Source organism: Lygodium microphyllum, chromosome 4, assembly GCF_053477565.2.
Source record: "Lygodium microphyllum isolate KBCC chromosome 4, Lygodium_microphyllum_v1.1.10, whole genome shotgun sequence".
NCBI classification, from domain to species: Eukaryota; Viridiplantae; Streptophyta; class Polypodiopsida; order Schizaeales; family Lygodiaceae; genus Lygodium; species Lygodium microphyllum.
This window is the reverse complement of record NC_141138.1, coordinates 40699569-40843747: the sequence shown is the minus strand read 5'-3', so window position 1 is coordinate 40843747 and position 144179 is coordinate 40699569. Positions and strand designations below refer to the sequence as shown.

At 42.1% G+C, this 144179-nt stretch overlaps 1 protein-coding gene across 3 annotated transcripts; it reads left to right on the top strand.

Annotated features, from left to right (window-relative positions):
• The first annotated feature begins 31880 nt into the window (after nucleotides 1–31880).
• On the top strand, nucleotides 31881–95391 carry LOC148036963 (uncharacterized). Of its 3 annotated transcripts, none has more exons than XM_087675915.1 (21): nucleotides 31882–32263; nucleotides 32352–32473; nucleotides 32556–32706; nucleotides 32801–34499; nucleotides 34582–34744; nucleotides 34822–34988; nucleotides 90235–90357; nucleotides 90446–90685; nucleotides 90771–90852; nucleotides 90966–91016; nucleotides 91109–91184; nucleotides 91310–91421; nucleotides 91687–91758; nucleotides 91875–92067; nucleotides 92184–92387; nucleotides 92466–92605; nucleotides 92725–92790; nucleotides 92893–93100; nucleotides 93392–93559; nucleotides 93680–93741; nucleotides 93825–95391. In XM_087675915.1, coding segments are annotated over exons 1-21 (4269 nt in total). In that variant the 5' UTR covers nucleotides 31882–32094; the 3' UTR covers nucleotides 93826–95391. The 3 variants fall into 3 exon arrangements, 2 of the variants coding, with proteins under 2 accessions (XP_087532041.1, XP_087532040.1); XM_087675914.1 differs by having other exon boundaries at nucleotides 32334–32473; XR_015690541.1 differs by lacking the exon at nucleotides 93825–95391 and having other exon boundaries at nucleotides 31881–32263; nucleotides 32334–32473; nucleotides 93343–93559.
• The last annotated feature ends 48788 nt before the right edge of the window (nucleotides 95392–144179 follow it).

Below are 144179 nucleotides of genomic sequence, written 5' to 3'. Positions count from 1 at the left end.
TCTGCTTAGACAAAATCATTCCTTGTGGCAAGAGTTAAAAGACTTGATCGAGGGACACACAGGACTTCCAGGTGCTGATCCGCAAGATCATGATGCAGTTACACAGATCCCAAGTCTAACTCTACACTCAAATCCTGAGTCTTTGCACATCAATGCTTTTTGGGAAGGCACTGAAATGCACGCAGTTTTGCCCGTCCTAGCCTTAGGAGATATGACGCGAAAAGGAATTGTAGACATAGGCGCAGGTGTTAGCATACTAAACCATGCAGTCTTAGAGGCATGGGGAAACCCTCCTGTAGAGACGGCCCGGTTTAATGTCATGTTAGCAAATGGAATGAAGGTAAGACCATTCGGGGTCTTAAAGAAGTAGCCAGTAAAGATTGCCGGTGTGCAATTTTCAGTAAACTTCATTGTCATGAAGGGAGTGGATTACGACATACTATTAGGCCGACCTTGGATGAGGAATGCACGTGTCATTGAGGACTAGGGCAATGTTTTGATTTTCCTAGGGAACAGAACTAGTGCAGTAAGGGTAGAGATGGACACTTGGAAGACGGCCCCTGTTGACCTGGGTGCCATCTCAGCTATGCTGAAGGGCGATACTCAAACAGCCAAACCCTATGGATCACTCACTAAATATATTCCTTGCCCTGAGGATGAGAGGGATTGGATGCACGTTTTGGTAACCATTGACCTACCAATCTCAGATGAGGAAGAACTATATCGGCAAGCCGCTAAAGCCACAACCATGCCAATTGAGGAGCCAATTATGCTACTCTGCATGATGGCAGGAAGCTCACTCAACCCAGGCAAACTAGCCTAGTTCCATATCCCCAACAACAAACTATCAGGAAATCGTAGAGTATCTGACCAATAAACTAAAAGGCAACCTGGCTGCTAACTTAAAACCTCTACGTGATCTATTAGCTAAGCCAGAATGGAAATGGACCAAGGTCCACAACCTGAATTTGTTATATAACTGGGCTTTAGTTACTGATGACAAGGAGACGGGAGAGGAGAGCTTAGGTGATGATGAGCAGTCAGAAGGACAGGACTCTGATGACAGGGAGTATAAGGACTGTCACTCTACGGGAGAGGAGAGTGAAGAAGAGATAGATATAATAGAGTACGACACGGAAGGAAAAGCGATAGAACAAATCAGGGCAGACTCGAGGCCTAGGCGAGGAAGGACTAGTCAGAACGAAAAAGGAGTCATGCGAATGGAGTGTGGCAGATCCTGGCTAGGACGCATAGGAGCCATGGATTACGAGCAAGCCAGAGTGGCATAACCATGGGTAATCCCAGTGCTCAAGACGGATGCACCTACTGAACTATGACCCCCTGGGGAAACACCTTCCTCAAGTGAGGGGTGCGAGTTTAACTCAGAGTCGGAGGTCAACACTAAGAGTGATCCCGAGATACCACAACCTTCTAAAGTCAAACGCACCAAGGGAGACTTGCCAGTCCACCTGAGGCGCAGGAGGCTAAAAGAGGAGGCCAGGAAGCAAGCAAAGGACTCAGAAGCAGAAAGGCAAAAGAAACCGCAGGATCTACCCAAACGGTTTACAAAATTTAAAAAGGGTGACAGAGTGGTGATTCTGCTAGATGCGAAAAGACAAGGCCAAACTAGTGAACCGATCGAGGGACCCGCCAAAGTCAAGGAAGTTAACTTGGCTGGGGAAGGTGAAAAGCCAAGACCTGTGTTCATTGTAGATGACTTGACAGAGGATGAGGAGACCAAACTCGTTGTGCTCTTGCAAGAGTACATTGACGTATTTGCCTGGACATTGGATGAACTTAAGGCAGTCGACCCTAGGGTTGTGACTCATAATATCCCAATGGTCCCTGATGCAGTGCCAACAAAACAACGACCTTACCCCATGAATCCCAAACACACCCATGCAGTAAAAGAGGAGAGTGATAAACTCATGAGGGCAGGATTCATATATGAGATCGAGCACACGGACTGGGTATCACCTATCGTGATTGTCATGAAGAAAAATGGAAAAATCCGAGTGTGTGTGAACTACAAGAAAGTGAATGCTGCTACGAAGAGGAATAACTATCCTTTACCTTACACCGAGCACATGCTTGAGAGGGTAGCAGGTAAAGAAGCCTATAGTTTTCTGGATGGTTTCTCGGGCTATAATCAAGTGCAGCTGCACCCTGACGACAAGCACAAGACTGCCTTTGCCACGGAATGGGATGTATTCGCCTACATTGTCATGCCTTTTGGGCTAATGAACGCACCTGCAACTTTTCAACGCCTAATGTGCACTATCTTTAAGGACATGCTTTGGCGCGAACTGGAAGTGTTTGTAGACGACTTATGCTTACACTCTAGTTGGGCCGAACACTTAGAGAGATTCAGAGCTGTCTTTGAAAGGTGTAGGTTGTACCACCTCTCGTTGAACCCCTTAAAGTGCCAGTTTTGGGTGAAACATGGATGCATCTTAAGGCATGCAGTGTCAAGGAACGACATTGCCACTAACTTTTCCAAAGTCAGAGTCATTGTTGACTTACTGCCACCCGATAACTACAAGGGAGTCCAGTGCTTCTTAGGACACACTAGATATTATCGACGCTTTGTACTAAATTACGCACTAATTGCTAGACCATTGTACAAGCTGTTGATAGTGTTCGAGTGGATGGAGGAATGCCAGCGCGCATATGAGGAGTTGAAAAAGGCTCTTACGACTGCACCAATCTTACAAGCCCCGGACTGGAACATAACGTTTCATGTACACATAGACGCCTCTAAGTTCGCTATTGGAGCCGTGCTATGCCAGCATGGTGAACATAACTTGGATTACCCTATGAGTTTTGCCAGCAGCCAGCTCACAGAGACCGAGATGAACTATTCCACAACAGAAAGGGAGGGGTTGGCCATGGTATTTGCGGTAAAGAAGTTTCGACATTACCTGTTGGCCACTCCCTTTGTCTTCTTTGTGGACCATCAAGCCTTGATGTATCTAGTGAACAAGCCTTGTGCTACGGGACGCATAGCTAGATGGTTACTCCTTCTACTGGAGTTTGACTTCTCTATGGTTGTACGCAAAGGAAAGCAGCACTACATGGCTGACCACATGTCCCGCATACCCACAGGAGAAGCCGCTGGAGAAGGCATACCTGACGATTTATCGGATGCTCATCTCTTTAACTTGTCTAGCGAGAGAGAATTGTTCAAAGCTGATCTGATACCGTATTGGGCCGATGACATAGTGCAAGTGCTAGAGAGAGGACTACCTAAGCGACCCATTGAGAAGGCCAGGCTGAGAAGACTTATCCTGAAAATTCAACCATACCAATTGATAGCCGGCCAACTCTACAGGTTGGGACAAGACGGTTTATTACGCAGATGCATATGTGAGCACTAGATGTACGATGCATTGAAAGAGACACATGGCGGAATCGCTGGAGGACACTTTAGCGGGGACACAACAGCCCGAAAGGTGCTACAATCCCAACTATGGTGGCCCACCCTTTTCCGCAATGCAGCTAAATTCGTTAAAAACTGCGATGAGTGCCAAAGGACCAAAGTGCCTGTGAGGAAAGACAAGATGGAGTTGACCCCTATCATAGCCCGACAACCCTTTGAAAAATGGGGCATCGATTTTATTGGACCTATTAGTTCTGCGGCACAATATTCCCAAGCTTGCTACATCATAGTGGCAACCGATTATCTAACAAAGTGGACAGAGGCACGAGCCACGAGGAAGAATGATGCTAGGACCACTGCAAAGTTCTTGTGGGAGCAGGTCATCTCACAGTTTGGCTGTCCAATCGAACTTGTAAGCGACCAAGGCACGCACTTCATTAATGAGGTGATTTCCCACTTGCTCTCTACCTTCTTAATAATTCATCAGAAGTCCTCTCCCTATTACCCTCAGGCTAATGGCCAAGCCGAATCCACGAATAAAATCTTAGTCAACGTGCTTACAAAGGTAGTGTCTACTTCAAGAAGTGACTGGGACAACAAGCTAACGGCGGCGTTGTGGGCCTATCGCACAGCTTATTAAACGGTTGTAGGACAGATGCCTTTTAGGCTGACATACGGAACTAAAGCCATTTTACCCTTAGAATTCTTCATCCCTAGCTTAAGAATAGCAGTCCAGGAGCGTTGGGAGGGAAGAGAGGCTTGGACCAATTGCTTAGTGGAGCTAGAGCGCCTAACGGAGACCCGACTCCTCGCCACTCACTCTCTGATTTGTGAGAAGGCTCGACGAAAGATGTGGTTTGACAAGCATGTCAAACAGCGAGACTTTGAACAAGGGGACCTTGTTCTGCTATACTCTGTAAAAGGACATAAACAGAAGATGAAGTTTCGGGGGCTAGGGCCTTTCAGAGTACGCATGATTGGTAGAATAGGGAATGTTAAGTTAGAGACACTTGAAGGCGAAGGAATAGGCTTTTTTAATGGCAACCACATAAAGGTACTATCCTCCTTCCCATCCATTACATGAGCCACCCATGCTAGAACCCCCAGTGAACGTCTGCATGGCTACTATAACCGACCTTACAGATCAGGACGAAGAAGCAGTGGCACTGGCGTATCTACGAATCACAGTCGCAGCAGGAGCGACGTATTCTTTTGATGCCTTGATTGATGAAGGTGCCGACTACAACATCTTGACGCATGACCATTGGACACGCATTGGTCAACCGAAACTACAGCGCACTAATGCCAAACTCACCCTGTTTGGGGGTACTGCTTATTCACTCCTAGGGAAGTGCAAGGTAGTCGTTTCTATCGAGTCTGAAAGTTTACCAGCTTTCTTCCATGTGTTGCCTGACACTAAAGGAGCAGGTACTGTGTCACTATTGGGTCGTACTTTCAAGAAGCAAACGAACTGTAATGTGGATTACAACCTAAACCGCATTCATCTTGCTATAGGCAATGTGCGTATAGTGACGACTTTCAGCAAGGGCTGTCATGATTTCTCCACCATTATGAAGCCACCGGTAGAAACCCCTACGACCACGCTCTAGCCCAAGTCTAAACAGAAGAAAACTACGGCCTCGTGCCAGGCTCTTGACCCCAGGCCCAAACCCACCATGAGTACTCACAAGGCCAAGGAGTCCAATCTTATATGGGTGCCAAAACGGCAAAGACCACATCCGGGTAGACCAACCCAACGTGATTCTAAACGCCAAAATAATCAGCCATCATGGCCTAAGAGGCAGTCTAGACGCTATCGACGTAGACACACAACCACGCCGCGATGGATCCCCAAAGATCTCTTGCGAGCACAAGGATATTATGAGGGCAACCCCTGGATTTGGGTGCCTAAAAATGGCAAGTTTAAAAGCTCATCTACAAGTAATCTCACCCCAGTGAAGGAGGCTTGCACACATGGTGCCCAGGGCATAGTCAGCAAACCATTGCCCGCTGTGGCAAGTGAGCCCGAGCTCATCTATCGACCAAAGCAAACGCCACAAGCCTTAGACTTACCTATACCAGAGAACTTAAATACCCCCATGACTGCTCACTCAGAACCCAACACAACTCCCATGCCCCCAAAGCTTCCTACAGCACCTCAAAGTGCTTCGGAGTGCAAAGCCACACCTATGACACCAATGATGGAGTCACCACTATCCAGTCCATTTGCACCATTCCCACCAGCAGGTCTTAAACCTTCCTACACGGTATGACCTTTCCTTTCCTTGGCTAAAGACCTCGCCGCGACTTCTGGGGATGACTTAATAACCTGCATCAAGATGTTGGACAAAACTTTCACTACATTCGCTAGAAGTTATGAGAGGCTAGACCTAGGTCTTCTTGACAAAACACTTGCTTCGAATGTTCATGCATTACCATGCACTTGGGAAGAATACGAACTTATGACCACTAAATTCCCCAAAATTGCTACCGAACTGATAGCAAACGACGAAATCTCAAAGGAGCAAGCTGCCCTCAGAAGACTAATCACTTCATATCGTAAGCCTCCTCGTTCTGTTCCTGAACATGAGTTGCAAGAGCTCACGCAGATGGCAAGCTCGCCTTCCACGTTCTTGCAGTAGTGGTTTGCTCTGAGAAGGCGTTGGGCATGGATCATTGGACGATGAGGTTCCAAGATCTATGCCAATGGCAGATCCATCACTGGGGTTTCCTTCTGCTTGATTTGGTTGAGTCATGGCAGCCATCAGTAGACGGATGTTTTGCAACATGAAATCTGTTGAGCCCTTTAGACCTTTGCAGGGAAGCTCCTAAAGTTGCGGGAATGGAGTCATGTCCGACATGGAAAAATTCCTTGTCATTGGAGGATGTAGTGGATGATCCTCTTCAGCCAAGCAGCCAGTTCTTGAAACACGAACATAACCTGCAAGAAAAGTTGTGCACTTCCTAGGGGGTGTGTCTGTCTCACTGTATAGTGCATGGTGCCCATGCCAGTGGAATTGGGAGATGGGTCTAACCTTGGGCAAGCCCTTGGTAATGTCCCAGACTTCAGGACCCAGTTCATGCGTCATTGGAGGTGCGGTGCAAAACTTAGGGTGACAGGTCTGAAGGTCCTGCCCTTGATGTGCCCTAAGTGTGAAGTGGGGGAGGGGCTAGAGAGAACCCTAGATGCAGTGAGTGTGGTGCACAATAACAATAAAGGGAGACTGCAAGCACATGTGAAGTGTCCTCCTTGTTAACCTGCTTAGTAGTTGATTCATCTTTTAGCTTTGCTATTTTTGCTCTTGTCTTGCTCTCCAGTCACCTTGTCTTTGTTTCCTTGTGGCTTTTCTTCTTTAAAAAAAAAAAAGAATGAGAGAGGGAGTACAATTAGCAAGGCATATCACACCCATTTAATCAAGGGGCGATCACAGGCATTGAGATAAGAATGCACGACTTTGTAGGTATTCTTTAATATCGGCTTTAGCTCTCAGAGGAGTGGTTGACAAGAAAGGGTGATTACACCTTGCAAAGCGAGTGTCACTCATATTTTCTAAGAGCTCTAGACAGAAGGAAGGAAGGAGAGTAGCCCGCATCATTAACCTAGTCATAGCTCTACTATCTATTCCTAGGTTGATATCAAAGAAGAGTGGGGGGAGATGGGCTTCATCTGCTGCGGGTTTTTGGAGTAGCAGGAATTTGATAAGTCGGAGGTAATTACAAGTGGTCAAAAATGCTGGATCTGGGCAGGAAGAGAAGTCTACAAGAAAACGGTTTATAGAAGGAAGTATATCCTCTAACCTAAACACTAAGCATTCCTCAGGGCTCCTAGCATTTACATTATATATTTTCGGGAATTCATAATCCCCATGCAAGTCTCTATCATAGTCCACTCCATACCTACGGGTGTAGGGCATGTAGATAGGATCATTGCGCTCTTCGAGGAGTGAACTACAAAAGGTTGTCCATGCATCAAAATTGGTGTCCCAAATCCTCCTCCGCCATTTCGACTGTGCCTCGTAGCCTTGGACGATTTTGGGAACCAGATTGACCTTATCTTCCCAGTACTCCTGTGGCTCTTATCGCCACCTAGTCATTATCATGCTCCTCTCTTCTATCCACCTGTTTGCAAGTTCATTAGCCAGATCTTTGATCTTGGCTACGACTCCTAGAGGCAGGGCCCAGTCCAGAGAGCGTGGGAAAGCAAATGAAAGCTCAAACGGCCTCTTATGGAACTCTCGCTGACGCCAGATGACCAACTCTTGGGGCCAGTCTATAGGATATGTATCATTTCTTAGTGGCATGGGCTCCTCAGGAAGTTGTCTTGGAAGTGTGCGTGCTCGGCGTTGGGCCTCCTCAGCTAATTTTTGTATTCTTCTCCTTGCTGCAACTATGTGCTTAGGTAGATGGGCATTTGCAGGTTCTTCCTGTGGGATATCGGGTTGAGGCGGACTCGGCATTCTTTGTTGCTCTTCTTCATCAGCTTGCTCGAAATCCGAACCCTCTTCGACATGTCACTCAACCACAGATGGGATGACTGGCGGTGGTGGTGGTGGCTGTTCATGCTCCTCAAAACCAAGCTCCTTGAGCTCAGCAGTGGAAAGGCCCGTACAGCATAGGTAGCGGAATTGTTGCTCCTTAGTGATCCCTATACTCGTTGGGAGCTCCCGCTCTTGAAGACCGTATCTTAGAGCTCGGGTGGTTAGCTCCAACTTTCTTTTCACCTTTTCCACTGGATCATCGCCCTCAGCTTGTGTGACATGGAGCACCGTGTTGAGGAAGGCCTGCCGCTGTGTTTTAGTAGTTACTTCAGCAGCCTCAACCCTAGCTTTTGCAAGTATTCTTTCGCATTCTGCCACTGCCAAGCATTCGGTCAAGTCCCTCACCTTGTCAAAATTTTTCCTTTCCCAATCCATAGCTCTTTCCTCCATCTTTTTTCTCTCTTCCTCCAGTTGGCTCGCCAGGGTGGTTACTACCTATTGCTGCTCATTTGTTAAAAACCATAACTGGTTCCTTTCTCTTAACTTCTGAGCCAGCTGCTCTTCAGCAATCCCTTTGGCTTGATCTACAATGTTGAGCCTTTGGTGCACCTCGGCTAGTACTTCTGATTTTTCCTACACCATCTGCTCTTGACTTTGGATTTCAGTGAGGAATAGTCTTTTGTAATTGAAAGCCATGGCCATGAGGGCCTCTACATCTTCCTGGGAGGTCTCCAGCGCATCTTGTAATCTTTGCACTTCATCTTGTAGCCGTTTTGCTTCTGTTGCTGAGACTCCTGGCCCTTCACCCTTCAGAAACTCGATTTCACTTATTAATCTGTTTTGTTCTTCTAGCTCCTGCCACAACCGGAGCTTCGTGGTATGTTCTTGTGGTATACTGGCTTCGCCTTCCTGAACCTCCTGTCTTAGCTTTTCCACTTGAGCGACCTTTTGCTATAGATCATTGTATTGCTGCATTAGTAGATTTAGACTCCTTTGTTATGCCACCAGGTTCTGCTCCTCATCTTCGAGCCTTTGTCTAAGGCGACTTTCGTTGTCCTGGGCTTCCTTTGTTTTTGCTACTAGTTGGTCCTGCAGGGCCTTTATTTCTCTTCGTCGGTTGGCTCCCTGCCTTGAGATTTCTAGCCTAAGGGCAGCTGACGTTTCTTTTTCTTTTTCTAGCTCTAGCAAGGCCACTTTCTTCTCTTCTTTCGCCTTGTCCAGTTGTGTCAGTAGCTCAGCCACATATGCCTCATAGTCAGTGTCGGCAGGCATGGGAGTATGGGGTGTGGTGGTTGATGCCTCTAGCCTTTGTCGTTTAGGGTCTTGCCGTGACTCTGCATCTGCGACAGCGGGCCTTTTCAATCTGGTTTCTGGCACGATCTCGGCCACTTTGCTTGCTAGCATTTGCACCATGTTCATGAGCTATGCCGTGTCGAGGAGAGGTGTGGGTTGTATGGTGGTTGCAGTCGTGGTTTCAACTGTTGTAGGCACAAAAGAGGAAGGAAGTGGATGTAGTAGGGACTTGCCCTTGCCTACAGCCACACTGGAGCTGCTTCCACACTTGCACTAGCTTCGGCTTTATGACGGGGGCTCACGGGTTCGAGCTCTCCACCCCCGTGGGTCTCTTCCACAGATCTTTGTGTAGCCTCTGCCAACTCGGCCAGTTCCTTTAGTCTCTGCTCTTCAGCTTCTTCTTCTGCCCTTCTTTTCTTGGTCTCTTCTGCCTTCTTTGACTCTTCTCTTATCTTTGCAAGCTCTTCCTCCTCTTTTCTCCTTCTTTCTTCCTCAGCCCTCCTAGACTCTCTTTGAGCCCTCTTGATTTCAACTCGTTCTTCTTTGCTTAATTTCTCTTTCCTTTCCTTTTGTCTCCTGTCCCCTTTCTTCTGTTCTTCGGGTTTGCTTGCTCGTGCAGGCGGCACCTCCTATTCTCCCTTGTCACTTATCGTTCTTTCGCTTGATTCTTCTCCTTCATGGTGAGGTGGGCTTTGATGTGGTGGGCTTTGATGTGCAGCTTGCTCTTCCATGACTCCAGCATCCTTTATTGCTTCATCTGTGATGGCTGTTAAAATACCACCATATCTAATTATGGCTGCCTTTTAGGCAGGTTTCTTCCTTGTGGAGCGTGCGGTTGAGGCAAGGGATTCTCCTCCTACTTGGGCTTCTGCTGGAGTGAGAAGGGCAGCTGAGCTTTGAATGGTTTTCTGCACAAACCCATTCCAGTCTACCTCCTCAGGGACTCCTGCTGCGATGCTTTCTAACAGCGGGACCCCGATCCTGTTCATCAATGCATTGTACCTTTGGCCCGAGAAGAGTGTGTGGATCATCTTCGCTTGCAATTTCACTGCTGAATCCGGGATGTCAGCCAAGCTGATTCCATCCACGGTGTGCACCTCTTCTTTCTTTACCCCCATCATGGAGTAAACATCCCTTCTCGGTTGCCTCTCTTTCTTGGGTATGAGTCCCAAGGCCTTCTCTACGATTGCTGCATTGAGGGGCACTTCAATTCTTCTTTCCTGCTCCCTTGTCCTCACTATGACAGTGCCACAGTTCCTGCCCTTGTCGAAGTTCCTCAAAAAGTCAGCACACATGCCGTAATCCATGGCCTGCCCCACCTTTTCCACATACTTGTGGAGGTGGCATATGTCCACCAAGTCTTTGATCGCAGGTTCCTCCAAGATGGCCTCATCCAGATTCAGCGTGTGCTTGAAGGTGAATTGACTGAATCCTCATGTCTTGATGTTGATGCCGAGCTTGGTCATCTCTTCTTCAGAAAATGGGAGTTTGCCCCCTTTGTCTTGTCCTGCCATGATGGTTACCTGTCAACACACCATGCCAACATCAATGCTTAAAAATCGGCTTATTTCTAATCAAAACTCAATTTTGAGAGAAAAATATATGTGTCCAAAATTGGTATACTTGCTTAGAGGCTTGAATTTTAGAGACAAGCTCACAGCATCAATTGCTATTGTTTTCCCTTTGCAGTATCTTCCATTGAAACTTAATTAATCATAACATTCTGCTAGATAGCATGACTCTCATTTTGCTCTGCTCTTGCTCACATTGCTCCCCCCTGTCTTGGATCTTTCAAGGAATCCTTCCTAGGATTAGCACGGGAAGGACGAGGCAAACACTGTTTCTCGTGGGTTGACTTACTTAGCCAATAACCAATCATAGAAGCTTGGATTGTATTCGAGTTGGGCATGACAATCAAGAGCAGATGGTTGGATGGAGACTTGGGAGATGTAGGTCAAGACATCGTGAAAGAGATCTCCAGTATTAAGGCAGTTGGCAACATGTAATTCCTCTTCTGTGAGGAATTGGTCAATGTAGGGGTGAGCGAGCACCTGGTCGTCTAAATGCTGGTTACGGGCGATGGCCAAAACCCTAAACGAGATAGATGCCACATAAGTAGGGTCATATTCGATGGCTTTAACTGCCCTGCGTTGCTCAGCATTGGTCATTATCCCTAGTTTGGGAGACAGGTCGAACTCTAAGCAAGCTGAGAGTGTTGTCCTGCACTTGAGGACCCAAACTGTGAATTAGTTCTGTGTAGGTATTATATGAGTGACGTGCGTGTGCATACTTAAATATTACGTAGCTAGAAGATTGGGCGGTAGGGGCCGTGTGGAGCAGAATTATGGTGATGGGGAGATGAAGTACGCCTTTGACTCTTGTTTGGAGGCGTCGTTAGGGGTGTGCCATTGTCGTCAAAGCTTGCTTTCTTTTCTTTTCTTTTTTTTTTTTTGCCGTGGTTACATGGAGGCAGCAGTACAAGGGATAACGGGAGTTCTACTCCTCATCATCCGAATGGTGGGAAAGGGTGGGCGGAGGGCGGGGGGCCTTGTTAAGGAATTTTCGGCTTAGTAAGTAGCCTTTAGTGTGGAGGCGGGTTTTGAGGGTGGTGGTGGAGAGAAAGGGATGCACTGGTTCCTCAATAACCACATCTTTCAAGTTGAATATGTGGCGGAACTTCAGCTGATTGAATGCTCTGGTTTCCACCGTGAGGCCGAACCGCACCTGTTCTTCCTCCGAGAAAGGGAGTTTGCCCGCTTTGTCTTGACCTACCATGGTCGCCACCTGTACATTCAGTCAATTCACTTCTTAGTATTTTTGGCAACCAATTCGTAGGACGACCATAGCAGATTTTATCATTTATAACCATGATTTTTTCCTTTCAAACTTCTATCACCTATTTCTGCATGGCATTTTAATTTGGAGCCTTTTCATGCTTGGTTCGCTTTTTAGTTTTACTGCCCCATCCCCCTTGTGGAAAAGAAAAATCCATCCCAGGATTGGAGGGTGTGGGTCCAAGGCGTTCAGGTTGTTTTGTGGAGGAGCCAATCATAGAAGTTGGGGTTATATTCGAGGTGTGCAGAGTAGTCCAGGTCACAGGGTCGGATGCCTACGTGGGTGATGTATGTGAGGACATCGGTGAGGAAATCTCTGGAGTTGACCCGACTTGCGATGTGGAGCTCTTCTTCTGTCAGGATGCGATCGAGATAGGGGTGCCCTAAGATATGATCGTCCATGGTTCGACCTCGAAGAGTGGTTAACACTCGATACGAGGTGGGCGCGACGTATGTGGGATCATACTCCGCTGTCTTGATGGCTCGGCGTTGTTCGGTGTTGGTCATTATGCGGCATCCTTCCACTGCCCATTTTAATCGAAGAGTGTACCACTGCTTCAAGAAGGGAGATTCGGTGTCCGCCAAGTGGGACAACCTTGTTGTTTCTTGGCTAGTGAGGCCGGACGTCGTGCGCGAGTCAAATGATGGGATGAGGCGTTGCTTAATGGCTTGCTCTTTGGAGACCTCGCGAGCGAGTAGCTCAGCGGCAGAGCGTGAAGCTTGTGCGAAGGTGAATTCAAAAGTCTCCCAAGAGCAAGGCATGGTTCGCACATCCGTTGCAAGGGGTTCCGCTAACAGCCCCAAGTCTAGGCGGTCATATAGCTGAGGGCCAGTGCCACAAAGGTGGCGTCGAGCTGTTTGATGCAGTCCACAACGTCATCCCCCGTGTCCTCGGTGAGGTCATCGGGCAGCGTTAGGAATGACTTCCATTCATAGGAAGGCTTAAGGCCGATGGGTGGTTGAGGTTTGTTGGAGCTGGAGGTTCTGTCGGTACAGACCTGCAGTAGCTGGGGGCCTGTTTGAGTCAGCAACTCCGGATGGATGGGTCGGGTTTGATCTTAGGTATGCTAGTACAATCGGCAGGGTTGCTGGGTGATACCTCTGGTGGTGGTGGCTGGTGCTTGGGTCGTTGGGCGTGTGTGACGCCCGTGGGGTGGCTCGCAAAGGAGTCGGATGACTGGGGTGGACTCTGCGATTCGTGGTCTTGAGGTGTCAGAGGACAAGGCCTTGCGATTGACATAGAAGCAGGGCCCGTGTCAGTTGGGATTTTGGGGATCCACAGCGAGGCATTCCCCTCATAGTAGCCTTGTGCACGCAGCAGGATTTTAGGGACCCATATTTGTTTAACCACGCGGCGCTTGTGATGATGGCGTTTTGGTCTTCTAGGTTTAGGTTTGTAGGTGTTCCGCGGACCTGGGCGTCTAGTTCTAGGCTGATCTCGAGGCTTCTTCGGCACCCATTGCAAGCGAGTCTGTTGGGGTTTTGCCTTAGATTTGGCGGGTCGCGGTGCATGGGGATCTGGGTGTAGTAAATATGCACGGCCCTCCTCCTTAGTCCTAGGTGCGGCTATTTCTATCGGTGGCCCGTTGAGCGATGCTGGGGTTATGAGGCGCTGGCTGAAAGTCGTGACAATAGCCACATTCCCGATTGTTAGGTGGATGCGTTGTGACTCATAATCAACATTGCAGCGGGTCTGCTTTTTAAAAGTTCGCCCGAGCAATGACTCTGTGCCTGCATCCCTGGCATCGGGTAGGACATAGAACAGCATGGGAATAGTTTCAATCTCGATAGAAACGGCAACTCTGCATGTGCGGAGGATCGGGTAGGATTGGGCCCCATATGGGTTCAATCTAGCTATTGTGGGATGAAGCATTGGTGCACCAAGTTGGGTCCAATGCTCATGCGTCAAAATGTTAAAATTCGCCCCTTCGTCAATCAGGGCGTTGAAGGAGCACGTTTGCTTGGCCGTAACCGTGATGCGGAGGTAGGCGGGTTCTACAGGCTCCTCCTCATTCTCGTCGATTTTCGTAAGTGTGGCTACTCGTATTTTAACGTGCGTTTCCACCATTGGTTGTTCATGCAATGGGTGAGTGGGCGGATAGTACTTTTTGATTCGACTGCCGTTAAAGAAGCCCATTTCCTCACCATCCAGTGTTTCCAGCTCGACATTACTAGTTCGACTGATTGTGCAGACCTTAAAGGGCCCGAGACCTCTGAATTTCATCTTCTGTTTGCGTCCTTTAACTGAGTAGAGGAGCATTAGGTCTCCTGGCTCAAACTCTCATTGCTTGACGTGTTTGTCAAACCAGCTTTTGCGTCTAGCTTTCTCACAGATAAGCGCATGGGTGGCTAGGAGACGCACCTCTGATAGGCGTTCTAGCTCGACCAAGCATTGCGTCCATGCCTCCCTCCCCTCCCATCGTTCTTGGAGTCTAGGGACGAAGAATTCTAATGGAAGAATAGCTTCAGTCCCATAGGTTAGCCTAAAAGGCGTTTGTTCGACGGCCGTCTTATAAGCTGTTTGGTAGGCCCATAGGGCTGCCATCAACTTGTTATCCCAGTCACTTCGTTTGGCTGAGACTACTTTGGTCAGGACAGTGATGAGAATTTTGTTGGTTGACTCAGCCTGGCCATTAGCCTGAGGGTAGTATGGTGAGGATTTGCGATGGACGATGAGGAAGGTGGATAGGAGATGGGCTATCACTTCGTTGATGAAGTGTGTTCCCTGGTCGCTAACCAATTCGATGGGGCAACCAAAATGCGAGATTACTTGCTCCCATAAAACTTGGCAGTTGTCCTAGCATCGTTTTTCCGTGTGGCCCTCGCCTCCGCCCATTTGGTGAGGTAGTCCGTGGCCACCACGATGTATCTAGCCTGTGAATATTGTGCCGCGGGGCTGATGGGTCCTATGAAGTCAATTTCCCACTTTTCAAAAGGTTGGCGAGCGATGACCGGGGTTAACTCCATCTGATCTTTACGGATCGGGACCGTTGTCTGTTGGCACTCATCGCAATGTTTGACAAATTGTGAGGCATCATGGAAGAGTGTGGGCCACCATAGCTGGGACTGCAACACCTTTCGTGCTGTAGTATCCCCACTAAAGTGTCCTCGATTCTTGCCGTTTTTCTTCATCACAATGACTATGGGTGATACCCAGTCCGTGTGCTCAATTTCGTAAATGAATCTGGCTCACATCAACTTGTCAATTTCCTCCTTGACAGCATGGGCGTGCTTTGGATTCATGGGGTATGGTCGCTGCTTGACCGGCGTTGCATCCGTTGTCATGGGTATGTTGTGAGTCACAACACTCGGATCTACCCCTCGTAGCTCATCTAAAGACCAAGCAAACACATCCTGGTACTCCCGCAAAAGAGTGATGAGGCTGGATTCTTCCTCCATGGTCAGGTCCTCGGCAATGAACATTGGTCGGGGTGTTTCTCGTTCTAGGGCTAGGTTTACCTCCTTGACCTTGGCTGGCCCTTCGATGGGTTCGCCGGTTTGCCCTTGGCACTTGGCACTTAGCAGAACCACCACTCTATCCCCTCTTTTGAATTTCGAAAAGCGCTTAGGGAGGTCTTGTGGCTTCCTTTGTTCCTCTGATCGCACATCGTTGGGATGCTCTGCTTCATTCTGCCGTAACCGTCGGCGCCTCAGGTGGATGGGTAAGTCTCTCCTGGTGCGTCTGGTCATGGGTGGCCTAGGGATTTCTAGGTCATCCTCTGAAGTAACTTCAGATTCAGAGTCGAATTCCCCATTTTCACTAGAGGAGGTGGTCTCCCCTGGCGGCCGCAGTTCGGATGGCGACTTGGTTCTAAGCATTGCTGCCGTTTGTGGTTGGGTCAGGCCGGCCTGCTTAAAATCCACAGCTCCCATCTGTTCCAACCAAGCACGATCGCATTTCGCACACATGACTCCTTGGTCCATTCTAAGGGCCGGCCTCGGCTGCAGTTTTGCATCTGCTCGGATTTGCTCAATCTCTCGCCCTTCAGTGTCATATTCTACGGTGTCCATCTCACCCTCACTTCCTTCATCGAAGGGTTGGCAATATTCGTATTCGTCGCCAGAATCCGCCTCGCTGGACTGCTCATCGTCCCCCAAGGCCTGCTCTGCCTCATTTTGTTGGTCGGGGACCAATGCCCAGTTGTATCTGAGATTTAGTTCGTGCACTCTGGTCCACTTCCATTCGGGTTCTTCCAAGAGGTCTTGGAGCGGCTTGAGATTGGCGGTTGCATTGCGTGCCAGTCGGTCCGTTAGGTGCCCTAGTATTCCCTGGAGTTCTCTCCTGTTGGTTGGCACTTGGGAGGCGACAGGCTTAGGCCCATCATGGAGGCTTGCTGCCATCATGTAGACAGGTGTAGGCTGTGTTTCTCTTGGCTTGCCAACTATTTTGACAGCCTGCTCGTACGCTTCATGATTTGAGAACGGCATATCAAGTGTAGTGAGAACGTGCATCCAATCCCGCTCGTCCTCTGGGCAAGGGATATACTTCGTCAAGGACCCATAGGGTTCCTTGTTCTGGGTGGTTCCTTTGAGTAGAGTAGAGATGGCATCCAGGTCGACTGGTGAGGTCTTCCAAGTGTCCATCTCTATTCTCACAGCGTTAGTTCGGTTGCCCAGGAAGATCAGGCTGTTACCCCAGTCTTCAATAACTCTGGCATTGCGCATCCAGGGTCGACCCAATAAGATATCATAGTCCACTCCCTTCATGACGATGAAGTCGACAGAGAAATGGACTCCTGCAATCTTCACTGGCCAATTCTTCAAGACCCCGAATGGTCTCACTCGTATGCCATTTGCTAGCGTGACGTTAAACCGAGCAGCTTCGACAGGCGGGTTTCCCCACTTCTGTAGCACTGCATGGTTAAGCACACTGACCCTAGCTCCTGTGTCTATGATCCCCTTTCTCGTTGCATCCCCCAGGGCTAGGATTGGCAGGACTGCGTGCATTTTCGAGCCCTCCCAGAAGGCATTGATGTGCAAGGATTTAGGGTCTGAGTGTAGCGTCAAACTTGGTAAGTGCATTTCTGCATCCTGGTCTTGAGCATTTGCCGGAGCTTGCTCGTGTGGTCTTTCGACCCACTGTTTGAGGTCCTGCCATAGGGTAGAGTGCTGCCTGAGCAGCTCTCCCAGTCCAACCGTTACAGGGGTGGTCACTAGTGTGGTTAGGAGATTGCTAAACACTCGTCCTTCCCTTTGTTCAGACTGTTCGGGCCAATGGCCACGGCTGTCCTGTGGGTCTGTTACGTCTAGGCTTGGCCTTGTCGGCACTGCTTGTGGCGTAGCAGCCTCGGCAGACTTAGGTTGGGGTAGTGATAACGGCGCACTCATGCTAGAGAGGTCCTCAATCTCATCCTCCGTGATGGGTTCGACATCCTTGAGGTGCTGTTGAGTCTCCCTCACCCATTCCTTCACCTTTTCTATGACTTCCAATTGCCGCCTGGGGTGTGGGTATTCCCCTACCTTAGCGCTTTCCTGTTGGGCAGTTCTAGGGGCTGAAGTCTCTGCCTTTGCGTCTGAGACTTTCTTTCTGTGGGGTAAGGTCGTAATGCTGTCGGTTTTTAGTGCAACCTTAGCCTCTGATCTCTTCTTTTTTGTGTCGTTAGGTGCTGGTAGGGCAAGCGGGGCTCCCCTTCCGTAGAATGGCTGTGGCTTGTTAGCCGGGTAGAGCTGGCCGTAGGCCTGCGTGTATGGTAGTCTTCGTGGTAGTTTGCAGTGTGCGGCATCATGGCCGAACCTTCCGTAGTTAGCGCAGGGTCTTGACATTCTGCTGGCAGGTGGTTTCCTCTGCAGTACACGCAATGGACGTGCGGACGTGTAGGTCGCCTTAACATGTCTTATATTTTGGCCAGTTCTGTCTTGACCTCGGCCAAGCCGTGGTCCGTCTCGGTGGCCTTCCCCTTATCGTGGGACGATGCGTTGGATCGCTCGCTAGAGGTTGGCGTTTGTTCTAAACTCCGTGGGTTGATTTCTTCTAGGTTCGAGCTCCTGGAGCTCCGCTCTCTCAGCTGGTCATCGATCCTAATGGCTTCCTCAAAAACCCTAGCCACTACGTCCCGTTGCAAGCTCGAGTTGCCTGCTAGTGCTTTGTACAATTCTTCATTCCGAATCCCGCTGATGAACACGGTTGACACTGCCCTGTCAGTCGGTCTTTCGTCCAAGGGGATTCTCTTAAGGAGGCTTCTCACGTGGGTCACATAGTCACGGATGCCCTCCTTCTCCTTCTGCTTGACGTTCATCAGACGCACTAGCAGGTTGTCAGAGTATCCGGGTTCAGCAAACCTCTTGACAAAAAGGTCCTTGAGGTTATTGAAGTTGGCTCGTTCTATAGCATCTAGACTCGTATACCACGTCCTACCCTTATCGCTTAAGCAAAGTCCGAATGCTTGCGAACGTTGGGCCTAGTCATTGAGGCCATTGGCTTCGCAGACCTGCTCGAACTGCTCGACAAAGCTGTACGGGTCGTCCGGTGGCTGGTACTTGTCGAGTTGCTTAGCGACGATAGGTATTTTGGCTTGGCTCTTTGAACCCTGGGTTACCCCTAGTCCTGCAAGTAGTGAGGTTGCTAGCGCAGCGGCATTTTGTTCCACCGCGGTGTTATCGAGCAGTCGTTTCATGAGGAGCTCGCCCAGGTCAGGTCTTTCTCGAGTGCTCTTTCCTGGTCTGTTCAGTTTCGGCCAGCCAAGTTCAACACTCGTTGCACCTCATGCAACTCCATGCTTTGCCTTAGGCTCCTGGCTTGTTGGTCCCTATTATAGTCTGCTATGCCCTGCAATGCCTTGCGGGCTAGCCTCCTCTCCTCCTCTAGGTCCGCAATGATTGCCTCCGCCGTCCTGCCATGGTGTTCGTACCTGGCATGCGCATCGTAACTGCTTACCATTTGCTGTATGGCTTCCGGAAATGCGCTAACATCTAGCTCCCCTGCAAACCGATGATCCGATCCTCCCTCTGTCATGGTGGAATTCTCGCGCCTGGTTGTAAGTCAAATCCTTGTCGTCGTCGCTCCTTGCTTGATCCTACCTTGCGCTCTGTGTGTTTGCTTACCCTTGGGTTTTCTCCTAGTGGTGGGTTTTTTTGGGTAATTTATCTGAGTGAGTTCTTTTTAATTTTTGAATGCAGTGCTCAACTTAGGGTCACTCGTGAGTGTGTTGTTCCTCATGCACTCGTGCTCAATCAGGCTTTCGACTTTCCTAAGTGTTCTTCAAGTGCGGAAATTCAATCAGAGTGCTGTGAGTGATTCCCCGGCGTCTTACTCACCCTTGCTTGTTTTGGGCCTGACAGGCTTTGCTACTCTAGTCCTGGCCGCCTTACGGGTCCTAGGGTCCTATGCTGCTTCCTGTTGCTCACGTGGGGGTGGGTCGCTGGGGGAGTGCCCCAGTGTGTCCCTGGATGGGTTAGGTTTTGTTTTGGTTTGACTCTGGGAATCGGACGTCCGATTTACCAGTGGTCCGATTGTGGGGATCGGACCAGGTATGTTAGGGCGAAGTGGGGGTCTTAAGGTCCGCGTGTCCGATTCTCAAGAATCGGACGGGCGAGTGTGCGAGGAATCGGTCCGATTCTAGGCGGTCCGATCGGACCGGTTGATCCGATTCTTACTGGTCCGATTATGGATGGGTCCGATTCTAGGAATCAGACCGGACATGGTCCAACTGGTGACGTGTGTTACTTCGTCCGATCGGACCGGGTGGGTCTGAGTCGGAGCGTCCGAGTGGTCCAAGTGGTTGAGTCGGACAAGTTGGTCCGAGTGCCACGTGGCACGTCCGATCGGACCAGTTGATCCGAGCCTAGTGATTGAACGGGTTGTTCCGATCGGACGGTTGTCCGAGTGTCTGATTCTGGGAATCGGACACTGGGTCGACCGTCCGATTCCGCCGGTCCGATGAGTTACGCACACCGATTTGCTCGATTCTCACTAGCTGTATTATCCTATTGGTCGTGCGATTACCCCGCGACAGAGCTGAAGTGGGGCGGATGAGGTCGGTTACCTGAAGTCGCCAAATGCGATGTCCTCCTAGCTCTGGTCGATCGGACGGCGGCCCAGCTCGCTTATTCACTCACTCTCTATCTCTCTCGCTCTCCGTTGGTTGGAAATGGGGTCCTCTTGCCCTCCCAGAGTTTGTACCCTGCTAGCTCTGCCCTCCACACTACAGGTTCCTTCCCTGGCGTTTTCTATGCCGTTACCTTGCATCTACTCCATTTTTTCCCTTTGTTTCCTGTGGTTTTCCCCTTGTTTCACAGTAGCAGCCCTCTGCCTTTTCGTGTGTGATTTCCTATTGCTAATCTATCCTAAACACATCCTGAATCGAAAGCAAAACACTGAACTAATTTCTCCATGTTTTCCAGTCATTAATAACCAGATTGTTCCAAAGCACTTACCTGTTCTGAAGATTAAAAACACCCGACTTCCTACCTATCTCAAGCTCCGTTTCAGGGTGAATGCCCTACTTCGATGCTCGATATGGGGCGCGCGAGTGCTCGAGCTTGAATCCGTTGGTCCCGGCAACGGAACCAAAATGTGGGAGCTTTCGCTCAACCGCCAAGACCCACGGACCGCTTATTGTTTCAAGCGTTCCAAGCGAGCTCTCATGGCTATCTCTCACCTAGCCGACGCGCCGTCGATCCTACGAATGCAGTGAACTTACCTTGATGCTTGATCGAGTACCCTCCTCTCTCTCACACTTCGGTAGCTCCACGATTCTTGATGCTAGCTCAAGCATCCTCAAGCCTCCTCCATCTCCAAGCCTCATCCTCCATAGCCGCCCGCGCAAGAGAAGAGAAGAAAAGAGAAGAGGAGAAGGGGAGAGGAGGAGATGGTGGAGAGCTTCACCCTCTTGATTCCTCACTCTCTCACACACTCACTCCCTCACACTCTCACACTCCCTCTCTCAAGAGCATACACAAGCAAGAAGGAGAGAAGAAGAGAGGAAGAATAAGACTAGTTTTGCCACACCAAAGAATGAGCTTTTCATTCACTTTTCAACTTTATATACAAAACCCTACTTCCCTTTTGGGCGGTCATCCCCTTTTTCCCTTTTTTACATGGCCGGTCATAGCCCAGGCCCTGTTTTCCATTGTCCTTTTATCTTCCTTGCTTCCTTTTCACTACCCTTCTATATTTACAAATCGCACGGGTGAGAGCTCGGCACTCTTTTACAAGATTTTAGGGTGCACTTTTTATGCGCCTTTCCCTTTTCGTGGTTGCCTTGGCCTTTAACGGTTGTCCTTGCGCTTTTGGCCTTTTCTCCTTCTTTTCCTTCCATCGGGTTACCTTTTTTCCGCCTTTGCCCTGCGTCTTTTCCACTTTCTTTCGCTCTCTTCGTGTTGGGGTTAACACTCACAAGATAGGAACTCTTACGAGCCACTAACAAAGTATATCCCCTACCTTAAGGACAAGTGGGATTGGATGCATGTGCTAGCCACCATCGACCCACCATTCTCAGATGATGAAGAGGATTATAAACAGGCTGTAAGGACAGTTGGTAAATCCCATAGAGCCACCACATCTCAGTTTCCAAATGGAAATACACTACCATCAGTGCCACTTTGTATGATGGCCAAAGGCCCTATCAGACAACTGACACCTACTCCTTTCCACATCCTATAATAACAAACTTGAGCTCCAAGGGATCCTGGAGTATTTGATTTTATATGATGATGGATTGGTTTGGAAGTGATTTGAGAGTGTTTTGGAGAGGGTGGAATAGTTTTGATAAGCTCATGATGTTTTTCAATAGAGATATGAGGTTTTGTGATGTTCTGTTGATGTCCTGATAGTGTTTGATAGCTTTTGTTTTGCTTTTGATCAGAATTCAATAACTCTGAGTCAATTAATAGTAATCTTATTTTTGTTTCGACAATATGGTCTAAAAAATATCCTACATTGATGAGTTTGCATCTAGGCAAGGAGGTTCTAGCAGTACATCAACAATCTTACTATATCGATGTGGTTGTCTTCCATAGGAATTGCTCACCTAGAAGGGATGAAACAATAATGAAGATTTTAACATTTTCACCCTTTTGTATAATACTTACTACAACATCTAGTGTGGAGAAGGTAGCACATGTGAAGTATAGATTTTGTACCTATTTGATCAAGCATGTGGTGGAGCAATGTACACTCTTGCTATGTTAGGTGAGCATGCTAAGGTCTCCAATCCACTTTTTTTACAAAAAGAGTTAAAAGGTAAGCATCTCATATTTAAGTCTAAGAAATAACTCATATTAGTCACTATCATCCTTCATATATTAATAAAATCTATACTTTGTCTTAGTAATTCTAAATTTATTAAATAAATGTGTAGTATGTGTGCATGTGATGATAATGTGTGGTACAAATATGTGTGGTTCAATTATATGAATGCATGCTGTGTTTATGTGCGATAAGTAAATCATAAATGAATTAGATAGATGTATATTACTTGTTATGTAGCCCTATAGCTAATTTAGGACTATTCTAAATGATCTATCTTGCCCTACATACCTAGAAAACATATTTCTCTCTTGTGTCTTCACATTCTTATCAATCTTTTTTATCTAAATAGGATTTGTAGATTTATGCTTATTGGTAGAAAAATAAGCTTTTCCTTTACCTTTCTAACTAGCCACAAAAGCTTGGTCTATAATATGCACAATTGACCTACTTTACCTAGATTGTTCTTCATGCAAGAAAACAAAAACCAACTCATCAATGACAAAGCATTCGCATTGCCTTTCATCGTCAAACAAAAATGTATACAAGGCATTTTCTTTCAAGCTTTTTATAGTGTATGGCTATACACAACATTACATCATCTATGTGAGAATTAAATAAAACATAACATGGCATATCGACTAGAATCTAAGGAGTAGAGAATACATAGCAAATATGAGAAGAATAATAACTTCTTTAATTCCAAACAAACTGATACAAAGATGACTCTATCTAAGCATGCACTTCCACTATGGAGCTTAGATGGTGCTCTAGACAGATGATAGGTAAAGAGCTTAAGGCTAACTAGAAGAACTTGATTGATAATGCCTTAGGAGAGGTCTTCCTTTTATAGCCATAGTCTAGTCAGCCTGTCCGACCAAATTATAAACCTATTTACCATAGGAGTGGGGGTGCTACCCCTCGTTGTCAAGGGGATTGCTAGCCCCCTAAGACCTCCCCCAGCTAGGGGCTACTTCCACAACCCCTAGACCCCAAAATAGTGGTCCTTGATAGCTCCCACACCCCACAACTTAGTGCATTATGCCTCAAGTTGCTAGTGGCATAACTACTCTCTTTAACCCAAAGGGTAGATCCACAAAGGTCACCTTTTTGCTATGTGATCACATAGACCTCACTTGGCATACAAGTCAAGATCCCACTATTATCTAGGTTCACACATGGCTTCTCCTCATAATGGGGGCCTTATAACTTAGAGCACAATGGATTGTTGATAGCATCTTATGAGGGTGGGGCATTGAGTATATCTAACAACCCTCCTCGATGTCCACCCACAAGTGAATTAAATCCTTGATCTAATGTCGAGTCTCTAAGGATGAGCTCAAAACATATCCTTTGTATGAGCTTTGGTGAAGATATCTACTTCATTTTCCTTCATTGGAAAAATAGACAACTTGTACTATCCCATTCTTGATCAGATCACATGCATAGAGATACTAGATTTCAATGTGTTTGGTTTGTGCATGAAACACTGGATTTTAGCAACAGTGATGTAACTCTGATAGTCACATCTTGGTACTATTAGATCATCATCCTACACTTCCCTATGCCCTTCTTAACCACACTCCTTCACATGCAATAAAACAAGCTACCTTGTACTTTGCTTCTTGGTAGAAGACAATGCCATTATTGGTTAATTCTTACTAATCTAAGAGAATATTCTTGAACCCAAAGAGAAACAATATCAAGAAACTCAATTTCTAAAACTACCATCTCCTCCCTGGTTTGAGCTACAGTTCCCCACGAGAGAACTTCTAGAATTGTATGTGATACCATATTCAAAAGTTCCCTTCAAGTATCTGAGCATATGCGTCCTAGCTTTCTAATGACTTTCTCATGGTTTGTTTGAGAACCTATTCAAAATACCAATAGCAAAACCAATATCTAGCATAGTGTTGCACAAATAGATGAGACTAGTCACCAACCAACCTCTTGTACCTCCTAATGTTTGCTAGTGTTGATGCATTCTCATTGGATAACTTCATATTGACACTTTTCACCATCCGTGTAAACATACAAGTTAGTATCTAAGGTATATCTTTTAATATTTAAGCCTAAAAAGAATTTATCTATCCATGAATAGCATGCTTTAGGGGCTTGTTTTAGCCCGTACAATATCTTCTTTAGCTTACACAAATTGTTCTTTGATCGGGAGCCTCAAACCTTAGTGGTGGCTAAGTCACGTATACCTCCTCCTTGAGGTCACTATTCAAGAACATTGCTCTAACATCCATATGGTAAACTAGCCACTTCTTATAAGCAACCATTGCAAATACTATGTGAATAGTGGTCATTTTGGTAGTTGGGGCAAATAATCCTTGAAAATCAAATCCTTCAACCTATAAAAATCCATGTGCAACTAATCTAGCTTTGTACTTTTTAAATCTCCTTTCAGCCTTGTACTTTACCTTCCAAACCCACTTGGGCCTAATAAACTTTCTCTTTTCTGACTAATCCACTAGCTTCCAAGTATCATTATTTATTATGTTGTCATACTTGGCTTGCATAGCTCCTCTCCATGTTGGATCGACAAGTGCTTCTTCCAAGTCTACTAGCTCCTTTACTTCTCTCATCTCAGTCATCAAGGCCATATTGACTATGTGAGTAGAGCCTTTATTTGCTCCTCTATTCTTGAAATCTCCTTAGTCCAACTACCTTTTCCTCAATAGTCATAGGCATAGCATTACTCTGATCATGGAGCTACTTCATCCATCACGACAGTGGCTTTTCTAATAGCATAATTACAAGTTGGTGGACTTTGTTCTCATCATCTGAAGATGATGCTTCCTTCTCCTTGAGAGTAGAGACATCTCTCGGGACAAGTTCATAGTGGATTACTTCTTCACTGGATGATAAAGTGAAAGAGTTTGCATTCTCCTCCTCCACTACATGTGACTACTACTTGAACACCACATTGTGGCTTCCTATAATATTCTTTATCCTTATGTCATAGAATTTGTAACCTTTTGCTCATTACTATAATCTAAGAAGATACATATTATGCTTTTTAGTGTCAACTTGCTATCTCTTATCCTTGTAAATATATTGCATAACATTCACATCCAAAAGTTATAAAGTGTGAGACAGATGGTTTCTTACTAGTACAAGCCACATGAGGAGTTTTACCCTTAAGAATATTTGTGTAACTTTGATTAAGAATGTAGATCATAGTATTGATAGCTTCTACCCAAAACCATGGTTAGCATTTGTCCTTAAGCTTGCACGTATGAGGTGCCGTAAATTGACACTTAATTCCTTTACTCTTACAAAAGTCTTCAAACTCCTTTGAGTTGAACTCACCACTGCCATCTCTTCTAAACTTCTTCACACTTTACCCTAAGTCATTCTCTATAAGTTTTAGCCATTATTTAAACTTACCAAAATCTTGTATTTAAATCGAATTCTCATAGAAGAGGACCTCCATATTGCTACCAAAGTCAACTCTAGGGATTTCCTTCTCGGTGTTCTCACTTACATCACACAAGTAGGTGTAAGACCACCCTGCGACATGGAACACTATGCTCAAATGGAATGCAACCCCAATTTTTATCATTTCCTCATGTAGAAGTAGACACAACAACTGCGAGTGCATAATGCCCTTTTAACTCAAGAAAGTCGTGTAAAATGGAGCACCATTCCACAAAAGTACAATGCTCTGTCCAATCCACAAAAGTACGATGCTCTGTCCAATGAAACCATGGGCATTGGCCCAAATGAATCACTATGAAGCAAATTAAGACATTCTGAAATTCTACACCCACTATCTCTCTTATGTGTCATTTTCATTTGTTTTCCAAATAGACACTACTCATAAAAACCAAGATCTAAAAAATCTAGACAAGGAAGATAGTTCAAATGACACAAAGCTTTCTCGGTAATTAATATTAAATAAAAAGATCCCCCTAAGGTTGTCTAGGCATTTTACCATACAAGTTAGTATACACCAACTCTAAAGGAGCTTTCATTCTCTTGCTTTCTTGTGGCTTACCCATCATGCAAGCTTCATATGGTTCTTTCATTTCAATTACTACATGTATGTGAGCAAACATACCTTGCTTATGCATCACCTTTAACATTGCAAATCCAACGTGGCTAAATCTTTCATGCCAAGGTTACTTGTGCCTACACTAGTAGTGGCTATAAGAGCACATAGCTCATTCAAGTCGTTCCTTCTTTATGCTTCACTGATAACTTTGCTAACACTCTCAATAATTTCTCCACTTGTCTTGGTGAACCACACTTCATGACCAAGATCAATGGAAGCAATTCATAACATATTTCTCTTAACCTCTAGAAAATGCAACACATTTGAACGCTTTTTGAGTTCACCATTTGTAATAACAAAGGAAATAGTATATATGCCCTTAGCAGAGCATTTTGCATTGTGAAACTATCATGATGATGGATTCTTGCAGAGGCTACATATAATTGTATAGACCTTTCTTATGGGTGATAGGAGAGTTATCTCATGATACCCTTCACAGTGTCTCAATATCGTCGACTAGGTGTTGCCATGCAACAACCATAATTCCCATTGCAAATGCTATGTCAAGTCTAGTGGCTACCATGGCATACACCAAGCTACCCACTAGAGATGCTTTTAGAATCTTGGCCATCTTAGCCTTCTCATTATCTGACTAGGGACAATTTGCTTGACTTACCTTCACATGAGAAGGTAAAGTTCCATTGGGTTTACCACCTTGCATATGGGACTACTCGCATATCCAATGAATATACTCCTTTTGTGAGTAGAGGAATCCCTTTAGAGTGATTGTGCATAATACATATAGCAAATATATGAGAAGCATGCCCCATGTTCTTCATCTCAAAGCTCCTATACTTTAGAACATTTGGATATGAATGCTATGTATATATTTCAAAGAATAAAAGAACAAGCTAAAACCAAAAAGCACCAAATGTATCTTATTGGGTTATAGTGTGACGAGTGAACAAATTACAAATTGCATGACTAAGAGGCAAAGAAGATTATAGTGAGTTGTGATATGGTGTTCAAGGAGCAGCCACATATAGTGGAGGAGGAGATTGCAAGTTCTTCCACTTTAAACATCCATCAAAAAGTTCACTATGAACCTATCCTAAGAGCTATCCCTATCCTAAAGGAGGAGAAAGCATCATTTTCAGATGATAAGAAGAAAGTTCACCAACCTGCATTCATGCCATTGGAAAAGCCATTGCTACAATGGGTGGAGTAGCTTTATGATCCATAATAATTATATACATATAGTTATTGAAGAAAATGTAGATGGATTAAGGAGTCCTCAAAGAATAGAGGAGCAAATAAAGGCTTCTACTTGTATAGTTAATATGGCCTGATGGTGGCTAATATTATGAGAGAAGTAAATGAGCTAGCAAACTTGAAAGAAGCACTTGTCGATCTAGCATGGAGAGCAACTATGCAAACAGAGTATGACATCGTAATGAAAAATAACACTTGGGAGTTAGTGGATCAACTAGGAAAGAGAAATGGTAATCTCAAGGAGGAGATGTACATGGCTCAAGCACTAGGCTTTGAGGCCCCCCATTTTGAGAATAATTGTAAGCTAAAGAAGGTATTATATAGGCTAAACAAGCTTCTAGAGTATGGTACCAATGGATATATAAATTCTTTTTAGGCTTAAAGTTTAATATATGCTCATTTGTATGTTTATAAGGATGGTGAAAAGTCTATAGTGATTGTCTTATATATGGACAACCTTCTTATTATAGGTGACATTGAAGATATGATCCAATAAATTTGAAAGGCATTGAGCTCTAAGTTTAAAATGGAAGACTTGGGCTTGTAGCACTATTATTTGGGGATTGAAGCCACAAAATTTTCATCTCTCAAAATAAGTTTGCATGGGAGATCTTGAAAGCATTTGGCATGACACTAAGTGTAAGGAGATAGCTACACCTATGGAGGTCAATGTGAAGTTATCTACTAAGGATATATTGAGCAAAGATTGGGAGGTACAAGACTTTGGTTGACAATCTCATCAATTTGTGCAACACCAAGCTAGATATCAACTTTGTTGCTAATGTTTTGAGTAGGTTCTTAAAAAAACCACAAGAAAGTCATTTTATAGTTGGGATGTGGGTGTTGAGATACTCGAAGGAAACTCTTGATGATGGTGTCACATATAGTTCCGAAAGTTCTACTGTAATGAACTAGGACTTGGACTCAATAGGTGACAATGATTCCAATAAATCCATTTCTAGATATTACTTCTCTTTAGATTCACAAATTTTCTATTGGATAAATAAGAAGCAATTAATGATGGCATTGTCTTCTACTGAAGCAGAGTACAAGCTAGCTTGTTTTCCTGCATGTGAAGTAGTATGGTTAAGAAGGATCCTATGGCATATGGGAGTCCAGGATGAAGATCCAATAATTCTAATATGTGACAATTAGAGTTGCATCACCATTGCCAAAAATTTAGTATTTCATGCACTCACCAAACACATTGAAATCCACTATCACTATGTGCATGACTTGATCACGGATGGGATAATAGAGCTTGTCTTTTGTCCAATGGAGAATAGTAGACATCTTCACCAAAACTCTTTTGAAGGACTAGCTTCAAGTTCACCTTCAAAGACTCAACATTGGGCCAAGGATTGCAAGTGGACATTGAGGGGAGGTGTTAGATATGCTCAATGTCTCACCCCCGTAAGGTGCCACCAATGATCCATGACACTCTAAGTTGTAAGGCCCCCATTTTGAGAGGAAGTTTAGACATTGGTTAGATCCTAACTTATATGTTAGATGAGGTTTATGTAATCAAATGGCAAAAGGTGACCTTTGTGGATCTAGCCTTTAGGTTAGATAGAGTAGTTATGTTGGTAGCAAATTGAGGCTTAATGCATCGAGTTGTAGGGCATGGAAGTTATCGAGGACCCCTTTTTTGGGGTCCAATAAAGGAAATATTCCCTAGTCAACTAGGAAAAGTTCATAATATAGTCTGATAGATCGACCAAACTACCTTCCCAAGCTATAAAAGAAAAGACTCCTCTTAAGCCTCCTCTTAAGCCATACTCAATTTATATTTCACGTACTTAGAGTTTTGCTAGCTACCCTCAAGCTCTTCACCTATCATTTATCTAAATCACCATCTAAGCTTCACAAAGAAGTGTAGAGGTGGACAAAGCCATCTTTGTATTAGCTTGCTTGGAATTAAAGTAGTTTTTATAATTCTCATAATTGCTATGTATTCTCTACTCCTCGCTCTAATTCTAATGGGGCTTAAATGCTTATGTGGCACCACATAAGGCCTTAATGCATTGACATGTGAGTTAAATGCCACATTGTCTCTCAAGCACTAGTCATTATCTCACATAATATATTGATGAATGCCAATTGGAATAAGGAGACTCCTCTTTCAATCTACAACATATAGTTATTGCCTTTTTGTCTATGATCCTATCCATGCTCTGGTCTATAGAAATCCTAGACTAGCCAATGACTTACACAATAAGGGCATAGCTATTTGGTTTGACATCTAAGATGACTAGTAAAGCAATTGACAAATGGACTTGATTATTGTGAAACGAATAACATGCAAGTCCAACATTCTGAATATTAAATACAAACAATGTTATGAAACATAAAAGAATAGAATAAGTTAACAAAATTAGAAAGAGTAAGAGAAAGCAAACGATAAGGGTGGCCCAACCTCCCCCATGACAAAAGCCATGGTTTAGCATCCTATATTATGGAATGTTGATTATATAGCTCTTTACATTCGTATCATATGTCTAACTTCAAAGAAAATATAAATATAATTCAAATTACAAAGTGTTATGACTTAAAAAGTTTCATTAGCTTACTACAGCTGATGTAGAACACTCTTGTGTGCCGAATCATGATGTTTTGACATTATCATCGTGTTTGAAATGTGCCAAAACTCTTAAAACGACTTTAAAAGCTCTAAATTCTAGCTTCAGATGAGGGAGTAATAACAAAACTAAGTTTTACCCCATTCTGTTTTGCGAGTGATCTTGTTGCTTTTGCAAAAGAAAGCTTAAACCATACAAAGAAAATAACAAAGAATTCCATAAAGAAAACTTAGTTTAATAAAAGTATATCTTAAATCTATTATTTTAATAATAGTTATATTAAAAGAATTAATTAAATAATTAATAGTAAAGACCAACGATTCATTTAAAATTATCACTAAAGAAACTTAAACTTGTAATTCACAAATAGATTAATAATTTTAATAATATGCAATATCATGTGAATACATATTATTATGTATTATTCTCATTATGCAGATTCACCTAAAGATTATTACCACTCAATAATTCTTTAAAAATATTAATTTATCTAAATTTTCCTAATCATCTACTCACCACAATACTAAACATATTATTTCCCTGCCATCTATCTACTAAGCATAATGCGATTAGTGTCACATGTAGCGCTTATGTATAACAAGTCATGATTATATGGCAAATAGACAAAGAGAATCTACAAATGAATAAATTAAAATTATTTTATAATAATATTATTTTTATAACATGTATTGCATGCTCTCATAGTATAAGTTGATCCCTATCACATTCTTAGCATTATAACCTACAAAAGAACTAACAAAATGACAAGTAAAGTTTATTTTTCATTAATATGGATCAATGACTAGTTCTAGCTCTCTAAACTGAAAAGGGATAGATCTCTTCAGTGGCTTAACAAAGAATGGTTGAATGGCCTCCCTCGGTTTTGTTAGGAATGACAATTCAATCATAAAGGCGTTTAGTCTAGTAGGCGAATAACTCTGGGTCTACAAGTTTATGTAGGACTACAAAGTCCCATCATCAACTATTCTACTAAATCTATAGATGAAATGGAAGAAAGAGTGGCCGTGGCTGAAGTCTGTCCATGGAAGAGAGGATTTAGAAGGATTTGGAAGGCCACATCGTCCTATAAGTTGAATGTGCTTTGATGGCAACTTGTTCTAAAGAAGCTACACTTTGCACGAAGTTGTCAGTGAGATTTGGGATCACCTCCTTATTCCCCTTTTGTGGACATGGTGAAGAATCTAAGAAGCATCACTTTTGGGATCGTTTGCATATGGCCCCTGTATGGAAAAGAGTCAAGAGATGGCTGAGGCAAGCTAGATTGAATGATAACTTTGGCATGACTGTAGCCTTTTTTTGCTGATTGAGCCAAATTGGAGGATAATAGTTGGCGACTAATCTACTTGGTTGCTACAATGACCATCAAGTTCATAAGGCATAAAATAAATAGATTGATCTTTGGTACTCATGGGAAGGTTAAGCCAAACAATTGCATTGGTGAACTAAGGCAAGAATGCCTTTTGGTGTTGGGTCCCCTCAAGCCCAAACATTGGTTGTATAAGCTTTTTTTAAATGAAGTTAAGCAATATGGCATAAGATCACATTGCATCTTGATGATGTTGTGCTTATCTACTCATTTTGGAACAATTATAACCCATGCATTACCAAAAAAAGTCTATGGCAAGCCATTTTCAAAAAATTGCATCGGTAAGGTGACGATACAGAGAAGCTCTTATTTTGTGTTCTAGCTTCTGGGTGCAAGAATGGGACATGGACAATATACTTAGCTCTTTGGCTTAGACACCTTGCAACTCGGCTAGGCTTTTTATTGATTTCAAATACATCTATTGGCAATCTAAAATTAAGAATTGCACAATCATATTGATTATTATATTAAACACCGGTTTTGGCTTCAAGTTCGATGAGGTTCGCACCTCTCTTCCCGCCACGGTGTAGATTTCTGCAATTGCAGTATTCAATGTCTTCCATGGTGAGACTGATAGAATGCGCTGCTGCCAGCAGCCAAAAGCTATGCGGTACTAAAACCATCGACTTCAGGGAAACACGGGAGAAAGTTGTTTGACAGGGATACGCACACCGCGAGCCCCTATGTCGGGGGCAATTCCTGTCTTGCGTGTATCCGAGGAGCATGGCCAATGGCTGCTTGCATCCGCAGGCAGCTTCAAGGAAAGCTCCTCCGCTTCACAACAGGCCAAAAAGGGAGATTTCCAGATGTGGACAGCGAATGTAGAAGCTCTGATTCGAGAAGAGCTTACAGGTAACTCTTCCCATTTGAAGCATATTTGCAGGAAATGTTATTTTTCTGAAGTCTAACTAGGATCTTATAGCATTTGGGCCGGCATCAGTGGATATGATGTGTCCTGCGACTGCATCCTTGGATAAGAGGGATTCAGTTCCTGTTCTCAAAGAGAATGTGCATCCTCAACAATCCTCCATTCCTCAAGAATCCTTGGGGCTGCAGAAAACGGTTAGGACCTGCATGATCTTTGTCCATTTCCTATTGCATAGTATCATATATGGATGCGTGGTATAAAGTTTGGGACTTGCAGGGATCAAGTCTGGGCATTGTGGATAAATGCTTAGGAAAAGCCTCCACTCCACAGAAGCGAGGGATTCTAACTACAAACTGGGAACTTTGCAATGGCAGCATCTCTGAAGTAAAGCGTCAAAAAAGATTTCATGCACCTGTCTGTAAACAAAGTAAGGCATGACAGAAGCACAGCTTTGTGATAGTCGTTTCCTGTTGTAGTTTTGTGAGCTGATGACTTGCCTCTCTCTGTCACACCTTTCACAGTTGATGCACCAATATCATCATCACAGACAGCCTCAATAAAGCCAAGAGAGTTCAGTACCGAAGCAAAGGTCAACCATGGTTCTAGCAGTGGGTCCCTATCAAAGTACAACGACAAACTGTTTAGGGGCCCTAGGGAGCTTGTACCGGATAGAGCCTTGTATTTGAAAACAGGTAATCAACTGCATGAAAAGGGTGCATCTGAATGCCTCTTTCAGACTGCTAGTGGACGTTCTGTCTCAATATCAAGTGCAGCAATGAATCAAGCAGCTGAGTTGTTGAGAGATGCGGAAAACCTTAGGTCAGGGCAACATAATGCTAATGATGCATCAGTGAGTCAGCCCAAGTATGGTGCTGAAATGGGAATGCATCGACAGGAGAAGAAACAGTCAGCTGCATGGAATAGTGTTGGTGGACAGCCAGTGAATACATCCTATGCAACAAGCAATGGCACTAGAATGTTTACATATGAAGGAGCCATGACAGGAAGAGGCCTTCTTGATGATATCCAAATGCAATCTGAGAGTGATGCTAATAATATTGAATCTGCACACCAGGAGTGCACTGCCAGCATGTTCCAAACAGCCAATGGTTGCACAGTTTCATTTTCTGCCAATGCAATGAAGCAAGCAGCAACCTTGTTTGGCAGGCATAGTAGCCCAAATTTGAAAGACCAGGAAGTGAATTCCTGGATGGAACACACTCCATTTCAATTTGTAGACCACAAGCATTTTGATGGTTTACATCACAGGATTTCTATGCAGCATGCAATCAAGGATGCGAGTGGGGGATCAGTTATCAAGGATGCCAGTGGCGAGTTGGTCAGCTGTTCCAAAGCTGCAATCAATTCAAGAGTGGGGGATCAGTTATCAAGGATTTCTATGCAGCATGCAATCAAGGATGCGAGTGGGGGATCAGTTATCAAGGATGACAGTGGCGAGTTGGTCAGCTGTTCCAAAGCTGCAATCAATTCAAGAGTGGCTGGTGATACACATGCAAGAAAAGGATCCCATTCAAGTACATTTCAGACAGCAAACGGGCGATCTGTTTCATTTTCTGCAGCTGCAATAAACCGAGCAAAGGCTTTATTGAGAGACGAAGATAATGAGGGTGATAATGAAATGGGCCAAGAAAACATCTGCTCAGTAAAGCAAACTAGCCGGAGTCCGCTTCCCAGTAAAGGATTTTCACCTCCATTCTTGAGCACTGGGATGGTACAGCCTGCAGTGCCTTTCCAGGATGGAAGCTCACATACTGCCTCTTTATCTCGTGTCCGATTTATGACAGGACAGGGGCAGTCTGTGTCAGTTTCCAGCAGTGCAATGAAGCGTGCATGTGATCTTCTAGGTGGCGACTTGGGTTGTACTGACATTTCAGCACATACATGTCTGAGGAGTGGACTTGAGCAGAATAGTCAGTGTCTCTTTGAGACAGCATCGGGTCAACTCATCACTGTTTCAAATAATTCATTACAGCGGGCAAAGAAACTTCTAGGAGGAAGAGTTTCCGACAGTAGCTCTGGAGTGGATAGATCAGCAAGGAGGCAGGAGAGTATACTTCAAGACAAGCTTCCTTGCCCCCAAGAGCTCAGAGATCTGAGAAAGGGACCAAGGTCCTCTGCTTCTGGTTCTTCCTTAATACCCAAAACCAATGCTCCAACTCGAAAATTTGCTGCGTCTTTCAAGGCTCCACGACGAGTGCAGTAAGTTAAATGGTCGCTTGAGAGATCGTTCTTGCCTCCAGAACCAAGTCAAGGATCCTAATTTGTTGCATCTACTCTGTAGACCTGGATTACCACCTGCAGCAACTTCTCGTTCAATGGAACTTCCCAGCCAGCCTTCCAAACATGGGTTTTCTTGGCTTGTAAGCCTACAACCTCTTTGCCAAAAGAAAGAGAGAAAATCCCTTCAAGAGTTTTTTGGAAACAAGCCATGTTATGAACATGAGGTATGAAGTCCCCCAGCTCAGTCCAAGACTTCCTTAAGAGATAGCTGCAACAAATTTGACAAATAATATTGTTGCAGATGGGACTTTTGAAAACAGATGTTCGGGGCATGACATCTGAATCTGCCAGGAGTTATAGATTTAACATTACTGCTTCTTCTGAGCCGAGTCCAGAGTCTATTGGCTCAGATGAATTTAGGCAAATGCTGATTGAGACTGGAGCGCATAGTCAGCTGGCTACGAAAGAGTAGGTTTTGTGCTTTTGACATTTGGAAGGTTCTGTTTGTTTGAAATACTAGGACTTCTGTGGAAAATGGCCTGTCTAGCTACCATAGAACCTACATGGTAAATGGTATTGCTTTTGAGTCGAAGGACTCTCTATCTAGGTTTGTTTTTAAGGTACAGTTATGTATGAAAGGTATGTGTGCACTGTGTTGGAGAGCGTGAGGAAGCAATGCTCCCTGAATAGTTATACCATCTTCACACCTGATACATGCTGTTTTGGACGACAGCAGAGCGGCTATTGAGCACTTATGCTGGTTCATTTCCATTAGCTAATATAACCTTTGTGAGATGATATTGTGACTAGTAACTATCTACTTCTTTCTTTCATAAACATTACTCTTTGTCGCTCCTTTCATACAGGTGACTTCTCTGGCTGCAGTGTCTGTCATCTGCTTTTCAGACTGTGACTGGAAGAACTTTTGTTGCTTGTTAGTGCATTTGGAGGATTTTGTGCTTTTCATGGTCATTGACTAAGTAGAGTTGCACCTTCATGGTCATAGACTATGTAGACTTGCAAAACTTCTGTGACCAACCAGTGTTATATAAAGAATCACTTTGATGTGTGGACTCTTTGTGATCTATATGACTATTCCGATTAGAGGACTGCAGAAATCAAGACTCTGTTAGAGTGCAGCGGTGCGGAAGCATAGGACTGAGAGAGAGAATGCAGAGAGAGAAGGGAGAGAAAGAGACAGTGGACAATGAAGATCTGCTGTATAAAGAATGCTGAATACAAAGATATACACGGGCGCAGTGCGCTGGACTGCGTGTCTCCACCTCGACGATGCGACCTGCTGTCCACCTCGAAGTCTGCTGCAATCTGCACTGTCTGCTGTCTGAAATCTGTGAACAGAGACAGAAAATTGCGCGGCACCGGTCTGTAATCTGTGACAGAGAAGAGTGACCAGACTGCTGGAAATGGCGACTATAAATAGTCGAAAACTGCCACGAACTGGGGCGCCAGAAATAGGGCGCAGCCTGGAATAAGTCGGCTGCATTAAATGCAGGCGACTGGGCTGCAGACAGTCGGACTGCCACGTGGCAGTCCGACTGACTGTGCAGGCTATGATCTCTAACACCCCCTCTCAGAGCCTGGACAGGGCAGAAGCCTGAGGGATCTGGAATGTTGCCGAAGTAGAGCTTGAGGAAGCGCCTTCGTAAACAAATCCGCAAGATTGTCCTCCGTCTTGCTATACTCCACAGTGATGGTCTCATCCAGAAGCTTTTCTCGGATGAAGTGGTACTGAATCTCAATGTGCTTCGTCCGGGCATGAAAAACAGGGTTCCTTGCCAAGGCAATGCAACTTTCATTGTCACATCGCAGCAATGTAGGACGAGTTTGGGGGCACCCAAGCTCCTCCAACAATCTCCGAAGCCACACAACCTCGCATGTGGTGGAAGACGCGGCCCGATACTCCGCCTCAGTAGACGAAAGGGCTACCGTGGGCTGCTTCTTGCTACTCCATGAAATAACACCTGCACCCAAAGTAAAGCAGTAACCTGTTGTAGATCGCCTGTGGTCCACGTCACCGGCCCAATCCGAGTCGCTCCAACCTGCAAGTACAAGATCTGACCCATCTGTTCCTGCGGGGTAATGAATCCCTAGAGCAGACGTCCCCCTCAGATACCGAAGTATCCTCTGAGCAGCCTGCCAATGCACCGTCTTAGGTTCACTCATGAACCCTGCCAAGAGCCCAACAGCAAAACATAGATCAACCCTCGTGTTGAGAAGCCAAATCAAAGACCCAATCAACTGTCGATAGCGGGAGGCATCCGGCAAAGGAGAAACTGAATGGGAAGTGGCCTTCCAGTTCGGATCCATAGGAGTAGAGAGGGCCCGACAATCCTCCATCTCAAAGGACACCAAGAGCTCCTGTACATATCTCTGTTGGGAGAGAAAGATCCCCCTCTGAGACTGATAAATCTCATGGCCTAAAAAGAAATGGAGTAGACCCAAATCCGTCATCTCGAACGTCCGATGTAAAGCTGACTTTGTCTCCTGGACCTGCTGTGCAGCATCACCTGTGACAATCAAATCATCAACATATAATACAAACAACACACAACCACCCTCGGAAGTGTGAACATACAGCTGCGGATCGGCCTTGGACTGCCGATATCCCAACTGAGACTGGAGGAACGAATCAATCTTCTCGTTCCAAGCTCGCGGGGCCTGCTTGAGGCCATACAGGGCCTTCTTCAACCTGTAGACTTTCCCATCTGAAGAACCAAAGCCTGGAGGCTGCTCAACGTAGATCTCCTCCTTCAAATCACCATTCAGGAAGGCCGACTTTACATCCAACTGATAAACAGGCCATCTCCTATGGCCAGCCAAAGCAAGAACAGCTCTAATGGTTGCCATACGAGCTGTGGGGGCAAAGGTGTCATGACAGTCGATCCCTGGGCGCTGTGCAAAACCCTGAGCAACAAGGCGAGCCTTGTGCTTATCCAAAGTACCATCATTGAGATATTTGGTCTTGAAGACCCACTTGACTCCAATCACCTTCTTCTTCGGGGGGCGTGGCACGAGTGACCAAGTGCCATTCCTCTCAATAGCCTCCAACTCAGCTTCCATAGCTTTCTTCCATGGGGCGGACTGTAAAGCCTCCTTCACGGAGGTGGGCTCTCGATCCTGCATAACACGGGACATCAAACAATAGTTGGAGCAAACAAGCTCCGAAGAATGTGCCTGGTGCCTCCGTGACCGCCGCGGACCATCCTGCGGTCCCCACTCCTCAGGAACCCCCTCGATCCCTAAATCACGGAGTGTGTTACGGGCCCAGCGAGGAGGAGGCCGAACCTCCCCTCGTCGTTCTCCATCAGTAGAAGACTCTGGAATATCCACCGGTGGTAACTCCTCAGAACGGTCCGGTGGAACAATAGACTCTGTGTCAGAAACAGAATCATAATCAAAAGGCACGGGCTCCAATGGAACTGTAGAAGGAGCCCAACTCTCTCCTGGATCTCCAAGAACGGGATGCTCCTCACCCGTTGAAGTAGCCGGAACCTCCACAAACCGCACATCACGGCTAGTATATATATCCCGCTTGACGGGATCATACAGTCGGTAGCCTTGGGACTGGGAGCTGTAGCCAACAAATACCTGTTTTCGAGAAGCTGCTTCAAATTTATCACGGTGAGCCTTGGGAATGTGAACATAGGCATCACACCCAAAGACCCGAAAGTAAGAAACATCTGGCTTCGTCCCAAAATAAGCCTCAAATGGAGTCATCCCGTCCACGGCCGAAGTAGGGGATCGGTTAAGGACGTGGACTGCAGTAGCCACAGCCTCGGCCCACAGAACCTGAGAGGTCTGTCGGTGCTCCATCATGGTGCGCGCCATCTCGATCACACTGCGGTTCTTCCGTTCAAGAATACCATTTTCTTGAGGAGTATTGGTATTGGCAAACTCCTGGTGAATTCCTCTATCTGCACAAAACCGAGCAAATTCATTAGACACAAATTCACCTCCCTTGTCGGATCGCAAGGTCTTCAACTTCCGGCCTGATCGGTTCTCCTCAAAGAGAAGCCAATCCTTGAAGTGTGAGAAAGCTTCTGACTTGAGTGCCAAAAAATAGGCCCATGTCATCCTGCTATAATCATCCACGATCAGCATGAAGTACGAGCTCCCACGCAGGGACTCATTTCTCATAGGGCCGCATAGATCTGTAGATACTAGCTCCATCGGTGAAGTAGACCGCCGCGAAGCTGTGTGGGGAATGGCATCCCTATGCTGCTTCCCCCGTATGCAGGAGACACATGGCTGCTGGCTCACCACTATATCCGGCAACCCTCGAACAAGCTGTCCACGTGACGCCTTCCGAAGATAGTCATAGTTCAGGTGACCAAACCTAGCATGCCATAACTCTAACTGTGACTGTGAAGTAAGAAAAAGAGTAGAGAGGGCGGTGGAAGACTTCAGTTTGTAAATGCCGTTCTCCTCATATCCAGATGATAGAACCTTCCTTGATCCACGATCAAGGACTCGCACTGTAGTACTGTCAAACTCCACCAGAAGACCAAGGGAGCAAATCTTATGAACTGAGAGGAGATGGTACCCCAGTCCTGGTACATGCAAAACCTCTGAGGTATGGGTACCACCTCGTCCATCCGGAATAAGCTGCATCTTACCCCGACCTGCAACAGAAACTGAAGAGCTGTCGCCAATGAGAATCTGCCCACGCGAGGGTCGCAACTGGGCAACACCATCTGAGGAAGGAGTCATGTGCCGTGAGGCACCACTATCAAGAATCCACTCTCGAGCCTGGGGGGCCGTCATCGCAGCATCAGAAGCATTCGGTGAAGCGTCCTCAATGACAGCTAGATGAAGAAATGCAGCTGATGAGGGTGCAGCCACGGCTCCAGAATCCTTGGTTTCCTTCTTCTTAGTGTCCTTCGTGTCTTTGTCAGGGCAATCCTTCTTCCAATGGCCAGTCTTTCCACAAATATGGCATGTGGAGTCTTTGTCCTTGTCCTTCTCCTTGTCCTTCTTGGACTTGTTATCCCCCTTCTTCTTCTTTTGGTCCTTCCCCTTCTTTTGAGAGGCTTGACCTGTCAGCGCCTCCGACTTGGAAGCATTCTGTCCCTTTAACTGTTCCTCTTGGTCCAAGACCATAGGAACCAACTCTTCCCACCGAAGAGTAGACTCTCGCCCAGAAGCAATGAGGGCAGAGTAAAATGTACCGAATCGTGGCGGCAACTGGGACAGTAGTGTGATCGCCATGTCTTCGGAGGAGATCGGCTTCCCCGCATTCTGAACCTGCATCTGTAGCTGCCTTAGCTTGTTAATGTGCTCCCGTAGTGAAGAAGACTTATTTACGGACAAAGTCCGCATCTGTACCTCCAAAGAAACCCTCTTCATCAGGGTCATCCGATTGTACATTTGATCAAGCTCCAGCCATATCTCACGAGCCACCGTCAAGTGCTCGATGTGAGCGATCACGGCTGTAGTGCATGATAGAAAGAGAAAGGATCGAATCCTGGCATTCAGTTTGTCCCAATGAGACTGGGCCATGGCCAACTCCGCACGAGCTTCGGAAGAGAGCTTGGACTCATCTCTTACCGAGGGCCGGTCAATCTCCTCCTGTACCAACTCCGCCAAATCATAGGACTCTAGAATGGCCAACATCATGACGCGCCAAATGCTATAGTTGTTGCCGTCGAGCTTCTGATCTGTAGGAAGAGCCGGTAAGACAGGCACCTTCCGGTCCATAATCGCCTGGAACTCCAACTCAATCTCTGTAGACATCTTCACCTGCAATGCCTTCACAAACGCAAAAGCAGCCCCCTCTGACTGAGAAAACTCAGCCTGCTAAGGCTCTTCCGCGTCCTGAACCTTCTTCACCCGCCGGAGGCGATGAAAAAGCAAAACCTGCACTTGTAGGCTGAAAACTCAAACTTCCTCCGCGTCAAACAGCAGTAAACAGCAGCAAATCCACCACCTGTACTCCTTTCCTGTGCGCCCACACTCGTTTCAGCCTTGTTCCAAGGCGCAGCCCTCCTGTCTGCCCTTAAACGCAAAAAAAACGCAAATTTGTGTCGCGATGGAAACTCCTCTTCAGGTTGATTCTGCGCTCAGTCAGCTCTCAAACACTGCTCTGATACCATGTCAGAGTGCAGCGGTGCGGAAGCGTAGGACTGAGAGAGAGAGAACGCAGAGAGAGAAGGGAGAGAAAGAGACAGTGGACAATGAAGATCTGCTGTATAAAGAATGCTGAATACAAAGATATACACGGGCGCAGTGCGCTGGACTGCGTGTCTCCACCTCGACGATGCGACCTGCTGTCCACCTCGAAGTCTGCTGCAATCTGCACTGTCTGCTGTCTGAAATCTGTGAACAGAGACAGAAAACTGCGCGGCACCGGTCTGTAATCTGCGACAGAGAAGAGTGACCAGACTGCTGGAAATGGCGACTATAAATAGTCGAAAACTGCCACGAACTGGGGCGCCAGAAATAGGGCGCAGCCTGGAATAAGTCGGCTGCATTAAATGCAGGCGACTGGGCTGCAGACAGTCGGACTGCCACGTGGCAGTCCGACTGCACAGTCCGACTGACTGCAGGCTATGATCTCTAACAGACTCAGCATTGCTGCCAGGAAAGGATGTGACCCGTGTAGTCTTGGCTTGGATTATTACACAAACATCAGAGCAGAAATATATCAGGATTCAAGAACAAGTGGTGGGAAAAGAAAGCATGTGCTTGCCTTTTGTGCTGCAGCTACTCTTTTGTGAAAGTCCTGGGGTATAGCAGATGCATACAGTACTACATGCTTGAGGAATAGAAGAGAAAAACATCATAGGCACGTAAGGTGTTATGTACTGCTGAAGTACAAGGATGCAAGCGTCAGAAACTCATAATGCTTGGTGCAAGGGACTACAGCAGGATATTTAAAAAGGCAAGAGGATGTGCACTCTGGATAGAACTTTTTTGCTGGATGAGCTATTTTTAGTTTGAGTCGTATGAGCATCATGACATATTGCATCGCAGAGGGTGATGACTCTTCAAAAGGGTTGGTTTTGTCTGGAATCAAGTTTATTAAAAAAAAAGTGTGGTTATGGTACTGTTTTCAGCAAAGTGCTTCCACCATTGACATAGAAAGACAGATGAATGTAGGGCCTAGGATTACTTGTTGGGGTAGAGGGAATATAGCATGTCCATGCTTGGTAAAAGGCTACCCCAACAATGTTATTTTGTGAGATACCAATCACAAACCAGCCAACACTACCTTCAATTGACAGGAAACAAGTGGGCCAAAAATAGTGATAGGGGGCAGAAGGGATGGACCCTCAGGATGGACCCTCAGGATGGCCAAACATTGTCTCAAAATGGAATTGACTCAAGGGCGGTCCCAAATTTGGGGGATGTTTCCTATGAAGGGTGAGAAGGATTGAAGCTTGCATGGGAGAGTTATGGCGGGAGAGCAAGAGCAAGAGAGAGAGACTCACAATGTGGGAACTCCAACAGTCACAACGTGTGACTAGCCTTCCCTTTATTCATGTGTCGCTAAAAGAATAAAGAATAAAGTGACTGTGATGGGCGCTCGCCGTCTACAGTTTGTAGGCATGGGTACTGTCAGTGTAGTAATACACGGGCGACTAGGTGGAGATGCCTTTATCCCCAACAACCTCCCACTTAGAGGCGAATTTGTCCCAATGAGGAGTGAAAAGGAAAAAGAAAAGATAGTATAACATGTACAACAGAATGAGGAAATACGTCATCTCATCCCATACCCATTAATCTCTTGAGAAAGGCAAAGCGCTCCGTAGAGAGGCTTTTGGTGAGCAGATCTGTAGGATTTTGGTCAGTCGAGATCTTGACAAGGTCAACAGACTTGTTCTCAATGACTCCATGTATGAAGTGATACCTCACCTCAATGTATTTCGTTTCGCATGGAAGATCAGATTTTTGGCTAACTGAATAGCACTCATAGAATCCGAATGCAGTGTAGGGATAATATCAATACCAAGGTCATGAACCAAATGGCCTAACCATATGGCCTCCTTGCAAGCCTCAATGGCTGCAACATACTCGGCCTCAGTGGTGGAAAGAGCCGTACACTTCTGCATCCTGGACATCCAAGAGACAACACCTCCAGCATAGGTGAACACATAGCCAGAAGTGGACTTTCTACTATCTGCATGTCCTGCATAATCAGAGTTAGTGTATCCCACGACTCCTGTATCCTGGCTGCCATAGCATATGTACATATTTGTAGTGTCTTTCAGGTACCTCATGATACCCTTCATGGCATCCTAATGCTTCTTGCCATGTATAGCCATATAGCGTGCCACAACACCAATTGCAAATGCAATATCTGGACGTGTGGCTATCATGGCATACATAAGACTGTCCACTGCGGATGCATAAGGAATCTTGGCCATCTCGGTCCTCTGCTCATCTGTCTGCGGATAATCAGCTTGTGATACCTTCACATAAGAAGGCAATGGACACTCAATAGGTTTCATGTCATGCATACGGAAGCGCTTAAGGACTTTATGAATGTACTCCCTTTGTAACAAGTAGAGGAGTCCCTGATCCCTGTCGCGTCTAATGCGCATACCAAGTATGTGAGAGGCTTGTCCCAGATCCTTCATCTCAAAGCTCATCTCAAAGCTCTTCTTGAGTTGAGTCTTAAGAGCATCTAGCTCATCATGAGCTTTCCTTACTAATAGCATGTCATTCATATAGAGTACTAAAATAAGCAAAGATCCATTATGGGCTTTTTTCGTGTACAAGCACGGATCCATAGCACTAGAGTTGTAGCCTTGTGACTGTATAAAAGTATCGAACTTATGGTGCCATTTCCTAGGTGCCTGCTTAAAGCCATAAAGACTTTTTTTCAACCTGCACACTAGGTGCTCCCTACCAGGCTCTGCAAAGCCCTTAGGCTGCTCCATGTAAATCTCATCATGCAAATTTTCATATAAAAATGCCGTCTTGACATTCATCTGATACAAGTCCAAGTCAAGCTGCGCGATTAAGGCCAAAACCAAGCGGAGGGTGGTCATCTTAACCACAGGAGAAAAGACTTCATCAGAGTCAACTCCATGCCCCTGTTTAAAACCCTTAGCAACAAGTCTTGCCTTATAAGCCGGCTTGGGGTGTCCAGGGATACTCTTCAATTTGTATACCCATTTGTATGGCAGAGTTTTTTTGCCACTAGACAAGAAAACCAACTCCCAAGTCTCATTCTTATGCAAGGAGTCTATCTCAGACTGCATAGCCCTCTCCTAGGAGCGTCTGTTACCCCTGCGCATAGCCTCATCATAAGTGAAAGGCTCTCCTGCATTTGTAACCAATACATAATGCATCGAGGGCTGAAATCTGTCAGGGGGGCGTCTATCTCTAGTAGAACGCCGCACTGCAGGCTCGGCTTCCTACCCAACATTCTGTTCAACATCCTAGCCATGAGAACTTGTTGCTGCTATAGGTTGTCTAGCTAGCTGTATGGAAGCTCGTGGCTCCTGAAATTTAACCCTGTGTATTTTCACTATCTTCTTAGGCTACCTATGCATCTTGTCTTCATGGAAGACTACATCATGGCTGCGGATAACTTTCTGCGCTTGCAGATCCCATAGATGGTAACCCATCTCTCTTGCATCTCCATAGCTAAGGAATATGCATTTAACACTCCTAGGATTCAGCTTGTTACGCTTGTCCTTGGGCACATGGTAAAATGTCTCATATCTAAAGACATGTAAATGTACATAAGAGGGAGGTTTTCCTGTCCATATCTCCTTTGTAACTTGGAAATCAATGGCACTACAGGGCGATCTATTAATGATATACACATGTCAGAGTGCAGCGGTGCGGAAGCGTAGGACTGAGAGAAAGAGAACACAGAGAGAGAGAAGAGAGAAAGAGATAGTGGAAGATGAAGATCTGCTGTATAAAGTGTGCTGTATACAAAGATATGCAGATATATACACGGGCGCAGTGTGCTGGACTGCGTGTCTCCACCTCAACGATGCAACCTGCTGTTCACTCGAAGTCCGCTGCAGTCTGCACTGTCTCCTGTCTGAAATCTGCGAACAGAGACGGAATCTGCGCGAGCTACCAACTTGTAATCTGCGAGCAGAAGAATGTGGGCAGACTTGTCGAAAACTCGGCTATAAATAGCCAGGATCTGGGCGCATAAAATATGCAGGTTGGCTGCATTAAATGCAGTCGACTGTACGGCAGCAGGTCGCGGACTGCCACGTGGCAGTCCGATTGTACAGTCCGACTGGACTGTGCAGTCCGACCAGGCAATGATCTCTAACACCCCCTCTCAGAGCCTGGGCGGGGCAGAAGCTTGAGGGATCTGGAATGTCTCCGAAGTAGAGCTTGGGGAAGTGCCTTCGTAAACAAATCGGCAAGATTGTCCTCCGTCTTGCAGTACTCCACGGTGATGGTCTCATCCAGAAGCTTCTCTCTGATGAAGTGGTACTGCATCTCTATGTGCTTCGTCTGGGCATGAAAAACAGGATTCCGTGCCAAGGCAATGCAACTCTCATTGTCGCATTGCAGCAAAGTAAGACGAGTCTGGGGGCAGCCAAGCTCCTCCAACAATCTCCGAAGTCACACAGCCTCACATGTGGTGGAAGACGCAGCCCGATACTCCGCCTCAGTAGACGAAAGGGCTACTGTGGGCTGCTTCTTGCTACTCCATGAGATAACACCGGCACCCAAGGTAAAACAGTAACCTGTAGTAGACCGCCTGTGGTCCACATCACCAGCCCAATCCGAGTCGCTTCAACCTGCAAGTACAAGATCTGAACCACCTGTGCCTGTTGGATAATGAGTCCCTAAATCAGATGTCCCCCTCAAATACCGAAGTATCCTCTGGGCAGCCTGCCAATGCACCGTCTGAGGTTCACTCATGAACCCTGCCAAAAGCCCAACAACAAAACAAAGATCAACACGAGTGTTGAGGAGCCAAATCAATGATCCAATCAACTGACGATAGCGGGAAGCATCCGCCATGGGAGAAGCTGAATGGGAAGTGGCCTTCCAGTTCGGATCCATAGGAGTAGAAAGGATCCGACAATCCTCCATCGCAAAAGAAACCAAGAGCTCCTGTACATATCTCTACTGAGAGATGAAGATTCCCCTCTGAGACTGATAAATCTCATGGCCCAAAAAAAAATGGAGTAGATCCAAGTCCGTCATCTCGAACGTCCGATGTAAAGCTGCCTTCGTCTCTTGGACCTTCTGTGCATGATCACCTGTGACAATCAAATCATCAATATACAACACAAAAAGCACACAACCAGCCTCGGAAGTGTGTACATAAAGCTGCGGATCGGCCTTGGAACGCCGATATCCCAACTGTGACTGAAGGAACTAATCAATCTTCTTGTTCCATGCACGCGGAGCCTGCTTGAGAACATACAAGGCCTTCTTCAACCTGTAGACTTTCCCATCTGAAGATCCAAAGCCAGGAGGCTGCTCCACATAGATCTCCTCCTTTAAATTACCATTGAGGAAGGCCGACTTCACATCCAACTGGTAGGCAGGCCATCTCCTATGGCCAGCCAAGGCAAGAACAACTCGAATAGTCGCCATACGAGCAGTGGGGGCAAAAGTATCATGACAATCAATCCCTGGGCGCTGTGCAAAACCTTTAGCAACAAGGTGAGCCTTGTGCTTGTCCAAAGAACCATCGCTAAGGTACTTGGTCTTGAAGACCCATTTGACACCAATCACCTTCTTATTCGAGGGGCGTGGCACGAGTGACCAAGTGCCATTCCTCTCAATAGCCTCCAACTCAGCTTCCATAGCTTTCTTCCATGGTGCAGACTGTAAAGCCTCCTTCACGGAGATGGGCTCTCGATCCTGCATAACATGGGTCATCAAACAATAGTTAGAGCAAACAAGCTCCGTAGAATGTGCCTGGTGCCACCGTGACCGCCGCGGACCATCCTGCGGTTCCCACTTCTCAGGGACCCCCTAGATCCTTGAATCATGGAGTGTGTCACGGGCCCAACGAGGAGGAGGACGGACCTCCCCTCGTCTCTCTCCATCAGCTAAAGACTCTGGGATATCCACCGGTGGTAACTCCTCGGGGGTGACCGGTGGAACAGTAGACTCTGTGTCAGAAACAAAGTCTGAATCAAAAGACGCGGGCTCCAAAGGAACTGTAGCGGGAGCCCAACTCTTCCCTGGATCTCCAAGAACGGGATGCTCCTCACCCGCTGGTATGGCCGGAACCTCCACAAACCGCACATCTCGACTGGTGTACACATCCCGCTTGACGGGATCATACAAACGATAGCCTTGGGACTTGGAGCTGTAGCCAACAAAGACCTGTCTTCGGGAAGCTGCTTCAAATTTATCACGATGAGCCTTGGGAATGTGAACATAGGCATCACACCCAAAGATCCTAAAATAAGAAACATTGGGCTTAGTCCCAAAGTAAGCCTCAAAAGGTGTCATCCCATCAACGGTTGAAGTGGGGGATCGATTAAGGATGTGGACTGCAGTAGCCACAGCCTTGGCCCACAGAAACTGAGGTGTCTGTCGGCCGCCATCATGGTGCGCGCCATCTCGATCACACTGCGGTTTTTCCGTTCAAGAATGCCATTTTCTTGAGGAGTGTTGGTATTAGCAAACTCCTGGTGAATACCTTTATCTGCACAAAAACGAGCAAACTCATTAGAAACAAATTCACCACCCTTGTCGGATCGCAAGGTCTTCAATCTCCGGCCTGATCGGTTCTCCTCAAAGAGAAGCCAATCCTTGAAGTGGGAGAAAGCTTTTGACTTCAATGCCAAGAAATAGGTCCATGTCATCCTGCTGTAGTCATCTACGATCAGCATGAAGTACGAGCTCCCTCGCAAGGACTCGTTCCTTATAGGGCCACAAAGATCCGTAGATACAAGCTCCATCGGTGAAGTAGACCGCCGCGAAGCTTTGTGGGGAATGGCATCCCTATGCTGCTTCCCACGAATGCAGGAGACGCATGGCTGCTGGCTCACCACTATGTCCGGCAACCCTCGAACAAGCTGTCCACGTGACGCCCTCCGAAGATAATCATAGTTGGGATGACCAAACCGAGCATGCCATAACTCTGATTGTGTCTGAGAGGTAAGAAGAAGAGTAGAGAGGGCGGTGGAAGACTTCAATTTGTAGATGCCGTTCTTCTCATATCCAGATGAGAGAACCTTCCTAGACCCACAATCAAGGACTTGCACCGAATCACTGTCAAACTCCACCAAAAGTCCAAGGGAACAAATCTTATGAACTGACAGTAGATGATACCCTAAACCTGGTACATGCAAGACCTCTGAGGTATGGGTACCATCACGTCCATTTGGAATAAGCTGCATCTCACCCCATCCTGCAATAGACATTGAAGAGCTATCTCCAATGAGAATCTGGCCACGCGAAGGGCGCAACTGGGCAACACCATCTGATGAAGGAGTCATGTGCCGGGAGGCACCACTGTCAATGATCCACTCTCGAGCCTGGGGAGCTGTCATCGCAGCATCAGAAGCATTCGGTGTAGAGTCCTCAATGACAGCTAGATGAAGAAATGCAGCTGATGAGGGTGCAGCCACCGCTCCAGAATCCTTCGTGTCCTTGTCTTTGTCAGGGCAATCCTTTTTCCAATGGCCAGTCTTTCCACAAATATGGCATGTGGATTCTTTGTCCTTGTCCTTGTCCTTCTTGGATTTGTTATCCCCCTTCTTCTTTTGGTCCTTCCCCTTCTTCTGAGAGGCTTGACCTGTCAGTGCCTCCGACTTGGAAGCATTTTGTCCCTTTAGTTGTTCCTCTTGGTCCAAGACCATAGGAACCAACTCTTCCCACCGAAGAGTGGACTCCCGCCCCGAAGCAATGAGGGCGGAGTAGAAAGCACCGAATCGTGGCGGCAACTGGGACAAGAGTGTGATCGCCATGTCTTCGGAGGAAATCGGCTTCCCCGCATTCTGAACCTGCATCTGAAGCTGTCTAAGCTTGTTGATGTGCTCCTGCAACGAAGAAGACTTGTTCACGGACAAGGTCCGCATTTGAACCTCCAAAGAAACCCGCTTCATAAGGGTCATCCGGTTATACATCTGATCAAGCTCTAGCCATATCTTCCGAGCCACCGTCAAGTGCTCGATGTGAGCTATCACGGCTGTAGTATAAGATAGAAAAAGAAAGGAACGAATCCTGGCATTCAGTTTGTCCCAGTGAGACTGTGCCTTGGCCAACTCCGCACGAGCATCGGAAGAGAGTTTGGACTCATCTCTCACCGAGGGCCGGTCGATCTCCTGTACAAGCTCCGCCAAATCATAGGACTCTAGGATGGCCAACATCATCACGCGCCAGATGCGGTAGTTGTCGCCATCGAGCTTCTGATCTGCGGGAAGACTCTGTAAGACAGGCACCTTCCGGTCCATAAGATCATGCTGTCCCAAAATCATGGCGGCCCTTTGTTCGCATGATACAAAGCCAATTTCTTCCTCTTCATTTCAAAAGAGATGTAAAAATGGAATGGGATCGGCTTTGGCAAAGGAAAAATGAGTCACTTGGTGACTATATCAAGAGATTTTGGGAGCTACTTTTGAAGGTCCAACATTTTAAGAAGATCAGCAGTTCGGAAAAGCTTAGGAAGTTTCAAGGAGGTTTGCATTTTAAACTTCGTACTGCTCTTAATCATTATCATTATTCTAGTCTCAGGGAACTCATTGACCATGCTGAGACAGGGGAAATGGAGCACAATGGCAACAAATCATTCCAAAAGAATGATAAGAAGAGAGTAGCTGATGATGAGGAGTATTCAGCCCCAAATGAAGGACAAAAACAGCGGCAAAAGCAGCCATCAAATCAAAAGAAGATGAAGCCCTATGCACCTCCTAATGCTCCTCAATTTTGCTCAAATCTATACCCACAAGCAAAGCAACTTTCCGAAGAAGAAAAGCAGCGCTTCATGAAAGAAGGGAAGTGTTTTAAATGTGGACAAACATGCCACATAGCGAAGCAATGTCCAAACAAATGACAAAGCAAGGTTTCTGACAATAAGCCTAAGTCGCCAATGAAAATCAATGCTATCAATGATGTAGTTGCAAACACAACTCACACTCCAGAGATGTACAAATTATTAAAAGCTTGGGGATAGTTGCAAGGTAAGCAAGCACTATTTTTGATAGATCTTGGGACGAATGAAAATGTCATTTCCTTGCAATTAGCTAAAGAGCTTGGATTAAAGAATGAAGAGATGGACACTCCGGCAGAAGTTCGCCAAGCTTTAAATGCCGATGAAGGTGACAGTGAAGACTGTGACACCCTACATTGGCAAGCTCAAGTTTCAAATTCAAGGCTACAGTGACGAAGATACCTTCTGTATCGGAGACCTCGATGGTTGCGATGTGATTCTTGGCATGCCTTGGAATCATAGAGTAGATTCAACCATCTTCTCTCAGAAAAAGAAGGTAAAACTCACTAACAAAGGCAAGAAGTACGAGATCCAAGCTGGAGTTTCTGGAGACACCATACCTATGGTAAGCCATATGCAAGTCTTTAGAGCAATTAAGGATTGTGTTCAATGTTATTTGCTTTATGTCACTGATGTAAAAGATATTATGAATGCTGAAAACCAAGAGCGACTTCAGCTCTTGGAAAAGTATAAAGATTGTTTTTCGGAAGATCTTCCTTATCAGCTTCCCCCAGAAAGGCCAGAAGACCATCATATTGATATTATTCCGGGCAGTTCTCCTCCTAATATAGTACCATACCGTGTGAGCCGTCCTCAACAAGAAGAAATCAGAAAGCAAGTCGAAGACCTACTCAACCGTGGGCTAATTAGACCAAGTAGCTCACCAGTTCTTCTTGTTCATAAGAAAGATGGCACATTCAGGATGTGCATTGATTATCGAGCCCTCAATAAAATCACTGTGAAGAATCGGTTTCCTATTCCCAGAATTGACGACATTTTGGATCATCTAGGAGACTCAAAGGTTTTCAGCCGCATTGATCTAAAGAGTGGTTATCATCAAATTAGGGTAATACCACAAGATATACACAAAACTGCTTTCCGCACTTCATACGGTCTTTATGAATTCTTGGTGGTTCCTTTCGGATTAACCAATGCACCAGCCACCTTTAATTAAATGATGGAGCGCATCTTTAGAGAGCATCGACAATATGTCGGTACTTTCTTTGATGATATTCTTGTCTTTAGCAAGAATGAAAAGGAGTATCATCAGCACTTGGAGATTGTTCTACAATTACTTCAACAAAATCAACTCTTGGTAAATGGTAAAAAGAGTGAATTTTTTATGCATAAAATAAATTACCTTGGGCATGTCATCTCTTCTGAAGGGATTCAGATGGATCCTGAAAAGATCAAGATAATCCAAGAATGGCCTCATCTTCATGATGTACATGAGGTGCGATCGTTTCTTGGCTTATGCTCTTATTACCACCGCTTCATCAAGCATTTTGCACATATGGCTTCTCCACTTCATGACCTTACAAAGAAGAAGACCTCTTTCCAATGGAAGGAAAAAGAGAAGGCAGCCTTCACAAGGCTGAAAACAGCTCTTACTTCTGGACTTGTTTTTATCATTCCAGATTTGGTAAAACCATTTGTCGTGGAAGCAGATGCTTGCGGTGATTGTATTGGTGCAGTGCTAAATCAAGAAGGCCATGCCGTAGCCTTTGAAAGCCGCCGTCTAAATGATGTGGAGAAAATGTATGACATTTATGAAAAGAAGCTCTTAGCAGTGGTTTATACTTTGAAGATATGGAAACATTATCTTTTAGGCAATGAATTCCTTATTAAAACTGAACATCAGAGCTTGAAGTATTTCAAGACTCAAAAGCATTTGTAGGAGAAACATGCAAGATGAGAAAATTTCTTGTCTATGTTTCATTTTCAAATTATGTACACTCCAAGGAAACAAAATGTAGTTGCTGATGCACTTTCTAGAGTGCCTCGCATTGTAACTATTATAGTGGCTCATCATGAAGATTTTCAAACGATGAAGAATACTTATGATGAAGATACTGATTTTGTAGCAATTTGGTCAAATTTACAGCAAGGAGATTCTCATCCAGATTATTCCATCAAAGACGGTTACCTTCTCATGAACAATCGCCTTTGTGTCACTCTTCCTGTTCGACAAAAGGTGCTTAAAGAAAGTCATGAATCCCCTTATGCAAGGCATAGAGGGAGGGCAGCCACTCTAAGTGTAATTGAGCGCTACTTTTATTGGCCAACATTACGAAGAGATACACATGACTTGATTGAGGCTTGTCTAGTATGCCAAAAATCTAAGTATGATAGGCAGAAGACTCCAGGATTGTTGCAACCTCTTCCAGTGCCCAAAGATCCATGGAAATCTATCACAATGGATTTCATCTCAGGTATTCCAAGAACACCTCAAGGTCATGATATGATTTGGGTCATAATTGATCGATTCAGCAAGCAATCACATTTTATTCCATGTTATAAAACATTGAAATCCACACAAGCTGCAAGACTTTTCATTCAACATATCTTCAGATTACATGATATGCCTTCTGAGATCATTTCAGATAGAGACTCCAAATTCACAAGTAACTTTTGGCGTGCTTTATTTGAGAATTTGGGAACCACTTTAAAGTTCTCCTCAGCTTTTCATCCTCAAACTGACGGCCAAACAGAGGTGATGAATCTCACTCTTTTGGATATGTTGAAAGCTTATGTTAGTGAACATAAGTCACAATGGGAGAAATATCTTCCATTATTGGAGTTTGCTTAGAACAATACAGTGCACTCATCCACAGGGAAAGCTCCAAATGAAATAGTACAGGGTAAAGTGATTCCTCCTCCAATTATTCGCACTAAAGATAAGATTTTTGCTGCTGATGAGTTTGCTTCAGATTTAAAAACAACAATGGATCAAGTTTAAGCCACTATCAAAGTTGCCCAAGAGCGACAAAAGAAGCAAGCAGATAAACGAAGAAGACCTTTGGCTTTTGAAAAAGGTCAATATGTCTTGCTAAAGTTTGATAAAAGCAGGCTCAAACAAGGTTCCGGTCAAAATTCATCTTTTCCAAAGCTCTCTAGTAGATACTTTGGACCCTTCAAAGTGATTGAGAAAATAAATGAAGTTTCTTATCGACTTGAGCTTCTTGCTCATTGGAAAATACACAATGCTTTTCATGTAAGTTTGCTAGAACCTTTCATAGGACCAGAACCAAAGGAACCCATTACTGAAGATCCCCCAGAAGTTGAAGAAACAGAGTAACTCTTGGAACCTGAACAGATTTTGTTTCACAAGGGTTGAACCACGAGAAGTGGCCTTGTGACATGAAAATTCTTACTAAAATTCAAGAATCTACCCACAACAGATGCACAGTGGGTACATGAAAAATTCATGAAGGATTACCCAGACATTCTTCAGCCATATCAAGAAGCTTTTCAGTTGAGGACAGCTGAATAAAAGCCAGAGGGCTGTCACAACTCTATAGAAACAGAATTTGTATCCTTTTTCATTAAATTGTCTATATAATGATTTTATTAAATTTGTTTCCTTTGCACTAATTAGATATAAAGAAAAGTGCATTGGAGCTGGCCACTGATGAGTGGTCACACGTTATGGTGGACCCATGCGGTGGGATAGAGAAAAGATAGCTCACACTTCCACCTATATGGCCCGATTGGGCGCTTGTGACCAGAACTCACGCATATCACGGTTAGACTCGCACACAGAAAGGATTGATGCCTTGAAGTGTGGGCTAGATCCGCCAGAACAGACAATTACAATCAACAAGATGGCATGATCATGAAATGCTTGTACAATGTGCATGTGTAGGCTGAAAGCTTGAAATGCACATTTCTTTGCATAGGAAAGTCACATGAAGATTCTGATACCATTTTTGCGATGTACACGGAAAAAGCTTTCATATGACACCCATATTGGGGGGTCCCTAAATTTTAAGAGGTCCCTAAATTTTAGGAGCCTTGAATTAGCCTAAAAATGCTAGTCCTAAAAAATAGGGATGCCATTCTAAAAATAGTAAATTTTGTACTCTGACTGTGCTTACTAAACTTGGTTGTTTCTATTCTTGACAGTATTCAGCCCAAAAAGGAAGGCCATAGAGAAGAGACAAGTGTCAAGACACTTGTCGCACAAGTTTCCAAGTGTCCCACCACTTGTCACATCTCATGACATGTGGCTGGACACTTGTCTTGTGCTACTCCACTTTCCCCTTTTGTACTAGCTCTTCCCTCTCCTATAAATAAGAGCTCATTTTTCTTCATTCAGCATCATTTTTCTTTGCTGTAAACTCATGTACAGCACCCACAGATAGCCAGAAACTGGCCTCATCCATCCCCATCATCATCCCCCACTACTCCATTATCAAATTCCTCCATATTCCCTCTTCTATCACTGCTGTTTTACAGGACAGCAAGCCTGTAAATTCATTACAGCACCTCCTTCTCGAGCTCTTTTTTCCATTTTAGCAACAAGAAGCAAGCCCTATCCATGTACTGTTGATCAATGATGGAGAAAGGTTGATTTCCCCTCTTTCTTCTCTCATACTGTAAAGAAATCAGTTCATATCATTGTATAATAGATAATGCATGTGTGTTTGTACATCTTTGCATGATCTTGTGAGAGTGAGAATTATTTCTCCTCACTCTGAGGTTGATTGTAACTGAGCTCTTCCTTAAGGGACTTGGGTTGAGCAGAAATACATTCCTTCGGGGGGGGTTGTCCATCTTCAACCCTCAATTCATTCTCCATTACTTTTACATTTTCATGGTTGTAATTTTGTGAGTAATTTTCATTTTCAGCTTTAAATGTTTATTGTCTTTTATATTAAATCTCGAAAACAAGCGAATATCATAATTGTTAAGCATGCTACGTTGTTCGGGGCGTTTACACATTTATTGAGGGTTATGGATGCTATGCAACCTTGCATTGGCAAGGTATATGAGGCTATGGATAGGCTGAATGAAAAGTTGCAGGAGTTGGCACCAAATGATGAGGCGTATGAGAAGATATGTCATTTAGTTGTGATAAGGTGGAACTCCTATAGCTCACCATTCATGCAGCTGCATTTGTTGTGGATCCTGAGTTCCAGGGCAAGGGTCAGGAGAATGACACTGAGGTTATGGATGCATGGAGACTTATATTGTCTCGTCTAGTGCTTGATCATGGCACTAGACGAAAGATCAGAGATCAGCTTTCATGTTATAGGACCTTTCGGGGTTCTTTTGGTTGTGGGGATGCATAGGAGGATTGCTGTAAGATTGGGGTAGCTTTGTGGTGGGAGGACTATGGTTCGGATGGTCCTGAGTTGCAGCAACTAGCCATCCGTATTTTGAGTTAGTCAGTTAGCTCCTCTTGTTTGGAGCAATTGTGGAGTACATACGCTCACATTGCTTCAAAGAAGAGGAACTGTCTTGTTGTGGAGAGGGCAAACGATCTAGTATTCGTTAGTGCTAATTTGAGGATATTATGTAACAGTATGACAACAAAGCATGATCCATTCACAGAGTGGGAGATATAGCAAGAAGAGGAGACATGTTGATGTTGAGGGAGATGCAACAATTCATGGTACACATGATGATGAGGCTGGCACTTCAGGAGTAGCTAGAGCAGCCTCAGATCATGATCATGATCTTTAATTTAGTTTACTTATCATGAGTCTCATGATACATGATACATTTACATTGTATATGATATTATGATCTTTGATGACAATGTGACACTTGGGCTGTTGACAGTTGTGCCATGCGGATATTATATTTGTACTTGAGTCTTGTAGTCTTGCAGTTGTCCTTTGGGCTATTTTGGCATGCCGCATTTTGCTTCAGTCTAGAGATTAGACTTTATATTTGTAGTCTTTTTTGGGGCAATGAGCATGTTCTTTCAAAGATTAGACTTCAATTTCATATTTGTAATCTTTTAAGTTTTTTGGCAATGGGACCAAAGGCATGTTCTTTAGCTTAGACTTTAAAGTTTAGTTCATTGTTCATTGTTTTATCATTTTTGGCATATGTATTATGGATTTTATTATTTATAATTGAATAGCTTACCTCTTGAGCCTTGTAAGTTGCAATTCAATTTCTAATGAGTAGTTTTAGAATGATGCATGATATCTTAAAGTTAAAACTTAAAATGATTTGTCCTTGTGGATTATATACCTTGGTTTTAAGTGTTAACACTCTAGAGTCCACATGGATTATGAGTGAAATATTAATTTTTTTTCATGAATTTTAATTTTTTAAATGCTGTTCCCGTTCCCACGTCCCCGTTTCCTAGGTTTGGTGTTTCCGTCCCCGTTTTCCGTTCCCGTTCCCCGTTTCATGTTTCTATGGTTTTATCTCTTCCTGCAGAATAGAGCTCTCAACATTAGATAGCTTTAGAGTAGTGGTAGAAGCACATAAGGCAGTGTGGAATACATTCCAAGACTCATTAAGAGTTCCAAGCAAGAACAATGGAGTGACATCCTTTTTGAAATCAATGCCCTGCAAAACTAAGTTCTTAAGAATAGCATGAAATTGACTCAGATGAGCTGACATGGTCACATTCTCTTTCATATGGAGATCCATAAGCTATTTCAGCCAATACATTTGACTTGTAGGACTTTGCTTGTCATTAGAGGTTCTTGATCTTATCCCAAAGCTGCCAAGCACTCTGTGCTTCCTTAACCACATTGTAATGCACTTGTTCAGTGAGAGACAAGATGAGGGTGGCATAACTCATCAAACTCCATCCATTCATCATTAGTCATAGTTTCAGGCTGTTGCCTACTTAACCTTAATGACTTTATCTACGATTTTCGCACCAATACTTGCCAAACTTGGCTCTTCCAATAGGCATAGTTTGTACCATCAAGCTTAGTGATGTTGAAGATAGCACTGTCAGTGGAAGAAGATGCCATATTGCAAACTGAAACAGTATAGACAGTTTAAAACTGCTTGCTGTAAATTGCAGAAAATGACCAATAAACCACCAAAACCAATGCAAAATGGAGAGAAACGAGTATTTAATGATGTTGCCTACCAAGTACCATCAAAAGTACATCAAACGAGGATGATTCAGCATGAAAAATACATGACAGTCCGGAGATATATGCTTGCTGTAATTTATGACAGCAGTTTACAATGAGAGCTGATAGTAGGTAAAACCCAATATTCAAAGTCAATCATTGATTGTCAATGCAAAACCAACATCAAGTGGGCATAAACAAGCATGTAATAGTCAAACTGACATGAGCCAACACCCAAGCATGTTAGACAAAGTTTGTCAATAAAGTCGGTACACCCCCAATTATAGGCAAAGAATAAAGTGACTAAATAAGCTTCAGCTTTGGAGTGTACAACAGCGATTTATTGTGTTAAACTGAGTATTTCAGGCCACTAAATCAGCTTCAAATGATGGCCAATCAATAGGCATACATTTCCCTAACATTCAGGGACCATTCGAGACCAACGGGGCATCAAATGTCAATGCCAACCAGGCTATAGCATCAAATGTCAGCGTAACTCTGTATATAACAGCCTGTGGACTGTCATGACAGTCCAAAACAGTGCTAAATCAGACCCAAATCAATACCAATGCTCAATGCTTCAATGTCAGGCTCCAAGTATGCTTCTAGGCATCAAATGAGACCTATCCAAGTGCCCAATGGCTGGAGTAGCTGGAGAAGATCAATGTCAAGCTGAGGAAGATACTCCTACAGGTCACGTGATGGTGCAAACTGATTTGGGGCTTGTGGAAGGGCTGGGCAAGGTCAAGGCAAGGTTGGGGGGTAGTCAAGGACCCCCAAGAGCTCCCTCTTGAAGGGCAAAGTCATCGGTAGAGTGTAGGTGTCACAGGACATGGCTGCCTTGTTTTACAAAACTTGTGGACTGGAGTGAAATAACAAAAGAGAGCTCCAATACCTTTGAAAGAATGCCCTGAGGGTGCCTAAATGGGCCACTAGGTGCTCGGGAAGTCGGGGAGTGATCGGAGCTCGAAGGAGTGAGATATGGCTGCCTAGAGCAAGAACCAATGGTGTAAGGATTCGCCAAATGATTAGTAACACACTTGATTTTATCTTTTTCTGGATAAGTTTCCTCATGGAAATAGTCATCAAACTGGCTAATGAAGGATAAAACAGTCTTTCCTTCTCGTATGCCATTGAAAGTGCGAAATTTGAAACTTCGTTTACTTATCTTTGATTCCTTGCGAATGGTTTGAGCTTCAAGAGTGGCGTCGATGGTACGTCGAATCAAATCTTCAGCTTGAGGTTCTTCTTTGTCGGTAGACGCTCTTTGTAATTTTGTCAATTGCGCTTGCAATGCTTGTCTAGCCCTTCGTTCTTCTTCCAATTGCAGCATGATTAGATCCAGCTTTTGCTCCATCGCAGGCTCAGGTAGGTCGTCTTCAGCCATAAGATCATCCATATGTGGTTCCGTCATCCTGTAAAACTCAAAAGACCTTTCTCACTCAAAATCCTTTATTCATCTGTCACTAAAAGAATAAAGAATAAAGTGACGGTGATGGGCGTCTGCTCCCTGCAGTTTGCAAGCGTAGGTATTGCCAATGTAGTAATACACAGGTGGCTAGACGGAGGCGCCTTTACCCCCAACACCCTAACCGGTCCTTGACAAGAGGACAGCTAGGGGATGTGCCCCCCCTTGTTAGGGACAAGTAAGGGGATGTCCAATGGATGGCTGGGTGGTGTTTACATTGGCACTTTCCTAACCTGCATATTGCCTCTAAGGTCTTCTCTCACATGTGTACACATCCACTCATATTGAGATTGGATTTAAAAAATACTCTTCCTCATATGGTGTCTCTAAAGCGTATGAAACAATTGAATATCTCATTTTATATATCTTTTAGTATGCCTTCCCATCCCTTACTCGTTCCTTGGTTTGGTTGTTCCCTGTTAGTGCTGTATGTATTATGGGTTTTATGGCAGTTTGGATGGGCATTTAAGGGATCAACTATGGGTGCATTTCATTATATGGGCATACCATTTACAACGTGGCCAATCTACATTTTAAGCCTATGTTCTACTGGCCGAAGGTTTCATCTTCTCCTCCATTGATCATCTTTGTGTGTTGCATCCATAGAAACATGAAATGGCAGGAATGGCCCCCCCGGGCACGCGGAATCACCGTACCCGGCATGAAGCCGTCATGGGGCGCGTTGCAAGTCAATGGAACGTTCCCTATCCTGTTTCAGATAGGGAACATAGCAGGGAACGTGTTCCTTGCTGCATTCTATGTCTGAAACGAGATAGGGAACTCCACGGGGCACCCACTTACCTTCGGCCAGCCACTGCTCTTGCCTACGATCGTCTGCTTATTTGCGGTCGATCGTCTACTGTGCGTTTCCTGCCTGCTGCTCTTGCTCGATCCCGTGTCCGCCCCTCGTGACCCGTCCGCACGGTGCCAAGTGCCAGTCCCCCTGCCTCTGTCTCCTCTTGCCTCGCCTCCAACATTTCTTCTTTCTTTCTTCTTCCTTCTCTTCCTTCCTTCTTCCTTCTTTTCTTCTCTTGACTTCTTCCTTCTCTTCTTCCTTTTTCCTTGGATCTTCTCCCTTCTCTTTCTTCTTATCCTCTTCTCTTGAGTCTTCCCTCTTCTTCAAGTTCCAAGTTCTCCATTCTTCTCCTTTTCTCCTCTTCCTTTTCCCTTCTCTCTTGACTCTTGAGTCTTGACTCTTGAGCCTTCTTCCTTCTCTCGAGACTCGAGTTCTCACTTCTCTCGAGCCATTTTTATTTCAATTTTCAACCTGAAATGGCTTCATCTTCTCGCTCCGCTCGTTGGGCTGGTGGTTGAGGAAGAAGGTCCGATGATTGGTTATGGTGGGAAGAAGTAAATGTTGACCACCCATTGAGTAGTGGAGGATCTCGACCATGGACTTGCAAGCTTTACCCATACAAGCAAACTAGTGGAGTAAACAAGGTAATCCATTGAGATGAGCATTTGTATTTTGAATTTTTATTGATTTTAGTTTTTCAAAGTTACTTAAATATTAGAATATGGAATACCAATTGCCACTTGTTCTGTTTTATGCACAATCAGTCCGAGCTCATCTCCTATATGAGCCAAATTCAGAGGTACAGTTTTGTCCGAATGTGACCTTGGAGAAGCAAAGGGAGCTTTGTGACCGTGTAGCAGGTCGAGAAGCTTATCTTGCATCTAGACCACGACATGTTGCAATTAACCTTGCAACTTTTGTGACACCATCCCCATCAGATGTGTCTAGAGCAGGGTCAGTGTCAGGAAGTGCTATCTCCTCACCTATTGCAGGCATTGCATGGGCCATGGCATCAATAACGCCACATGTTGTGCGTAGACAGAGCACACTTGATGCTAGTTGGGATCCCAAGAAGAAGGAAGAGGTGGATACATCAGTGGCACGCTTTTTTTATCATGACAACATTCAATTTCGTGCAGCTAGGTCAGAGTATTTTAAATTGATTTGCAAGAAGATTGGTGAGTATGGCCCTTCGTATGTACCTCCATCATCAGAGACCTTACACACCACTTTGCTCGACAAGGAAAAATGCCTTGTCGAGCAAGCAACAGTGACTAGAAAGAGCATGTGGGCTAAAAATGGAGTTTCCTTGATTGCTAATGGTTGGAGTGATACGCGCAAGCGATCCATTCATGGTATGGCTCATTGCTTGAACAACCTACTAAAGGATATTGGAAACCTGTCATGGATTGCACCTATCATAGAGCAAGGAGCTCAAATGGTTAGCTTTGTTTTGAATCACTAGTTTCTTTGCCAAAACTTCTCTTTACGGTCGAAGAAGACACTTTTAAAATACTCTGATACCAGATTTGCCTTTAACTTCTTGATGCTAGGTAGATTACGAGAATGCAGTGGTGCCTTGAGGTAGTTATTTCTTAGTGATGAGTTCACCTTATTAACATTGGCAGATACTCCTACAGCTATCTTATGCTTGGAGAAAGCAAATAACTCCACTTTTTGGGATGATGTAAAGCGGATAGATGCTATGGTATCACCTATTGTGCATTTATTGAGGGTTATGGATGCTATGCAACCTTGCATTGGCAAGGTGTATGAGACTATGGATAGGTTAAATGAAAAGTTGCAGGAGTTGGCACCAAATGATGTGGTGTATGAGGAGATACACCATTTAGTTGTGATGAGGTCGAACTTGTATAGCTCTTCCATACATGCAGTTGCATTCGTTGTGGATCTTGAGTTCCAGGGCAAGGGTTAGGAGAATGACACTGAGATTATGGATGCATGGAGACTTATATTGTCTCGTCTAGTGCTTGATCATGGCTTTAGACGAAAGATCAGAGATCAACTTTCATGTTATAGAACCTTTCGGGGTTCTTTTGGTTGTGAGGATGCATAGGAGGATCGCTGTAAGATTGGGGTAGCTTTGTGGTGGAAGGACTATGGTTCGGATAGGTCCTGAGTTATAGCAACTAGCCATCCGTATTTTGAGTCAGTCAGTTAGCTCCTCTTGTTTGGAGCAATCGTGGAGTACATACGCTCACATTGCTTCAAAGAAGAGGAACCATCTTGATGTGGAGAGGGCAAATGATCTAGTATTCATTAGTGCTAATTTGAGGATGTTATGTAACAGTATGATAACAAAGCTCGATCCATTCACAAAGTGGGAGATGCAGCAAGAAGAGGAGACACATGTTGATGTTGAGGCAGATGCAACAATTCATGGTGGACATGATGATGAGGCTGACACTTCAAGAGTAGCTTACATTGAACTTTTTTTTTTTTGAAAATAGTTTTGAAAAATGTATTTGTTCTATCAAGGAACTGTGACTTAGGGAAAGCAAAAAAATGGATGGTTAAATCGACCACATTAAAAAATGGACAAGTTATCACAACCACTTGTGGATGTCAGTGATGAAGGGTGAAGAGGTAAAGGGGTGATGAAGTATGTAGGTGTGGTGGTAGAAGAATTGTCGATAGAGATAGCTCACGATCTGCTCAAGGGTACTTTGCACAAGGAGATGCAAAGACTAATGCTACATGATGAGAATGTGCATGTGCCATGCAATAGATGTCACTTGGATAATATCCGTTTGTGGGGGAATTGCTCACTTGCCCAAAGGCCCTCCTACAAAGATAATGATGATCATGCAAAGCAAAGGGGAGGTACAAGAGGAGAGGAAGGCCAATGCCAAAGAGAAATGCTGAAACTTGTAGAATACGAATGAAGGGTAGGAAGCCCCTCTCAACCATGGATATCAATATTGGAGGAGAAAGAGAAACCTGATGTCAGTCTTTGTGTCGTGCTGAGAATCATGAAGAAGGATGTGGATGCACCCTAGCTGGAGGAGCTAGAGAGAACTACTGCTATGATAGCATCAAGAGATGTTGTAAGATTTGCCTTGGGAGGGGAAGCCTCCATGTTGGTAGAAGAGCAAGTCTCCTAGGAAGATGAAACTACAAAGGAACGATGAACTTTTCATTTTTCCAGCCTAAAAGATCTGGTGCAAACAAGTAAAAACATGAGCTTCATAGTGAGATGCTTTAAAGCAAAGAAGAAGAAGGAGCTAAAACGAAGAAAAGAGATGCGTGAATGGATGAGTGTGGGAATGCAGTGGAAGAAAAATGAAGGAAATCATAAAGCCTAAGTAGTGGTTACCATATCCCTCTTTGAATAAGAATATGGGAAGGATTGCTTGTGGACTTAGTCATGTAGTCTCGTATGATGCAAAAATTGGAATTCAAACTCATAGAAGGTTGGCAATCAAGGCAATGAAATGATGTGCTGCATAAAGTGGAAATATTTAGAATGCAATTTGTTTAAGAAGAATGTAACCTAATCATTGTCCAACATTGTTGAGCTAGTAGTGGCGAACTCGGTGTTGAGTAACTACCTATATTCGGCCAACTTGACTCTTAGATCATCCCCTTTCTTAATAGAAAACTCTTGTAGCTTATAATTGAGATTGATGTGTCCGGTTCAATCCCTTGCAACATAGTGGTCAAGGAGATGACTCGAATGATTGGATGCTAGGGAAAAGTGTTGTAATTGGGAATGGAACTCAGGAAGTAACCCTTGCATTAACTTGACAGTTCCTATAGCATTGCAAGCTTTCCATTGACGAATGTGACCAGGGTGGGCTAGTTGAGTGAAGCTAGCCTTCCTCCTCATAGAGGGTGGTAATAATGTGATTAATCAATGATTATAACAAACAATGAAAGCACCTAAACTAAAATGCACTAGTTACCACTTAATCTTGGACAATGGACAATTGGTTGGCCCATACATAGGCGCCCCTTGTGGTATTTCTTTAACTTGTATAATGTATTGCTAAAGGTTGAATTACACTGAGATTCAGCTTGATCTTCTTCAATCTTGAATACATCTTGCTTTCCATAGCAATTAGCAAGCCTTCAAACCTTTGCCCCTTGGTTTGTGTGGGGATTGGCCTTGAATTTTGCTCCTTGGATGACAAATTCTTCCCCAAGTTTTGGTTGGTTGGCCTCTTGAAATTATATGAAATCCCCAAAATTCAGCTGTCAAATTTCAAGTACTAGGTCCAAGAGAGATTTCAAAGCTTCATCGTCCAAAATTGTTGTCATTTGCTTGTAGACAGCCTATAGGGCTGCCACCTGTGTCCAATGGCCACTTGACTAGTTGGGGGCAGCTCTTTGACAACAATGCCAATGGCTGGAAAATTGCAGCAACAACTCTCTCTCTTCCTATTCCAACCTCCACACTATTGGAAGTGAGGCTCCAAGAGTCTCTAATAGTCTTTCCCTTACTTGCACATGCAAGTTTTGCGGAGTGATACCCTTCTAATTGAAAATTTCAACAAAATTTCAGCCCAATTAAATTAAATTTTTGATTATTAATTTTGAAAATTAATTCAAGTATTATTGCTCATAAAAATAATTTTACAAGGGAGTATTTAATTGGCTAGGCCAATTTGTCACCCAAGGATACCATAGCATTTATTATTCCTTGAGCTAGCATTAATTAATTAATTAATGCTTAGTTTCTAATGTCATTAGTGACATTAATGGTTAATAAAACCTTCTAGTCCAAAATCAGGCATTAGGTACCACCTATACTTGTCAAGGATAACTTATTATAACTTTTGCGTTTGACACCCATTGACTTCTTAGGATCCTTGATCAGTCATCATGAAATGCCTAACTTGCACACCACATAAGCTCCTCATATTTGCACATTTGATTAATACTTAATCAGATGCTAAGCAAAGCATCATAATTTCATGTCCTTGTGATAGACCTCTGCCTTGAAATTCTTGCAGTTGTCCCTCAATTGCATAGTAATGTGTCAAAAGCATTTGGTGGTGAACTACTAGAAGTACATATTGGCATCATAGTCAAAACATGTATACGTATTGATTTATTGTGCTCATGCCTTCTGCATGTTTGAAATTCAAGTCACGCTTATAATGATTCAATGCATGAATCATAACTACTGCTAATGAAGGTAAAACAAACACCTACATTGAGGGTACTAAGGACGCCATCTTCACTTCGGATGGAACCTTCTATGATAGATGAATAGAAGGGGAATGGGTGAAAATGGGAGATTCCTCCCGTCGATGATAATTAGGATAATCGCTTCTCCATTGAGAAGAGTGTCCAAAGAGAAGCTTCTCTTTTGAGTCACCAAAGCCTATAAATTGATAAGACATCTTCGATCCTGCAATCACCCAAAAATCTGCGTTTTGATGGAAACAATGTCGTAAACATAAGGCAGTCAGCTACAATGTCTTTAGATGTGCCGCTTGCACTTAGAAAGTTGTCGCCTGCCACCAAAAGGTCGCCTGCACTAGGGAATTGTCACCACTACAACAATTTGTGTTTTTAGCAAAACGTCAAGAAGGGGCTGCCTCATACCTGTATGATGTCACCTTCACTTGTATGCTGTTGCCTAGCCTCTAGTGGATATCATTTGGCTGCCAAGATAGTCGATGGGGCACAAAACGTCATACAGGGGATGTGTTTGCAACAAATGTAGGCTGAAAATCTACATTTTGATATTTGGGTTGCTCCTCTATGAGAAATCTCCAGATTGTGTCCTCATTTAGGCTATGATACCATGTGAGAGTGCACAATGGAAGAGAAACATGAACACAGAGAGAATATGAGGGCTCTCCATCATTGGAGGCTTTGAGAAGGCATTATGGTCCGAGGAGGAGGTAGACACACCTTCATCTTTATCATCTTTTTCTTCTCGTATTGATCACCTCACAGATGAAGAGTTTGAGGAGTATTTGTGCGTCGCGTATAGTTCTGTTTACACTCCTTCAATTGGTGCTACTACTTTGTTTGGATCAATTGGTGAGATTTGCCATCTCTCTGATCTTGGAGGGACCATGACATTTGGCATATTTGGCGATCCATCTCCTTTATCTCAGGCAAGCCTTGTGTCGGATTCGTATAATACTCTTTTGAGTTATATAAGCCAAAACCCTCTCCTATTTCTCTTTTTGATGTGCAGGATCTGGAAGGTTTCTAGTATGTTGCTTTGTCTTTGCGTGAAAGATAGGATTCTGTGCTAGCATAATAGCACTCTGATTGTCACAATGGAGGATAGAAACCTGTGTAATACCAAGCTCTCTCACTAGACATGAAAGCCATAAAGCCTTTTTGCATGCCTCAGTGGCATCCATATACTCTGCCTCTCTAGTAGACAATGCAACACACTTTTGTAGCCTACATATCCAAGAGATTGCTCCCCTTATGAACGTGAACACATATCTTGAAAAGTAGACTTCCTACAGTCGGGATGACTAGCATAGTGTGCATCCGTGAAGCCAACAACAGATGACTTCTACTTACCAAAGCAGATACATCCTTTGTGCCCTTAAGGTATCTCATGATACCCTTTATTGCTTCCCAGTGCTTTTTGCCAGGATATGCCATGTATCTGCTAACCACTCTCGTCGCAAATGCAATGTTAGGACACATTGCAACCATAGCATACATCAAGCTACCAACAACTGAAGCATAAGGAATCTTTGCCATCTCAGCCTTTCCATTATTCGATGTAGGGCTGTCATCTGCACTAAGTTTCACATATGGAGGCAATGGTACACCAATGGCTAACATAATCAGCCACTTAATTGATACCAAGAACAAACCTATCTGGCTGTCTTTGCACCCTAGTCGACCTACAGGCCCAATGGTCAAGATTTGTTGGCTGTTCAACCTGCAAATTTGTATTAACAGCTTGCTGTTCTGCAGGTTCAATATTCTGTACAATTGGTTCTGGCTCTTCCAAAGGCATACGTTCTTGTTGAATTTGTGGTATATCATGGGCAAGATTTTGTTGATCATTTTCAGCATTATTTCTTGCATTTTTAGGGACATTTACAGCAGGTATTTATTGCTGTCTAATGTGCATTGTTTGCTGTCTTATCGGTACATCCTCTTGGAATACAACCCTTTTGACCTCCTCTATCCTTTCGGGTTGTTTGTGCATGCGATCTTCTCGGAAGATAACATCATTGCTGCATGGATTGAATTTCACTGCTTGGTCAAACTTCATGCAACAAGTGCTCGAATCTTAGGAACTTTAGGACCTTGTTGTTGGTATCGAGTCGCTGGTCCCTTGATTAGCTCACCTTGATCACATGCGTCAATGGAGAGCTTGCAATGCTACAGCCAATGTTGAGTTAATGCAGGGGTTGCTTCTTGAGTTTCACTCTCAATTATGGCATTTTTTCCTTGCATCTGAGCATTGGAGTCATCTTATTAACCACTATGCGTTTTAATATTGCAATTGATGTATCAATCATCTTATTAACCACTATGCGTTTTAATATTGCAATTGATGTATCAATCTAGATTTTAAGTTTTAGGAGTTTTTCATTAAGGAAGGGGATGGTCTGAAAGTCAAGGTGGCCAAATATCGGCGGTTTGTCATTGAGTTTGCTAGTATTGGCTCCCTAAAGTTAGACAACGATCAGGTTACGTTCTTCCTGAACAAGTTTCTAGACAAATACTTCCATTTTATTCAGTACATTATCTCACTCCCTAGATTGTTGACCTTCTACGAGTTTGAGTACCAATTCTTGCATTATGTGAGACTGCACGATCAAGTCCACAAGAAGTCCTCCACATATATCCATTTAGAGGGGCGAGGGTTGGTTTCCTTTTCTTCGGAAGGGAAAACCAACAGTGGCAAGAACTCGCAATATGCGAAGATAAGCCAAAACAAGGGTGATATCACTTTCATCGATAGAACCAAAGAAACACGACCCCTTTGGTAGAAAATCCCTAAGAAAAATAGGGTTGCACACACTGTGAGAGATCGGGCCATGTGGACAAGGAGTGTTATACCAAGGCTTAGGGTCTTCCTCTTAGAAAGCCACCGTAGATTGTTGTGATTGCCTCCACTCCAATTGGCTAGTCCACTAGAGACTATGCCTTTCACTCCATTTGCCCTAGTGGCTACTAGATATATGGCACGTGGATAGCCTTAGTATCCTATATCCTTCACTACTCTTGAAGGATTAGTTGATTGGTTTGTTGGTGGCTCACCTATTGCACTTTATGTATCCATTTCTAGGGCATCCATTGTACCTTCTAGGACTACTTCTCCACCTTGCCTATGTGATGGTGGCCACACACTTAGCCTTTTCCTTTTTAGACTTCCGTCATATACTTACATAGTCATTGCATTGCACTTAGCTTTGTTTTCTTTTATTTTCGGTCTTGTTTTTGGAGCATCGTACTACTCATCTCTATGCTTGCAGATTTTGATATCTTTTGCAGGGTCTTGTATTTCAATGAAGGGCTCATATGTAGGTTTACACCCATTGTTCCTCAATTGGAGATAGGAGCTGCTTGCATGCTATTCCTTTCATGGTTCCATCTACTTGGAGTATTGCTCTTTTACCAGCATGAAGGCTTTCCCTTCCGCGACAGATTGTGCAGCAGCTCTCTTGATGCTATCATGGCGGTGTTTTCTATCCTTGCTCTTCTAGTAGGGATGCTTCATCATTTTCATGGCTCTCAGCACCACATGTAGATCGACATTCTTGGGCTTCTCTTTCTCCTTCAGCATCGATATCCAGGTTGAGAGGAGATTTCTATCCTTCTTGGCATTCTTTAGGTTTCGGCACTTGTCTTCGACATTTGTCTTTTTCCCTATTGTACCTTTCCCTATGCATCGCATGATTTCATCATATTTGTACTAGGGCGCTTAGGCAAGTGAACAATTTTTCCACGAGGGATACTGTCTAAGTGGCACTTGCTACATAAGCATTCTTCAGCATGTAGTATACTATGCATCCCATTGTGCAGAGCCCCATTGGACGGATCCTAAGCTGTTTCTATTGATGGATTACACCACCATTCTTCTTTCCATGATACTTCATCATCTTTCCCTTGTCATCGACATCCTCGAGTGGTTGGGTAAGCTTGTATTGTTTTTGATGTATTGGAAATACCATCCCTATATCCGTCTTCTGGGTCATTGTTACTTAGTCGTCACCCCTAAAATTAACTTTTCACCCAAAAAGAAAAGAAAAAGTTCACTGTGGTTCCATCCGTCTTTGTAGGGCTTGGTAGGCCATTGGGCAACCAATGAGCACCCTTTATCCGATGCTTGTCCTCTCTGGGGTGACTACTTGGACTCTCTTGGTAAGATAACCATCACCTTTGTAGTCTTGGTAGGCCACTGGGTAGCCAATGTGCACCCTTTGTTCGATGCCCTAGTTGCTTTGGGGTGGGATGCCTTCGGGTAAACATTGCCAGCCTTTTCTTTTAGGCTCAGTTTTGGGCCTAAGAGGGAGTGTTGAGCTAAAACAAGCTTTATAGTTGATTAGCATTTTTAAATAATCCCAAAATACGTTTAATTAATGAAAACACAAGTTTTATACGCGGTTTGAGAGAGTTTCAGTGGTCTCCCAACTACCATATGCTATCCAAACATCACCGACTACAGCCCATTACTATCCAGCCCTAGGTGGTTTGTTTCCAGCTATCGCCTTGCTATTTCGAGGTCTCCATATGTTACCTCATCATAGCAACTGATCAGTTTGTATTTTCAGCATCTAGTGCTAGGTGACATATTTCTGCCATCTCTTCTACCAGGCAATTGCTGCAATACCCGCGTTTTGCTGTCCAATAGGCTATCTACATCATCAAATACCTCTCTTGTTGTCACTTGATAGTTTTTTGTCTCGAGTGATCAATTTTCAACATTCTCTGGTGGTACATTGCTGCATTTACCGGATTTCAGCCTCCAATTGCTGTGTTCTGGTGACCAGTTTGTTGCCCTTCATTATTCAACACTCTCCCATATTTGATTGGTGGTCATAGCACTTGGGATTCGTCTTTGGTGGACATTACTTTTTGACATTGCATTGCTCTACCCTCGGGCATTTTGTACACTCTTATATTCATTTAGAAGATGCATTCACTTCACCGTTTCTTCTCTTTGCGCTTGTCTTGGTGTTTGAGTTTTGAGTTTTTGCATTTTGCTTTTAGGGTTTGAGTTTTGCTTGTCTCTTTTTGAGTCTTTGTGTTTTAGTCTTGGTCGTGCATGCTGTGTTTCCTCAGTGCAAACCCTAGCATATCTTCATATGTCTATGTTAGTCATATTAGTCAGAGTTATGAGCTTTTAGGAGCTCTGGTAGGTGTAGGTGCATTTCCATTAGTTGTCGGCTTCCTATGTGCATCCCTAGGCTAGTTTTTGCTTTCCATAGTGTGGCTCTACTTGCTAAACATTGTCCTTGGCATTTGGGATTTTTTTGTGGCCTTTTCTATCCCCATTGTATCGGCATTCTTCTTTAGTCAGTGATGTGTTCTTTCTTAATCTTCTGCTCTCTCTTTCTCTTTGTGTTTCTCTTTCATTGTGCACTCTCACATGAGCAATATGTAACCAATTCACAATGTTTGAGACTCCATCTTGAGATCCTATAGTCTCTTTTCAAGTTTCTCCATTAGTGGAGGCTTTGAGGAGACATTATGGCCTCAATGAGGAGGGCAATACATAATCTTTTTCTTTAGGGCTTGTGATGAAAGGGGAGTTTAATAAAATCTTGTATATTAAATATTTTCACTACGATTCTCTTGGAAGCCTTGTGCATTAGTCAATATTAGTTGGTGAGGTTAGTCGCCTCTACTCTTAGGGAGGACATGTCACATTTCGGATTATTGGCGATGAAACTAGCCTTTATTCTCGGATAGGATGGTAAATAATTTGATTAAGCATTAAGTACAAGTAAATAAATCACATAAATTAAAATGTACACTTACCACTTAAATCTTGGACAATAGGCAGCTTGTTGGTCCCAAGATTGGCGCCCATTGTAGTATTTCTTTAGCTTGTATTGCAAATGGATGGAGTACAATACAACTAAGATTTAGCTGATCTCCTTTGCTAATCCAAGTGGCTCTTGCTTTCAAAACTGACCAATAAGCCTTCAAACCAATTTGCCTCTTGGTTTGCTTTGAGATTGGCTGTCACCTTGCTCCTTGCAAGACAAAATTAGCCCCAAATTTGATATTCGATAGTTGGTCTCTTGAATCTTTTTGAAAAATTTTAATTTCAGCTGTTGGAATTTAAGTCCTAGGCTCTCAATTTTGAGCATGCATCTCGATGTGGTTGTCAAACCTTAATTTTTGTTGTAAATTAGAGTTTACAATAAAGATTCTCCAATATCTCCATGTGTGAAAGAGGAAAATTTCAGAGTTGCATTGGGAGAAAGACTAAAAAACTGTTGTTGCCCTGTTGAGATAGCCATGAAAGCTATCACCTTTAGCTTAGGACCACTAGAAAGGTTGTTGGCTCCTCTTGTATGCTGTCACTTGCACCAAAAGGACCTTGGGTTGTTGCCATTTGCACCTGGAGGGCTAAAAAATGCTATTGCATGTAAGACCGATCCTTGGTGGTTGCAAATCACATCAGCAGTATCTCCTTTCTCGAACAACTTTCTCTCTCACAATGGTTGGAATAGGCTTCCATCAATCCCCCAAAACGTTTTTCCCACTTGCATGGATAAGTTTTGCAAAGTGGCAGGCATATAATTCCATATTTCAACATTATCTAGCTTATTAATTTAATAATTATTCTAGTGTCTAGAAAAATAATTTCACTAGCCAATAATTAAATTTGCTAGGCCAATTTGTCTTCCAAGTATTCTTTAACAGTTATTGACTCTTAGATTGATATTAGTTAATTAATTAATGTCTAATCTTTAATGTCACTATTGATATTAGTGGCCAATAAATTGGTTTAGGCTAGAATTTGACATCGGGTATTACCTAGTACCTGTCAGACATAACTCACTACAACTTTTGCCTTTTGACATCAATTGATATTTTGGGGTCATGGGTTCCCCACTACGAAATAATTAATGGACATCTTACATGTGCAAGTCACATTTGCACGTTGGATTAACTTTTAATCAAATGTCAAGCAAAGTAATAAATTTCATATTCTCATGACGGGCAATCCATCTTCTTCATTAGAACCAAGCTCGGTGTTAGGTTTGTATGACCCTTTTGATTTGTATGAAACAAAACCCTTGTTGGGGTGCATGATCCAAGTCACGAAAGTTTTGATTATATTAACTTCAATAGAGCAGGTTGTAGATGTAGATATAGATTCACAGATATACTTGACATTGTATCCCTTGTTTCATTTGAGCGTGGAGTTTGTATTAACGATTCACCATTCCTTTTCATCATGCTCTTTTTTATAGATTCTCTTTCATTTGTTTTCAATAGTTTAGGTTTAGATTTGACATTTGTATCAATCAAAATAGGCTTAGGATTATTTGTTTTTGATCTTACATTTAAAAAAAAAAGTATTACATGCTAGCTAGCCATAGAGATGAATGATACTCTGCGTTGCTATTCATTGTTCTTGGGAATACCACCCACTAATATTGTACCTTATCTTACATCACAAGAGAGTATACTTGTTTATCTTGGGATGGCTATGTTGGGTATCTCCCTCACTCCTCTTGGACATGTGCCATCAATTTCATCGGCTTGTCAGATGCAAGGATATCGATATCCTCTACTTATGATTCGCCATCATACACTCCATGGGTCACTTTGACACAGGGATTTCCATCCTTTACTTATAGTGTGCTTATCCAACCTCCTTGGGCTACTCATGCAACTATTATGCCCATGCTTAGGTAGCACATACCCATTGTGTACACATCTTGTTTGCCTAGTGGGTACTTTGGGATTAATCCCCATGTATACTTGCTCCCCCACCCCATACACTATCCAACCTACCCACTCTACTCTTTATTCAGCACTAATACTGCAAGTGCTATGGCCAAGAATGCCTTTATAGATAAGACTGGTTTTAACAAGTTGAATTTCACTTCTTAGTCTAACCTTATCTAACAAGTGCTTGAGCTGCAAGGACCTTGGGATTTAGTAGTTGGTTAAGAGTCTATGTTGACCTGTTCCTAGCCCACCTTGACCATATTCATCAATGGAAGCTCGCAATGCTACAACAAATGTAGAGTTAATACAAGGGTTACTTTTTGAGTTTCATTGGCAGTTTCAACATGTTTCCCGAGTATCTGATCGTTTGAGTCATTTCCTTGACCACTATGAGATTGAACCCGATGTATCAATCTCGATCATGGGTTGCAAGAGTTTTCTATTAAGGAAGGGGATGATTTGAAAGTCAAGTTGGTTAAGTATAGGTAGTTATTCATTGAGTTTGCCCATTGAAGTCAAATGACAATTAGGTTACATTCTTCTTAAACAAGTTGCCTTCTAAACACTTTCATTCACTTAATTACAAAATCATGAAATGTCAAAGTTGCGACATCTCAAACTTTCACGAGACAAATTTTAGCTTTTGGTTTTATGTTTTGCAAGGTACCATTTATCAACAGAATGTCTCAAGCTATATGAGAATTTCCAAGCAAATTTGGTTAGCTCTAAGAACTTGTGTGTTGTTTATCTCATGTATAATTTTAAAGATGTATTCATTTTGCCTAGATATGATTAAAAGCACCTTCAACTCGAGCTGTCTCCACTAGCAGTTCTCTTACCACCATTCCTCCATGCCTCTTCACTGCTTTTTTCCTTTGTCACTGCCATTGTGGCTAGGTGGTTCTGCTTAATGATGTTGGATTTGACTATCCTTTTATTTGCTTCCACGGGCATGGTTACTCCATAAAAGAAAAAGAAAAAAGGGAAAAGAAGTTCAAAGTGGTTTCAACATTGCCTTTGCAAGTATTGGTAGGCCATTGTAGCACCCTTTCTTGGATGCCTTGGCCTCTCTAGGTGGCTCTTTGGACTCTTTATAGCTTTGGTAAATTCTTGGGCAGTTCATGAGCACCCATTGATCGATGCCTTAGTTGCTTTGGGGTGGGACGTCTCTTGGTCACACGTGGGGTGAGCCAAGCTTGCAATCATTTTCTGGTTCTAGTTTTGGGCTTGAGATGGGGTGTTAAGCTAAAAAAGATGCATACACATAATTTGCATTAGCTCATTAAAACAGCTCCCAAAATAAAAAATTACCAAAGTTTTTGTGTCCCATAAGAAAATACTTGAACTTTGGGAGGATCCACATCTATAAATAGGAGGTTGCCCAGCCCACTTGTTCCATCCCTTCTTTGCAGGTTCCAACCATCAGCCTCTTCATCCAATGGCTGTCCAGCCTATCACAATTGTTGCCATATTTAGTCTCTTAGTCTCTAGCCCTTGGGTCCCTATCTACAGCTGCGTTTTCAGTTTGACAGCTGACGTCAGCTGCTGCACCTCTTCTACCACCTCTGTTGCTTGCATTTATAGCCTTTGTTGCCAGGCAACATGCTGCAGCACTTTTCCATGCATTGGACAGACACCACAACAATTTGCAGCTCTAGTTTTGCCCATCCCTACAGCCGCCCTTATCAGATAGGTGTTGGTACAGCTGCGTTTTTGCCGTAACTCTGATCAAACTGCTGCTGCCCTTTTCTTGGAGGTCCTTGTCAGCCCATCTCAGCTCCAATTGGTGGTTATAGCCCTTGGGATCCATCCTCAATGGATGTCACTCTCCAACTACTCCCTCAGCTCGCTTCCACAAGAGTCATCGGTTGTTAGGCAGTGGTCTTGAGGACGTGAAATTTTATTGCTTTGCTTAGTACTTGATTAAAAGTTAATCAAATGTGCAAATGTGACTTGCACATGTGAGGTGCAAGTTAATTATTTCATAGGGTGGGACCAAGGACTCTATGATATTCGTTGTGGTGCCGAGGGCAAAAGTTTTAACAAGTGATAATTGACACGTACTAGGTGGTACTTGGTGCTAGTTTGGGCCTAGGGCATTTATTTAACCTATAAGTGTCAGTGGTATTTAATTAATCAATACTGGTTCAAGGGTTAATTAATCCATAGGGCCACTTGGGGGTCAAAATGGCCTAGCCAATTTAATCGTGGATGGGCATGATTAATTAGGTGGATGATCTCTTTCACTTTTGCCATTTCCTTCAGGGTTATAGGCTGAAGTTAAAGCAAGATTTATCTCCAACCATGTAAAGAAATCATGAGCTTTATTTGCATCCAGCTCACCCCTATCTGTTGTAATTTTGCCCACACAACCATATCTACAAAAGATCTCTTTTAAGAGAAAAGTACTCACAGCCTTTGTTGTCTTAGTACATAAAGCTCTCCCTTCCACTTGATTAGTCAAGTCTTCATGGGCAAGCACAAGTTACCTCATTTGCCAAAGACCTGTAGGCATCGTGACCAAAACCACTACACTTCAAATGAAGAGACAATGGATATGTGGGTTGCAATCCATCCCGATGTCTCACAGATGAATACATTTGACATGTTGTACATGTTTCCACAAAGTGAGCAACATCCTTATACATACCTTGCCACCAATATTTTTCTTTGATTTTTGCAAAAGTATCCCAAACACCTCTATGACCAGCCCATAAGCTTTCATGAAATTTTTACATAACAGTTACTTGTGAAGCTCTGTCACCTAAAACTCACAATGGCATACCCTGTTTTTTTTTAGCATATTTCCATAAGTATCCATCTTTTAAGAAAAACCCATAGGCTTTTCTCTTGATCTTCTTAAACTCCTCATCTGACCATTCATCTCTCTTTGTTAATGTACTGAGGTATTGATCAATTCTCAACCACTCTCCTGCATATTTGTCTTCCAGAAACACTTCTACATAAGATACAAAATATCTAAAGTGTTTTCTCTTTGTTATCCAAGCTTCTGTTAATGCTGTAGCAACACCTTGCATTGCTAAATTCACTCTTACAACATCATTTTCAGCCGCAAGAAAGTCATCTTCTTCCTCCTCATCCATCATTCCATCTTCATTCTCATAGCGTGCCCGAGATATCATGTCTGCCACTGGGTTATCTCTTTCCGCAATATGCTAAAATTCAGGGTTCAAAGATTTGATGTATGCAATCCACCGGAGCGTAGCAATGTTCGGGGTAGCACAACTAGTAATCATACCCAATACCAGCAAACAATCGGTCTCAATGACTACATGAGCACCCATAAAGTACTCCTTGTCACATTTAAGGGCCGTCACAATTTCCCATAATTTTCTTTTTACCTGTGGATACTTTCTCTGTCGTTCAGTCAATACTTTAGCACCAAAGCGTATTATATATCTTTGCCTTTCCTCATCATCTTGCCCAATTGCCTATCCAATCTCGATTGGGCTTGTATCAACAGTAATAATGATAGGCTTTCCATGTGAATAGTCAACCTTTCTCAATGTAGGAGCAGATTTTAAGAGATGCTTTAATTTCTTCATTGCTTTCTGATGCTTCCTTTCCCAATGAAATCTCTGACCTTTCCTTAGAAGCTAATAAAGAGTATTGGCTACATGTGCAAAGTGAGGAATCCATATCAAATAGCACACATATGTACCCAAGAATCTACGCACCTCTGATACATTCATGTATACATCTTGCATTCTATCAATCCCATCTATTTTTGTTGGTGATGGTCTTCGCCCATAGGGCTCACATATATGCCCAACAATCAAAACCTCTTCAACTCCAAAGACAGACTTTTGCCCAGAAAGAGTTAAATGTACCTCTTCTAGACGCGTGAAAATCCTCTCACAATCCACAATATGTTCTGTAACAAACTGTCTGCACCCATGAGCATCCATCTCTTTATTCTTTTCATCTACTCCACACCCTTTGATTGAAACATCATCCAAGAAAGGCATTGTCAATTGTGGTATAAAATCCTTGAGTACCCTATTCATAGCATTTGTCATGTGTGCCATTGAGTTTGTTGCACCGTGTGGGAGAGTACACATCCGTATTAACCCCAAGGGAGTCTTCATGGTTGTGATATCCCTGCTTTCAATAACAAGCTGAAACTGATCATACCCCGAGTAAAGATCACCCAAAGGATAGATCACTCTGTCTGCAAAAGCCTCTGCAAATTCATCAACCACAAGACCTGCACTCACATTTTTTATGGTCACTTTATTGACCGGTTGCATATCTTGAATAAATCTCAAAGCCCCATTCTTTTTGGGCACAGTAAACCAACGATTTGAGTACAGGGCTGAAGAGGGCTCCAAGATCTTTATGCGAATCTTTTCATTTAGCAAATCCATTAGCTTTGGCAAGTAAGCTTTAGGCATTGGAATAGGCCTTAAGTTCCATGGTACATATGGCACAATAAATATTGCCATAGGAGAGACAACATTTGGATTCACTTGGCTGAAATGCAAATGCCTTTCCATGCCTAGCCAATATCTGCATAAAACAGTCTCTCTCAGCAAGCAAAAGAAACCCTTCTGCACAAACGTTCAATTCCTGTAATGTTTCAGATGTAAACTGATGACCTATATCTTTAGGATCCGGTAAGCTTGGCTGCCTTGACACTTTTTCATACAAGCCCTCACTCTTTGGTGGAAGTGGCAAAGCAATCGGTTTCTCCTTTTTGTCAATTGTCTTATACTTTGTCTCCATAAGTGCTTCAATCCATTGTAATCCTTCCTGCTGAGCAAACAATGCTATAACATTATACATGTCCAAAGAACATACCGACAACACTCTGTTTTCAGTCTCATTTTTTGCATGTATAGTTGCTGAAATTTCAGCCATAGTGTCGTTAATATTCAGCCCATACAAGATGCCTGAAATGCCTTCATTTTCAGCTAACAGTCCCAATGCTTTCAGTTTCTTAGTAGCCCGTTTCATAGATATGCGTTCAGCCTTAGCACATAGCTTCCATAGGCTTAAACCAACATGAACTGTTTGTTGTAAACTGAGAATAACCAATAGTAAATACATGCTTCATTCCATCAAGAGGCGAGTGCATCCTTTGAACAACACTATTGTAGCCCCGCATTACAGCAGTGCTCAATGAAAATCCAGGTCTTTGAATTCCCTTGCATTTGGAGCCAAAGGAGATTCTCGAAGTGTCCCGATTTCTAGGATGATTAACACAAACAATAAGAAATTAGATTGCTTTCCTCCCATCCTTGCTTCTGACTCTTGCATAAGAAAAACCATCATCAAGCACCTTTGTCTCCATACGCACTCCTGTAATATAGCGCTGTTCCAAAATCATTGTATATGAGCATATGAGGAGTTATCTTGCACAAAGAAGTATTGCTTTTCTTGTACATTACCAATTGTCACTTTTACATTAGGATATGCAGCATAAAGCTCTCTCGAAGAATTATTTGCAGTCTTCATACGCCAACTATGATCAGTGTTTACAGGCCATGCACCATTTTCATAAATCCATGCTCAATGACATTTATCTCAGACCCATGGTCAAGTAAAGTAACACAAGGAGTTTCACGTTGCTCTATTTTTACTATTGTTTCAGTAGTAGCCCTAGCCCAATGATTTCTTGTGTAGTGACTTAGAGGAAAAAATCCTAGAGTCTCTTCCTCATATTGTTGCATATGCCTTACTTTACCATGTATATTACTACAAGACAATGCATTTTTAGCCACTTTCTTCTTTTTTTCACATGTCGTCCACTGATTAGTAGCATCCTGCATAGATAATCCAGTATTTACTTCATGCTCATATTCAGCCCGAATATCCAACAAATGAGTTTGCTCTTCAAATTGCAGCAATGTACTAGTGATATCACTAAGAAACTGACGCTTCCTCTTAATTATGTCAATGATCTCATAATAAAATTCTCGCTTGGCGATGCAATGCACCTCTCCCAAGGTGAATTCCGCCCGACTGTTTAAGATTCGTTCTTCAAACACCTTAAGATGTGTGGCTGTCTCAATGTCAGATTGCAACTTATATCTTGGTTGCTTGCTCTTCTTTTTGCCCTCTTATTTGCTATCCTGTTTTTGCTCCTGATTGACCTCTTTCATAACATGCTCGAGAGGTGGCTGATTTGTAGCTTTAGGTTAATCCACGCTTCTTCTTGTCACTCTTTTAGATGTCCCTGCAACATCTTTATCTCTCTTTCGTTTTTCTTCCACAAGTACATCCATATTTTGTACTTTTGCTAAATATGCATACATTGAATATGCATCTACCGGTGATTCCCAACCAGTTATGTCACGAATGTCTTGTCCTACATGAGACATTTCACTATCAGTGACCTTTCTCTTTTCAGCTGCATGTAAAGCATGCGTCCATATTTCAGTCTTTAGACCAACCATCACTTGGTCATGCATTCTATGCAATTGTAGATCAAAAGTAGAAGCATGTACCGCTGCATAAGCATTTCGGACAGCCAAGTCTTCCAACAACTTTTGCATACCTCCCTTTCCAAAATTCAAAGCAAGAGGCGGTCCTGTTTCTTGTGCATGGATCTTGCTGTCTTTCCAAAAGATGAGCTGTCGTGCCAAGACCTCCTGATAGGCAACATAATCCTTTCTCTCATGCTGCAAACTGTCACCCCACATACCTCTTTTTCCTGGCTTAGGGGTTGCTGTCCATTCTTTTTTTCTCTTGTCTTTTTTCATCCAATTTTGCAACCTTCAATTGAAGATCTTGTATGCCTTTGATCAATTCATCTAAGACATCTTCCCTAATAGAGAGAACAATAGCAGGTACAACCATAGGGTCACCCACAGAGGTGGGTGGCTTACTGGATACATCAACTGTCTTGCCCGTAACAGTGGGCAGGCTAGAGATATGCAATCTTTCTCTTCTTCTATGCTTCTTCACAAGTGCAGTAACAATTTTCTTGACATGTCTTTACTCTGTTTTAAGACCTGTCTCTGTAATTTGATCCTCCAGCAAATCATTAAGCTTCTCTTGAAGCTCAGGATCAGCTGCCTGTAGAAATAATTCACTTTTTTGACTTGCAAGAGCTTGTTGTTCTGCAAGATTCAACTGCTCAAATCGATTTTCAAATTCTCTTAACAATTTTGTAGCCACAAGATCCTTATTGGGTTGTAAAACCCACTTCTGAAAAGTCTTGCGCGTAATTAAACTAGTATCTTCAATGTAAAATTCTTCTTTGAGTGTCTTCTTGAAGGCTACCCCGTCAGTATCTTGCATGTATAATTCAGTAATTTGCGCTTTCAGTTCATGTACAGTAACACGTACAAAATATCGTCTCCATGCAAGTTGAGCTACTGCAAAGAATTCCATCTTTTGAGTATAGGTATGCACATATGTAGATACATTCCTGCCATTGAATAACTTTACCTCACGCTCAACTGCTTGTAAAGCATTCATCACAATGCTTTCTATTTGAGAAGAAGCTTGCATCATCTGTTGTTGTTGTTGTATCTGCATAAGCATATTCATATTTTGCACCAACTGTTGCAAAACATCACTAGAGATTGTGTTCGAAGGTTCTCTTATCTTGTCTTTTATTCTTTTGACGACCTTTCACGTGGGGTTCACCAATGTTGGAGGGGTTTTTGTCGAAAGGTCGTATCCACCGGGGATCAGAGGTTGAAGGAAGTAGAGATAGGAGATAGAAGAGAAGTAAGAGAATAGACAAGAGTTAAACACGACAAAGACAAAGCACTATGAATTGAATCAATATGTATTAAAAGAACCTGAAATCCTTGCACTGCTCAGAAGCAATCTCCAAGCTCCTTCTCTGTTGCTCGGAATCCAAATCTGATGGCTCCGTTGGCTCCGAAAGGAGGGTAAAACTGTACGACACTGGCTCAGGGATCTCCAAGATCACTCCTTCTTTCTCTTCCAGTTCAAAGTGCAGTTTTCAGGCTGTCAACAGTAATCGCGATGCGCGCAATTTTGTCAATTTGTCTTTTTAATGAAAAATCCAATAATTGATTGAAAAAGCAACTTGCTTTTTGCATGCTATCCTAATCTAGAAGTTTTCTTATCTTTTTCGGATTTTTTACAATAAATAATATCAAACAAATAAATCTAGTATTTTTGGACTATTCATGCCACTCACACTAGCACTAATGACTCAGATCACTTTGACTCTCTTCATCAATAAGAAAGTCGGATGATGATACTTTTCATACGTTTTTCATACTGTGTCCGCATAGCATCACGACAACGTTGTGTGAAGTAAATACAGGGTGGTATAGGTGTGACATAGGCATAGATGCCTTAACCTTCAATAAGCTCAATGAGGAGAGCACAAGAAAAAATGATAGTACAAATGTACATAAAATACAACAGGATGAGGAATAGACGTCATCTCATCCTACGCCTATCATCTTCCTAGGAAGGTAAAATGTTCCGTTGAGAGACTTTTAGTGAGTAGATTTGTAGGATTCTCGTTAGTCGAGATCTTGACAAGCTCAGTAGACTTGTCTTTTACCACATCCTTGATGAAGTCATAGCACATCTCAATGTACTTTGTCTTTGCATGAAAGACCGGACTCTTGGCCAAATGAATAGTACTCGTAGAATTTGAATGCGGTGCGGGAGTAACAGTAATACTAAGGTCAGACGGGCTCTAACCATGGAGTCTCCTTGCAAGGTGCAGTGGTTGCAACATACTTTGTCTCAGTAGTAGATAAGATCGTGCATTTTTGCACCCTTGACATCCAAGAAAGAGCACCTTTAACAAAAGTGAAGACATACTTAGAGGTGGATTTTCTACTATCTGATTGTCATGTATAATCAAAGTTAGTGTAATCCACGACGGTAGTATCTTGACCACCATAGAAAATGCTCATATCTGCAGTGCTTTTCAGGTATCTGATGATACCCTTTACGACGTCTCAATGTCATTGGTAGGTATAGCCATATAGCGTGCCACAACTCCTAGTGCAAATGCTATGTTTGGACGAGTGACTATCATGGCATACATCAAATTATGCACTATGGATGCATAAGGGATCTTGGCTATATTGATCTTCTGGTCATCTGATTGGGAACAATTTGCTTAACGAATGTTCATATGGGAAGGTAAAGGACAACCAATAGGCTTAACATTCTACATATGAAACTGGTCAATGACCTTCTGGATGTACTCCTTTTGCGACAAGTAAAGGAGTCTCTTAGATCGATTACGCGTCATGCGCATGTTGAGAATATGTGAAACTTGTTTCATGTCCTTCATCTCAAAGCTCTTTTTGAGTTGATTTCTTAAGATATCTAGTTCATCATGAGCTCTCCTAGCAATCCACATATCATCTATATAAAGTACCAAGATAATTAGGTTGCCATCACGAGCCTTCTTCACGTAGAGACATGGATCCATATTACTACGTGTATATCCTTGTGAATGCATGAAAGCATCAAACTTGTGGTACCATTGCCTAGGTGCTTACTTAAGGCCATAAAGACTCTTTCTCAACTTGTATATTGATAATCTCTAAGTCCTTAGGTTACTGCATATAAATCTCATCATTAAGGTTCCCATATAAGAAAGCCGTTTTTATATCCATCTGATAAAGGTCCAAATCTGATTATGCAACCAAGGCTAGAACTGAGCGTAAGATAGTCATTTAAACCACAAGAGAGAAGACCTCATCAAAGTCAACACCATGCTCTTGCTTAAAACCCTTTGTAACCAATTTGGCTTTATATGTCGGATTGGGGTGTCCAAGGGTACTCTTCATGTTACGCGGATGTAAAATTTTGAGATGCTTTAATCTTGCCGATAACATTTGATTAAGTTATCAATCAAATGTGTAAGGTTGTTTAGCATATGTAATGCATATGGTAGTTATTTCATAGTAATATACCAAGGATCCTGAGGATGTTGTGGGTGCCAAAGACAAAAGTTGTAATAAGTTATGCTTGATAGGTATCGGGTGGTATCTGGTGTCAAATTTTGGGCTAGATCAAATTATTGGTCACTAATGTCAGTGGTGACATTAGAGACTAGGCATTAATTAATTATTTATTTTCCATCTAAGGGTCAATAATTGCTCAAGGATACTTGGAAGACAAATTGGCCCAGCCAATTCAATTATTGGTTAGTGGAATTAATTTTTTGAGCATTAGAATAATATTAAATTAATTTTCAGAATTAGAAGGTTGCCACTTGGCAAAACTTGCCTCTGCAAGTGAAAAAAACGTTTTTAGGGACTGATGGAAGTGTATTCTAGTCGTTGTGAGAGAGGAGGTTGTTAGAGAGCAAGGAGAGGCTGCTGATGTAATTTGCAGCCACAAGGGATCAATCCTACAGCAAGTGAGAGCAATTTGGAGCCCTTTAGGAGCAAGTGATAGCAGCCCAAGGTCCTTTGGTGCATATGACAGCATGCAAGAGGGGGCAGTAGTCTTTTTGGTGGTCGTAAGCTGTAGGTGATAGATTTCATGGCTGTTTGAGTAGGGAAGCATCAGTTTTTTAGTGTTTCTTGCGATGAAACTCTGAAATTTCTCTCTTTACAGTATTCTCTCTTATTTCCCAACCATTTCTCAAGTTATCTTAACACTTTTCAGCAGTTTGAGCCATTAGAGGAAGAGATTTTAGTCAATCTTTGATGTAAACCCTAATATACGGTAGAAATTAGGGTTTTGACAGCCATCACGAGATGTGTGCTCAAAATTGAGGGCCTAGGGTTTGAATTCTAGCAGCTAAAATTGAGGAATTTCAGGGAGATTCAAGAGGCCAGCCAACCAATATTTGGGGTTGAATTTGTCTTTTAAGGAGCAAGGTGAAGGCCAATCCCCAAGCAAACCAAGGGGTAAATTTCAAGGAGATTCTGCATAGTGTGAAGTTGGTCCTCAATTTGGGTAACTCGAAGTAGGAATGATTGGATGATATCTTTGGTTTCAAACTTCAGCTATTGGAGCTGGCCATAGAGAGTAACGGCCCTCATTGTGGAAGGAGCCTCGTACATCAACTGCAACTTCAACCATAGGTTTGAAGTTGTCCTGTAGGAGATGACCATTGGTAGGTCTTCTTTGGAAATACACTGAAGTAAAGGCAAATAAGCACGGACATCATCCAAATCCCATATAAGCACTGCTTCCTCACGATTGTCTTCATCAAAATCAGCTGGAATAGGAGAAGGTTGTTGAGGACGTGCAATAACTATGCCAACCATGTACCATAACTGCTTTTGGATAAACCAGGCCTTCATCACCGGACTCCACATGTAATAATCAGGTCCATGGAGCTTGTCATCAGTGGATGTGCATAGAGGAGCCATCTGTAGAGGATTTAGAAGAGAAGTAGAGAAAAGAAGGTATTTGAAGAGAAAACACAATCAAAATACGAGCACGGACTGCAAAAAAACAAGAGTTCACATACACTATAATCCACAATTTGACCAAAAGAAGACAAAAATTGCTGCAAAAAATCACCAAGTCAGTCAAAAGTTGCCAAAAACAGCAAAAACGACTTGAAAGTATAGTTGCCCAGCTAGGAAGAAGTCAGAAACACCAAAACACAGGCTGAGTACTACCACAAATAGGCTGAAAAACTGTTGCAACAGCTTGAAAACTGAAAACGCAAGCAACAGAGGGGCTGTCGACAATAGGCGATGGCAAATTTGCAAAAAACGCATAGAAAACAGGTCGCCTGTATGGAATAGCAGTCACTTGATCAAGAAGGGTGAAAACAATCCTGAAATCAGCAAGAAAACACAGTAGGAGCACAAATCTTGAAATCTGATACCATGTTAGAAGTGGTGCAGGAATGGAAGCGTAGACATAAGTTGTAATAAACTGTTGAAACACAAGACAAAAGAGAAAGGGAAAGAAAGAACACAATACATATGAGAACTTAGATGTATATTCGAGAGATGGAATCTATATATCAGATACGACACAATAAAAAACACCTAAATAGCCTAAATAATTTGCCCAAGCCTTTGTAGCTCAGACTCACACGAGCTGACATATCTGCTAACAATTTAAGAGGCCGGCCAACCAATATCAGATTTAGGGTTGAATTTGTCTTTCAAGGAGTAGGGTGAAGGCCAATCCCCAAAGCAAACCAAGGGGCAAATTGGTTTGGAGGCTTGTTGGTTAGTTTTGGTAGCAAGAGACACTTGGATTAGCAGAGAAGATCTAGGGATCTTAGTTGTACTCCTTTCATTTGCAATATAAGATAAAGAAATATTGCAAGGGGTGCCAGGTTTGGGTTCAATCGGGTGTTCAATGTCCAAGATCAAAGTGGTAAAGTGTGCGTTTTTAGTTTATGTGAATTTTATGTTTGTTGTAATTAGTGCTTAATCATGTTATTTACCACCCTATCCAAGGAGAAAGGCTAGTTTCACTTCAACTTATACATCCACTTGCATGGCAAAGCACGTTTTTCACTAGGCAAAGGAACCAAGTCTCACGTATGATTTTTTTACAATGAGTCATACTCTGATTGGATGATCCTTTCCCAAGAGTGACTATTACCTTTGCGCATGGCCTCATCATAGGTAAGAGATTCATCGGTATCTATCATCATAACATAGTCCATGGAGGGTGCAAACCAATTAAGCTGGCATCTATCTCTAGTAGATTGTTGCAAAATAGGCTATAGGGCTTATATATCTTGTACAACATCATGATCATGGTCCATTGGAACATCAATTATGGGTTGTCTAGTTGGTTGTATGGTAAGAGGGGGTTTCTCTTGAAATATCACTTGCGTATCTCAACTACCTGCCTAGGTTGCTTATGTATCTTCTTCTCATGGAAAACATCATAGCTACGATGATATTCCTAGCTTGTGGATTCTATAGGCGATAGCCCATCTTGCCTGCATCCCCATAACCAAGAAAGATGCATTTTATTGATTTAGGATCCAATTTATTGGGTTTGTTCTTGGAAATATGGCAAAAAGCCTCACATCCAAATATACACAAATGAGCATAGGATGGGGGTTTTTCAGACTATACCTTCGCAACAACTTGACAATCAATAGTAGTACATGGGGATTTGTTTATTAAGTGTACATCAGTAGTGATTGCCTCAACCCAAAAATGCTGCGGTGAGCTTGTCTAGCAAAGTATATTATGGATTCTCTTTTGAATTGTCCAATTTTTGCACTGTGCAACACCATTCTAGGGTGGGATGTAAGGGGTCGTCAAACTGATGCTTAATACTTTGCTCACTGTAAAATTGCTCAAATGCTTTAGAGATATATTTATCCCCATTATTTTACCTAGATTGGTTCTCAACAAGAGCAAGCCAATGCTAAAAGGTAGCCTATACATTCAATTTCTGCTTTATGGGACATACTTAGTCCTCACAGGAATAATCATCGATGAAAGTCACAAAGTACTTCGTGCTACCTAGCGATTGATAGGGCATGGACCACATACATCAGAAACGAACAAGAGCTAGCGGCTTACCCATACGTATGATGTTAGACTTCTTATGAAAACTGCGTGTCTACTTGCCATAAAGGCAATGATCATATGAATTCAAATGTTTATAATCAAGGGATAGAAGATACTACAAATGAGAAAGCATGTTCATTCCTTTTAAGGACATGTGCCCAAGGCGATGATGCCATAAAGATACATATAGTATGTCAGTCACACAACCAAAACATAGTCAATATATCTAGATACAAGCAAGGGATAGAGGCTGCTAGCCTCGGTATCTCGAGCAAAGACAAGATTCCCACGGGTAATTTTCCATGTGGAATCATGTAATGATATATGATACTTGGCATCATTCAATTGTCTAGCAGAGAGTAGGCTTTTGGTCAAAACCGAAACATGATGTATATCATGCAAAATAAAAGTGCTACTTGAAGCAAATTGTAACCTAACATCACCGATGCCAATAATATCCAATGCGAAGTCATTTCCTAGTCTCAGAGAACTTGTCATGTTGCGATAGGAATGAAACCAATCCTTATGCAGGATAACATGAAAAGAAGCCTTGAATAAAGCAGCCAACACTGAGAAAAAGTAGACGAGGTATCAACTAATTGACTAGTATTTAGAGAAGGTTGCCAAGATGTAATCATCATTAGACTAGGTTCCAAGGCATTTATCTCCTCAATTTTTACGTTGGACTTACTAGGAACAATGTTACGAGCATTACACTTATCTTGCACTTTGTCCTCGCATTTCTCATTGTGCTTATCATCGTGCATCTTATGGCACTGTGGTCTAATATAACTATGCTTTTCACAATAATGACATTTAAGAGAGGCCTTAGGACCACGAGATTGATTGCGAGATTGCTCGCGAGATTGAGATCTTTGTGAGTTTCTACTACGGCGATCATTACCGCTCTTACCACCATGTCTATCCCTAACAATCGATACATGAGAAGTATGGGTTGCATCCACATTCTTTCCGTTTATCTCCTTTGTGAGTAAGGTATCCTTAATATCTTGGAGTTTCAAACCATCCTTACGCATATTAGCTCACATTGCAGTACGAAAAGTGTCCCATAACTTGGGAATTGTCACAAGCAAGAACAAGTGAGGGAGACTATCCTTCATCTCAATGCCCTGCGAAGCCTTTTGAAGTCAATTGGCTGAAAATCGAGTGAAACTCATTCAAATGCACGGACACACTAGTCCTTTTTTTCATGCAAAGATCCATGAGTTGTTTCAACCAATACATTTGTGAAGCAAGACTTTGCTTATCATAAAGATTACATATCTTCTTCCATAACTGCTAAGCATTATCCTCAGGTGTCACAACATTGAAGTAAATGTGTTTAGACAATAACAATATAAGAGTGGATTTACATAGCTCATTCAACTCATCCTAAGTGTCTTGATCAATGCCTTTGGGCTTTACATTCTTGGTTTTCAAAGGTTTAACCTATTTCTTTTGAACTAGTACCTGTCATATCTACATATTCTAATAGGTAAAGTTTATGCCATCAAGCTTTTCAATATTAAAAATAGCACTATCATTTGAAGAACCGGACATAATGACACTATAACAATGTAAAATCCAAGAGAATGGGTTATTGTACACGGCTGCAAATTAGCCCCTAAAACTCAGCCAAAACAAAGGCAAGACAAGAGGGAATACGAAAGTATAGAGCTGTCCACTAACTACAAGCAATAAATTGCCAAACTACAATATTTGTTCTCTAAGACAATGCTAAAAACTATAATTACAGCAACGCTGAAATAAAGATAGCTATATATGTCAATCCAACTGTGGGCAAATAGCCAAGAAAGCAAGCTCCCATTGCTAGGGATATTCGAGTAGCAACCAAGATGCAAAGACTAAAACTAGCAATGAATAAGCATAGACTATTGGTACCAAAGATTGTATCAAACTCAAATTGTCAGTAAGCCATACATCTTATAAGCTTATACGTCACTGAAAAATTGTTGATAGATGTCCAAAGCATACAGAATCAAATCAGCCCACAAGCAAAGGTAACTGTATCCAATAGCATATGAGAGAGCATATACATGAACCAAGAGTCCCACTATCTCAAAGAACCAAGCTCTGTCAAGTAAGTACAAGAGTCTCCCATTGGAAGCGACTCCAGAATGCAAAGTGAGCAGGCAAAGCTCAAGACATATACATCAAAGCATCAGGGAAGTCCAAGCACATCACAAATACATTTGGGAGCATGTGTGTCAAATCAAGGTTCAATATCTTTAAGTGAGTAAGCATAGAAGCTCAAAGCAATTGAGCAAAGCCCAAATACATCAAAGGTAGCTCAAATCCAAGTACCAAAGCATGTCAACTATATTCGGGCTCATACATCAATGCTAGACATCATTGTAGATATGTAGCATACCCGAAATACCATGTAGACACAATAGGGATTCAAAGCATGAAGCTTACTGTTGTATGCTTGTTGTCAAATTGTTATGACAGCAATAAAGCCTTGTAAATCAGAGTTGATCAAACCCTAAACAATCCAAGTGGCATTCCAAAAGCATAACTATACCATTTGGGTATCAAAATAGCATCCTCGAAGCATCAAATATGCATTATGAAATTTATTGTTTGCTGTCTAAACTAAAATTGTTTTGTTTTGTGTGAAATGGATAATAGAAAACTGTGCTAAATCAACTCTATGAGTGCTCAGATTTGTAACTCTTGTCATGCTTTTTGTTTTTATCTATAGAATGCTTGAATCCGATACTGTACGTAAAAGTTATGGCTAAATTATGACAGTGCTGTCAAGCTGCCATAGCTGTCCATGACATCTACTGTATGCTCTTCATCCACTCAAAATGGATAGAATGTTTGCCCCTCAGGTCAATAAGTACTCAACAAGGCTCAGCTAAGCCTTGGGAAGCTCGTCGACAAGCAGGGAGCAATGTGAAACAAGCCGCGAGAAGACAAAACTCAATGCATACATTGGGAGAAAGAAACAATGGTTGCCATGAAATCTTGAGCTAAAGCTTTGAATCTGGGTTGAAGCAAAGGATAAAGAAGCTTCTCGAATTGTTGGTTTTGATACCAATTGAAAGGTAGAGCCCAAGTGAAAGCATACAAGCGGAAGCAAGAGCTCTGGCGGATGGAGCAAGAGAGAGAGATATCGTATGTGGAAACTTCAAAAGTCACAAATGTGTGACTAGCCTTCCCTTATTCAATAGTCATTGAAAGAATAAAGAATAAAGTGACAGTGGTGGTCTCTTGCCACCTGTAGTGTACAAGTGTGTGGGCATGGTGTGTGAAGTAAATACAAGGTGACATAGGCACGGGTGCCTTTACCCCCAACATATGCAGCTCAAAATTGGTCCAAACTCTAGTAAATTTTCATTTTCACTACGGCATTCACATGCAAATTCAAGTTGAACAGCCCTTATTTTAAATAATACTAAATGCCTCCTAAACTCATTTTTAAATTCCTAACCTCTTTGAACTTGAAACTCTTGAAACTTTCCACAAACCTTAGAGACATTAAATCATTGAATATCCTAACCTTACTAACACGAACAATCATTTCCAAGGGGCTACTCAATGTCCTTGTCTAAGATTTGTAACCAGGGATGCTGCTAGCACTTGTCACCACAACTACTGCCAATGTTCCCCATTGATGAAGCTAGGATTATTTGTCACTATGACACACATTCGACTTAATCTCACTTGTGCACAACTTAAGTGTTCCAACCTAAGCGTTAAAAGAGCATCGAGTTGAAAATTTATGTCCTCATGATACACCTCTCCCTTAAATCCTAGCAATTGTCCTTGATTGCATTGTAGTATGACAAGCATGTGTAACCAATGGCAAAGCATGCAACATTATAATCAAACAACATACGCACTCCCAATTGATGCCCATGACACGCTGAATTCCCAGCCAACAATACCGAGTTATAATTCGCAGACATGAATCATAATTGGTGTTGTCAGAACCATAAGTAATGCATCCACATGTTAAAAACCAACACTAGACCACCAAGGCAAGTAATGTATAAATCAAGCATCAATAGTGCCTTATAGTAAGGATACATCACATGATACTCATGTAAAGCATACATTGGCTGCAAACCACATGTAACTCATGCAAATTTACTTCTCTTGCATCACTTGCAAACATATATTGTATACCATCCATGTGTCCCATATATGCCTTGCAAATGTACATCACATACAAATGTACATACCATGTATTCTGTATCCAAAAGAAAATTGGACCAAAATCCAAACCCACCCTACAAAATGGGCAAGTGCCATCTTGCCCATCGTTCCTACCGAGTGCCTAGCTCCATAAGCTTTCAGACTGTTTTGCTGCTTGTTGGTGCCATCATTGTTGCTGTAGAGCTGCTATGTTAACCTCCAAAGGCAACTTTCAGCAGCCATACTACCCATTGTAGTTGCTGTCTGATAGCTCCAGCCATATTTGGTTGCTGCCATATTATCAAGCAGTCTCCGGGTTTATCCAGTCCCATGTGCAACTTGTTGCTGCCTGCATGTTTGCTCCAGACCTGATTGCTTGGTGTCAAAGAGGTGCACACTGCTGTCTACTACTAGAAACATAGGCTTTCAACTTGCCATGTCAGCAGTTGACTCTCCATACTGTTGCATTTGTTAGCAGTGTACATATCTTGGGTGGTAGGGCTCAAAACTAGAGCACATTTCATTTTTTGAGGTGGTGTATTTAATGCTGGTTGACCTGCTTATTATTTTGTAATTTACCAAATACAATGTCAGAAATGCAAAACGTAGTGTACAAAGCTGTGTAAAACTAGTGTAGCCTGTCCTCTGCTGGTACATCCATGTGGATATTCTGTTTCCTGCTGCTCGAAATTTGCAGTATCAAGCAATGCCAAACTTCAATCTAGACTCAATGTTTTTGTGTACCTCTGAAAGTGTTTTGTCTCTCAAGATTTAGTTTAAAATTTTCAATGTTTGGGTGTTTTTTGCTTTCCAATGTGCTAATACTGGCCTGAGATCTGCATGGCCCTTAAAGATAGACAGAAAATAGTTAGGAAGATACTGACATCTATGATAGCCCAGCACATCAAATGTAGGACTTGTGAACACAAAATCATATGAAAACATCTCATTTTAGTCCAACTTGGATGTTTCTGGTGACTGAAATAAATGATGCTGTTTCTCTAGGTGGGTGGACAATCACTTTAGGTGGGTTGTATGGAAACTTGCTTGTCTTGAAAGAAGCTATCCTGTACAAGTGGCTGGAAGAATGCTCACCATTCAGACAGTGTTTGATGAGTTGCGATACAGGTTGACTATCTTGTTCTTTGTTTCTCTAGCTCTGACCTTATATCAAATGCAGCATTGGTTTAGGCTTCTTTATTGACGTTTCTGCCAGGTATGAAAGGGAGATCAATAGTGCACATCGCTCAGCATTGAAAAGAGTTACGGAAGGTGATGCAGCAGCAGGGCAAATGATGGTTCTTTGTGTTGCAGCTATCACATGTGTTGAACATCATGGGGCAGATATCGAAGATAACTCAAAAAGTGTACGTGTGAGATGGCAATCTGAGACCAATGGTGATGAGCAAGGTCCTGTAAACACTGATGTAGTGCAACTCGAAGTTACTGATGGATGGTACTTTCCTGTTTTACGTTTCTGTGGATAGTACCTGCCTATTTCTGATTTAAGTCTATAGGCTAACACCAATTATTTGTATCAGGTACTCTTTGAATGCAAGACTGGATCCTCCTTTGACTAGGCAACTGCTTGCAGGAAAAATCTTTGTTGGACAGAAACTAAGGGTATATGTTGGCTGAAAAGGAAGATTTGAATCCTTCCATAATCTAGCTGCTTATTTGTGTTTGTGGTTATGCATTAACCTCAGGAGATGGCTCTGACCAGAATTTTGTAGTAGGTTTGTGGTGCAGTGCTGCTGGGTGGTACCTCTCCTATGCCCCCCTTAGAGGTTGGACTACAGCTTGCTGCTTTCTAGACCCATTTGATGCTTGCAGATATATAATATTATATGCTGCACTGACTCAAGAGCTTACGTGACAGGCATTCGACGTAATGAAGCTAGCACTACATATTAATGGGACTCGCAGAGCCCACTGGTCAGATAGACTTGGCTTTTGTACGTGCCTCTAAATGTTTCTGGAAGTGATAGGCTATTATAGCATTTGTAGCATTTTGAGTCAATTTACTACAGTTGATAAGGAGTTCATGTCCAGGAATTTATAGAAACTTGTTCTTGTGCAGGCAAAAATATTCCTATGCCGTTAGCGTTCCATTGCATCAAGCATGATGGTGGGCTAGTTCCCAGGACAATTATAGGCATCAGACGAATTTATCCTATTTTGTATTACGAAAGGTGTGTGTGTATCCTTCTGTTTACTATTTTCTACTTGCACCCATAGGTAACTGTCATTTTATCTTAGGCATGCCTTGGCATTACAAGATTAGACCTCTTCCCGATTTTGTTAAGAAGACCATTTCATTTCAATTCAAGGGTCGGAACATAGTATGCATTGCTGATGCTGGAGATTGGCCTATGCCAATGGCTAGTCATGTTAGCATTTCTAAAGAAATTCATAAGTAGGTCCACTCAATGTGTTCGGATTCCTTGTATCATATAGGCTGGCAAATTGTGGGCCCATTACAAGATCTGCAAGGGCTGAAGAGTGGGCAGCACGGCATCATGATGAGAGGTGACTTCCTGGTTTATTCTTCCATCTTCTGAAAGGTTTTACAGTTTTTTTCTGTAAACATTGGATGAATAGTGAAATAAGAAGAGCTCTCTAAAACCTTGTCACTGGCACTTTAGGAGGCGGCAGGTTGCGGAGGAAACTGTTTTGAGGACTGAAAGAGAATGCGTTGAACTTCCTTTAGACAAAGATACGGAGGAAGGAGCGAGGTTGTTTGGTCTTCTAGAAAGTTCAGCAGAACCTGAGCTGTTAATGGCGGACATGACAGCTGCACAACACGCAGCATTTACTTGCTATCGGATGAATAGAGAAGTAAGCACCATCCTTTCAGGAACTTTGCGCATCATTTTGACTGCTGCTATTGTAATTAAAACATCAAATATAGAAAGCTGGCGATTGGGACTTCTAATGATGGTTCCAACTATCAGGCAGCAAGACAAGCACTGGTTGAGAAGAGAGTGTCCAAGGCTTTAGGGGAGGCTCGTCTTGATGCCAGGGATGTAACACCTTTCTTGAGACTAAGTGTGACAGGCTTGAGAAGCATTTCGAATGATTCCACATCTGGACAATGGAAAAGAACTGTAAGCACAAGAGGAGGTACCATCACAATTTGGCATGTAGGAGAAGAGCAGGTAACTTTTTTATTTTGGGCTCTCTGGGTGGTGATAAAGGTAAGGACCTCCTTTTGATTCTTCTCAGTGCGTGTTTAGGTTAACTTCTTAAAAGAAGGTGCAGTCTATTGTGTATCCGATCTCAACCCTACATTTGGCAAGTCTGCTCAGAGCAGGCATACAGAACTTCAGCTTCGAGCAACGAAGTCCACAACTTGGCAGCCTCTGCCTAAAGTCAGGTTGTAAAAGTTTAAATCCTGTTTTAAAGCGTGAAACATATGAAAATTAATTAGCTTGGGCGTTTATTGGTATTATGTCCTTCATAAAGTTTTGAATTAAAAATGTTGTGATTTGGCAGTTTCTCATCCTTTGTCCCACGGCAGCCTCTGGAAATATCAGCTCTGGGCTCAGTTCCTTTCAGGAGGCAAGTGCTAGAAACCTCAGTTGTTTTTTCTTGTGTTTGTGGATTTTGACTAGTCTTAGTCTGGATCAGACGTTCCTGATTCCTGTCTCTGCTCATGTACAGCGAGTTTGATGTTGCAGTGCTGGTGTTGCATGTGGGAAAGCCTTACATGTCTGGCATGCAGAGAAGGCAATGGTTGTTCGTCTCTGACGGGTCTTTAGAGAAGGGGTTCTCTTCTGATTCAAAGGACAGAGTCTCACTTCTTGTAGTAGATGTATTAACGTCAACTGAAGCATTTTTACCTTTGGAGGCGTCTCTGGAAGGCTGTGTTGTAAGTATTGTCTATCATGCATTATTTTGGCTTGTGCTCCTTATATGTTAATTTGAAATTTAAGTACGCCTATTGTAAAATCTAAGCTCAGAAGGCAACTTCCATACAATGACTGTTGGATAATTACATGCCTTAAATGATGTAATTTACAGCCTAATGTGGTACTTTCATGGATCTTGACAACAGACCCACTTGTAGAGCTCAAAGAAAGCATATACTTGGATTTCATGTGATTCTTGTAGGTGTTGGAACATGCTCCCATGCTCAGTCTTTGTTTTATTCCTGTTGAAGATTGGGTATTGCAACCTTGTGAAACGCCATCGGGACCAGATGAACTGCCTGTGGGTAGCTGAAGCTGTGGAGATTTCTATGTTTTCCTCCAACCTTAGTGGAAGCTATTTCTCTCATTTGAAGGCTGCAGCGGAGGAAGTGATGAAATGGACGAAAGCCTCTCAAGTGGTACTTTCTACGATCCTTTCCTCTCATTCCTTGAAATATGGTCTATGGATCGACAATTGGCAACACGTTGGTGCAGTCATAACCAGCCACCTCAAATTTTAACTATGTTCTATGTTGCAGCTCATCACTGAGCTTCAAAGACGCATTCACTCTGTTGTAGCTGGAGACCTGTCAAATGCTTGGTATGTAACACAAATCTTTTCATGGGAATGATGGGCCTTTTCCAGTATGGAAGCTGACTGCAGCAGTATCATCTTTTTCTCAGATCCATTTTTTCCAGAAGCATGACTGGTGGAGGAGGCAGTATCGTGTGCACATTTTCCTTACCCGAGCACCTTTAGATAATGATGTATTTCTATTTTCAGCGATGTATGGTATTGACGTCAACCTGCGTTCACTGAACACCTGTGGTTAACAGGTGCATGGTATTGATGTAAGGAAGTTTCCCGTCCAGATTTGGCAAAAGGTGGTTGTGCATACATCTGAAAAGCTGATTTTCAGATTTCAAAATCATTCAAGAAGAGCAGATGCTTGATTTTGGTAGGAAAGAAAGAATCACAGGAGAAGAGCGTGAGTGACAAGAACCTAAAACAGAAAAAGAAGCATGAAGTCAGAAAAGAAAGTGTGGGAAAGGCTAATACATTGTTGGAGTACCTCGTGTGATAAGAGAGAGAAGAAATTTACATACCATGTTATTTAGTCTCATGAGACTTGAATTAAGTATCGGTTTTCTTATTTTCAGCCTAATTTGACTAATGGCCTCCTTTAAAAGGTGGAGTCATTTGGAATGGGATTGGTAGACGACTAATGCAGGGTCCTTGGCCTTGGGAGTTCTTGTATTATCAACCCTGGTTCCGTATGCTGGGGAAGGTGAATTTTGAGCAGACATCTCCAAGACCTGCTCGCTGAGGCGCATTTTCTCCCCCCACCCAAATGCACGTAAATTGGTAACCCTGCTGGCGAGGATCAGAGTGTGGCTGTGGAGATAGGCATGCAGAATCTGCACTTCCCAGCATCCGTTAGGGTGAAAGAGATGCTGGAATGGCAAGTTGTAGGGAAACGCAATTTGCAAGCGTAGCGTTCGTGTAAGCTGCCACACCCTGTCAAGGTCTGAACCGCCTCGTGAAGTGGCTTAACGCTCCATGGGTTCGCGATTTCAGAAGCTTGCTTCCATGATGCCGACCTGTATTCTACATTGTCTTCTTTCCCATTGACAGAGCTTCACCTTTCATTCCATGATGCCTTTCCAGTTGCCTTGTGTGCCCAATTTCATGGAGGCTCCCTAACACACTGCCTTGGTAAGATAGCCGTCCCAAGGTGCACTAGTCCACGGGGAGTGCAGTTCACATATGCATGATAGCTACCACTCCTTTAAGTCTACACTGCTGCACCTGAGGTTGAGTATATGAGCACTTAGACACATGGTAGCTCACACACCTTCAAATACTTGCATTGACACATTTTTAGGGCACACGAGGATAGCTCTCTTGCACGTGCGCATAGGTCCACACATTAGGATTTTTCTATGTTAAGTAAGGTTGCATTCATACATACACAGCTTAGATACTTTTGCGTACATATCCCAATGCACTCGTTTCCAAGTGCATGCTTGTGCACAAGAGGGATTGTACACTCATACATAGGAATCATCCATGTATAAGAATTAGAAACCCTTGGCCACAAGTCATGGCATCCTTGCACATAGAGATTAGGTGTGTTGAGGGTAGAGGCCAATGGGCAAATAGTTGGATGGGCATCTTTTAAGTACACAATGTACAATCATATGCAAGTGAAGATAACAAAGAATAAAGATAGCATCTATTATATATATGGAACTCTCTTATGTATTCTATAGCTTTTACATTGCATTCTACCATTGCTTTACAATTAAGAGGAGCGTTCAAAGGAAGCTTGTGCTTGGTGTGACAAGTAAAACTATTCTCATCATTGAGCCTTATATCTAAGTTAAACATGTGTTTTAGCTTGAGTTATGATTTGGTTACTTTTAGACAACCATTAGTGATTGGAATTGAACCACAATAGCTTAGTTTTGGATGCTTGAGAATCACTACTAAATGGGAGAAAATTTTTGGTGAGTTTCTTTGGATTAGTTGAATTTGAGTCTAGCTTTTGTACCAAGGTATATATCTATGACAACTTTTAAGACACGAGTTGAGAGCGGGATATCACAAGATCCAAACATGAAATTCAATTAAGTGATGAGCTAAGCCCATGATAAAGAAAATTGATTTTGAAATGCGAGCCTAGGATGCAAGCAACTATGTCAACAAAGAATGTTTAACACATCCCTACTAGAAAGCTTGGCTTCGAGTATAAACATGTTTCTTTTTTATATATGTGTAGGCTAGGTAAGTCTTTTCAACATTCCATGCCTATAATTGTTAATTACAATGAATTTAGTATGAAACTCCCAAGTAGTAATGAATGAAATCACATATATTAAGAGCGCCTATAATACACGTTTTTCTAATGAGCAATTAGATTATTTAACCAACTAAGCCAAACATCCATGGATGTCACTTTCTCACATGTTGCTATTTTACAACCACTCTTGCCAAAGTATCGTTTGTGGCATTAGTCTTTATTTGCTCTAGTCTCCATTACTTTTCACTAATGGAAAGATGCTCCTATTGCTTGTTTCCTAACAAGTTTTCTTGCATGTTATGATAGGATTTGCTTTCAATGGAAAAAGTACAACATCACTCATCTCTCTAATATATTTTTTGGGCTCGTATCAACATAAAGATATCTAGATTGCCACAACATAGAGTTAAACCACACTCAAAATAACTTTTGGCTAGCAATATCTTCATCCTTCATCTCACACTGTTCTATTAATATTTATTCATGCATACTAGAGTATATAAGGATGTAAATGAGATCACTCATTGGACTAACTATCACCCCTCATGAGTCCATATCTCGCACTTAAATGTCTCTCTTTCGTCCTTCCCTCTCTCTCTCTCTCTCTCTCTCTCTCTCATCTCTCACACTTTTCCTCACGTTGAGAGCATTTCTCAGCCACATCCTTTCCAACTTCAATTGTATAGGAGCAATTCTCTCTTTGTTGTAGTAGATTAGCCTCTTTGATCTTCTTGATCTATTAGAGCCCTACCTAGAGATGTTCATGTTTTTTACTTCTAGGGAGGTTTGAGAAGCCATTGATAGACTTAGCTGAGGTAAGGTACAAGAACATGATGGTCTGGTAGTAGAGGACTTGATACATGCTAGAAATTTTGATGGTAGCAATATTAGTAGACATGTTTAACAAGGCCATATGTAAAGTCTTCTTAGATAGCTTGAGCACCAACATTATTGTGTTTGCCCTCATGCTAGGGCACCTTACTATATATTCTAGTAACTACAAGACTTATGGTTGGCCATACATTGGCCAAGTAATATGCCTCCATTCTTGAGTAGGACTGGAGTCATTGAGCAAAGATGTGGGATCGAATCATTGAGCCACAAATTGGCTAAGTAGTATGCCTCCATTCTTGAGTGGGACTTGAGTCATTAGGCAAAGATGTGGGATTGAATCATTGAGTCGTAAATTGACTAAGTAATATGACACATTACTTATGGATTAGGATACATGCAAGAAAACTACAGGATATTTTCATTGCAATATGCTACTTTCCTCTTGCAAACTCAACCTATGCCACACAAGATGAACCTCCCTTTCATGTGCTTTACGAGGATATTATGAGATATGCTAGCATTGGGGACATACTATCAGTGGGAGATTCTAATGCATGCATTGGAGATAAACAAAGTGACTTTTATATACATGATAATGCCATGTTCAAAGAGATTGGCATAAACGAAATAGGCCTATGTAGGAGAACTCGAGATAAAGAATTGAGTACTTATCAAACACATCTATTGGCTTTGGGAAGTGAATATAGACTAGCCACACTTTGATATGTTGAAATCACAAATGAGGGGCAAGTACTTTGGATTACTTGATTGGCTCACCAACATTGATACCAAACATCCAAAACCTTAAGGTATCTAAGAGAACAATTGGCATAGTAGCAGATCATGCTATTTTGACTTTTGTGCTCTCTTGTGGACATATGAAACATGGAACACCACTCCTATTCAAACATCCCAAATATCACTTTGTGGAAGACACCTCACATATCTATAGTGGCTTTCTACCAAATAGTTTATATAGACTAGACTTGAGCTAATTGTTGGTGGAATGTATAAGGTACTTAGGAGAAGCCATACATAGATTTGCCATGTATGCATTCCCACACACCTTGCCCTGATGTAGACCCACACTTTCTACTACTCCCCAAAATAGTTGTTATGATGATGAGTATAGAGTTACTCGAGCTAGCTTATAGAGAGAAGTGGAGCTAGGCACTTGAACACATCGTCAAGCAAGGACATTCTTCAAACGCCTTGAGCACAAGAAGCAAGAGTACTTGGTGAAATCAAAAGTAGAGATATATCAATTAATTTTTGGGGTGGGATAACAAAAGTACATGGAAGATGTCTCGTGAAAGACAACCCTTGATACAGATTACATCACGATGAGATACTTGGCTTGACTATGAAAGAGAGTAGTATGATCTATTGAGACACCACTTATGCAGTTCCCAAGGCTCGTAGACCAACACTGTGGTCTTTCTTCCCTTGGAAAATGGTTAGGAATGCAATTTACAGATTACAAAATGGGAGGGTACAAGATGAGGATGGGCTAGCGGCAAAACATTTCTCACATGCTTGGGACATACTAGCACCTATATTGGCATGTAAGTGCAACAGAACAGAGTATATGAAGGCTTCCCTACGAGCTGGTCAAACAATATTATAATTTCACTCTTTAAGCATGGTGATCCTTTGATCCCTAGCAACTATAGGGCTATCATGATCCACCATACTTTGGCCAAGATATATGGATCTATACTAGAACATGAACTCACTAAGTGGGCTAAGATGCAAGGCAAGAGAACACAAGAACAAGTAGGTTTCAAACACAGATATACCACATTGGACCACATCCTCACACTCAGAGCCATTATCGAGGAGAGTCAAGCTCAAGACAAGAGGATCTCTTGTTGATTTATAGATTTCCACAAAGCTTTTGTTATAGTGCCTCATACACACATTATATAGAGACTGTAGGATATTGGAGTACTAGAAGGTATACAATGTTTATGTATAAATGAAGTGTCTCATTACATTGACCGCAGAGGAGGATCAGGAGGCAACATAATAGGGGTGTTGATGCTGATATTATTGTAGATGACATTATTCTTATTTTAGATTCATAAAAGGGATCGCACCACCACCTAGATACTTTGCACATCTTTTGTAGAGACAAAGGCCTCACACTAAACCATGGGAAGACTAAAACCATGGTCTTCAATACTTTAGTAGTATGGGTGACTAGATCTATGTACCAGTTCACATTTGGAGGAGACAGTGGAGGATGTGAGGGAATATGTTTATCTAGGAATAACTTTCTCTAGCCCACGATTTACATTGAGAGGGGCATCAGAGGCATGTCTAGCATGAGGTTATGTAGCACTAGAGGCACTTGAGAGTAAATGTACTCACATACAATTCCAAGAGCCTTGCACCAAACTAGAGTAAATGTGGCAATACACTTGATACATGTGACAATCTCCTTCTTCTTAGATTGAGTTAGAGTAAGTTAAGGTAGCACTAAGGTGACAACCTCCTTGTAGCAATTGGATCGAGGATAAATCCTTCTCTTTGTGTGTGTGTGTGTGTGTGCACAAATACTCACGTTTCACGATCTACATTGTATGGCTCATTGAATCATATGAGAGCTATTTTTACTCGAGGTGGTGCTTCTGATTACGGCAGTATGTAGTGTCGATTGGTACTAGGTACCATATTTTTGACCTTTGTACTCAAGAAGGGCTACTAAGGATATCGGCTTCGGAGCCCTCGTGCGTTGCCATTGTTCTCCAAGACCTTGCGATCGAGGTAAACTACACACAAAACGATACTTTGCAAGTCGGATCTCTTTGCGGCTTATGGGTTTCTTTGTTTGAAGGGCAATATCACCCGTGACAACAACAACGCATCATCCTCGCCACATCCACCTCACAATTCGCAACGACGAGGAGCTCAGGAAGCTCTTGATCACGACAGGACGAGTGGTGGTGGACTTGTTGATCACGATGACATTGATAATACAGTCAACAACACGCCCTGTTATTGCAACTATGGCGGTTATCGCAAGCCCTCCTACTTCCCCTCATCATGGCCAGTACCCATGCCATCCCTACCATCAACAACTTCCTTGCTGGCAGGGATGATGAGACCACTTTGGCGCTTCGGAAAAAGTAAGCCAATCCTGAGCTTTGGGAGCTTTGACAGGGCCTGCAATGGTTTGCATTTAACTCCCTCGTTCTTATACTTCTATTTTGTTGTTGTGTTGCACTAGGTGTCACATTACAATTGAGGATTCATATTGTATATAGAGGTCAGATATGGAACTTGTCATGCAACTGATTACTTCTCCATCATAGTACCTTGCATGGAGTTGCTTTTTTAATAAGTGTCGTCATTTAGAAGAGGCAAAAAACGCACAAACTTTTGTATCTTCATGTTTCATCTAGCTTGACCTGTGAAGGTAAGCATGGTCTAGACTATGAGCAGGAGCTTGCTAATGTTTTTCTTACTTGGATGTTGTGATTTCCTTAAAAGTGTGGGCTTGTTTACCTTGAGCCAATATAAAACTTTTTCATGCGTCTCATATAACTCTTGATATTGCTTTCCATAGTCATGTCTTAGGTTAGATAGAGGCTAAACCTTCCCCATCTATAGAAAGCTATAGAGGGCACACGTAAGCGATGGACTTAAAAAAGCTTATTAACATGATCTAAAGAAAAAAAATCCTTCAAATTGATATGGCAAAGTGTAAACCATGTGGCACTTTTTAGAGCTCACAAATGGTTTGCGCAAACCATTTGGGATTTCTCAAAGGTGCCAAATGGATGATGGCATGTATTTCGATTGGTCATGCAAAAAATAACCCAATGACTTGTGAGGTGATTACAACTTGCAAGTATTCATAAGAGATGTTTCGGTGAGAAGTTGGGTTCTCCTAAAATAAATTCTTAATAGTAGTAGGATTTTGGAGAAGCTTGAAGAAGGCCTACAACTTAAATACCCTATTGCTTGCATGCTTATCATTGTGGTGAAGTCTTGTTAAAAAACTAGAGCTTGGGCAATGCATTAATTCTCTCAATGTTGATCATGTGTGCTAAGGGAAATACCATTTTTGTTGAAGTCAACTAAGAGATAAACCTATTCTACCATTATATAAGCTTGGGATATTGTTTCTCTCTCAAGACTAATGAGCATAACAACAATAAATTCTCTTCTATTGTTAAGAAGAGAAGGACTATTCATCTCAATATCAATGGGATTTCCATCAATAATTTGAAACCCAAAACTATAAGGCCTATTTTTTGGCTAGCTAAGGGTGCTAGAGATGGTAGTTAAATGATATATTCATGACACTAGCCAAGCTAAAGTGATTGGTCAATAAAGCTCATAAGGGAACTCAAAGTTCAAAGAAGACTAATTTAATAAAGCTGACACTTTTTAAGTGCCATTTTCAAAGATACTCTTTCAAAGTGATCTAAATCATATATGTACAATGTATACTTTGTACTAATTTTTTAGTAGTATAACACGTACTCATTGGATAACCCAATTGAACATTGATTGGAAAGCCTAATAGCATTGGCTTACATAAGACTTTTGGTAATGGTAGACATATTTACAAAGTATACTAAGATAACATATAATGCATAGTCTCTTTGCTAGTTTATACTAGAATAAATATAAACTAAAAAAAAAAAGAAAATTGAGGCTCAAATTTTTACAATAAGAATGAGAAGGGATGAGTGGAAGACTTAAGGCCTCTTAGGCTCAATTTTGAGATTGAATTTGAGAAGGGAGGGGTATGAATTGGCCTCTTCAAGGCTCACATTTGATTTTGAGCCTAAGAAAAGATAATATATGTTTCCCCTAGAGACTCAATTTTAAAATTAAGGCCAAGGAGAGAGGAGTTAGAGACCTCTAAGAAGGTGAAATCTAGCTAATGATAAAAGTTATAGACTCAATCGCAAAATTGTGTCTAAGAAGAGAAACTAGACGCCGAATCCCAAAATCAATCCTAAAAAGCTAGAAGTTAAGACTCAATTTATAAACTTAAGCTTGAGTTCAATGATGTGCCCATAGGAGCAAAATCTATTTCTCAATGTTCAGGTGAGGACCTTGATAGTCACAATCTTCTCAAGAAAAAAATATCCCCAATCCATCATAAGGAGAGACAGAGACAAGGGGATATTGGAAGTCCTCTTCAATGCAAAGCCCCACAAGTAATAAGAGCAAAGCAAAAGCCTACTATATGAGCACATCACAGTGGATGATCAATATTTGTAAGGAGGATTGGAGCACTCATCACACTGTTATAGGTAATATCTATATTGAAAAGTGTAAAAAAAAAGCATCAAACACTTTTATAAAACAAGTTTGGCAATATATAATGAGATTGCCTTTGCAAGTGGCTATTGTCTACTTTTTTGAAGGAGTAAGATATAGTCATTGACATGAAAAGTAGAGCTTGAGTGGAAGCACACAAGTAGAAGTAAGAGCAAAGTAAGAGCTATGGCGGATGGAGCAAGAGCGAGAGACAGAGAGAGACACTATATGTGGGAACTTCAATAGTCACAATGTGTGACCAGTCTCCCCTTACTCAATAGTCATTGAAAAAATAAAGAATAAAGTGATAGTAATGGGTGCCGTCCACCTGCAGTATACATATGTGCGATCATGGTGTGTGTAGTAAATACAGGGTGGTGTAGACACATGCACCTTTATCCCCAACAACCTCCCACTTCAAGACGAATGTGTCTTGAGTGAGGAGAGAATAAGAAAAGTGACAAAATACAAATGTATATAAAGTACAATAGGATGAGGGATAAACGTCATGTCATCCTATGCCCATAAGCTTCCTAAGGAGGAATGCAAAATGTTTCGTTGAGAGACTTTTAGTGAATAGATCTATAAGATTGTCACCTTGGTGACAAGCCTAATAGACTTGTCCTCTACCATCTCCTTGATGTGATAGCACACTTGAATATGCTTTGTCTTTGTATGGAAGATCGGATTCTTGGCTAATTGAATAGCACTCATAGAATCTAAATGCAATGGATGAGTAACAATAATATCAAAGTCTCCCGGACCTTCTTACAAGCCTCAATGGTAGTTGCAATATACTCTGTCTCAGTAGTAGATAAGGCTATGACATTTGAGAAACAACACCTCTACCAAAAGTGAAGACATACCTAGAGGTGGACTTCCTACTATGTGCATGTTTTGTATAGTCAGAGTTAGTGTAACCTACAACTGTAGTATCCTAGCCACAATAAAAAGTGCACATATTTGTAGTGTCTTTCAAGTATCTCATGATATCATTTACAGTGTCCAAATGTTGTCGGCCAAGTGTAGTTGTATAGTGTGCACAACTCCCACTACAAATGGTATGTCAGGCAAGTGGCTATTGTTAGAAGATGTGGATCTAGAGCATGACAAAAGCTATGGCGGGTGAAAGATGAGGATCAGACTCATGATCACATAGACAAGTAGAGACAAACTGTTACACAAGTGAATTAGGTTCCAAGATGGCAACTTGGACTCATAAACACAATCTTGTGTAGGACTGACAAAGTCAAGACACTTAACTGAAAATACAAAGCATCATGACATTGTATTCATTCCATGCGAAAGTGATATTTAAGTACAATACTTTATAGAATTTGGGTTATTCCACTTTCCTTACTGTGCATATGGGATTTAGGATAGCTCTTCTTAGAGCATACATCATTTGTCTATTTCTCAACACCCCTTCTCAAATGATGAGTCCCTACACTTGCTGGATTTTGCTCCCCCTACATATAACATGGCCTGGGAGACTAGCTCATAGGCAGCCTAGTAAAGTTAAAGCTTGAGACTTTACATCTTTTGCAAGGGTTTTTATAAAGCAAATCCACTATGGAAACACATTCCTTAAAATAATATGTCAGAGTTGTTGATGGTAGTGAAAGTACTTTTTCTTTTTCATTCATGAATTGACCTTGGTGGTGGTCATTTTGCATCTACTGTTGCTCTTTTATTATGAAAACATTCAATTGGCAATATTGCCAATCTTACCAAAATAATGACATTGTATCCGACTTCTGTTGTCGGTGTTGAATCCTCGACCTCTTCCTTTGGGTCCAGTAGCTCCTTTGGTGTATAAGAGATTTTCCCTTGAGTTGGTCTCTTTTACATCTTTTCTTTTAAATTTGCTTTCTCCATCAAGCAATGAGTTCTCAATATCTTTGAGTGAGAGACTGGGAACATTACTTAGAGTGGACACAAGGTTCTCATATGGATCCTTGTTTACACTTGCAAGTAGTATGGCTATTGCTTCATCTTCCTCAATATACTTCTTAAGAGTTGCAAGCTGGGTTTTTAGGCTCTTGAACTTGTTAATGTGTGTGGTCATAGAAGCACTATCTTTGATATCTAGTTTATAAAACTGCATGAGTAATTTTAACTTTGAGTTCTTTGCTTGGGTACCAAACATCCTGTCAAGTTCCTTCGAAGCAGTTCTAGCATTTCCAATGCCAGAGATATGATGTAGCACATCATCACTTAGTCCCTAGGCAATGATGCCTAGTGCCTTGTTATTCATCTTCTTCCATTCTTTGGTTTTGAGCTGGTCTTCTTCAACAAACCCGTCTTCATCATCTTCCTTCTTGCTATCTACATCATCTTCAAACAGGTCCCCCAAGTCCTTTTGCATAAGGTGATACATGGTCTTCTCCTTCCAGGCATGAAAACCTTCACCATTGAATTTAGCTATTTACTCAAGCTCTGCCATGTTGATAAACTTCAATTAACCAGAAAAAATATCGTATTTTAATGTGTCAAGGGACACAAGAGAATCAATGTCAAATTGACACTAGTTGAGTATTAATGGATACTAGTTGATACTAGATTTGCTTTCTCTCACGAACTTTGTGGATGACTTCTGAGCTTCCTCGAGCACTTCCAGAATTGTAATGAACTTTAGAGAGTATTGCTTAGTGATTAAATCACTGTTGATAACTTCAGTGAGAAGAAATAGTGAAAAATGCCAAATTTTGAAGCTTTGGCTATGACTTCTTGGATTAGGGTTTTGACTCAGGCCTGGTTTTTCACTAATTTCAGGAGCTATAGTGGATCATTTTCAAAAGTTTTTTTATGGAAATGAAGCTCTCTTTATGCTCTACAAAACCCTTGCTGCAAAATTATCATGCGCAGATCATGTAAATGCAGGCATGCGTATTTTCAGGCAGGGTTGACGAATTTGTGTTATGCTATGTTGAACGATTAGTAATGCCAAGCTTTGAGTCTTCAAGAGGGAGCGACTTGATGCTAGGAAGATATTCTTAGAAGGAGTCTTGTGAAGATATTGCCTCTAGAGAGAGATCCAAGTCCTCCATGAAGGGTATGTCCTGCAGGCCACAAACTAAGTTTATGGCAGCAGTGACAATGCTGAGCTCCAGGTAGAGAAATGTTGATGCTTCAAGTGATGCAGAGAAGCTTCAGTAGCGGGAGAACACTTCTTTAGAAGGAAGATTGGTAAGAGGCACGGTATTGCTAGCTATGGCTGCCACAAGGTTAAGTGGAGAAGAAGGAGTGGGAGGTGAGGTCCTGGACTTGTTCTAAGCTGGACTAAGCTCAAGCTGAGCTAGATAAGAGAAAAATGGAGCTGTGCCATGCTAAGTTGTGCTATGATACCATGTTAGGATATGCGGATCTAGAGCATGACAAAAGCTATGGCGGGTGGAAGATGAGGACCAAATTCATGATGACATAGATAAGTAGAGACAAATTGTTACACAAGTGAATTAGGTTCCAAGATGGCAGCTTGGACTCATAAACACAATCTTGTGTAGGAACTGACAAAGTCAAGACACTTAACTGAAAGTACAAAGCATCATGACATTGTATTCATTCCATGTAAAAGTGATAGTCAAGTACAATGCTTTAGAATTTGGATTGTTCCACTCTCCTCATCATTGTGCATATGGGATTCATGATAACTCTTCATGGAGCATACATCATTTTTCTATTTCTCAACAGCTATCACGGTTGATTGACCTTCACATGGGAAGGTAAATGGCAATAATAGGCTTAATAACTTGTATATGGAATTGCTCAAGTAGCTTCTATATATATGCCTGTTGAGACAAGTAAAGGAGCTTGCCCCATGTTCTTCATCTAAAAGCTCTCCTTGAGCCGAGTCTTCAAAGCATCTAGCTCATCTCATGAGCTCTCCCAACAATCAACATATCATCCATATAAAGTACTAATATAATAAGGCTACCATCACAAGGCTTCTTTATATATAAATATAGATTAATATAATTGTAACTATATCCCTTTGAATGTATGAAAGCATCAAACTTATGGTACCATTCCTTAGGTGCCCACTTAAGGCCATAAAGGCTATTTTTCAACTTGCAAACTAGGTGTTCCTTTCCCTTTTCCATAAAGCCCTTAGGTTCCTACATATAGATATCCTCATGCAAGTCCCAATGTAGAAAAGTCATTTTCACATCCATTTGATAAAGGTTTAGATCTTACTGTGTAACCAGGGCCAAAACCAATCATAGGGTAGTCATCTTAGCTACACAACGCTATGTTCTTACTTAAAATCCTTAGCAACTAATCTAGCATTATATGCTTTTACATTAGACTTACTAGGGACAATGTTGCAATCATTAGACTCTTCTTGCACTTTGCCCTTGCTGTTCTCTTTGTGCTTATCATCACACATCTTATGACACTACGATTGAATATGACCTCACTTCCAAAAATAATGACATATTAGAGAGGACTTATGACCATGAGACTTACTACGAGATTGGTTACTATGGACAATGTTGTGATAATGAGACTCTTCTTGCACTTTGCCCTTGCTATTCTCTTTGTGCTTATCATCACACATCTTATGACATTGCAACTGAATATGACCCTACTTCCCAAAATAATGACATATTAGAGAGGAATTATGACCCTTGAGACTTCTTGTGGGATTGAGATCTCTGTGAGTTTCTATCACGATGGTCATTACCACTATTATCATCATGTTTGCCCACACAACAATCAATGCATGAGAAGTGATAGAGGTATCTACATTCTTTCATTATCTTTTTCCATAACTTTCAAGTATTATCCTCAAGTGCAACAACATTGAAGTAAACTTATTTAGACAATGATATTATAAGGGTAGATTTACATAGCTCATCGAACTCATCCTAATCATCTTGATCCATGCCTTCGAGCTTTAAACTCTTTGTTTTTAACAACCTAACCAACTTCTTTTGAATTAGTACTTGCCATATCTGCATTTCCAAACATGCGAAATTTGTGTTGTCAAGCTTTTCAATATTAAAAATAGCACTCCCATTTGAAGAAAGCTAGAGATTGTCTAAGCCACCAACTACAAGCAAGAGACTGTCAAAGTACAATATCTGCTCTAAAAGTCAATGCTGAAAACTATAACTACAACAATACTGAAATAAAGACAACAATATATATCAATCCAATTGTGAAAAAATAGCCAAGAAAGAAATCTCCCATTGTTAGGGATATTCGAGTAGTAACCAAGATACAAAGAATGTAACTAGTAGTAACTAAGTATAGACAACTGGTACCAAAGATTGTCACGAACTCAAAGTGTAAGTAAACCATACGTCCTATAAGCATATACATCACTGATAAATTTCTGACAAAGGTAAGCACTGATATCCAAAGCATACCGTATCAAATCAGCCCACAGGTGGGAGTAACTATATCCAATAGCATACAAGAGAGCATATATATGAACCAAGAGTCCCACTATATGAAAGAACCAAGCTTTGCCAAGTAAATACAAGTGTCTCCCACTAGAAGTGAATCCAAAATGCAGAGTGAGCAAGCAAAGCTCAAGACATATAGATCAAAATATTTGGGAATCCCAAGCACATCACAAATACATCTAGGAGTATAAGTGCCCAATGAAGCTTTAATACTCGTAATTAAGTAAGCATGGAAGCTCAAAGCGATTGACCAAAGTCCAAATATATCAAATCTTGTCATATCCATATCCGAGCTCATACATCAATGCTAGATATGATCATAGACATGTAGCATACTCGAAATACATGTAGACACAATAGGCATTCAAAACATGAAATCATTATTGTATTCTTGCCACCCAATTTTTTATTATATCAATAAACACTTCAAAGGCTAAGCTAATTAAGCTCTAATCAGCCCAAAAGCCTCTCTGGAGTATCAGTCCATCATTCGGACATTGTAAACGTTCCCCACAAGCATCAGTAGAGTATGAAGCAATCAAATGCTTGTTCTCCAAACTAAAATTATCCTGTTTTGTGTAAAATAGAGAATTGACAACTGCATGAAATCAACTTTGGAGTGCCTATCTCTCACTTTTTGTTTCTAGCTATAGAACACTTGAACCCGATATTGTATGCAAAAGTTTTGGCCAAAATACGAAAGTGCTGCCAAGTTGCCATAGTTGTCTATGATTTCTATAGCATGCTCAACATCCACTCAAAAATGGATAGAATGACTACTTCTCAGCTCACAACAAGCACTTAAGAAGGCTCAGCTAACCCTTGGGAAGCTCTTGACAAGCTGGAAGAAGGAAACACTCAATGAATACCTTAGAAGGAAGAAACAATGGCTGCCATGAAACCTTGAGTTGAAGCCTTGAGTCCACCCTGAAGTAAAGGATGAAGAAGCTCCTCAAATGCTTGATTTGATAACAATTGAAAGATAGAGGTTGAGTGGAAACAGACCAGTGAAAGTAAGAGCTATGGCGTATGGAGCAAGAGAGTAGAGAGAGACACCATATGTGGGAACTCCAACAATCACAATATATGATCAACCTTCCCTTATTCAATAATTGTTCAAAGAGGAGAGAGAGAGAAAGGGTGAAACTCCATATCCATGAGCCTTCAAGCTCCCAAGCTCATTTCTTCATATTCCACACACTCTACTGAAAAGCACTCACACTACAAGATAAAGTGACCTAGTGTAAATGTAGACTAGCATGACTAACTCTACTACTAACCCAACTTATTTAATGTAGTCACATATAGACAGCTGTACACACTAGCTGTCATAGATGCCGGTCATAGATGAAGACACACTGACGGTGAGCTTGATTTCTAACACTCCCCCTCAAGCTCAAAACCAAAACTCAAATCATCTGCATCACTCCAAGTAGCTGTCTAAAGTGAATGAACTTATCTTTACCAAGTGATTTGGTAAAGATTACCTGGTCTTCAGTCTTCACATGCTCCAAGTCAATCTGATCTGCTAAAACCATTTCCCTGATGAAATGGTAGTGAACCTCAATGTGTTTTGATCTTGCATGATAAACAGGATTGCTTGCTAACATAGCACTGCTCAAATTATCACAATACAGCTTGACTTTGCTGTCCAAGTGTACTCCCAAGTCATTCAGTAACTTCTGTTAACCACTTAGCTTCACAGGCCGCTAAGGCCGCACCACGATACTCTGCTTCCGTACTGGACAATGCAACTGTAGGCTGTTTCTTACTTTGCCAACTGATCATGCTACTGCCCAATCCAAATGCATAGCCACTGGTTGACCTCCTGTCATATGTGCAACCAGCCCAGTCAGCATCAGTGTACCCCATCAAGTCAAGGGGTTTCCCATATGCATAAAACAACCCATGATCTGTGGTACTCTTTACATATCTCAGAATTCTTCTGACTGCATCCAAGTGTGGTTTGCGAGGCTTCTGCATGAACTGACTGATCAGCCCCACAACATAACTCAAGTCAGGTCTAGTGATCGTGAGATAGATCAAGCTGCCTACCATCTGTCTGTACATAGTAACATTCTCAATCTCTGTCCCAACATCAATCTGCAGCTTGACATTCTGCTCCAAAGGCGTATCCATAGGCTTGCAATCAGCCATACCATATTTCTGTAACATGTCATGAGCATACTGCTTCTGTAGTTAGCAGCCATATGCCTTGAGGTGTAGAGACAACCTCAATCCCCAAAAAGTATTTCAACTCTCCAAGGTCCTTGACCTTAAATTCAGTTTGTAAACATGTCTTTATTTTAGCAATCCCATTTTCATCATCTCCTGTAATGATTAAGTCATCAACATAGACAACTAGAAAAACATAGCCACTATTTGTCTTCTTCGCAAACATACTATGATCAGCATCTCCCAATCGGAAACCATGTTGCTGTAAATAACTGCTGATGCGAGCATTCCATGCTCTGGGTGCCTGTTTCAGCCCATATAATGCCTTTTTCAGCTGACATACATGTGCTGGAAATTCTGGATGTACATAGCCTTTAGGCTGTTCCATGTAAACCTCTTCCTGTAATTCTCCATTGAGAAATGCATTCTTTACATCCATCTGCCATAGTTTCCAGCCTCTGGCTGCTGCTAAAGCAATCACAGTTCTAACTGTAGCCATCTTTGCTACAGGGCTGAAAGTCTCCTCATAATCAAGACCATACTGCTGCGCATACCCTTTTGTAACCAGCCTGGCCTTATATCTTTCCAATGATCCATCTAATTTACATTTTACCTTATACACCCACTTGCATCCAATAGGTGTTTTGCCCTCAGGCAACTGTACCAAATCCCATGTACCATTTTCAGCCAAAGCTGAATATTCCTCATCCATAGCAGCACGCCAATTCTCATCTGCCTGCCTCATCAAACTTACTTGGTTCTCTAAAACCTGTTACTTTCGTCATATAAGCATAATGACGGGTTGAATATCCAGTGTAAGTATACATGTCAACAGGTCGTCTGACCCTCTATGATCTCCTGAGCTGTGGCTCACTGTGAGCTTGCCTCTCATGAGGCGGCACATAACGGCTCTGCCTAGCACCTGGCGTTATAGCAGACGGAATCTCCAATTCACTGTTTAAGCTGTCACTGCTAGATGAATCATAACCTGCAGTGAGTGGACCTGTTACATCTTCAAAAACCTTTTCTTTTTCCTTATCTATTCTCCCCCTCACTGACATATCCGTGTCAGTGGATGTAGTAGTGCGACTCCGTAATCGTCCTGTCCAAGGACTCACTGTAGATGATACATCACCTATCTAACCACTCATGGAAGTACTCTCTGCAGGAGTATTTTCAGCATGACTCATACTGGGTGAGCCATCAGTAGGCACTGCAACAGGATTCCCATACCAAGATGCTAACTCATCAAATACTACATCTCTGCTTATGAGTGTCTCATGCGTAGAAGGTACATAACACTTATAAGCTTTCTGTTCCTGTGCATATCCAATAAACACACTTTTCACTGCCTTAGGATCCAATTTCTTCCTCTTCTCATCCGGTGTATGCACATATGCAATGCTGCCAAATACCTTCAAGTGTGAAATATCAGGTTTATGACCATACAGCCGTTCATACGGAGTGACATCATGAATCCCTGCTGTAGGGGTTCGATTCAGCACATATACAACAGTCACCACTGCTTCAGTCCAATAACCATTTGGCAGACATTTTTCATTCAACATAGCTCTAGCTGACTCCATCAAAACCCTGTTTTTCCTCTCTGCAACACGTTTTGTTGCGGTGTATAACTGCATGTGAGCTGTCTTCTGATCCCATGTTTAGCAAGATACCTGTCAAAGTAGTTTGAGACATATTCACCTCCTCCATCTGATCTCAAACATGATATGTAACAACCCAATTCATTTTCAGCATGTTTCTTGAAGTCTTTGAATGCATCAAACACATCATCCTTATGTTTCAAGATATAAAGCCAAATGTACCAACTGTAAAGGCCTAGTGCTGTTTTTTACATGTCTCATGAAAGGAAACCGTGCCTGCTTCCCAAACTGACATGCAGGGCATACATGACCAAACTCATTATACTTGAATTTAGGTAATCCAAGTACTACTTCTTTCTGCTGCATAGATTTCAGCTTTTGTACATTGACATGTCCAATCCGCTTGTGCCAAATCTCTACATCCCGAATGGCACTCTCATCATGTGCAAACATGGCTGCCTTGAGTCCCGGAATGGTCGCATCCAATGTAAACATCTTGCCATCCCTTTTGCCCTTGGCAATTAACTTGCAGCCATTTCCATACTCCTCAATGAAACACCCATCTTTGTTGAACCTCACTTGTAAATTTTGTTCTGCCATTTGACCCACAGACAACAGATTCTTTGTTATGGTTGGTACATGTAATACATCATGCATGCCTTTCTTCTTGCCATCAGGCATCATAAGAGGAACAATCCCTTTATGCTTTATGTCATGTTGGGTGTCATCCCCAGTACATGCATGACCATGTGTACCTGCAACCATCTCATCAAACCACTCTCCATGCGGGGTCATGTGGTTTGACGCTCCACAGTCAATGTACCATCTGTCATCTCTATCATGTCTCGATGCATTTTTAGATACATGCTGCATGGCAAAGAGTCTATCAACTAACTCATCATGAGCACCACTGGAAGATGCATAGTGCCCATGCTGTCTGCCCTTTGCCTTCATATCTCCTTGCTTCTTGTAACAATCCTTTGCAATATGCCCATGCCAGCCACAATAATGGCAGTCCTTGTCCCTGTTGGACTGATCAAACGACTGCCATGAACCAGAACCACCACCTCTACCTTGAGGTGATCTCCCCCTGCCTCTAAACCCACCAAATCCATGCGGGCCTTGTGTATTTGCACCATGCCAATTACTCTGCTGCTGCTGCTGTACATAAGTATTACGAGTGTCACCACAACCTCGAAATGAACCATGACCTCTAGATCCTCTGCCACGCTCGCTAGAGTACAACACAGTGTCTCTACTCTGAGATGCACTAGAACCTGTATTCAAACCAAGTTTGACTTCCTCATGCATCAACAAAGCAACTAGCTCTTCCCAGCTAGGGGGCTCTTCTATGACAAAAATGAAAGTGTCAAAAGCTTTGTACTCTTTGCCTAAGCCATTCAAAGCAACAGCAATCATATCATCTTCTGATACACTTGAGCCAATAGTAGCAAGTTGATCAGCTATGGTCTTAATCTCCGTGGTATACATCTGGATGCTCTTGCCATTCCTAGACATGTTGTTGAACTGCTGTTTCAACTGGATCTTTCTTGCATGTGTCATGGTTCCATAATTTTGCATCAGTATGTCCCAAGCATCCTTCGGAGTCTCACATCCAGTGATTTGAATTACCATAGCATCAGATATACATAAGGGAAACCAATGCAGCACCTTGCATGCTCTTTCATTCCATAGCCTGTAGGCTCTTTTCTGTTCATTTGTTGGATTGTGTGCAGGCAACTCAGGAGCAACTTCATCTCCTGTACATAAATCCCAATAACCTCTGCCAACCAGAAAGTTTTTCATTATGAATTTCCATAATGTAAAGTTCTTATTATCCAACTTCTCTCCAACTATCTGAGTGATATTGTCAGTCCCACGTGCATTAGCCATGATGCAATAGACTGTCTATCAAATGACTCCCTGCAGTCCAATAAGTATGACTGACTCTGTAACAGTTTATGACAGTTTTCTGCACTAAATTGCAGAAAAAAACCAGGGTATTTCAGCCCACTGACACCCCAAAACAACCCACAAACAAGTGGCCTCAACTGTAGATATAACTGTCAATACATAAGCTATGTGTTTGCTTCAGCTTAAGCTTCTGTAACCTCACTGCCAGGGTACATACATGCAGTCTGAAAACTGCAAACTGTGAGTAACCAGCAGCAATTTCAAGTCCAAAACTGAGTGGTAATCATGTCATACATGTTCCAAAATCTCCCAGGTAGCTGCTAGTACATTTGGCAGTCAAGACATGAGCATAAAGGCACAGAACAGTGCATAACCAGCACATACAAGTGTCAACAAGTTCAGTTGCAGGTTGTAGTCAACCAGAATTCAGCATAACAAGCTGCAAACCACTTCAAAGTGTCTTCAATCCAAGTCATACATTTGCTCCAGTATGACAAGGTCAATGCATGACTATGTAGTGACCATAGACTATCTGTCTCTAATGAGCAAAGTCATACATTACTTCTGCAATTTGTACTCAGCCAACAAGACAAGATTGTATTTGCTTCAGCTCCAAAAATTTCAGCATTCAGTAGCACTTAATGCTTTTCTCAACCCATAAACATTCTGACATACACATGTCAGTACATACATCTCATAGATGTTACCAAATATCACACTATACTTCAGTAAGGAACTAATGCTTGCTGTCCATATTCAATGATAGTTTTCAGCCTGTCTGAAATGCTCCAGATCTGAGTATTTCAATTACAAAAATCAACTTGCAATGAATCACAACAATTACATATGATCTCCAGCATATATTTATGCTCCAAGAGTGCTTCTGAGCTTATCAGAGAGTTTCCAAAGCTCTTCAATGTGTTACATATACTATGTATACTGTGTATACAGCAGTGCTGCCCTTTTTTCCAGATCTGCCCACTCTGATTTCAGCTCATGTCAGAGCTTAAGGTCAAGCATTTGCCTCTTGCCATCTTAAAACACTTCATACCTGTCATAATCAAGCATTTGATGACCAAATGCATCAGCATTTGATGAGATGCAGCCCAACAATTGAGAGCAGGAAACAGGCGCAGTTCACGCAGACCTGTCCACTACTCCAGCATCTCTGTTTGCTGAGTTTGATGCTCATGGAGCACACACTAGTGCTCAATACAGCCTCCACAAGGCTCTGAACAAGTCACAACCTACAGCTTGACCCATAGAGTATGTAATCACTCAGTGCATACCTTCAGCTTTCAATGGCATTCAGCCTGTTTGAGAGAAATGGCAGAAGTCTTCAACTGTAGACCATCTTCACTCCCTCTTGCTCCAGGAGGTCCACCAAGTAAGGCTCTGATACCAGGTTCAAAGAGGAGAGAGAGAGAAAGGGAGAAACTCCATATCCATGAGCCTTCAGGCTCCCAAGCTCATTTCTTCATATTCCACACACTCTACTGAAAAGCACTCACACTACAAGATAAAGTGACCTAGTGTAAATGAAGACTAGCATGACTAACTCTAGTCAGGTCACTAACTGACTACTAACCCGACTTATTTAATGTAGTCACATGTAGACAGCTGTACACACTAGCTGTCATAGATGTCGGTCATAGATGAAGACACACTGACGGTGAGCTTGATTTCTAACAATAATCACTAAAAGAATAAAGAATAAAATGAGAGTGATGGTGGGTGCCTACCATATGTAGCGTACATGTGTGCGATCATGGTGTGTGCAGTAAATACAGTCAGATGTAGGCACATGCGCCTTTAATCCCAACATGACATGTTTGCTAGTTTCGACGAAGAGGTAGGTCACTAATGTAAGGAGTTGGGTCTAACATTACTTAAAAATAGAAAATGATGGGCATTCTACTTTTCATGCCTTATATGATATATAGAAATTCATAGTTTTTATAGATTGTATTCATGTGGCATATGTTGTTTTTGACTTTTGTAGCATTATGTGTGGTGGACTTTTTCAAATTGTCATTGTATATTTTATGGTTTGTTTGGGTCTACAACTATTCTACAAAAGAGAAGGTTATGTTGATTTTTCATGAAACCACATATCATGTAAAGTTTATGAACAAGGATATCTCATTAATTTAGTGTAACTATTATGTTCCCACTTACACATTCCCATTTAGAAGTACTTCTAATCGATTTTGACATTTACTAGCCTTGGATGACTCACAATAGATTGTGTGATGAATATGGGTACCGTTGACTTGGCAATCCTAGATTAAAATAATGTGAAAGCTTACCTTTTTAAGTCCATTCCTCAAAAGCTCACCTAAGCAAGCTCGCTAAAAAAACATTCTCCTAGCAAATGGATCTTCTTTTGTCTTGTAGAATACATGATATTTTTCAAACTTGATTACAAGTTTGATTATTATATGATAGCTTGATGTGATTGTGGTTTCAAGAAGGTTTTTTGTGATCATGTGGAATATTTGTAAGGGATCTCTTTGCTTGTTTTTGGAGCTAAACACTACATTGTAGCTGTCATTAAAAAACTATCTATTTCTTTATGGCATTGTCATTTGGGATACATATCACTTACTAAAACGAAAGCTTGGAATTGTTTAAACTATCTTTAATATCTAAATTTTTTCTGATCTTACATGGCCCATGTAAGGGGATTAATTTTGATGAGATCTTCTCACTAGTAGCCAAGATGACCACACTTCGTACAATTGGTTCCTAGATGGATGTGAAGACCACTTTCTTGCATGGGGATTTGCAGAAGGATATTTATATGTAGCAACTCGAGTGGCTTATTGTGAAAGGAAAGAAGCAGTTGTTGTGTAAGTTAATTAATCATTTATTTCATTTTTGGGGAGAATAGTTTGGAAAGCACACCCATAAACTTCAAGAGACAAATTTATCAGAAGTGGGAACTAGGAAGCTTAGCAAAACCCATTGAATTCTTATGGCTCAAGCAAATATGGTATGTACGATCTGCCAGACTATGACCTCATTTTGTTGTTGACTTATTTATGCACATGAAGTGATTCTTATTGCTTTCATTTTCTTGTTATGTTTATTTTTGGTGTGCCTTTGGGTCTAAAGACTTGCATAGCAAATTGCAAGTGGCCCCTCGTGAAAAATGACCAAATGTTAAAGGTGGAAAACATTTAGTGGGTTGTATATGCCATTTCTATATAGGATCTACTTATGGCCAACAACAACTCAAATAAATTATGTGGAGCGCAATCATGTGGATTTAGAAGGCCATATTTTCCATTGGAAACAATGTGATGTTGTATTAGATTCAAGATTTCTTATTATTGCACCTTGGTTATTTGAAGAGAAGAGAACTTGGGTCCAAAACCTTCTCCATAGCGGGTTTACTCCATCGTAGGTATTCCAACAACACATTGCATTGGTAGAGAGCTATGCAATGCAAAACCTTAACATAAGGTTGGGAAGAGATGCATTTATGACAATGCAATGGAAAACCTTAACATGAGGCTGGGAAGAGATGCATTTATGACAATGCAATATATTTTAAACATTACATCAAAGATGGAATCAATCCTTACCTTCAAGCTTGATAAGGATGATGCATGCAGTGTGCATAATTAAGTGCTAGAGAATAATAGCAGAACTTTAATCTACCATCAATATAATACTTCTATAGGCCAACCTTTCATACTAGGCATCTAAACAAATTGGCAACTATACATGCTCAATAAGTATGGAAAGGACAATTTACTTACCATAGGTGCTACATTCGATATGCATAAATACAAGGGAATATATTGTCAAAGTTTTGGATAAAATGATGCATTCTATGAGCTTCTCTTTTACCTATCTTTATTTTCACCGCCCTAATTTTTGCTTGATTTGGTGTATGTTTAAATGTAGTACTCTTTATACTTTGTACTTGTATTTGATTCACATCCTAATGGGGTGCTTGTGGCATGGATTATTTCCTCCTCAATGGCCATCAATTGTGTGATGACTTGGCTAAAAGTATTTCAAAATCACATATTGGATTTTAATTCTTCTTGGGAGGCAAGTGCATGCATAATCGATGAGGCACAAGTGGAAACTAAGGCTATAGGATATGCATATTCTTTCTCATTTTGTAAATTACAGTTTGCATTTGTGCATTACTTATGCTTCGTGTGTAAGCTATAGTTGAATCTCACTCAATGCATCATTCATTAAGTTGCAAGGCCATTTTTGGATCTCCTATACATAGTTGCATCTGGTATCTTAGAAGATGTTGGGCAAAGAACCCGATAAAGAAAGTTTGAGATTCCCAAGCATGAGCTAATATGTTTTTGAGGCCTTGGTCACATTATGAACATGAACTATCGGGGTTTGAGTAGCAAAGCTAAAAGAAAGGAGAATTGCAAGGAAGACTAAAGTTAAAATCCTTGGGTTGAGGTACACATCAAGTAGTATCTATATCATGTAATCCATTAAGAGGGAGACACATATAGAAAGATGCCACATCATAAAGAGGTGATATGTAAAGTGTGTCTATATTCCAAGTTATATAAAGTAGTGTACATGTGTGACGTGTGTGTATACAAATTGAGAGAAATTGTAGTGCATATATATATATGAAAGGGAGTCTTGTTGTGTCAAATGTTGAGAAGACTATGAATGTATAAGGTTTATGCATGAGAAATGTGCATAAAACTAAAAATTAATGGTATGGAATTTGAAAAGAGTGTCCACGTTAGGTAGAAACAAGTTTAAAAAATAAGATTGAGAGAGAGAGAGAGAGAGAGAGAGAGAGAGAGAGAGAGAGAGAGAGAGAGAGAGAGAGAGAGAGAGAGAGAGAGAGAGAGAGAGAGAGAGAGAGAGAGAGAGAGAGAGAGAGAGAGAGAGAGAGAGAGAGAGAGAGAGAGAGAGAGAGAGAGAGAGAGAGAGAGAGAGAGAGAGAGAGAGAGAGAGAGAGAGAGAGAGAGTGTGTGTGTGTGTGTGTGTTTGTCCATGTGCATGTATACGTGTGTTGAAGTTAGCCATATCAGTTATATTATTAGTCAAAACAAGCTTGTATCAATATTGATATGTCATAAAAGGATGATCGAGTGTCAAGTTTTAGCCAATAGATTTCCATCATATAGGAGCCAAATGCAATTATGAGAAAGATAGTCCCTTGTGAAATACTTCTAAACAACTATGTACAAAGATTTTTTAATCCCAAGGCATTGAGCTCGAGAAACCAACCACATCTAACCCATGTTCCCCATTTTTCAATCTAGCCAATCCCAATTATATGAAAATTTCTCATGCACTTTATGCTCTTACAAACATAGCATATCAATTTGTAATGTTTTACCAAACATCCATTCTCAAAAGTGGCTATTCTTGCAACTTAACACAAGAAGCTATTTTAAGGAAAGCAATATTGAAAAGAAGAATATAATAAATCACAAAGCAACTAATGTCTCTTGCAACATTTTTCAATTTGTATGTGGAATAACATTTGCATTAGATGTTAAATTTGAATCAAGGCATGCTTGCATAGATACCCTCTCATGCCTTGGAGGGATTGGGAATGGCGTCACATCCAAGGGCTACAATTGCCACGGTCTCTTGGAGAGCTATCTCTCAATGAATGGCTTGGCATGCTAGATAGAATTACCAAATCCATCATTGAATGGCTTGGCATGCTAGATAGAATTACCAAATCCATCATTGAATGGCTTGGCATGCTAGATAGAATTACCAAATCCATCATTGATCCTTTACAAGGGAGATGAGAGATCACGTCCTTGTCCTTGTAAACGAGACTTGATTTGTTTCAAAGAGGTAAGCAAATGACTTCTCAAGCACTCAAGATGCATTCATAATTTAGGATCTTCCTCTAACATAAAAAGAATACTTTTAGTACATTTTTTTCATAAACTATAGAAAATGGAGTGTATACTATTGAAGCCAGATTTACATGTCAAATCCATTCCTTCACAAAACTTTTGTTTTGCACCTTGCAATGCTTGCACTACATAATGATGTACATTCATATTCAATTAACAACACATGCCATATACAATAAAGATTCAATTTACTTACCGTGATTTTTTACAACACGTTTGGTCTCATCTAACATATCTACACTATTTGTATGGGTATACGATTGCTCTCAACAATGTTGGCAGGTTGTTCCATAGGTATATTTTTAGAAGATCCTATTTCATAAGATTTAATGTTAGCATTACATAAATGTATTCACAAAGGAAATCACAAAAATAAATCTATTCACCTTCAAAATTAGCATAGTATATATTCATGCTCTTCAAAACAATGGTGTCAACATCAAAACATGACATAATCATGACCTTCATTTGATGTTTGTAGGTATTTCCTCGCATGACCAATCACAATTGCAACATGCCCACTCACAATGTGCATTGTGTATTGTGTACCAAAGCTTTGCATTGCTCATACTCTGGACCTTTGCAAGACCATGATCATCTCCAATGAATTTTACAAAGTTTTCTAGTATGTCGTCTCTTGCATGCACAAGAGATGATGACACAATCTTTTGGACATTGAAGTTTTGTCTAAAACCCACCCCTTTCATGGCTTGAAGGTACCAATAATATGGGTGGATGAATGTTAAGATCTTATGGATTAGCCAATCCACTCTATGGGCATGAATTGTGCATTTCCAATCAAGAATCATGATTTAAGTAGTCTATGGTAAGATTCAATACAACCATAGGTATCTTGGTTGGCAGGTGTGGAAGTACTCGTGTGGCTGTAACCCACATTCCCATAATGCAAAATAACTTACATTACAAGTATTACTATAAATTAAAATAATTAAACATTTTAGAAATTAGAAAGCCATACCTAGTTTGGGAACCCAATTTTCCTTGAAGTACGAGAGAAAGTTTCTCTATGTAGCATAAGTTTGGAACAACTGATCTCAACCAATCTAGGTCTCTTTGACTAGATGACTTGGTCTTTCAAATATGAGATATGATAGGGGTAGAAATAATTATATTTTCATTTGAGTTATCCTATCCTTGAAACTATATCCAAACATATAGCCTATGCTTTCTCGAATTCTCCCTCATCCTTGAAACAATATACAACCATATAGCCTTCTTGAAACCTATTTCATTTAGGCTACCCTCTTGCATCTTCACCTTTGCTAAGAATGTCTTTAGCACACACTACTGTTATCGATTTTAGGTGTTGGCCTTCTTTTAGTTGATGCATCCACATGAACTCTTTGGATGCATCCACATGAACTCTTTTAGTTGATGTATCCACTTGTTCGTTGCACTTTTTTCACAGTTTGCCCATGTGTTCACCCTCTCATATTCATATTTAATGAACCTTATAAGTTATGTACAACCTTGTATGGCATGCATATTTTTGAACTCTCCTAATTTAAATTGTTTGATAATTACATAGACCTCAATGGGTTAGGACATAGAACACCACGTGGCTCTCATGTTTGAGTTTAGTTCAAATTGCACTTTGATATTACAGTCACAACAATGTCCATAGTTTGATGACTTGGTTAGGCCTGATGAATTCTACTTATCTACTTCAAAATTACCATCACTTTGATATATGCTTATGCTTTGTTATAGTCAATCAATATTTCTAGGTATTATATCGTAAAAATGTGCAATGGTAGAGATATATCAAAGGGGCAACATCCTTTTGATGTGGCATCCCCCAAATGGTTGAGACTTCCCTCCTCTTTCTATCGAACCCACCCTCGAAGATTGCATTCAGTACAAGGTATGGACATTTTGAATTCCTGGTGATGTCATTTGGGCTGACGAATGCTCCTACTACCTTCAACAGGTTAATGCAGGATATCATTAGGCCCTATCTTGATGACTTCGTACTCGACTTTTTTGACGATACCCTAGTCTACTCAAAACAGGGAAAGGACCATGAACCCCAGCTTCGCATTGTTCTTGAAACAATGAGAGCACACAAGCTTTATGCCAAGAAGAAGAAGTGCACATTTTTCAAGCAACAGATTGAATATCTGGGATTTATTGTATCAGCAGAAGGAATTTCAGTAGATCCAGCTAAGGTCAGAGATGTTCTGGAATTGCCAACACCAACTTCTGTCAAAGAAATACGAAGTTTTCTTGGGTTGACAGGGTGGTACAGAATTTTCATCAAAGATTATGCTTTGATTGCAGCACCTTTGACTGATCTACTAAAGAAGCAAGTAGCAATTGTATGGTCACTTGCTGAACAGACCAGCTTTGACAAACTAAAGCAAAGCTTAGTATCAGCACACCCAGCCTAAAGCTTCCTGATCTTAGTAAGGAGTTTGAAGTGGTAACTGATGCTAGTGCACTTGCTTTAGGATGTGTACTTATGCAAGAAGGTCATCCCATAGCATATTCTTCAAGAAAATTGAAGAGCCATGAAAGGAATTATGCTACCCACGACCTGGAGCTGTTAGCTGTCATCCATGCTCTCAAACTTTGGAGACATTACTTGCTAGGTAACAAATTTTCCTTAGTAACGGACCACAAGAGTCTTAAATGGATTTTCACTCAGAATGAGCTCAATATGAGGCAACATCGATGGATCGAAGTGCTGGAAGAATATGATTTTGAAATCAAATATAGGCCTGGAAAAGAGAATGTAGTTGCCGATGCACTTAGTCGTAAAGCATTTCCAAATTCTCTCATTTTGCAAGATCCATCAACAGCAAGGTCTCTAGCCACAAAGGTATCAATGCCAAACAACCTGATTCTTGAGCTAGCAAAAGGAAGGGGCATATCATGACCCAATCTATCAGAAAATGCTAAGGGAGATCCCCATCAAGGATCAAGACCCAAAGCTAAAGACGAAGTATCAAGAATTCTCCATCAGTAGTGAACTTGTCTACTTTAGGACAAGATTATGTATCCCTGCAAGCCAAACTCTCAAGCAAAAGATAGTTTGGGAAGCCCATGACTCCCCTTTCTCATGGCATCCTGGTTATGCCAAGACCCTTAATGCGGTCAGAAAGAGCTATTATTGGGAAAGGCTCAAGGGAGACGTACTCAAATATGTCACGGAATGTTTGTCTTGTCAACGCATTAAGGCAGGGCATGTTAAAATGCCTGCAAAATTGCAACCGCTTGACATTCCACAAATGAAATGGGAGTTTATTAGTATGGACTTTATTGTTGGCTTACCCCAAGTTCAGGGAGGATATAACTCTATTATAGTTGTACTAGATATGCTCACCAAGGTCGCACATCTCATCCGGTCAAGATGAACTATAAAGCCTCAGACATCGCAAGATTATTCATCAAGGAAATATTCAAGCTTCATGGGTTACCCAGAAGAATCATTAGTGATCGTGACTCTCTTTTCACATCACACTTCTAGAGGGCTATCTTTGAGGCTATTGGAACTCAACTCTGTTTCAGCACAGCTTACCATCCCCAAACTGATGGACAAACAAAATGAGTCAATCAAGTCATTGAAGATATGCTTAGGGCATACTGCTATCGCGAACCCAAAAAGTGGATTCAATACTTACCCCCTGGTTGAGTTTGCCTACAATGCTTCTTACCAACAGAGTATTCAGATGACCCCTTTCCAAGCATTGTATGGGCATGATTGTCGTACCCCCTTGAACTTCTCGGGTCCAACTTTGAGGGTAGAAGCTTCTAGACAGATGCTAGAAGATATGGATGATCAAATCAAATCAATAAGACAAGACATTCAAGTTGCCAAGGATAGACAGAAGGCTTACGTTGACTTGAAACGACAAGATAGATCCTTCGTCGAAGGTGATATGGTCTTCATCCGTGTACGCCCTAAAAAGAGTTCACTGTCCTTGGGAGAGTATAAGAAACCAAGTGCCTAGGGTCTAATGCTTACAGACTACAGCTGCTCGCAACTCTAAAGATTCATAATGTATTCCACGTTAGCCTATTGAAAAAGTATCTACCAAATCTGAATCATGTACTTGATGATCAGCAAATTGTAATGTCTAACCAAGGAGTCCTTGAGCTACGGCCTGATAGAATCCTAGATGTTAGGGAGAGGCATTTGAGATCAAGGACCTTGAGAGAATACCTCATCCAGTGGAAAGATTATCCAAAGGAGGATGCCACCTGGACGGATGAAAATACTCTCAACCAACAATACCCTTAGGTCTTCTCGAGATGAGGACATCTCGATTCCTCTAAGGGGGAGAGGATGTAATGTCTCCCCCCATAACTTCCCCATAAGAACCCCCCCTTAAAAATTTTTAAATTTAACTCAAATTTTTTTACTCTTTCCCTCTCTCCCCCTACCGATCGCATGGCAAAGAGAGAGAGAGAGAGAAGGGGAGGAATGCACCCCCTAGGTGGAGGGGTGGTGGCCGTGAACAGCTGTCTCCCCCCCCATAAGCCACCTCCTCCCACCCCTCTATAAAAGGCAGCGCCCTCCCTCCTCCCTGGTGGTCTTCGACGGCAGCAGCCCCCCTCCCTCGTGGACACGTACCGCCCCCCTCCCTCGACGTCAAGCAGCACCCCCCCTCTGCGGAGATCAGAAAACACCACCCCCCCTCATCATCATCACAAAGAGAGAGAGAGAGAGAGAGAGAGAGAGAGAGAGAGAGAGAGAGAGAGAGAGAGAGAGAGAGAGAGAGAGAGAGAGAGAGAGGGAGGTTTCTGGAAGTTTCTTCTTTCCCCCCTCTTAAAGGGAGGTCACACACCCCTCTAATATCTCCAAAATTACACCCCTCCCCTTCATTATCTTTTCTCCACTCAAGGAGAGGCTGCAATAATTTACTTATAGTTGCATAGGATAGTGCGAGAATTCTATCTCTCGTACACGCATCTTTGAGTATGGCCCCAAAGCGTAAATCCACAAGGATGGCCGAAAACCTTGCAAGTGTGGATGGTGGTTCGAATCAAGATGGCACCGCAACCGCGAACGGTTTATCAGGTGTAAATACCACTGGAATCAAGACATCACTTCAAACCCAAGTTGCTCTATGATTAAATCATAGATTATAATTGTCATGGTGAAAGTCATATTCACGTGCATCACATTGATTGCGTGATTGATGGGTAATTGCCTTGGTATGAATTTAGTTGTGATGTTTTTAACAAACAAGATAAATTTCGTTGTAAAATGACATCATAATAGGTGAAATTGATTAGGTAATTGCATCATAAATTACCCAAAAAAATTCTTGCATGAATTCTTGCATAAAGTGCATTGCTTCTTGCACAAATTCTTGCTTAAAATGCACTTCAGAGGACATTGGAAGAAACAAAGTGCATCTCCGTATCGCAAGATGGATTCTAAGGTACATGTAATAAACTACAGAAAAGGTTAAAGTGTAGCTAGACTCATACAATAATCATATAAAGTTATAAAGATCAGATCATTCAAGAAGGTTATAGATCGTGTAAATAATTACATAGAGGATAATGTTAAGATTGCATGCATAGAAAATACCTTCGCATGTGTGGCATAAAATATCGTATGGATTATATCAAAATTGTAAGCATTGAAATGAAGGCATTGCATTACATTGCATGCATTAAAGTTGTTGGGAAAATTCAACGTTGTTTGTAACTTACCAAATGGGACTGAGATCCATGAGTCCCATGTTAAAGTCCTTGGTGACTTCAAGAGGGTTAGATAAAAGCGTAGTGCATGTGAGCATTATTAAGAGGGTTTAAGAAGAAATTATACTTAAGACAGAGTTGAAACTGTTCTAAATAGAACCATCTTAATCAACCATGGTCAAGCGGATAGACAATCTTGATCAATTAATATCAAAGATAAAGATACATAGGTACTTCAAGGGATCTAGGAGATAACCAGCAAGTTGACCAACCGAGGACGATGGGGTTGTCCATGATCTACCTTACAAGGAGACCTAAGGTAAGGATAATTAGGGTCGGTGGGGTACAAACCCTAACTCGAAGAAAAAGGAGAAACGAGCAACCTAGCTTGCCAATCCCTTGGAATCTCTCCAAGTTGCGAATGATCCAGGATCAAATGCTGGGAGTATTTGGGAAAAAGGAATCACACCTTAGCAATTGGTCGTACAAACGACCACAGAAATGATCGTGATTGTACACTTAGGTACAATGTTGAACTTCTTTACTCAAGGAACTAATTCAAGGCCAAACACTTAATGCTTCAGGTTAATAGCTTGGAGGGAGAGGCAGGTTCAGTTACCTCTGACTGCCTGCCTAGCCCTATCCAAGGGGTGTTGTTAGCCGCACCGGGTACATGGACCGAACCCGCTACGAGAGGTCTCTCCGTGGGTACTGCTTGGAGCAGCAGGACGCTTGGGTGCCAGGGGAGGCTCTAGCTATAAATTCCTTGCCTTCGGATCCCGCACAAGAGGCCGACGTGACTCGAGATGGGATCTCGAGACCTGTGTACTAGTCTACGGGCGAAACTTGGAGCAGCAATCCTATTGATTGCTGGGATAGCCTTCGAGCATGATACTTGATGTATTCCGGGACTATGATAAATAAAGATTAGATATTTGAAAAAGGAACCTGCTTGACATTGTTTTTGTGTTAGTGCCTAAGTTACGTGAAGGAACTTGTGTTTAAATTGACTAATTAAGGAAGCTGCTTTTGCATGTCAAACATAATGTGGTAGGTAATTAGATAACTAAGCAACCCGAGGAAAGTACGGTGGACGTGACTAGGGTCCGTCCTATGAAAGGGTGGTCCCGATTAGCTGGGAACTTTTTTCAAAAGACATGAGAATGAAATTGTGAAGATCTAGCGTCAGTAGAGTTAGAATCCTGATTTATGTTGTTTTAGGGGAGCGGAATGGGACTAGGCCTTATGGACAAAGAGGTTGAGCTTCGCATCCCTCTCGTTTTCCATTCTCCATGAACCAAGTGCTGCATAAATCCACTTCGACTCTATTGTTCCTACTCAAAGCAAATCATCTAGACCTCGATGCTAGCTACTTCCTAGAGACTTTGCTGATAGGATAGGAACCCTGGCTTCAGGTCGGTCCTAAGTGGGAACAACCGGATACTTCCACTTGGGCAAACTCGAAAAGACCTAGATCGCAAACCCTGTGACATTCCTTGCGAGTGCCAAGTGGCACTTTCTAGACTTTCTTCCTGATTGGCTGCTAAGACATGTCCCACAAGAGGACGGGCGGACACATTACAGAAGGCCTAGCCATGGTGTTCTCTTTGTGAAGAAATTTGGCATTATCTTTTGGCTACGTCCTTCACCTTCTTTGTCGACCATCAAGCCGTGCTTTAACTTGTGAACAAACCTTGTGCTAAGGATTCATAGCTCAATGGTTGCTTCTACTATTAGAGTTTGACTTCTCTGTGATTGTATGCAAGGGCAACATTACATGGAGGACCACATGTCACGTGCATACCCATAAGAGAAGCCGTTGGATGACATGGCATAAAGCATCTCATCCTTAACATTTAACCTTATCAATTGATCACCGGCCAACTGTATAGGTTAGGATAGGATGGCCTATTGTAGAGATGCATATGTGAGCACAAAATGCATGGTATGTTGACTGAGGCACATGGTGGAATTGCTGGAGGACACTTCAACGGAGATATTATAGCCTGCAAGGTGCTACAATCTCAATTATGGTGGCCCACCCTATTCTATGATGTTGCAAAGTTTGTCAAGCATTGCAACAAGTGCCAAAGGACCAAGGTCCCTATTTGTAAAGATAAAATGGAGTTGACCCCAGTCATAGCACGACAACCGTTCAAAAAATGGGGCATTGACTTCATTGGACCAATCAGCCCCATGGCACAATACTCCCAGGCCAAGTACATCATTGTAGCAATAGATTACCTCAGAAGATGGGCCGAGCGTGAGCCACCAAGAAGAATGATGCTAGGACTATGGTAAGTTCCCTTGGGAGCAAGTGATCTCACGACTCAGCTACCCCATTAAACTAGTTAGTGACCAAGGTACTCACTTCATTAATGAAGTAATTGCCCACATCATTTCCACCTTCTTGATCATCCATAGAAAATCATCATTTTACTATCCTCAAGCTAAAACTCAAGCTGAATCCAAGAACAAGGTTCTAGTGAATGTGCTGACTAAAGTAGTCTCTACCTCATTCAGCACGACTGCTGGGACAATAAGCTCATGGTAGCACTGTGGGCCTATAGGACAGTCTATAAGATGGTAGTTGGGCAAACACCCTTCAAGCTAATCTAAGGGACAAAAGTGATCTCACAATAGAGTTCTTCTTTCCTAGCCTAAGAATAGTAGTGCAAGAGAGATGGGATGGAAATGAGGTATGAACGGAATGCCTAGCAAAGCTAGACTGTCTCATTGAGATACAACTTTTAGCTACTCATGCGCTAATTTGTGAGAAACCGAGCTGCAAGAGTTGGTTTGACAAGCATATCAAACAGTGTGACTTCGAGCAAGGCGGCCTAGTGTTTCTATACTCAGTGAAGGGTCACGAGTTAGATGAAATTTAGAGGATTAGGGCCTTTCAAAGTTTGCAACATTAATCGAACCGACAACATAGAGCTCGAGGCCTTACAGGGAGACAACATTAGTCGAATTGACAACGTAGAGCTCAAGACCTTAGAGGAGAGGGCATGGGCTTCTTTAGTGGTAGTCGCCTTAAGAAATACTACACTCCAACCCATCCATTGCATGAGCTGCCAATGCTATAACCACCTTTCAATGTGAGAGTAGCCACCATCACAGAAATCAAGGATACGAATGAGGAAGCTATGGAACCTTCTTACTTGTGAATCATAATCACTACTCAACAAATGCACACCTTTGATGTGCTTATCAATGAGGAAGCTGACTTCAACATCCTTACCCATGAGCATTGGACTCTCATTGGTCAGCATTAAGTGTAGCCCACTAATGCAAATCTCATCCCATTTTGGGGACAGCCCTATCCACTACTAGCAAATTGTAAAGTAGCAGTCTCTATCGATACTGAAAGCCTACCTATGATTTTCTATGTGTAGTCTAACTCTAATTTTGCTGGCACAGGAATCGCTGTTAGGATGTGCATTCAAAAAGCAAAATCGTTGCAATGTTGACTGCGTCTCGTAGCGCATTCCCCTTGCCATTTGCAATGTGCGAAGAGTGACGGCTTTTAGCAAGGGTAGCATGGCCCCATCTTAGCCGACAATGCCACCAATAGAACACCTAGAGCAAAGTCCTAGGAGGGGGGTCGTGAGTTGTCCTACCTTGCCAAGACCGATCAACTGCAACCCAAAGGAAACACAAGCAAGCCCGCAAAGCCACAACTCCAATGGGTATCTAAATGACACCCATGGCCACCCAAAACCAAACCCTCATGGGTCCATCATCCCAAAACATCATGCCTTAGAACTAGGAGACACAATTGGTGCTATAGAACCAAACAAATGGCCAAGCCACAATGGGTGCCTAAAGCCCTATTGCGTGCCCAAGGCTATTATGAGGGGAACAACTCAATTTGGTTGCCTAAGCCCATGAGTGGCATATATGTCCCTCAGCCATCTACTAGTAGCCCATCTCTAAGACCTTGTGAGCCACCTAGAACTGGCAAGCCACTTGAGCCAAAAGCGACCAAACCCATAGAACCTCAATGGTTTTCTCAAACCAGTAACACAATTAACTCAACCTAATGTTGCTAGTGTCCCAGCAGCTTCACAAGCAACAAAGCAACACAACATTTGCACTGCAAACCACGTATATCCCGCAAGTGGCTAACACGTGCCCTAAGGATTAGCCAAAGCAGTAAATACCAATTGATGAGTTATGTAGCCCCAGCCAAACCCCAACCTTCTATCGGCCTTAGACACTCTTATGAACAAAGATCCATTCTTACATTGGTCTCTGATCTAGCTAAGAATACATGGGATGACTTGATCATATGCATTAGATGCTTGGATGCCACCTTCACCATGCTTGCTAAAAGCTATATGTCGGGGGTAAAGGCGCCTCTACCTAGCCGCCCATGTGTTACTACACTGACAGTACCCACCACTGCACATTGTAAGTGGCGGGCGCCCGTTGTCGTCACTTTATTCTTTATTATTTTAGTTACAGTTTGAATAAAGGAAGGCCCGATCACACATTGTGACTGTTGGAGTTCCCATTTGTGTCTCTCTTTCTTCTTACTCTTGCTCTCCACCATAGCTCACTTCCAAGAAAGCTTCGATCCTTCTCACCTTTCAATTGGTATCACAGCTTGGCTTCCCAACTTCCAGAGCTTGGTTCTGGCATTCTCAACTTCTATTCAAATACATACATCAGTGGGTCTCCTTCTCGACAACCATAGCTGACCTTCTCGAGCTTCCGTCACTCGCCGACTTCCCGAGAGCACCTTCCCGACCTATTGAGCAACCGTCATGGCATTGCTACATAGGTATTGAAGTGTTCTTTTAGTGATTTTATTCAATTCTCAAGTTGTAGTCAATCAGGGCATCCATAGCTCAAACTCTTGGAGCTTGTATCTTGCTCCCCCTTACATTTGGGCACTTGAGGCTTGTTGTGTGCCTCCTTGGGCACCCCCTGGAGCCTCTAATCATTTCCATTGAGGCCACGTGGATGTACAGCACTAGAAGAACACCAGTAAATTTGCACCATTTCTTGGTTGATTCTTGGGACAGCCTAACAAAGCAGCACACCTACTCCTCAGTGATGGCTATGCCATGCTTCTTTAGGCTTGGCAATGCACTTGGCTATGGTCTCTAACATGTGTTGAAGACTCCTTGATCATTAGCATCAGATTTGGGTCTGATCTCTACATTCCCAGGACTATTTACAATAGTCCCACAGTCATGTTATGCAGAAGTAACATTGACATCTAATGCTATGCTTGTTTGGGCACTTCTGCTTAACCGATTTTGGTACCTATTGATGCCCGATTGTTTGGGGGATGCAAGGCACATGTTATTCCATCATTTTGGAATTATTTTCTTGCTAAAAATACTCAGTTTTAATGATAAATATTTTTTGTAATAGAGTGGGTTGAAGCTATCATACATGTCTTTGGTTATGCCTATTGGTTTCGGGCTATGTCTTTGGGATATTCAATGAAGTATTGACCTTCAGGGTACGACATTGAGATTGTCTTTGGTTCCAGATCTTCATTTGAGCTTGAGCCTGGCTTTGGAATGCATTTGATGCACCATCTTGGATGTACGTATGGCATGTATGTTACCTATGTCTGACCAGTCTTGACATGCTTGGCCTATGCCACTACTACATGCTAATTGCATTGTTTGGAGCCGATTGCTACTAGAGCCTTGTCTCGGCTTACGTTTGGATTCTCAAAACTTACTTGGGATATTTCTTAGCTTGCTAGAGTTGCATTTGGAATACAATTGATGTCTATGGATGCTATAATTGGAGGCTACATAGCTTATATGCTCATGATGCCTTATTGATGCTTGGTCTTGGATCTTTCATCACTGGTGCTATCATATAACTTTCTTGAGCTTCTTGGCTTGATCCATATGGCTTTTGTGCCAATGGGAGCATCGTTGGATGCTTGATAGACATTGAGCATGTGGTTTATGCTATTGAGCTTTGAGTCTTTTAAGACTGGGATCTTCTTCACTTGGATGTTGCATGGTTGATATGCCATGGTTTGCATACATGTACTTGGGCTGATTTGGGCTTTGCACTCCCTAAGCATACACCTCCTTGTGTCAAGTCTTGACAGTATTGTATACACTTTGCCCTATTACACAGGGGTGTGCTAGCTTACTAACAGATTCATTTGACATGCTTGGGTGTTTGCTCGATGTCCGTATGACTGTCACATGCTAATTTATGCCCGCTTGATGTTGGTTATGCTTTGACCTCAATGGTTGCCTTGGTGCATTTATTTTTCCTACAGTTTGCTCTCATTGTATGTGGCTGTAATTTATTACAGCAAGCACTTATCCATAGATTGACATGGAATTTTCATGCTGAATCATCCTGATTTTATGTACTTTTGATGTTACTTGGTGGGCAACATCATTAGTTATCAATTCATGGTCATTTTGCCTTGTTTTTTGTGGTATTTTGGCTATTTATAGTAGAAAATAGCAAGCAATTTTGAATTGTGTGCACCATTTTGGACTGGAGTATGGCATCTTCTTCCACTAACTGTGCTATCTTCAACATCACTATGCTTGATGGTATGAATTATGCCTATTGGAAGAGCCAAGTTTGGAAGGTATTGGTGCAAAAATCTCAGATCAAGCCACTACGGATGCATGGCGAGTAGCCTAAAACTATGATTGACGAATGGGATGAGCTTGATGACTTATGCAAGTCCACTCTCATCTTGTCTCTCACTGAACAGGTGCATTACAATGTGGTTGAGGAAGCACAAAGTTCTTGGTATCTTTGGAATAAAATTAAGAACCTCTATGACAAGAAAAGTCCAGCAAGTTAGATGTATGGGCTGAGGCAGCTTATGGACCTGCGCATGAAGGAGAATATGACAATGTCTGCTCATTTGAGCCAGCTTCATGATATTCTCAAGAACTTGACTTTGCAGGGCATTACCTTTAATGATGAGGTTACTCCATTGTTTTTTCTTGGACTCTCAATGAGTCATGGGATGTATTCCGCACTACCTTATGTGCTCCTGCTACTATTTTGAACTTACTTGATGTAGAGAGTGCTCTTCTGCAAGAAGATATCAATCGTAAGAACTTGGATGTCTCTCGTGTGTCGCATGCTTTGACTGTTAGAGGCAGATATGGTAATGGAAAGAATAATTATGGGTATGGATGTGGCAGAGACTCATAGAAATCTAGGTCTAAGTCACGTGGTAAGTCACACAACAAGTCTTGTGGGAGAAATGCTAATGTGACATGTCATCATTGTGGCAAGAAGGGTCATATATGCCCAAATTGTCATGAGTTGCGCAATGGGAAGCGCAAAGAGAAGAAAAAAGACAAAGTATAGGAAAATTCCTCTAATCGCAATATTATGCCTATGAAATCCAGTGTGAAAATTGAGGAGATCAATGTCATGCAAACTGATGACTTGGATGGGGAGTACATACTTGCAGCTAGTTATCGTGATGCTATGTCGTTGACTGATGTTCACTCTATGTATGCACAGTGTTGGCTTTTGGATTCTGGTACTTCATTTCATGTTACATCATGTCGTGAGTGGTTCCACTCCTACCGCACTATCTCTGGTTCAAATCACTTAGGTGATGATAGGTCACTTGCTATTTTTGGCATCGGGGATGTACGACTGCAGTTCTCTACTAGCAGTATTGTTCTATTACAGGATGTACATCATGTACCTGCGCTTACAGGCAATCTTATGTCTGCAGGAGGGCAGCTTGATAATGTTGGATTCGATGTTTCATGTAGGGATTTTGCATGGAAGATCACCCATGGTAGACGTGCTTTCTAGAGGTGCCAAAGCTGGTAGTGTCTATCCTCTTGTAGTTGACGGGTCCTCTGTTGACCATATTTTGTTAGTGGGTTCTATCCCACATGTATCTCTTTGGCATGGCCGTTTGGGCCATATGTTCTTGAAGGAAATGAAAATGCTTTTTGGTTTGCAGTACTTACCGCCCCTTGACTACACATGTTTTGATTCATGTGAGCATTGTCTTTATGGCAAACAGACTAGGAATACACATAAGAAGTCTGATAGGACACGCATGAGTGAGCCCTTTGGCATTGGTACATTCGAATGTTTGTGGGCCCATGCCCTTTCAATCTATGGGTGGTGCAAAGCATTTTTTAACATTCATTGACGATTTTTTGCATAAAGTATGGGCTTATCCCATTAAGCTTAAGTCAAATGTCATGGCTATATTTCAGAGATGTCTTACATTGGTTGAGGGCATAGGATGAAATGCCTTAGGACTGAAAATGGAGGAGAATATATGTCACATGCTTTTGAGCAGATATGTGACAAGAGAGATATTAAGCATCAGTTGACTGCCCCCTATACCTCACCCCAGAATGGTTTGGCTGAGCGGATGTATAGAACCATCTAGGAGCATGTATGCAGTATGCTTAGCCAAGTTGGCTTACCACAAAGCTTTTGGGCTGAGGCAGTCAATACAGTTGTGCATGTCATAAATAGATCACCTTCTAGTGGTTTGGATTTCCAGATTGCAAAGGAGGTATGGACTAAGAAACCTCCGTCTTATGTGCATCTACATGTCCTTGGATGTGAGGCATTCTACCATGTGCCCAAAGACAAGCGTACTAAGTTGAATCCTAAGAGTGTCAAATGCATTTTCCTTGGCTATGGAGATGCAGGTGAGATGGGTTATTGCCTCTGGGATCCACAAGGGTGGAAACTCATCCGCAGCCATGATGTAGTCTTCCATGAAGACGAGATGCATAGACAGCCTGAGATGGTAGTAGAGATAACCAAGGTTATATTCTAGGAGGAGCCACGTGCTCCTGCATAGCCAATTGGACAGCCTACAGCAGCAGTTGGTACACGTGGCCAAGGTGTTGGACAGGTAGCAAAGCCTTCCGTGAGATGACCTACTAGAGATAGACGTCCACCTGATCAATTTGAGGCCTTGATGCATTATGTCTTGGTTATAGATGTAGGAGAGCCTCTCACCTATGATGAGGCTATGCACAGGGGTGATAGTCACTCCTAGGAGAGGGCTATGCAGTCTTAGATAGACTCCTTGCATAAGAATATGACTTGGGATTCGGTTGCATTGCCTCAGGGTAAGAAGGCTTTGCCATGCAAATGGGTATATAGGCAGAAAATTACCCCTGGAAACCCCAAGACGGCTTATAAGACAAGACTTGTTGCTAAGGGTTTTAAACATGAGTATGGAGTTGAATTTGATGAAGTCTTTTCTCATGTGGTCAAGATGACCACCCTATGCTTGGTTTTAGCCTTAATCGCGCAGCTTGACTTGGACATGTATCAGATGGATGTCAAGACTGCATTCTTGCATGGGGATTTGCATGATGAGATATACATGGAGCAGCCTAAGGGATTTGCAGAACCTGGTAGAGAGCACCTAGTGTGCAAGTTGAAGAAAAGTCTTTATGTCTTGAAGCAAGCACCTAGGGAGTGGTATCATAAGTTTGATGCCTTTAGTAGTCACAGTGCTACAGCAGGAGTGCTATGGATCCGTGTCTTTACATGAAGAAAGCCTGTGATGGCTCATTGCTTATTTTAGTACTTTATGTGGATGATATGTTGATAGCACGAACAGCTCATGATGAGCTAGATGCTCTTAAATCTTAGCTGAAGAAGAGATTTGAGATGAAGGATTTTGGATAGGTCTCTCACATTCTTGGTATGTGCATTAAGTGCGACAGGTATCAGGGACTACTCTACCTCTCACAGAGGGGTACATTCATAAAGTCCTTCAGTGTTTCTGCATACATGGCGTGAAGCCTATTGGCTGTCCATTACCTTCTTATGTGAAGTTTTCACAGGCTGATTGTCCACAGACAGTGTCCACAGACAGATGAGCAGAGGGCTGAGATGGCCAAGATCCCTTATGCATAAGCTATGGATAGTTTGATGTATGCCATGATAGCCACTCGTCCAGATATTGCCTTTGCAGTTGGTGTTGTGGCACGCTATATGGCTACTCCTGGCAAGAAGCATTGGGATGTCGCGAAGGGTATCATGAGATACCTGAAGGGCATAGCAGATATGTGTATTTTCTATGGCAGCCAAGATACAAGAGTTGTGAGATACACAGACTCTGATTATGCAGGACATGCAGATAGTAGGAAGTCTACTTCTGGCTATGTATTCATCTATGTTGGAGGTGCTGTCTCTTGGATGTCCAGGGTTCAGAAGTGTATGGCTCTATCTACCACTGAGGTCGAGTATGTTGCAGCCACCGAGGCCTAGAAGGAGGACATATGGTTGGGCCGTTTAGTTCATGACCTTGGGATTGATGTTATACCTATGCTGCATTCAGATTCTATGAGTGCTATTCAGCTAGCCAAGAATCCAGTCTTCCATGTGAAGACAAAACACATTGAGGTGAGGTATCACTTCATACATGGGGTCATGGAGGACAAGTCTGTTGACCTTGTCAAGATCTCCACTGACGAAAATCCTGTAGATCTACTCACAAAAAGCCTCACTATTGAGCGCTTTACCTTCCTCAAGAGATTGATGGGTGTTGGATGAGATGACGTTTTTCCTCATCCTGTTGTACATGTGTATATTGTACTACCTTTTTTTTCTTTCATTCTTTTTACTCCTCACTAGGGCAGATTTGCCTTTAAGTGGGAGATTGTTGGGGGTAAAGGCGCCTCTGCCTAGCCGCCCGTGTATTACTACACTGACAGTACCCGCCACTGCACACTGCAGGTGGCGAGCGCCCGTCACCGTCACTTTATTCTTTATTCTTTTAGTGACATCTTGAATAAAGAAAGGCGAGCGCCCGTCACCGTCACTTTATTCTTTATTCTTTTAGTGACATCTTGAATAAAGAAAGGCGAGCGCCCGTCACCATCACTTTATTCTTTATTCTTTTAGTGACAGTTTGAATCAAGGAAGGTCACACATTGTGACTGTTGGAGTTCCCATTTGTGTCTCTCTCTCTTCTTGCTCTTGCTCTCCGCCATAGCTCACTTCCAAGAAAGCTTTGATCCTTCTCACCTTTCACTATGACCAATTGGACTTAGGTCTCCTAGACAAGCCTTTAGCAACGAAGGTACGCACGTTTCCATGCACCTAGGAGGAAGAATCAAAATTCATGTTTGTTAAAGTCCCTATGGTAGTAGCTAAGGAGTTGATTGCCAATTAAATTTTTCGAGAGCAAGCTTGCAAACAACAACTGATCATATCTTATAGCAAGAGCAAAGTCTCTGCAAACTAGTTAGGAACTAGAAGAGCCAAAAACATTGGCCGACTCTGACTCTTCCTTTCTACAAAAATGGTATGCTCTCCATCTCCAACGGGAACAAGAGGGCTGTCAAATCATGATCAATGTTGAGCAAAGACGCGCCATCAAAACCACGGAGTATGATCCAACTTATGTGGCTCCTAGCTCATTTAGAGTACTAACCATCATCCATAGTTGACCCTTAAAAGATCATGTTAGGTCATCCTTACTTGGATCACATCCTTAGTGAGGAAGAACTACATATTGCTAGTCGAATTACCTCTGATGACTTCTTCACTGATGTCCTGGCCTACATTATGCGCATTAGCATTAGACCTCAGGACATGGACCATCATGCTACCTTAAAGTACAACCCACAATTTTACACTTGGCTCATGAAAAAATAGAAGCATCACACCCATGTGCCTAATTCCCTTAACCCTTCATCCTCTAATCCTTGGAAGGATTCGCATCATTCCCAGGGGGGAGGGGGTAAGGTGGAAAAGAAAGGGGCAAGGGGAAAAGTAAAACCTCATGGAAACACGAACAATAAAAACATAAAATGGGAAAGAAAATAGGAAGAAAACTTTAAAATCTAAACCCAAAAGTAAAAAGACTAATAAAGAGACTTTGCACTTAAGAAGAAGATTCAGAAAATGCTTGCTTGGAATTTACGGACTATTTGAAGCAAAAATTTCCATTTGTTCTTTGAAGTTCCTTTGTTTCATTGCATTAAGACGAAGTCTTCTTACCTTCACTTTGAAAAATGGCATCGCAACTAAACTAATAGAAGTCCTTGCATCTTGGCAGGAACCCAAAATGGCAGCACAACTTCCATTCTCGGAAGAAGAGCATAATAGGTACTGGTTGGCTGTCGAGACAAGAGTCTTCAACCAAATCAAGTACCATAGTATCAACAACTTGAGAAAACTAATAAATATTGAAGATGCATTGAAGAGGACGATTAACCAATACAAACTTCACAAACATGTGGAAAAATCTAGCCAAGAAATTGACCAAATAGTAGATGCACGGAGTTCTTAAGAACCTTTGATGCAAGCAAGGGTAGCAACATAGTGACTCTCAGGCGAGGAGGTTCTCCTAGGAATGTCAAAGCTGCAATAAGGCCAGAACTAGTGGAGAAAGCATTAGGACTAGCAAACGTCCAAGGAAAAAGACAAAAGATGAGATGACAAAAGCAAGGGTGCACACTAATGATGGAATCAGTTTAGCAAATATTCTCGACTCTACTGTCTAGTTGCAAGTAAAAACGGTGCACACACTCTTCTCTAGTCATAGGTACAACGTGCTTATGATGATGAGAATCCAAGTGCCTATGCTTGAAAGCATTGCAGCAATAGCCCTAGATGAAGTCAATTTGAATGCTTATGTTCAGAGAACCATTGAAACTTCGGCCAAGGCACTAGCATCCAGTAAAAAACCGACGGGGTAAGAAAGTCCCCGATTGCCACCTCCAAATCTGATCATAGAGAATGCTTGCATCCAAAGCATTGACTATAGGGTTTGGCGGGGTACTAACCACTATTATCCAAGAGGCGATGGGAGAGGTCAAAAGTGAAGAGGAAGTGGGGGAGACCTCTGAGAGATCACCAATCCACAAGCAAGAACAATCAAGTGAAAGAAAGTGAGTGAGGGTAGAGAACAAGGGACGCCATCTAGCCGAGGAAGCCAAGGATGATGAGAAAAGAAAAGGCTAAGCTACAAAAGGCACAAGAAGAGTCAAAAAAGTCTGAAGAAGAGAGGGTGAGGAAATTGTAAGAAGAAGTAGAAATGCCATGTAAGGAAGAGGAAGAAGACACTGTGAAAGCTATTCTCATGTCAATAGAACAATGCACCAGGGAGGAGGAGTTAGCCACCATAAGCCCACTGATCGACGAAGGTCAAAGCACCAATGCCAAGGCTTTGTGTAACTCTAATTGAGAATATAGATTGCAGTGTTAATAGCTTCTACCCAAAAATGATTAGACGATCCCTTGCCCTTAAGCATGTACCTTGCCATTTCTACAATGGTGTGATTTTGGCATTTAACGATGCCATTTTTCTGAGGTAAATGAGACATCATCAATTGATGCTTAATCCCTTTGCTCTTGTAAAAGTCTTCAAACTACTTTAAGTTGAGCTCACCACAGCCATCTATTCAAAACTTCTTCATACTTTGTCCTATTTCATTCTCAATAAGTTTTAGCCATTCTTTGAACTTAGCAAAAACTTGAGCCTTATCACGAAGGAAGTACACCCACATCATATCCTTTCTTCTTGCAATAAAAGCACTCTCCTTGAAACTTTTTCTTACCACTCTTCTTCTTTTTGTCACTATTGATAGAGGAACCACCTTTGCCTTTCACATTGGTGGTGGAGAATGTAGCATCTCTTCTACCACTACCTTCTCAAGCTTTAAGCCGCAACTCCTCCATTAGTAGTGCATAAAATTCCTCAAGCATCAAAGCTCGGGGTCTCAATTGGGTATTTAGGATAGTTGTTGATCCATCAAATTCTGGTGGACAAATTCAAAGACATCTCTAAGAACTAGTTTCTCTCACTAGTCTTTTGTATCCCAGCACCAACCATATAGTTGTGCAAATTCTTAATCCGAGTGATGAATCCTTTAGTCATCTCTCCTTCGGCAAACTTCTCTATTTTTGTTGATTCTCCAAGTTCTAAATCGTTGTTTGATTTTGTGTTTTTCGTACTAACTCCTCAATACATTCCAAGCCTCTGATGCCTTGGTTGTATGTTGAATCAAGGTCAAAACATTGTCATAATAGCTTGTAACTAAGGCACACAATGAATATGCATTCCTTTGTTTCCATGCTTGTAGGATATTGGCATTTGGAGAAATCATAATGCTCCATTTTGATGGGTCAAGGGTGGGTTGTGGTTCTTGTGGGTTAGCCCTCAGCACTGTCTCCAAAAGCTCATTAGAATCAAGGATAGTTGTAATTCTAAACTTTCATAAACTATAGTTTGTACCATCTAACCTACCTTCATTAAAGCTTGGTGGATGAATCCTCAATGTTCAAATTGTTGCTATAGTACCACCACCACTTAATGCACCGGTATCTCTACCTAATACAACAAACCACATTTCTCATCTTCGCTATTGAAGCCCTTGCCTCTCGCATAATCTTCACTCCTCAGAGCCCCTTGAGCTTTGATACCACATGTAGAAATTACACAGTGCAACATAGACAAAATCTGAGCAAGGAGTAGATAATATATCGCAAATATGAGAAGAACACAAACTACTTTAATTTCAAATAAACTAATGTAAAGATGGCTCTATCCACTCATGCGCTTCCACTGTGAAGCTTAGATGGAGATCTAGATACATGATAGGTAAAGAACTCAAGGCTAGCTGGAAGAACTCTGATTGGGTAAATGATAGATTAATGATGGCTTTGGAGGGGTCTTCCTTTTATAGCTCAGGAAGGTAGTTTAGTCGGCCTATCGACCATATTGTGAACCTTCCCTCATCACCCCTAGATCCCAAAATAGGAGTCCATGATAACTCCTACACCCTACAACTTGATGCATTGTGCCTTGAGTTGCTACTAACATAATTACTCTATCCAACCCAAAGGCTAGATCCACAAAGGTCACATTTTTGCCATCCAATCACATAGACCTCATCTAACATATAAATCAGGATCCGGGTCCACACATGGCTTCTTCTCATAATGGGGGCCTTATAACTTAGAGAAAAATGGATCATTGGTGGCACCTTATGATGATGGAGATTTGAGCATATCTAACACTAAGTTTCCCTCGCAAGCAAAGTGTTTTAGCCTCATTCCATGAGGATCGACTTGCATGTTCCTAAAGACTCAACTAAGGTATGTAACAACAATCTAGCATCGAACTAAGATGGATCAATATTGTGTAATCCATCTTAGAGTCGATGGAACAAGCACTACACTTGGTTCAATGAGAGAGAAAAACAAGGGGGAGCATGGACCGCTCTACCTATAAGGCAAAGTCTCACACCATCCCCCTAAAACAATGCTATGCCAATCTATGACTTAGCCCTAGGATGGTCATGGATTACAAGCTTTATTCCTAAACTTTTAAGAAGTCACCCATAATCAAGCTATCCAGCTAGCCATTGGGGATTTCATCCATCTACTTAAGGCATACTTCACACAAGTATTCTTATCACATTGTTAGACATATTAAAAACAACTTCCTTAGTTAGCCTTAATACAAAGTTCATTTATATATCTTCTTAGGTAGGGACACGAAAGTGTTCTTTAAATAAGTCACTTGAATTAATTGCAATATTTACAGTGTATCTACTCCAAAGAGATGCAAACCAAACCAAAATTTGGGCTATCACCCTACCCTATATATCCTAGGCCATTCAATGCTACACCATATTGAGTTGGTAAAGTTTCACACTCCCATCCAAGAATCGACCATGAGATTATTATACCGACTAGAGCCCCTCTAGTTCTCATCTCCTCCATAGGGGAACCTACATATACAAAAGACCTTCTACCTAATCGATGGTCAAGTGGTCACGTAGTTTATTCTAATCCCATGTGAGAGTCTTGGCAAAACCCAAGGGGAGGTATTTCACCCTTATCCCTATCTGTCTCCTATAAGCACGGACGGTTAATAGAATTTTTAGAGAAAATAGAAATTGCATGCAATGAAATTAAATTGCCATGTAATCTTTTCAAGATAGAGAATGTTTTCTTGCAATAAGGAATACAACTTTGAAACCACAAAATAATTGATATCAACACAATTTATATTATTAATTACAATACTTCAAAGTAATTAACTAATTTTTATTAATTTGTCAATTTGTCATATTTCCAAAAATCAAATACTTAGCATTGTCATGCATTTTTTTCAAATTTACACACGCACTCACTCACTCACTCACTTAACTCTTTCCAAATGAGGTGAGCATATCATATATAGAGATTCACATGAATGTATATAATAAACCTTTCTTTTTGTATGTATGTCTACGAGCACCAAAGCCATGATTCATCCACTTGAATGCATGTTCCCATACTAGGATAAGGGACAAAGTGTTGTTTTGGATAAATATAGCTAAGGGATCATACAATAGCACTAAGACTTGAGGCTAGTGGAAAAAGATGATGAATGGGTTGTTTACATGGAGCTAGCTCGATGTATGTTGTACATAAATAATGACAATAATAATATTACAAAATTAGCTTTTCTTTTGTAATTTTTTCCAAAAAAGGTTTATGAGTTATTGACTTTTTTGTGACATTGATACTCAGATCCAAGATGACACATGGCACAAGGTGAACCCACCTCTCAATGGCCAAGTGAAGGCTATGGTATTCCAAAAATTGCCTTCAATATTAATTATTGCCATTATGAATATATACTAATGTCCTTTGGATTGACTAATGCTCCAACTACTTCTTAATATGTTGGCTACTAGTACTCTATCTAACCTAAAGGCTAGATCCACAAAGCTCACTAATTTGCCATCTGATCAGATAGACCTCATTTGGCATACAAGTCAGGACCCAACCAAGTACTCACACATGGCTTCTCCTCATAATGGGGGCCTTACAACTTAAAGCACCATGGATCATTTTTGGCACCTTGTTATGAGGATAGGGCATTGAGCATATCTAACAAGTGGCCACCTCCCCAAAATTTTTGGGAAATTGGGGGATCCCTAGGGCTCAATGGATGGTTCCAAATCTTTATTAAAGAGTATGCCCTAATTTTTTCAACACCATTCACCGAGTTTTAGAAACATACCAAAATAGTGTGGACAGTCAAAATCAAAAGAAAGTAAGCTTAAGGAATGTCTCACCACCACTTCTACTTTGAAGTTTCCCAATTTCTCACAAGATTTTGAAGTTGTAAGTGATACCAACACAGTAGCACTCAGATGTGTCCTCACACAAGGAGGTCATCCAATCACTTATTCTTTTTGGAAACTCAAACCTTATGGGAGGAATTATGCTACCCATGATCTTGAGCTACTAGTAGTTATTTACACCCTTAACCTCTAGTAACATTATGTACTTTACAAGAGATTTACTCTCATTGTCAACCACAAGAGTCTCAAGTGAATATTTACCCAATTGAACCTTAACATGAGATAAAACCTTCAATTTTCCTAGGATTAAATATAGTCCAAGAAAGAAAAATTTAGTAACCAATGCTCTCAATGCAAGACTTTCTCAAATACCCTAATGATGGACCCTTAAGTCAAAAAACTCTTGCTAGCCTTATCTCAATGCCAACCAATCCCATCCTTGAAGTTATAGCTATAGAAAATCCTAATGATTGAGAGTGTCTTAGAATCAAGAAAATTATTCAAGCATAGAAAAGAACCCCAAAGAAAGGTGCTAACTTTATGAATTATCATCTCCAAGGGAAATTTTTATATTATCAAATAGGTTGTGTGTTCTCGAATGGGAAGATCAAGAAAAGTATCATGTGGGAAGCACATGGCAATCCCATATCGAGATATCTTGGCTATGGAAAAACCTTGAACAACATAAGAAGAAGCTACTTTTTTCTTGGAATGAAAGTAGACATGCTTTGGTATGCGACTCAATGCTCAATGTTTAAGCTATCAAAAAGTAAAAGTGAAAAGAGTCAAGCTACCTTGCAAATTATACCCTCTTGATATTCCCTAATGAAATGGGATTATAATAGTACAGATTTTTTGGATGGACTATCCATTGTCCAAGACGAATATAATCCTAGATTGGTAATCTAGACATGCTAGCTAAGGTAGCACATGCCATTCTAGTTAAAACTACCTTAAGGCTTCTAATATAGCAAGATATTCATCGAAGAGGTTTTCCAACTACACAAATTGCCAAAAAGAATTATTACGATCTGTTGAGATGACAAGCTCAACACATGCGGACATTGATGATGGACCGCCTGGTTAGATGGGTCCACACGTCTACACTTAGCACGTCGGTGGTCATTATGACTCTCACATGGCCACTGACTCATTACTTATTATATTCAGGTTGTTACAGTTGTATCTTATCTATACTTTGTGTACATTGTAAAGAGTGTGGAAGAAGAAGAAGAAATCAGCAAGAAAACGTTTTGGCCTCCATCTCTCTTCTTGTCTCTTGAGTGAGCTTCTCCTTGTGCATTCTGTGTGTGTTCGGCGCAGCATCTTGAGCAACCCCCTCCACCACGCGATTCTTGACATGGTATTAGAGCCGCGCCATTGAGAGAGGCTGATTTCGAAGGTTGAAGTGAAGGAGAAGAAGTAAGGTTCGAGCAAGCAAGCTACGGGTAAGAATCTCTCCCATTCTTCCACTCCTTCTCTTGGATAGTGCCTGTGGAGGCACCGGAAGCAGGGCAGAGCAAAAATCTCAGATTGCAGTGAGATTTGGTGTGCGCGAAGAGCGCTGTATATTCTGCAATTAAGCCCTTTAGGGCTTATCTGCATAGATTTTGGGCATTTGAGGCCGTTTCAGGGCCCGTTTTAGAGCTGCAAGGTTGCGGACAGTAGTTTCGGGGTACACTGTGACTTCGACTGTATTGACCGAACGTGGGTGCGCAGGTTACAGATTTCAGATCTGTAAGTTCAAAGGTGTTTATCAGTGAGTAAACACAAGGTTTATCTGCAAACTGGTTGCAGATTGCATGTATTGTTGAGCAGACAGTAAAAAAGGCTGTCTGGTGTATTGCTGTGCACTACAGGTCAAGGGTTGCAGAAGATTTGCTTGCTGTTTGGTATTAGTTTTGTGATAATGGCAGAGAACAGTGGAAGCCCCATCATTGAGAAGCTCGACAAGAACAACTACCCATCATGGAAGTTTCGTGTCACGAACTTCCTTATTGGAAAAGGCCTCTACGAGTTCGTTTCAGGTGAAGAAAAGGAGCCGGAGGTGAGTGATCCTCCAATTGCAGAAGAGACAAAGGCACGAAAGGAATGGAATGCAAAAGACAAGAAGGTCATGTATTGGTTGTCTGCAGTAATTGACAATAACATGCTAGGACACATTGGAAATGCAGAGAATGCATATGCAGCTTGGACCATACTTGAAAGTATGTTTTCTGTAAATACAAAGGCACGAAAGATTCAACTCAAGCAAGAGTTGAATACATTGAAGAAAGGGAAGATGTCTATCAATGAGTATGCACTGAAAGTAAGAAGCATTGCAGATGCATTGGCAACGATTGATGCAATGCCCGATGATGATGATTTGGTGTCGTCTACCTTGGGTG

Excerpts from the sequence above, each read along its gene's own strand:
- LOC148036963 (XM_087675914.1), top strand. The coding sequence starts at position 32,095 with ATGTCGGGGGCAATTCCTGTCTTGCGTGTATCCGAGGAGCATGGCCAA. Across the intron at positions 32,707-32,800 it reads TGCACCTGTCTGTAAACAAA|TTGATGCACCAATATCATCA; the intron begins GTAAGGCATGAC and ends CACCTTTCACAG. Across the intron at positions 34,500-34,581 it reads AAGGCTCCACGACGAGTGCA|ACCTGGATTACCACCTGCAG; the intron begins GTAAGTTAAATG and ends TCTACTCTGTAG.